This window comes from Nelumbo nucifera, chromosome 1 (assembly GCF_055504915.1).
Source record: "Nelumbo nucifera cultivar China Antique chromosome 1, China Antique-T2T, whole genome shotgun sequence".
Lineage (NCBI taxonomy): Eukaryota > Viridiplantae > Streptophyta > Magnoliopsida > Proteales > Nelumbonaceae > Nelumbo > Nelumbo nucifera.
In genome coordinates this window covers 169528467-169668520 of record NC_142649.1, presented here as the reverse complement: position 1 = coordinate 169668520, position 140054 = coordinate 169528467, and the positions used below count along the sequence as shown (strand labels likewise).

The 140054-nt window shown below is 36.4% G+C and overlaps 5 protein-coding genes, 1 non-coding gene and 2 pseudogenes across 35 annotated transcripts; 5 read left to right on the top strand and 3 right to left on the bottom strand.

Moving 5' to 3' along the window:
- Window positions 1–10389: 10389 nt before the first annotated feature.
- On the top strand, window positions 10390–21009 carry LOC104596535 (FRIGIDA-like protein 4a). The gene is made up of 3 exons (XM_010257737.3): window positions 10390–11367; window positions 17394–17569; window positions 20187–21009. The coding sequence occupies exons 1-3, from the start codon at window positions 10485–10487 to the stop codon at window positions 20694–20696; spliced, it is 1569 nt and encodes a 522-aa protein (XP_010256039.1). The 5' UTR covers window positions 10390–10484; the 3' UTR covers window positions 20697–21009.
- A 7986-nt stretch (window positions 21010–28995) lies between these two features.
- Window positions 28996–29115, top strand: LOC148804145 (U5 spliceosomal RNA). The gene has a single exon (XR_016081491.1). It is a non-coding gene; the product is annotated as a U5 spliceosomal RNA (small nuclear RNA).
- A 1426-nt stretch (window positions 29116–30541) lies between these two features.
- On the top strand, window positions 30542–30654 carry LOC148804144 (U5 spliceosomal RNA; annotated as a pseudogene).
- A 9626-nt stretch (window positions 30655–40280) lies between these two features.
- LOC104596537 (uncharacterized) lies at window positions 40281–42002 on the bottom strand. The gene is made up of 5 exons (XM_010257738.3): window positions 41773–42002; window positions 41637–41686; window positions 41384–41507; window positions 41166–41273; window positions 40281–41088 (listed from the first exon to the last, which is right to left on the bottom strand). The coding sequence occupies exons 1-5, from the start codon at window positions 41945–41947 to the stop codon at window positions 40469–40471; spliced, it is 1077 nt and encodes a 358-aa protein (XP_010256040.1). The 5' UTR covers window positions 41948–42002; the 3' UTR covers window positions 40281–40468.
- Window positions 42003–78638: 36636 nt separating this feature from the next.
- LOC104596666 (uncharacterized) lies at window positions 78639–79238 on the bottom strand. The gene has a single exon (XM_010257921.1). The coding sequence runs from the start codon at window positions 79236–79238 to the stop codon at window positions 78639–78641; it is 600 nt and encodes a 199-aa protein (XP_010256223.1).
- A 2647-nt stretch (window positions 79239–81885) lies between these two features.
- LOC104596538 (cysteine synthase) lies at window positions 81886–87990 on the top strand. Of its 3 annotated transcripts, none has more exons than XM_010257740.3 (12): window positions 82066–82130; window positions 82255–82325; window positions 83028–83081; window positions 83203–83312; window positions 83504–83561; window positions 84724–84987; window positions 85073–85210; window positions 85357–85408; window positions 85709–85788; window positions 86555–86614; window positions 86771–86851; window positions 87656–87990. In XM_010257740.3, the coding sequence occupies exons 3-12, from the start codon at window positions 83040–83042 to the stop codon at window positions 87746–87748; spliced, it is 978 nt and encodes a 325-aa protein (XP_010256042.1). In that variant the 5' UTR covers window positions 82066–82130; window positions 82255–82325; window positions 83028–83039; the 3' UTR covers window positions 87749–87990. The 3 variants fall into 3 exon arrangements, with proteins under 3 accessions (XP_010256041.1, XP_010256042.1, XP_088751320.1); XM_088895194.1 differs by having other exon boundaries at window positions 82255–82579; XM_010257739.3 differs by lacking the exon at window positions 82255–82325 and having other exon boundaries at window positions 81886–82130.
- A 15261-nt stretch (window positions 87991–103251) lies between these two features.
- On the top strand, window positions 103252–109998 carry LOC148804143 (uncharacterized). 28 transcript variants are annotated; one of them, XR_016080601.1, is made up of 6 exons: window positions 103257–103675; window positions 103768–103803; window positions 103926–104010; window positions 104303–104440; window positions 108629–108680; window positions 109645–109998. XR_016080601.1 is itself a non-coding variant. In XM_088895184.1 (6 exons), exons 1-6 carry the CDS (start codon window positions 103654–103656, stop codon window positions 109708–109710), a joined length of 342 nt encoding a protein of 113 aa, XP_088751310.1. In that variant the 5' UTR covers window positions 103257–103653; the 3' UTR covers window positions 109711–109998. The 28 variants fall into 28 exon arrangements, 8 of the variants coding, with proteins under 8 accessions (XP_088751310.1, XP_088751311.1, XP_088751316.1 ...); XR_016080600.1 differs by having other exon boundaries at window positions 108629–108691; XM_088895184.1 differs by having other exon boundaries at window positions 104303–104383.
- Window positions 109999–115508: 5510 nt separating this feature from the next.
- LOC104596540 (transcription repressor OFP11-like) lies at window positions 115509–116652 on the bottom strand (annotated as a pseudogene).
- Between the last annotated feature and the right edge of the window lie 23402 nt (window positions 116653–140054).

The window sequence follows — 140054 nt, the reverse complement described above, 5'->3', positions numbered from 1 at the left end:
TAAACCCAAGTTCTGTTTGAGCCATTAAGGAGTTCACAACTTCATTTACCTTTTCCACTAAAAAATAATGTCACTTAAGATGTGTCGCCAATAAAAATATTAGGCAATTATTTTCATTTTATAATTTCAACCAGTAATAGTGTAGCTGAATACGTGATTGGTCACCCATAAAAAATATAAAATAGATGATTGGTCTGGAGGCTCAATTGAGCCACCCTTCAGTTGGCCAAATTTAAATTTGACTTGAATATTTGAATATTGAATTTGATTCAAATTCGATCAATTAATTTAAATACCAGAAACCAAATCAGATCGAATTGGTTTATTACCATTTATAAGATAGAAAAATAACCCATAATAATTTAACTTTATTAGAGAGAAATCAAAGGTATTTTCGGTCATATCATATGTGTATATTAAAGCTTCAATTGGTTCGGATATTAATTATATCTAATCTTATCTTATCGGTCTTTATTTGAATTTAATTCAATAAACTAAACAGTATGGAATTCTTATCTGAATTTGATCAATTACCACGTTATCCAAACTCAATTCGATTATTGATGAATAAAAAAAAAATACTAATTTGGAGATACTGTGTAAGGCCCTGTATGTTAAATCTTGAAACATTCAAGCTGGGTTTTCTTATTTAATTTAGAATATTAAATTAGGTTTTAATTTCAATTAATTTACCCTGTCTAGAAGAATGAACCCATGTGCATTGAGATGTTTTGATTTATTATTGATGGATATTCTAGTGTTTTTTCATGAAACAATATAATTTCAAAGTTAGAGTGTACTAACTTAGTACATACGTTTTTTAGAAATTTTTTTTCCTGACTAGGGGCCTAACCATGTGCCATGTGTTTGAAGAAGCCCTCCTCTTTGCTGTAATATACGTATTAACAGGAGAATCCATCCATTGGAACAGGTAACGCACAAGCATGAGTAATAAAATAATAAAAATGATATCTCTGGTATAAGATTGTATGTTTGGGGGTGGGAGAGAAAAAAAGTAGGAATAGAGAATTTTTTGAAAGGCAAACTGGCAAAATGCTAATGCTATTGAAGTGGAAGATGGAAACTAAGGATCTGCTTGGTTTGAGGGTATTGGGGTCTGGAATGGAATAGGCATGGCCCATTTTGATTCCAACCATATGGTTGGGTGGAATTGGAATCCCATTCTTATTTCTGGTGGAACACTGGAATGGCATTCCCCCATTTGAGGGAATGGCCATTCTCTCCCCCTGGACCCCGTCCTTTGGGAGTGAGATTCCATTTCAACTGTTTTCAAATTTTGATTCTAAATCTAATTTAAACCAAACAGATTATGGGAATAGACCATTCCAATTTTGATTCTAACTGTGACTCAAATGGACCTTAAAAATCTAGTGGGATCTAGACCCATAGTGTGGCACTGTGGCCCTTACAATTGAGAGTTTTATATATAAGAGCAGACATTTTTTTGGGGGGGTTGGAGGGGGGGTAGTGTATAAAGCTCTGGCAAGGCTTTTGGACTTGCCTTTTATGCAAACATCTCTCAAACCTAATATAACGAGGGGTTTTATCTCTTTTTTTGCTGCGCTGGCATGAAGAGTTCCTTGAATTCCTACAGAGCTACAGCACGTGGTCTAAATAAAATAATAGACTGAAGTTGAGGCAGAAATAACCTCTTCCAGAACACTCCACCCACATTAATTCCAATTTATTATTATTCAATTTGCATACTGAATTACTAAGGTTATGTTTGGTTGGAAGGAAAATGTACGAAAAGGAAAAGAAAGGTAGGAAAACCTTTATAAACCTTGTATTGATTTTCTTTCTTTTTTTTACCTTTTCCTTCTAACCAAACATAGCCTAAGGGTCCATCTTATGGGACAGGATCAGCTGCCCACGGAGTGCCCATCCCATCCATGCATTGGGAATATCTCTCTATAACAAGCATGGGAGATGTTCCGAGGGGATGGACTGCGGGGCACGCTCTGTGGGCAGCCAATCCGATCACCCATCTTATTTGATAATTGTTGGAGTTAAACTCACGGACTCGAAACCTCCCGGTTGGGATTTTGTACTTCTGGTAGTTGGATGAGAGGACTGAGGACATTGCCTTTTGGAACAATGTCTTTTTTTGAGTTTCTTTTCTTTACCAAACAAGCCATTTGATAAAAAGCAACTCTTTTCTTTACACAATTCACAGTCGCAACACATGGTACCTACTAGTAAGTACTAACAAAGGAGAGAGAGAGGGGGGGGGGGGGGGGGGGGGGGGGGGGGGGGGGGGAATTTGGAGCATTGTAAGGAAGGATGAAAGGTATAAACATGGATACATGGATTCCCGTTAGGGCAAGCCCGTGCCCATACCGTTTCAACTGTCTTTTGCAATCTTATATTGGAAATATCCCCATGAAATAAAGTATATAAGTAAGAGATTTTCTCAATACAAGGTTATAAAGGCTGCCAGAACAGGTTTTGCCCTGACGAAAGCCGAACTCATAAACCTGTTGCATGTAGTTTCATTGTTTGAATGAGATGTTTAAAAAATTCAGAAGGAATCCTTCTGTCATTATATGGGGATGTCGTGACATGGATTTTCTGCACATGAAATACTGATTCCATTTGATGAATGAATAGTGTCTACCTGTGTGCAAACAAAATAAAATAAAGTTTAGTGGAACCCCATCACATGAAAATAGAGTAATTTAGAGGAATGCATGTTGTTTTATTCCCACTTCAACTGTTGTCTTAAATTAATGTGCAATAGACATTATTTCATTTTTTAAATTGTAATGATATATAGATGATAAAATGAGAGAAAGTAGAATTAGATGAATTGTTCATGTATAAAAAATCATCTACAACATTTCTTAGAAAAAGTGATCACAACTTGAAAGGGTTGGAAGAGTTAGGGTTACACCATGGATGAAAGTAATAAGAAATAAGGCCCCATTTGGTTTGTGGGAATAGGGGTCTAGAATCGCACATTCCAATTCCAACTGTTTAGTTGGGTGGAATCGAAATTTTATTTATTCCCATTCCTGTTGGAATGGTCATTCCCTACCCCTCCCTTGGGAATGAAATCCCATTCCTGTTGATTTTAATTCACATCCCCATTCCTGTTTGAACCAAAAAAACTATGGGAATGGATCATCATTTCAATTCCAGAGGATTTCAATTCCAATTCTGATTATGAAGCAAATGGACCCTAATAACTGATTTAGGGAAAATTATTTCAGCAAAATAATTACACATAATTTAATAATGAAATAGGATTAATGTAACCAACCCATATAATTGGGACAAAGCTTAGATGATGATGATAATGATGAATTATTTAAATTTGATACTTTAATATGATGTAAGCACTTTGATGATTACCAAATATTGCTAGAAAATAATAAAGAGTGAAAGCCTAAGTTTTGTTTGGATTCCCCACCAAAAAAAATTGTTTGGGACTTTGGGTTGGCGGGAGTTACATGATGCAAATCATTCTATATATTGTATGGGTAGGGGTAGTAATAGCCTCATATAGACTTTCCATCAAAATAAGCCGTAGGCCGGTGGTTGGTAGGAAACGAAGGTTGGAGTAATGATTTTGCCGCAGCGTCAAGCTCACTAAACCGTAAGAGTCGTGTTCCGTCCGTCACTCATTAACGAATTCATCTATTTTCTAGTCTCTCTCTCATTGACTGTTCTATTATTTGTATCGCATGTAAATGGAAAAGTAAAAAATTATATCAATATTTTGTTATATGAGTTTTTGACCAAGTAGGTTATTCGATGAGTAATGGCTGTACATTCGGTCAGGGTAAACATCCTTTACAGCCATAACGTTGCGAATATTTCTCTATTTATGTGATTTATTTCAGTGGAGATATTATCAATGCAAGGTTGCAAGGGACTGTTAGAATGGTGTGAATACCCATTTGTCTTAACATAAATTGAAATGACATTATAGTTGTACATTGGGAATATCTTCTGATAAGGGGGTGTTCTTTTTTTGGATTTTGAGAGGGGGGAAAGTTGGTCAACGGAATTTTGGTTCCCATTGACCAAAAATCCCATATTCATTTTTTAGATTTATGTGGAGACCAAAGAAAGTATATTTACCTGAGTACATCTCTTAGGTGGGTAAATAACTTTTCCACCTAAGGGGAAAGTTGCTAACACTTGAATGGAACAAAAATGCCCTTTAATAATGAATTTTTATGGCTAAAATGGTCATTACCTTATTTACCTAAGAAATAAAATAACATGGATAAATACACTTACACGGGTAAGTGTTTCCCAGGAGAAACTTATGCAAGTAATTGCATTTACTTGGATAAATAACTTACCGAAAAATGAATAGGGCCCAAATGATAATATATAAAGATGGAAGATGTTCCCAATATACCACTGTAGTGTCTTGTGAGTATAGGAATGGATAGAACGGGTAGGAGATCCAAGCTCCCCATATCCCCTCTTCCAACTCTAGTGGTAATGGGATTTCAATCCATGTCTCCTTTACTACTTAGCCAAATAACTTGTCAACTAAGCTATTATTAATTGGCGATTGTGATAGAATTTGGTCTGACCATTGGGCCCACCATTAAGGTTGAGTGGCAGGCATTTAGAATGTGTAACAGTGTAAGGGGGGGGGAGAGAGAGGATGTAGCAAAACGAGGTAAATAAATGAAAAAGTTTTGGGGACAATGGTGAGGTTGGGCAAGTACTGACATTATATAATACAAATGTATATTCATAACAACTAAGTTGTGACCGATTCAAAACTTGGTGGGTCAGGGTGATTTCCTTGAGGGGACTTGAAAGCAGCTTGATCCCAAGAAGCTCTTATAATTTGAAGGCTTGAATTAGGTTGTAGCAGAGAATTCTGCCTTCATGGGGCTATAGGGCATGGTTTTCAACACTGACCAGAAAAAATTAGAACTAGTCAGGTAATAGGTTCTGTTTCACTTTAATACTACTTTTTGGTCAAAGACTATTGATTTAGTTAATAATTCATTGATTTGGGAGGTTGAACCGTTGATCTAAACAATAACTTTTGGCTATTATTTATTTATTATTTTTTAAGTTAAAGTGACTTGTTTATTCAAACTAAACAGTTGGACCATTTGACGTCCCCATAATGGTTCCCCGTCCCGTCAGATTTTAAAAACCTTGGTATAGGGGGTTTAGACTTTAGACTCTAAACCCTACGTTGTGTGGTCCAATTGCCTAACAAAAAATAAAAAATAAAAGTGGAGGATTAGAAGTTGTAGGAATTTTCTTCTTGGATGATAGCCTATACATGAGATGGAAGAAGCAAAGGAGAGGACAAAAAAAGTCCACAAAGCTTCTGATGTCAATTACGTAAAATCCCCTTTTCTATTTCAAATTTTATTATTTTTTTAGGGGTTGAGAACTATTTGACAGTTCTGTCACTAGTAATTGCGTAATCAACCCTTACAATTTTGGCAGATTTGGTCGGGTTGATGCCAACACGCAACTTGTTGAAATTAAACCTGTTCATGGGCTGGGCCGGGCCGGGCTTTTACTCTTCATTAATGGAAATATGTTAGGCCCGAGCCCGAGCCCGGCCCGACCAACGGGCCTACAACTTGGGCCCGAGCTCGGCCTTCATAAAAAGCCCGAAGCCCGACCTAATAAAAAAAAATAGAATTTTTCCCTATTCAATAATCAATGTAAATTAAAATTTATTTACATTAAAAAAAGAATATAAATTCAAATTTTATTTACATTAAAAAAAGAATATAAAAAAGGGAAAAAGGATGTGAAGAAGAAGGGTTCGACTGGAAAAATAAGGGAAAGAGGTGAAAAAGAGGGGTATTCGACTAGGGTTGTTAGGTTTAATTATAGGTTAGGTCGGGCCGGGCTCAGGACGGGCTATTTTGGCAAATCCCAAGCCCGGCTCGAATTTATTGCGAGACAAGCCCATGGGCCCATATACCTGTTCAAGCCCATCCTTGAGGCCGGGCCGGCCCGTCGGGCCACCCGGCCCATAAACAGGTCTAGTTGAAACCCCACTTCCCCACTCCATCCCCTCAAAACTCCAAATCCAAACCCAAATTCTCCTATTGGGTTGAGATCATATTGGGTTTATATTGGCCCGGTTTTTTCACTTCATTCTATTAAAATGTTCTTATTTCTTAGTTTTAATATTGTCATATAAGATTATTTACTAAGTGAGTGGTGGAGAATATGGTTGGTTTTATTTTTGAAAACAACAGGAAAAACCACAAAAATTTGTTGATATAGCGGTAAAACAAAAAAAAAAAAAATCATGTTATCGAATGCTCCCTATCATTATCATTTATATGTATGGTTGTTCACGGGTCAGGTTGGGTCGGTTTACTGAGGTTTTTCCAACCGACCCGACCTGGTCAGGTTACCTTAACTTAAAACCGAAATCGACCCAGTGTTAAGCAAAACCAACCTGGTCGGTTTGAGTCGGGTTGGGTCGGGTTGGGTCGGTTTCGGCTCTAAGTTCAACCATGCCCCCCATGTGCCTGTGTGGTGCAAGTTTGGGTTGTCAGTTTGAGAATGTATTCTCGCTAGAAGTGAAAACGGCAAAAAGAAGATAAATTGGTAAGCATCTGATATTAGAGATTAATTTCACCACGAAAACTGAAAATCATGAATTTCAAACATTATATCAACTTGTATGCACTGCACAAAGGATTATGAACAACTAAACAAAGTATACAATAACATGCTTCTTTAGCTAAATCGGTTTGGTTCGAGTCGGTTTCAGTTTTTACACAAGAAAACTAAAACCGACCCGAACCATCGATTTATGATGTTTTACAACCCAAACCCGACCGGTGTTGAAGATAACCCGACCGACTTGGGTTGGGTCGGTCCAGATTGATCGGTTTGGTCGGGTTGGGCCTTCTTATGAACAGCCCTATTTATATGTATAATGACACTATTATGATGCTTTGAAGGGTACTAAACATAAATCTTTTTTCCTTTTAAACTTAAAATTTTGTTTTCATAGATGCATAGTTGCATCTTGCATCATGTTTATATAATTTATACATAGAAATGTGAAGACATGTCAACAAAAATGGGATTGGATCATGTTTATATAATTACAAAAGACATGATCATGATCCAAATCCAATCCTATTTTTGTTGGAGTCGGATCATCTCCCTATTTGATTCGACAAGATCCATTACTATCCAATTTATATATGTATATATTTATAAATATATTTATTTATAAAAAGACATGTATATATTTTTATATTTTTTTATAAACTTGTTTATATTGCATATTTTGTAATTATTTTTATAAAAAGACATGTATATATTAATATATATGATGAAAATAGTTGAAAAAATATTTTAGTTTTTTTTGTTTTTCTTTATATAAACTTTTATGTTTCTTCTTTTAATAATTTATTAATTTTTTCATAATTTAAATCGGAACAAATTTAGATATCCAACATCCTTAATGGACTTGGATTCGAATCACCATTTGTTAGATCCAATTGGATCGGATCTTAGATATAATATTAGGTTGGATGAGGATATACCATGATTTGAATCCGATCTGATCCGTTTTGCATCCCTAATTGCTAAGGCCTCGACCATAACCCAACCCAATAATTACTTAGGTTCATGTTTTTTCAGTCCTAATCCTAACCTGAAATTCAACCCATCCCAGTCCAAACCCAAATTTTCAGGTTGGGGTAGTAATCTGGTCCAAGTTGCACCCCTAATCTCAAAGTGCTCATGCATCAACTCTTTGCACAAAAGGGTATTTCGAAATTTGATTTTTTTTTTGGAGGGGGGTAAAATTTGGAAGTTTGAAGTTAGGTATTTCTAAGTTCTAATAAATCTCTTTTATAATCTTTAGATAAGAGTTTTTTGTCAGAATCGATCTAATTAAAATATCACGTTGAAATTGTTAATCAAAGTTGCTATTATAATTTATTTATTTTATTTAAAATGTTTGCAAGGTCATTAGAGTTTTCATTATGACTATGAAAGTAAAATGTAAAAAGAATGAATAGATGAAGGGCTACCAAGTACAAGCGCAAATTTTCATATATAGATGAGCCTTTCAGATATCACTTAAAAGAATTGAAAAAGAAAAAAAAAGGATAAATGATGTGATTGGTTTAGGCCATGTTTGGGAGTGCTTAAGTTAAAATAAGAGTTTATTGGAGTAATTATTTATTTGCATTTGGTACCCAACTTTTTAAAGTGCTTATTTTTTAAAATAAGCACTTATTTTATATTGGGCATTTGATAGTCCTTTTTTCTAATAAGCACTTAAATAAGCATTTGTGATCATTTTGTCCTTTATTTTCTTTCAAATTTTCAAAATATATCATTTGAAAACACTTTTAATAAATTATTTTGTAAAACACTTTTATGAAAGTACTTTTATAAAAACATTGTTATGAAAGCACTTTTACGAAAGTATTTTTATAAAAATACTTTTATGAAAGCATTTTTACATAAACACTTTTATAAAAGTATAAAAGTGCTTTTATAAAAGTATTTTCATAAAAGTACTTTTATAAATGCGTTTTTGTAAAAAAGCTTTCACAAAAGTACTTTTATAAAATTTAACTAGGAATAATTTTATAAGTGTTATTTTAAAATTCAATTAGGAATAATTTTAGAAGAAAAAATTGAATAAATGCTTATTGTATAAGCATTTAAAAAAACTGAAAATTTGGGCTTAAAAATAAATCCTTATTTTTAAAATAAGCACTTATTTTAGGCTTATTTCCCAAATACCAATAAGTACTTAATGATCCAAATAAGCACTCTCAAACATGGCCATAGAATGTCATCACCGATGAATATTCAAACGATGCTCGAAGTTGTTAATCGTAATAAAAAAAAATTGTGACGTGTTCTTTTATTAGTGGTTCGCATTTGTCTCAAAGTGGATTTAATGCACAGTAGATTTTGCCATAATTTAATCACTAAATGATAAAAAAACATTAATACCTTTTTTTCTTATTATTACTTATAATGCATAATAAATACACGACCAAACCAAATACTTCTTTGACTTTGCCCTCATACTAAAATAGGAATCGATGAATTAATAAATAGGATATTTTAGTAAAAAAACAGTTGAATTGAAAGGCATATTCAAACCTTTTTAAAATTAATATAACAAAAATGTATGAATTACACCATGAAGGTAAATTAGTGATAAAATTAGGCTGTATTTGGTTTGAAAAAAAATGTAGGGAGAGGTAGGAAAGTCTATATAGGTTTGTTAAGGTTTTCTTGCCTTTCCGTTCCTTTCCCTACTTTTTATTTTAAGCCAAACACAACCTTAATGTCACAACTGACGACTTTAGTATTGTTAAAGTCTAGGAAAACACACTTTGTGAAACATGAACAAATGAAAACAAATAGAATATATGACATTTTTAATGTGATTGATTGAAATATTGATTTAATTTCATAAATGCATAATACCTAAACTTTTGAATTATCCCCATTTGAGAGCCTAAGCTAGTTGTATGATGGGGGTTAAATCTTAACTGGCTTATGTTTCATTGAAGAAAATTGTCATGTATATTATATATATTTTATATTCTTTATACATTATAAATTAATAAATGTACATTATATATAAATATATATATATATATTTATACTATATACTATATTATTTATTATTTAAAATATAATATTTTATATATATTTCCAGTGTTTTATTATATATGTATATATTTTTTATAATATATATTATAAATAATAAAAAACCGATAAACAGAACCGATGATTAACCAAATTGGTCAACAGATTAACCAATCGACTTTGATTCAATTTCGGTTAAAAAACCAATAACTTCAGTTTAGTTTAAAAAATAAGCCCACGCTTTAATTAACCAAACCGTGAACACCTCACCCTGCCTAAGCAATATCCCTACCCTACCTACCCGAAAAATAAAAAAGTATTAATAGACTGAAAAAACAATATAAAAAAAATCCTTATAAAAATAATATAAAAAAAAAACGGAGGGGGCTGCAATTCAGATTTCGAGGGGGATTATAGCCTAAAAACCCATATAAAAAACGGAGAAATACGAACACACCCAATCACAGCAAAAAATTACCGGTTACGGCACCTTTGTGAGTTGACACTGTAACAACACGATACCGACAAAAAGAGTTGGATTTCTTTCGTTGAAAGGAGAACTGGAGAAGAATGACGACGAGTGTAAGACCAAAGCCAAATGTATATCGTATCTCCAAACGCCACTTAAGTCCAAAACCGGCTCCTACATTACTTGTTGGCATCAAATATTTGAAGACATTATCCACGTGTCATTTTTAGAATCTCCCGTGTCAGCAAACTCGTACCATTTTCCCTCCATCTTGCTTTATTATCACCCATCACCAGCACACCTCCTTTTTCTGGCCTTCTTTGTCAGAATCTCCCACTTCTTCCATTTTCTAGGGTTTCTCTCTCTCCCTTCTTGCAGAGCTGCAAGGGAAAACAAAATGGGGTCTGCCGCCTTACCGGGCGAGATGCTACAGACCAGCTTCGAAGATTTTCAACAGCAGACATCGTTGATGACAAGTTGTACTCTGTTATGGAAGGAGCTCTCTGATCACTTCTCCTCGTTAGAGCAAGATCTCCTGAAGAAATCTGAAGCTTTGAAGGAGAAGATTAAGAACCTAGATAACAAGACTAAGGAAACCCTTGACGTTCTTGAGAAGCGTGAGGTTTCCATCGATGGAACCGTTGAACAGGCGCTTGCCAAAGTTGAGGAACGCAAGGAGGCGGCTTTGATTGCGATGCAGAAAGGCGGGAAGGAGGAGTTTGGTGATGGTGAAGATGGTGTTCTATTGAAGTTGAGATCCTTTTGTACGAAGATGGATTCTGCGGGTTTTTGGAAGTTTGTGACTGTCAGGAAGAAAGAAATAGACGCGCTTCGAGTTAAGATCCCATTAGCGTTGTCTGATTGCATTGATCCTCCGAAGTTTGTTATTGAGGCGATTTCGGAGGTTTTCCCTGTTGACAAGAGGGCTGAGAAGACTGAGCGGACGAACGATCTGGGTTGGGCTTGTGTGTTGATTCTGGAGTCGCTCATTCCTGTTGTGGCGGATCCTGTTCTTGGGAATTCACGCCCCGTAGTGACGCCGAAGGTGAAGGAAACGGCAAAGGAGATTGCTGCTACTTGGAAGGAGAGTTTGGAGCAGCGTGGAGGGATCGAAAATGTCAAAACGCCGGATGTTCACACGTTTATACAGCACTTGGTGACCTTCGGGATTGTCTCCAAGGAGGACGCCGATTTGTATCGGAAGATCGTGGTTGCTAATGCTTGGCGGAAGCAGATGCCCAAACTTGCGGTTTCACTTGGACTAGGAGATAAAATGGCTGGTACGTTATTGGCAAACATGTTTTTATCTTGTTTCTGGAGAGGAATAGGACTGCTAGATCTGTTTGGATTTTCCTTGTCTCATGTCCTCTATTCTCTGATTGTGATTAACTGATTATAAACCAGAAGTGGCTTTCTTCTCTCTTCAAATTTGTCTTTTGGATTTCTGTGGACGTGTTAATTTAATTTGGCTCATTGATACTCTATTTGAGTACGGAGTAGAGTTTCCAAGAGGAGTAGAGGTCCAATACATTGAACATATCCAAATCACTGCTTGGTCTGTATGTAGCATAAAAAGTTAAACGAAGCAGATCGAACCGAGAAACAGGGGTTGGGTTAAGGCTGATAAAAAACAGGGTTAGTTTTTTTCGTTTGTTGGAATCTAAACAAGAAATCTTATCAACAGTTGCTTTCTTCTTCTCCCTTTGATACCTAAGGTTATTGACTTTCATCTATATCATAGTAGAAATTCAGGAGAGCAACTGCTTGAAAACTATAATCAATTAGATACTACAAGTTCTTTTTTTTTGGAAGAAATTAGATACTACAAGTTATGCCACACCTGCAAGGCTGCAGATTAGTATATATTTTATGGAAAACTCTATGATCTGGAAAGACATGATACTGGAAAAGCATTGACCAATCAACCCCCAACCTCCCGTGAATTTTGATGAAAACCCACCTGTTGGGTACCATTGTTATTATGCCGGTTGGTTGGTTATAAGTTTTTCCGGTATCATGTTTTTCTGGCATCATAGTCGAACCATATTTTATATATTTCTCTAATGTAATGTGTATTGCAAAGTTTGGATATCTTATCATCCATTGACTTGCTACAATATACAGGGGTCAAGGGTCAATGTTCAAGAACCTGGAGTGTATGTCACCACGAAAACTGAGTAGCTTGATCGAACCTTCTTTGGCTGAGGTTTAACCTACTTTTCTGAAAGTGAAGAAGTTATTGTTTATTAGGATTTTTTTGGCATTTAATTTACCATACTGCCTTATTTGTTAACTGGTTGGTTTCCACTTCATGCCAGTTGGTAATGCATACCTGTATCAGTTTTTAGACTGAGACACTTAGCCCAATTCCTCGGCAATCCATGACTTGGCCAACTGGTTAGTATTTATAAAAAAAGATCTAGCCAACTGGTTCATTTTCCAGATGGTGATGGATCTGGAGATTGTTAAGGATTACTATGTCAGTGTCTTATGATTTTGTAAAGCCTCTCGTGTATAAGATGATTCCTTGATGTTTGAGAGGCATTAGGGCTCAGAAGCCTTGAAGCATATTCATCTCTTTTAGGTACTTTTTTCTACATTTCTAAACATATCTTATTTTCATATACATGCTGCTTGGAAGGGGAAATCAGTGTTGTTGGGTCACTTATCAATGCAGTGAGGTGATGACTAGTTGATAAAAGGATATGCTCTAAATTTAAGCTGTTGATACAATCTCCAAGTAAGTTAATATAGACTATAATTGTGTAAGAAAAGAATGACATTGAACATTTAGTTTATAGTCTTTGTTTTGCAAACAAAGAAAAAGTTAGGTTGGATAATATTGGATGGAGAACCATAGCCTTTGTTTTCCAAAGAAAGAATGCGACCTGGACTATTTGATGTGCCCTTTGTATGCGACATGGCAACTCCATAGCAATGAACCATTGATTCGAAGAAAAGTTAAAAGAACTCCTCCACTGCCATCTCTTACTTTATGCCTTCTTCTATTTTTAGCTATCACCATCCAATCATGTTCAATCACAAATATTTTGAAGCATATCTTGAATATAACAAAATGCAAATAAATTTTATACTAATGATTAAAGATACAAACAAACAAATAAAGCTTTACAATGACTTTGTCGTTGACTAGTTTTTTTTTTTAATGAATAGTGATAGTTTTATTACTTCAAAAGATATTGGATATAACAGATTACAAAGAATCTTAAAAGGAAAAGACAAGCATTACAGCTGAGCCCCAAACAAGAGTTCCCTAGTTGCCCCTTGCTTGGCTAAACCATCAGCCAAAGCATTAGCTGATCTCCCCACCCAATATGTACCAGCAGACATATTCCTTGTTAGCCACTTAAATTCTTTGACTTCATTTCTGTAGCACCATGTAGTTTCTTCAGGGTTCTGCAACCACCCCACCACCACCTTGGAGTCCCCTTCTATAACAAGCTGTCTGACACGCAATTGATTTGTAAGTTTCACTCCTTGTAAGGCTGCTAATGGTTCTTCTCTGATTGAATTCCCAAATCCCAAAGGACCTGAATAGAGAAGTACAATATCTCCAGCCTCATTTGTCAATACCCCCACCTCTCATTCCAAAGTGCCTTGGGTTACCCTGACTACTCCCATCAAAATTCAGTTTCATTGAACTTTCAGGCGGTGGAATCCATTTTGTAGTTGCCTTAGTCTTCCTAGAAGAGCACCTTTCTACTGCTAGCCAATTTTTCCATAAGTCTGAAAAGGAAAAGTGATGGAAAAGTTCTAGAGTCTTTAGCTAGTGGATTGCCCTATTCAACACACAATCCTTAGATCTTGGCTGCTCCTCTCCTTTTCTTGGAATATTTTGGCATTCCTTTCTTCCCAAATTGTCCATAGCAAGGCTGATCTAACACATCTCCACATGATTCTCCCTCTTTTTTGGGGCCATATGAAGAACTAGGTTGACTAGTTGACCTAGTTGAAGTTAGTCTGGCCCTTAACTGGCTAGTTGGTTGACTAGTTGGCATTTTGGTAACAGTGGGGGTTTAGTACATTGAATGTTGCAAGCAGAAGTAGGCATTATCAATAACATTTAACCAGCCATAAAGGTTGGTTATTTTCAAAAGAAGCCCGGTTGGAAAGGATGCTTCTGAGTGATCTAAACATATATTCAACAAGGTATATAAAATGTGTATGCAATAGCTATGGCATCCTAGTTGAGTCTTTGTTAGTGGTTATGCTAATTGACCAACTCTTTTTCCCCTTGAATTTCTTTGAGAATTTTATTTTGTTTTAACATGTTTAAAATATGTGTTCCCATCTCCTATGTGATAATTCAATTATTTTCTTTGCCTCCTTGGAGAACATGATTCTGCTTAAACTTTCTGTTGGACAACATAGTGTTATGCAATGTTTTAAAAACCAACTCTGAGGTGGAACTGTTTTGCCTTCAAGTCGTGGGTCCCCGGTTTGACCGTCTAGGTCGAATGGGTGAGACCACGTCACTAATTCGTTGGGTGCTTCATTTTTTTAGTTTTTTTTTCAAATTTGTTAGGGGGGGTCTGTTTAAGGCTCGTGTACCCCTTGAAACAGGTCAACTGCTGAAACCTATCCAAAAGTAATGCATCGATGGGTCATCAATATGATATGTATTGGTTGATCTGTTGTGAAATTTCAATCCTTGATCTACATACATATGTGTGTGTAGGTATGTCTATAAACATGTATTTTATCAGTCAAAATGTATAATTATTTTTTAGATGTAATATATGTATATATAAATATTATTTTATATTTAATTTATATTTATATTTTTATTTGTAAAAAAAGATAAAAATCATAATTTAAGTCCAAAAAGGTCTTTTTTTGGGTGAAAATAGCAGGGCAAGGTGCCTATGATCCCTTGGGATGCATAGATCTCGAAAAGTTATCCAAAATAAAAAAACCACCCCAATCAGACATGAAATAATAAAATGGGATCTTTCTAAGATTGTTCACATGAAATAATAAATGGTTATGGACTAATAAATCCTTTTGAACATTTATCAAAAATGACAAATAGACCCTTTGCAAAACGCCTTGATGATAATAAGCTGAAAGGACCCATGCATTGACTGGAGACGTAACCTAAATATCGTCTTGGCTTCCAAAAAAATTGGACAAAATTATGAACTAGAAGTCTCTGGATCCTCTCGGTGAAAGAGCCAATGAGACTAGGAGAAAAGAGTATGCAGAATGGGAGTAGAACTCTTCTTATCGTTGTTACATATTGGTGTCCCTAAACAACTCTATCCTGAAACAATTTGATGAGCTTACATCTTGCAAAGGGATTCTATATAGTCTAAAGTCTATGTACAAGGAGAAAAACTGTTCTGCTTGTCAAAAGGTCCTCAAATCACCGATGATCACTAGAATGGCCGAGAATCAACTAGTTTATGACCGTGTCATTGAAGATGATAGGGTTTATTAATGAACCAGAGGCTCTTGGTAGTAAGTTGAACTCCGATATCAATGTAGATGCTATACTCAATTCCATACCTCCATTCTTCAATTGGTTCGTTATGTACTACAACATGAACAAGTTGAAGGTCACCTTGCAAGAGCCCAACAATATGTTGTAGAGAGCCAAGGAACTAATTAAGAAGGACCGGTTGGTAGCCATGATTGTTGAAGGTAGCAACAAGTCCAGTAATGAAAAGAGGAAAAGGAAAAAGAAGTAACAAAAGAAGGGAGGCAAATCCAAGAAGCAGAAGAAAGACAAATCATCTAATGAGTGTCACTTATGTAAGCAAACAAGAAATTGAAAGAGGAATTGTCCTCAATATCTGGGCTTGTTTTTTTGGGAATATCTGGACTTGTTGAAGAAGAAGAAAGAAGATATGTCTGAATCTCTGGTTATAGAAACTAATATGTTGGTTACTTCTGCCATCCTAGTGTATTGACTCTAGGGCTTTAACTCATGCTTGTAATAGCACTAAAATGACATGGGCTTATGCTTGTGTCATCGACCTGAAGTTGTTGATACTTTGTCAGCGGGAAAAAAACCTCATGTAAGATGGTGATCACAAAAGGGGGCTTCATTTCATAAAGAGCTCATTTTTGGAGCTGTTTTGAATTGGAATATAGTATGCCATGTGTTTGTTTTATGTTAATATTCTTTAGTTGGTTAAAAGTTGAAACTAGTTGAATTGTCATTTGATGTGTATATCCTCTAGTGGATACTCACTGAAAATATGAACTACAAAAGCCAAAATTTCAGTTCACTTGGCTTAGAGAGTTGCCTTCTACTTTGGCAAACTGCTGGTTCATACTAGGTTGATTGTGTTTTTTCCTATTAAGATGATTGAGTTTGACAGCCAGGTTACCTAAGCATTGGGTGAGAAAGATTGGGCCAGGGCATTACTGATCGTCCTACTTCAACCTCTGAGGTTTGCCTTCTATATAATCTCCAAATCATTGTGCTGGGAACCTGACAAATCTGGTCAAACAAGAGAAGATATTAAAATTGTCCCCTCTCACCCTTTACCATATCAATACCCCTCTATTTGTCAAGTGTGGAACATGTTTGGTTTTAAATCACCATATTGGCATGTTACAGTACAAGATTGTTCATCTCTAGACAAGCTAGGACTTGCAGGCTTTCCTAGTGCAACTATGGCTGCTTTATTGGAAACAAAGCCTCCCTTGGGAGGTTTTGTGACATTTAGGAGTCCTGTTTTCAAGTATAATGAAAGAGCAATTGACTGTAAGGTATCAGATATAGTTGTAGGAGCAAGTGACTAGACCTTGGAAATGCCAACAAATATATCTAACTTGCTATCTAAAGGCAGTCAAACTCATTGATTTATCCACGAATGTTATATGCAAACATATGTTATGTCTTTCTAGTTTCTATGCCAACAAATGTTTCTAACTTGCTATCTAAAGGCTTTAAGCTGTTGTATTGGATTTTAATCTTTCCTGAATTTAAGGATTTTTCCAAAGAAACATTTGGTGGGCTTTGGTCTTCTAACTGGATAATGTTGAGGCTGGCCTTCTAGCTGGATTCTAAAGAATCATTTGTGTTTTCCTTTGGGTGATTTCTCATCACCGTGGTTGATTGTAATCTTTGTTTTTACGCAAGCATAAATCCTAAAATTTGCCTTGTGTTATTGATGTTTTGTTTCCCATCAGGGAGATATATCATCATATAAGCTGCTTTTTAATGTGGTTTCATTTGGATTCAGTTACTAGATGTAATTTTTCCATAAGACCATTAATGGGAAGAGCTAGGGTTGTTGACAGGTAAATACTCTGTTCTCTTTTTTACTTGCAGACATGATTGAAGAATTAATTAGTAGAGGGCAGCAGGTTGATGCAGTGCATTTTACCTATGAGGTCGGTCTTGTAGACAAGTTTCCACCTATTCCACTACTAAAGGCTTACTTGAAGGATTCAAAGAAGGTTGCAAATTCTATTTTGGAGGATCGTAACAACCCTGGAAAAGCAGCGGTATGTCTGACCCATTCAAGCTGAATGCTGTGCCTATAACTTTTAATTTAAGTGGTTCTGCTTTTGATTTCACTGTTTTTTTTTTTTGAATTTTACTTTTCTTAGGGTGAACAAAACCAAATTTAGATACTTCAGAGTTCAGACTATTGTTCTAAAAGCTCTAGGTGCAAAAAAAAAAAAAAAAGCACAAAGGCTTTTTTTTGTGTCCAAGCAAGGCACAGGGCGCAAAATTTTTAAAATATCAAAAAATGCAAAAAGTTCAAAATAAATAAAAAAATATTAATTAAAAATGCAAGCATTAATTTTAAACTAAATTCTTTAAAAAGCCTGTTAACTCTAATTAAATATATAAACATAACATAATACTAAATTCTTTTTATTTCTTTTCCAATCACATTATTTCAAATAGCTAATGTGCTGTGAAACATTTTGCATTCCCAATTCTACAAGCCGCCTTTGTACCAAGCCCCTTGAGGCAAGCCCGGACAAATCCATGCTAGCGTCTTCAACAAGTGAAAATTAATTGAGGTGCACACCTAGCTGAGGCACAAGGTGCAGGCTTTGAAATGTGCATTGCCTGTGTGCCTTTTAAATCACTTCTTCAGACTGAAATAAATATAATAATCCTGGACTTCAAAACTTGCTGAAAGTTAAGTGTATTTTGGTTGAAAATGTAGGGCAAAGTTATAGATTGTAAATGAAAGGACTTATACAGACACATAGGAAGGTTTAGGAGACGGAATTGAACCTTTGAACATGTTGCATGGACTCTCCTAATTGGATTTAGTTAGTATCCATGTCATATTTGCATTGCATTCTGGAACTCCATAGATTCTCAAGTCCCTTTTTGTTTGCTATGCAAATCTGAACCAGATACAAATTTTGCACCCGGTTCAGTTTTGCATCCGTTTGTTTGTAATCATGATTTGCATTCATATCTAATGCAAAATTTCTTCTTTTTATCTAATTTGCACTCATTGGAAGTGCAAATTTTGCATTTCAACAACTGATGCAAAAGTTGTACCACCTTCTACATACCATAATTCTCTCTCATTTAAAGTGGGGGCTACTAGCTTCCTACCTCACTCCTAGACAAATTACCCAACCTCCATTCTCTTGCATGTAATGTGGGGACAACATCTTCCTACAAGACGGTCAAATATGAAGTAAACCGGAATTTACACAGCCTATTTGCACTCCCATGCATTTAGCTAATACAAATGAAATTGGGACTGCAGCCAAACTGCTCCTAAGGGACACTCCTATCATCATCATATGTACCACTTTTTTTTGTCTTAGCTTATTTGAGTTTGACATGAACAGCTAAAGACGGCCAACTTTTTTTATGGGTATATAATGTTAGAATTAAACAAAATGATATTGTATAGTTTTATGTAGATGCGTCTGTGAGTCCATATTCTCTCATCTTGCTAAGGCAGACTCTTGAAAACACGTTACTCCAACTCCTATGTCCATGTCCATGCAACTCTATGTATGATAATTAAATTAATGACCTGTAATATTGTTGAAATATCTGATTTTTTTCTAGAACATGTTTAGTCTACCACTAATATAGTGATGTAGTCTTACCAAAAAAAAGTATAGTGATGTAACACAACTGAAAATTCCAGCTGTGGTGCTTGTTTCTTGACCCTGCCACCAGAAGGGAAGGGGGAAGTGTAGTATTGGTTGGATATAGAATTGCTACTTCTAAGGCACATGCTTATCAGAGATACATGGTGAATGATGGCTGAGAAAAGGGGTGGATTTGGGTCCGGGTCCATCTGATTTCTCCATCTTTGTGACTATGCCCATATTGATAATTTCTGATTTGGTTCCCATTGCCTGCAACTGGGGAATGCTTGTGTGATATGTAAAATGATCAATGTATTTACACTTGACTATGGCAGTGCTTTTATGATGTTGGTTGGTTTTAGTTGAATTTGGGGCAAAACTTTGGGTATTGGTGAACTTGCTTGTATCATCATAATAAGATTAGTATTTTTATTTTAGTAAAATTTAGAATTTGTTTCCTTCATAGGGAATGAAAGCTTTGTTGTCTAAAGACCTTCATGAACATTATTATAGAGAATAGTGGCATTTCAAGTGTTTTTTTTTTCCTTTCCCATCAATAAACAATCAGAATTACTTTTGTTAATGATATAGGGAGAGAAACCCCTGTCAAAAAAACTCCTGGAAGCATGGAAACATAACCTAATATATGTAAAGCAGTTTAAAAGCTGAGCAAAACAGTTGGGGGGTGGGGACCGATGATTACACTGAAGCTCCCAAACAATGTCTGACCTCCCTACTCCTAGCCAAAGAGAAGTATTTGAAGTCAAGCCTTTTTCAGCTAGGATCTCTGTTTTTGGTGTTCGCGTTGATTTGAGAGAAGGGGGGGGGGTTAAGTTTGCAACGCTTGTCTTCATTTTTCCTGTGATGGGCAAATAAAATCGGGTTAAGAACATTATGTTTGTCTGAAACAATCAAGGTAGGCAAGAAATATTCATATTTGATTTGTTTTGCACCGAGGCAGGAAATTAACATTTTCTTGATCGGTAAGGCAGCAAATTAACATATTAGCATACGTAAGATTTCACATTGATTTCCATTGCAGCATCTAGCTGGACGTAAGGAGCAGTCGGCACTTCGGGCTGTCATCAAGTGCATTGAAGAGTACAAACTTGAATCTGATTTTCCACCAGAAACACTCCGGAAGCGCCTTGAACAACTAGAAAAGGCCAAGACTGAAAAGAAAAAGCCAGCTGCAGTTCCTGCCAACAAGAGAACACGAGCCAGTAATGGAGGCCCCATGCCTCCGGCCAAGGCTGGCCGCCTGGCAAATGCATATGTATCCTCTTTCCCAGCAGCCCCTACATTTGTGCGGTCTCCTTCCCATGGGCAATACCCTACTGGAGTCCCTCCTTACGCTTACGAGAGATCAGCAGCACCGACCATGTATGGCAGCAGGAGTCCTCCAGCTGTTAGGGACCATTATGGTTACCCTCCAGAAGAAGCAGCTCCTCCTCTTGCTGGGTCTTATCCAGGAGCTCCCATAAATTATTCAGCGTATAGTGGCTATGGCAATGGTTTGGTACCGGGGTATCAACAGGCATACTACCGATAGGACATAAGGTCCGGATCATGCGAGAGATCAAAAAGATGGTAACACTGATGATGACCTCAACCTCTTTTGCTTCCAATGGTTTGTAGTCACTAACCATGTATGTATCTAAGTTTGTGTGTTGTGATTAATGGGTCTATGTCTTGTTCAAAATGAAGTTGTATTTCTAGTCTTTGATCAAAACTTGTAGTATTAGGTGGTTGTGAAAAGTACTTAAAAAAAGGCAGTTTAACTCAGACGACTCGGGGAACACCATTTGATGTAATTGCTATGTCAATGGGAAAGATCCAAGCAAGTCTTTGCTTTGTTTGAATAAGTGAAACAGATACTTCTAAGTTGAAGAGATCTCAGAGGGTGCCGTCCCTCTAGTTAAATCTCAGAGAGGTCGCTTCTTTCGAAGTCTCAAGTGTTGATAAAAGCAACCATTACTTAATATTATGTGAAAAGGCCGGCAGAATACAAAGGAAACAACTGATAGATGTTGGACTTGGCCATAGCCAATCCAACGGCCTACAGCTGCACTGACCACACGTTGCCCGAGACTGACGTGATTGGCACACGTCTTTCTGAAACTGACAGTGATGGCGCGTATCTTTTCGAAACTGATGGAACGTCAATGCATGTCTCAGAAAAAACGGCAGCGACGTTTTTTTCAAATTTGAAAAAACGCTCGCTTTCGCGCCCTTAAGTGGCATGCCTTTTTTTGAAATTTCGAAACAATGCGTGTGCACCGCCACATCTATCAGCACTTAAACAGGCCATATTTGCTGACCGGATAATGAGTTTTGACCTTGCAAAACTTGAAATATTTGAATCTTCTACCTTCACAACAGTGCGACTACTTGTGTTTTATGAGGTTGCTACTTGCTACCATATCAGAGCTGGAACATATCGAATGTACTTGGATACAAATTCGATCTGTTAATATTCATATTGGATTCTGATGTTTGATACCATTTCCGAACTGAACTAATAATGATAAAAATATTACGTAGTTATTGATAAAATGAATTTAATGACTTTTCTATTGATGATGTACTGTAATCGCCAGTAGGCAAAAAAAGAGAGAGCTTATTTTGTCTATATACGCAGCATTAACACAATACGTAGAATTTTATGCTGGGGATGCTAGAAGAAATTATATTTTGGTGTTACGAGTCTTCTCAGGAGAAGGTGGGTAGCAGCTAGTAATAGGGTTGTAAAGTGGGTTGGGTTGCTCGTGGGCCGGCATGGCCCTGCATGACTATAGCAAGCGCGGGATATGGTGCTAGGTTTCTTCCAAACCTCCAAGCTGTGCTGAACTTGGGTTTTGAGGCTGGCGGCCAAATCTTCTCGTGATCTATGCATCTTGGCCCACTAATTTTGCCAACTGAAATCTCAATTTTTAGTTTTTTCTAATTTATAAAAAATAAAATAAAATTTAAAATTATGCAAACTATAATCATATATTTTGATATGTAGAATTTAATTACATCATGGATTGACATTCAATCTGGCCAATTGAACTCCTGACTTTGCTACCCAGAGGGAAAAAGTGGGTAGGCACATCGGTTTTTAAAACAGTATCACAAACTGATATTTGATTGATATAAGCCCATGCTTGATTGGGATAACTTTGGCTGTTGAGGCCAACACAACAGCATAGACTATTGAGACTTTGAGAGCATTTTTTGGTCTGGGCACGTTCACCTATTTACGTTCGTGTCTTTTCTTTTCATGCAAGGCAGACCACTTCCAATGATGGGGATGAGAAAAAAGGAATATTCTAAAAATATTCATTTTTCTCTTATTTGTTTTGAGAGAAATAGAGGGATGGGATGAGAAAAAGGTGGGATGTGAGATCCCAAAAACGTGGAATCGGAGTCGCATCAAAACAGTGCGACCCCGGTGGAAAAACTCGAGAAACCACTGTTCATTGCCTTCCAACGACGAACAGCAACAAAGATGAATGACGACGAACAGTGTGACCTGATCTATTCTCCATTGTTTTCTTCACTAGATACTGAAAAGGAACCATTGTTCATTGCCTTCCCCGTTCGAACGGAGGAGGTGGCGGTGGCAAGAGAACCAGGCAGCGACGATTTGCTACCCTGCTACCATCGATTTGCTACCTTCCCTGTTCTTTGTCTCTCCCTCCATCTTCCTCTTCTCTCTTCTCCCTCACCTTCTTTTTCTTCCTATTCTTCCTGTCTTCCTCCCTCACCTTCTTCTTCTTCTTCTTCCAGCGAAGAACCAGGTCGTGACGTGTTTTTCCTATTATTTTCCCATATATAAAACCAAACACTGAAAAGTCCAATTTTTACACTTTTCCATCCCATCCCATCTTTTCCCATCCCACCCAAATTTTCCCACAAACCAAACGGAGCCTTAACGTTCGGATTCATTTTCAAATTTTCCTGATGTCTGATGCTTCCTCTCCTTAAGTCAATATTATCGCATTTTTCTGGTTTGATCACTCTTATCATTATCACTAGTATATTTCTCTCAATTTTCCATTTTTATATCCTTTCTTCTTGCCCATGATCCCCTCTAATTCGCTCAGGGGCCCAACAACTCCCCATGGTGTTTCAAGTTTTTAAAATCAACACTCATCGTTGGCCTACAGTTGGGTAAAGAAAGCATAATACGTTTTTCACATCAACCTTGCATGGTTACTATCAGTTAACACTTCATTATTCTCTATCGTCTTGGTGTTGGACTAATTCTAAATTTTTGCAGCATCTAGCTTTCAATTTTTTTTGATACCTTTGATGCTCATAGCTTATCATGAGTATTATAAAAAAAGCTATTGTCTATTGATTTGAAAAATAGGATGAAGAAAGAATACGCTTTTTTCCTTTCAGAATCCCAAATTTTCTTATAAAAAAGTGCTTCTGGTTCCCTAAAGCAAAAGGGGCATCATTGGGTTTAGGAAAATATTTAGCCATGTGAGGTTACAAACAATCGGATCTTAATGGATTACTGGGATAGGGAAATATTTGTCTAATAAGGCCATACTAGTGGAGGGGGCCCTACGTTGCAGGGGTTCACTCATAAACTATCAGGCTCGAGTTTGATTCGAATTAGAGACTTGAGCTCAAGTTCAAGCTCGACTTGAGTCAAAAATTCAGAAATTTGAGCTTGGCTACCTTCGATTGTAGGTCTCTCAAGCAACCGAGGTCTCCCTCAATTGTCGATGTGCCAAATCGAGGTCTCCCTCAGCTATTGAAGTGTCGAGTTGAGGTTTCCCTAGCAGGTGAGGTGTCGACCTAAGGTCTCCCTTAGTTGACAAGGTGCCAAGTTGAGGTCTCCCTTAGTGGTCGAGGTGTCGTCTAGCTCAAGCTCGATTCGAATTAAAGACTTGAGCTTGAGCTCAGAAGTTCGAGCTCGGCTCAACTCGAACTCGACTACCTTTGGTTGTAGGTTCCCTTGTAGCCGAGATGCTGAGCTGAGGTCTCCCTTAGTTGGAGAGAGAGTGGCATTCTTGTAATTTATAAGGAGAGAGAGATGACATTCTTGTAATTTGTAAGAAAGAGAGAGAGAGAGAGAGAGGGAGAGTTGGTAGGAGAGAGAGAGTGGCATTCTTGTAGTTTGAAAGAAAAAAAGCAAAAGAGAGAGAGAGTTGGTAGGAGAGAGTGACATTCTTGTAATTTGAAAGGAAAAAAAGCAAAAGAGAGAGAAAGAGTTGGTAAATAGTGGCATTCTTGTAATTTTTATGAAAAAAGGCAAAAAATACTATTAGATTCCATTTCCCTCATCCTCAGGCATTCTTATGTACACATTATAACTTAATATATTTATATAGATATAGATAACAGGAGAGCTATTAGTCCATTTTAAAACACAAGGGAGGTCTTAGCATTTAGTATAAATATGAGGGGAAGTTTAAATCTTTTACCCTAAAAATTATCATGTTGATGGCCCGATAGCTGAGATTATCACTTGGCATCTTTTTGGGTATGGCGGTATAGGATTGATTGAACCTGCGTACCTACAAGTGCTTCATTGTAGGATCTGTGGACCTCAGGTGCACCCTACATTGTCTCCACCTCTCAATCCCCTTGGATATTAAAAAAAGGGAAAATTTTCAATAAGTACCCTGTATAGTCCTAGTATCAATCTAGTACCTGAACCAAGGTTCAAAATATCGTTACCTATCGGCCCATATTGGCCAATACATATCGTATCGTGGCCTTCTCGATACGCCTCTACAGGGGTTGTTTTGGGTTAGACCATGGTTCAGAGGGTAGTCGGGCCTTAAATTGACCCCTGTAAACCAGATTTGAAAAAAATAAAAAAAAACACAAAAAAAAGCACCGATACAGGCTGATATTGATACTTTGAAACTTGACCTGAACTTTAAAATGCGACAATCTAGTCCTCAAACTTTCAATTTGCGACAATTCAGTACCTGGCGTTAACTCACCTTCAGTTAGAATGCAAAAAGACATAATTACCCACCTATGTTTTTTACCAATGTATGGATTATTTTTTGAAATGACAAAATTGACCTCAACTATAACATCCGTTCTCTGCAAGTGGGATCCACTGTTCACCCACTCGGTGCCCTGGAAAAGTTTAAATCAATGAGTCACACACCAAATATTGTTGTACGAAGATCTTCCCCATGTATTTTGGAAGAAATCGTAGGAATAAATCGCATTTGCTGTTGGTACCCCTTGTTTTTAACTCAATCGTTGCTAGAGAAGACGACCTCTTGTTGTCGGTGTCGGAGGAGACAACCGGAGAAGTTTATCTTTTGAAGAAGGTAGATGTGAGGTGTACAAAAAGCAAATTTCAGTAAAGGTGACAAAGAGTTACATCATAAAAAAAAAATAAGGCCGAGCTCGGAGGCTCGACATATTACATATATACAAGGGGGGTCCAAGAAAAGAGGCAAGATACTCCGAACATCATGGGGCTACTCGACCCCACAACTAACCATCTCGATGGTATCAACATTGGCCCTAACAGCTTGCTCATCGGCTACAGCTCCCTCATCAACCTCATCCTCAGAGTTAGGTTCTAGATCGACCCGATTTGTCATCTCGTTCATGCAAGCCGAGGACTTTATCTTGGAAAGGTTGACCTTGGGGTACACCGACCCCGCCAGCATTCGGCACAGCTTGAAACCGTGGTGGAAAGTGCCGGTGCCAAAGTTCTCCCTTTCCTTCAAGAAGTCCGATGAAGTCTTGAACTCCTTAATAGCTCGGACCCTAGAAGCCTGGATCTCATTGAGGAGTTGTGCCTCACGCTCGGCAAAGAGAGCTTCCTTCTCATGTAGCTCCTGGTTGAGCTTCTCGACATGAAGTTCCAGCTTCTCTATCCGATTCCGTTTTGCAACTAGCTTGTTATTTAGGTTGCCGATGAATGAAATGACCCGTTCAACATGAGATTGGTACTCCCTCGCCGCTACCTCAGCAGATTTGGTCATCGTCAGATGCCTTTTGGATTGCCCATTCAGGGAGTGAGTCAAGGTGTTCGCCTACAAAAGAGACCAAAAACTAAGTATAGAACATAGATAAGGAATAGCACGACAAGGAGATTGGGAACTTACCATCATGAGATAGTGCATGATTTTGCCACCGAGCTCGCCAGGGCACGCTTTACAAAGTTCAGGGACCTCCTCGTGGAAGACGGCCTCCTTGCTCTTAATCATGACGGTATGAAAATCCATGATGGTATGCCTCCCCTCGGGAATGTCCTCTGCGTCCAAACTATCGGTCATCGTGGCCCCATGTGGTAGATGGCATGCCTCGGATGTTTGGGCTACCTTGGTCTCTAGTAAGGTCATCTCCGGTTGATCTTCTCCGACCAGGTCAACCATTCGGACCGCCTCGGCAACACTCGACGTTGTAGGTTCGGGAGCTGATACCCAATGTGCTTCCTCGTCGGCTACCTTTCTCTTCTTCTTCCTCATGTTTTGAAGCAGTTCGACAGTTGGTATGCTTGACATGTCTCCTATACGAGAAGCCTAAGAGTTAGTCGAACTAAAATAAAGTGAAGAAAGGGAATGCCCAATCCTGAGACGACGACCTACTTGGAGGACTCAACCTGGCTTGGATCGGCTTCTCCATGGCCAAGAACTCACTCAACATCAATTGCCATTCCACAAGGTTCCACACTCTGGCCTGCAATTGCTTGCTCAAGGTCTCATCCCTGGAGTCTCTCACCTGTCTCTCTAGGATGTCGAGAATGGCCATCTACTAAGCAGCTTAAGGAAGAAATACTTCATCTTCCAGGCCGACACTTTGGAAGGGAAGTCATGTAAAAGCTTGTACCCGGGTTGGTAAGACAAGTAGTAACTATCCCTACCCGAGGTGCTGGTAGGGTTGTGTTTTATTTGGCAGAGTTCGATAAAGGTCCTAACATCTAGGGGAAGGTTGATATGATGATAAAGGGAAATTGTACTGATTAGAGTGCGGATTGAGTTTGGGTGTAGCTAATAGAGGCTAATATTGTATAGTTTAGGACTTTAGGGACAAACAAATGGAGAGGAAACCGGAGACCTGGCTTCAGAGCCTCCTCGAAGATGACAACTTCGTTCTCCTCATGCTCCCAGGGGAGTGACCCAAGAGGAAGGGAGTAGCAAAACTGGTCGGGGATCCTGTACCGAGCCACAAGTCCGTAAATCTCATCGGCAGAAAGTTTAGTGGGATCGAAGTGGTTCGACACCTTGGCCGTAGATGGCTGATGGGAAAACGAAGCCCCTTTATGGGAACCTCATCAGTCCTGGATTGAGGACCCCTCCTCGGCCCAATCGGGCTGCCCCCTCTCCTCTCCAGACTCACCACTAGACATAATGGAAAAAGCAAGGGAAGACGACTCACTTAAGGAACGAAGTGACCGACCTCACTGACCTGATCGAAAACTCCAACAACACCGAGCTCCGTGACCTCAATATGCACCAGAACTCAGTTAGGATGAAAGAAATGGGTCCCTAAGGGTCCTATTTATAACCGTTTAAGCCGAGCAACAAACGGTCTAGATCGAACAGATCCAACGGTTTCTAGGGGTGCGATTGTTCGTATTTCCAGGCAAAAATAGTTGAGCACATTTTTTACGTCCATAGAGCTTAATGCTCGCGTGATGTCTGCACGTACCCGAGACGTGACCTCACCCCCAAGGTCGAACTAGTTGAGTCAACTAGACTTGAGCCACTGGTTAAGCCATGACTGAACTGAAGTCCGGACCAAATCTCCTTGGTTCGATGATATTCTTGCCCTGAGTTGACCATGTCGGGCTCAGGAGTGGGGGACAATTGATGTGGGATGATTTGGCCTGTCAAATGATGTGACGACACGTGGAGTGATAGAACAATGAGGTGACACCTCAGCGACCTCGGTGACCTCAGCAATCCCAGCTACCTCGCACACCTCGGGTCACCTAGCTAGACCGAGGCTCAAATAGCTCAACTATATGCACCAATTTGCCAAGATGCCACACAACCTCTATCCATAAGCAAGCCAATTGTCTCTGATCTCCTCGGGATCACGACACCACGTCAACGGAGTCCATCTTCTCCCTACCCGATTTGGACAAACCTAGATAAGCCTTATTAGATTATGCGGAGCTCATCTTCGGGTGTGAAACCAACTCTGGACTAGACGAGCTCGCCTATATAAAGGCCTCACCTGCAGCTTCACAAGGTACGCGTGATTCAACTTTCTCTATACTCTAGCAATATTGCTTTCAGATCTCTCAAAAACCTCTAGTTCACTAACTTAAGCATTGGGGTGCCCACACCGGGTAAAACACCCCAGGCACTCTAATCTCCTTTTCTTGCAGCTCGACCAGGCGACCTCGCTAGCCCGATGTCCGAGCTGTCCTCCAGTAGGGAGCATGAGATCATGCATCATCAATTGTCTTAGGACTTGAACGGTATGTGAAATTTCATCTATGCCTAAGATATAAAAGCATAGTCAAACATCACTATCGGTATCAAATAGCCCGTGCATTGCAAGGGACATTCCACTAGTTCCCTTAAAAAAATGTATTGTTGTCATGTATTTTTGTGAAAGACTAATTATCTGATATGTGGTGAACGGCTAGTGGATCCGTTTTGGTATTGATTCCCGCTATTTCACTTGGGAATCAGGAGAGGAAGCCAAAGTTTACGGAGTGATGGATTTTTCTCAGGTCTCCATCGAGGGTTTGGACTTTGGAGTTGCAATACGAACTTGGAAGTGAAACTTGTTAATATGGATTTGCTATTCATTATTGTGTATTGAGCTATTGGATAGAGTTCCACATTGGAAGAGTAGCAAACTTTCCAATAAAAAAGCAACTATAAAATTCCAATCAAAGTTGTATCAAGGCATGCAGCCGCACGGTGAGTACAGAGCGAACTATTCTTTCGCCTTTTACTAAAGAATACTGTGTTCTCGCCGCTGACAGTGGCATACGCCTATTTTTAGAGGGTTTTTTCCACCCAACCAAATCTAAGTTAAGAAATTTATCTTCACTGTTTAGTTTCTCTCAGGCTTTTCTACAAACATCTTGGATATATACTGAAAGTTGGGGTGTTTTCTTCAGAAGTTCTGGAAGAAAATCTCGACTACCATATATTAGTCAATGGTAGTAATGTTCTTTTGAGGAGAGGAAATTTTACATTGCTGGTGAACTGTCGTGGCTTTCGACGGTGTGTGCGTTGTGCTCGTAGGTGTCACATGGCTCTTGATAAATAAAGATAAGAAATCATGGTATTAATGGATCTACTGTTTCTTAACTTTCTTCTTCAAACCATTTGATAATTGATCGCCTAAGGTTCATCTCTTTCATTGCTTTCCCCTGGTAGAGTTCATCTAAGAAGCAAACTTGTAGATCAAGTTAGCATGTTTTGTGTGAATGCATGGAGAGGAACAGATGAAACATTAATGGAAGTACGAACGATAGGGGTGTCAACGATATTCAAAGATCCAATTTCGAATTCGATATAATCAAATCGAATTCAGATAATTCGAATATCTAATCGGTCAAATTTGGATATTCTATTCATATTGAATAGTTAATCAGATTCGAATTCAGATATGACCTAATTCAATTCGATAAATATCGAAATTTGACCTATTATTTAATTCTTATATATAATATATAAAATATTTTATATAATTTATATATATATATAATTAAGTTTTATATTTATATACTTTATATCAATAAAATATTTATTTTATATATTTATTAATTATCTAAAATAATTAATTAATTAAATCGAATATTCAAATATTTAATTGAATTTATTTAATTCTTCTATATAATATATAAAATATTTTATATAATTTATATATATATATAATTAAGTTTTATATTTATATACTTTATATCAATAAAATATTTATTTTATATATTTATTAATTATCTAAAATAATTAATTAATTAAATCGAATATTCAAATATTTAATTGAATTCAAATTTGGATATTAATTTTCAATATCCATTAGATATCGAATTGAATTTGGATATCAGATTCAAATTCAGATATTGCCTGAACTGATTTGAATTCGGTAGTTTTTGAGGATTAAGCTAATAGCGAATAGACACCTTTGATGCCCAAAACCCTCAAAGTTCATAAAGCCTTGGATGGTTTTATACTCTCCACTTTGGTTAATTTCTCAAGCGTAGGCCATGATATGAATTCTGAATATGATGGATTCTTTGGAATCCACTTGAGGGTCCGAAGTGTGTTCTCATTTCAATTTAACAGTAGTAGGAAGCGAATTTTGTTGATACGAACTCTTTAGTCTTCTTATTCATCAATGATATGATTATCATCTGAAGTTGTCTGGAGTCCCACATCGGACAGTAGCAAACTTTCCAATAAAGAATGCGTCTATAAAATTTCTTTCAAAATGGCTTCCAAGGCACGCAGCCGCGCGGTGAGTGCATAGCGAACTATTCTTTCGCCTTTTACTAAAGAATACCGTGTGCTCGCCGTTTAAAACGGCATACGCCTATTTTTTGAGGGTTTTCTCCATTTTCTGGAGTGACCCAACAATTCTCCGTTCAAAGGTTTTCGAGGGTTTTTTGAATTATCTGTCGGGGCTTACAGTTTTGTCTCTCCCAAAATTTATAGTCAGATTTCATATCGTCCAAATATCTATCTTCCGTTGTTGTTCAGAACGAGTCTGGTCGATGATTCGATCCTAGGGTTCAAATTCTTCGATCTGGTGCTTCTTTGGTTCTTTATGGCCTATGTCAGTTTTTTGGTGCATGTGTGTGGATGGATGGTGGTGCCTTTATCAGATTTTTGTAAGCTGAATTCTCATTGACAGTCAAGTTGTGGAGAAGTTTTACATCGTTGGTGAATTCTCATGGCCTCTTTTTCAAGGTGTGTATGTTGTGCTCGTAGGCGTCACACGACTCTGATTTAATCCGAGCTGACTCAGATCGGATTCTGATTTAATCCAATTCCACTTTATCTTTTAAAATAGAAAGAGAATAAAAAGTTAATTACTTTTCAACTTTTATATGTAATAAATTAATATAAATATAACATACTAAATTTATTACATATAATTTAATATATGAAATATATATATTTTTTATAATTTTAAATATAATTATATAAATTTTATATATTAAAATAAATAGATATTATAATATAATCAGATTTGGATGGAGTCATGATCCACTACCTCGGATTTTTGGGTATCACTGACAGGTCCACCCTCAATGAACAATACACGAGCTTTAGTGTCGGATCAGGCTAGATGAGCTTGTACATGGCTCCCTAGTCGTTGAGGATGAAATTGATTTTGATGAGATAGAGGACAAACAATTCGGGGTAACATTTTCTCTAAATTGGATAGAGATTCTCGTGTTTGTTGAAGAATAAAATTTCAACTAGAGGAGGAAAAAAAAGCTCCAATCTTAGTCTTCTATTATAAATAAGAAAAGGGAAACTAAGCAATATATTTTTCCACTGGAAAATCCGTTGAAGGGCCAATTCCAACATTTTTCCAGCCAAGGCAAACCAGAGATAAGGGTTGGCTTGAAATAACCAGTAACCACTAATTCCAACTCATTGAGTAGTCACTGGGTAAAGAAATAACCATTAATACCAAAAGACATGATACTAGATTAACACACTACGCCACATTGGACCAGTAGAACATTCTCTCTTCACTAGTAGAGGATTCAGAGCCTCCGATAACTTAGAACACACCATATATTTTTTGACGACTGTACAAAATACACCCTTTAGTTTTTGCCTTTTTGGAAGGATATTTGAATAGTAGAGATGGATAATACAGACATAGACACAAGCAAAATGCATTTATTAATAGGAAATACAGGATATTTGGATGCCATGTCCATAGGCATTTGACCCCCTAAAAACGGAACCACTTCTGGGTTGTTCGTAGAAAAGTGGAAATAAGTTCAATTTCTTGTACTTCTTGATTGAAATGCCTAGCTTTCCCCAAAATCCAATTAAAAAAAAAAGAGAAAGGAAAATGTTAAAAGAAAACATGGAATCATTTCATTGCTGGTAGCCTATTAGTGAACAAAAAAGGGCAGCCAAGTGCACGGGTCAGAGATGTAAGCAGCCTTACAGACCTGTAGACTGCTTCCAAGCAATGATGAAATAAGAGCAGCAGGAAAAATGGTTTACTTTTCCCTGGAAATGCTAATCCAATGAAGTAATAGTGAAGACTCGGGTCACATGGTTTACTTCCAAGGACAAAGTTGTCTGCCTCGCATTGATTTAGCAGTCTGTACTACATATGGTTCTCAGGATTCAGGTCTCACACCCTGAACTTTTCGGTGTTACCCCTCATTGGATATGAAGCCCTTGATCAAAACCATGAATGGAGGAAGAAGAGAAGGTAATACTGATTCATTAGACTGATGTGCTTCATGCCACTACAGAATTCACAAACTGAACATAAAAAGATATAACAGTAAAACCACAATGCAATGATGAACATATATAGAAAAAAAAGAGTGGACGGGTGTGAACAAGGATACTCTTTTTGTGAGCCGAGTGTAGACGAATCCATAGCTTCTTCAACGGGGAGATGAAGGATTGCAGCCACCACATATGGAGAAGTGGGCGCCGATACATAGATGGAGCTAAGGAAGGAAATAGAGAGAATTCAAGATAGTACTGTTGGTTTGCTTGGACAGGGGTGAAGTCTACATCATTGCTTTCATTACTTTGCAGAATAATCATGCATAAAACATTTTTTTTCCTTTGGTGCTCGATCTTTGTCACACCTTTTTCTCTTTTAGAAGTGGCTAATCCTACCTGAATCACTTTGACATTTCTCAACTCTAGTGTTCTTCACAAACATTCCTGTATGTCTCAAGGCAATGTAGCTTCTTTAGCATTCTATCATTTGAAACCCACCCACTCCTAAGTTCTTTCTTTACCGTTTTGGTCCCCTCCTGTTTGTCAAGTAAACAAGCCAGAAAAGTTCCTGGAAAGACTTTGATCTCATTCAGATGGGGTTTGATGACTCTCAAATCTGTATAAGTGTATGTGCCGTGCTAATGCTGCTTCCATGTGTGAAGGCTGTTGCAGCTTGGGTTCCATATAACGAGATGTGTTTCTTACCAAGCCATCAGTGCAAGGGGACTGAAATATAGTCTCATAAGCATATTCCAGTCTAACTTCTTTGATGATTATAGCCTTATAAATGGAAAATAGCTTCTTGCTTTAGATTTAATTGTAGTGACTGGTTGGATATTTCTTTTCAGAACCTCAAAAGATAGCAGATTCAATTTGCAGTTTCCCCTATGAATGAAGAATATCATTATCATGTGATTTATATTGCTATTAGTGGTTTGTTAAAGTGAAACTTGGCAAGAGACAATTATTAACTGTAATACACTCATCCAGTTCTCAAGCTTAAGATGCAAGAAACTGGTTCTGTATCGCATAGAAAATTGGATTTTTCATTGTATTTGGTTCCTCCAAACCGTCCACTTTATATTTACTCCTTATCTGGACTTGCAATCCAAAAATACAAATTAACCAGATAAAAGTCGATTCCTCTTATATGGTCAATAAATAGGTCTAACCACCAATATGATTTTATAATGAATCTTAACTTGGACAGTTAATCCAAACAAAATAGCCTTTCAAACTAATAGGCATTAGTCATTTATAGAATACAATTTATGGAAGCTCCAAGGCAAATATTTCAACAGTCAATGGTATACCATAAGTGTACCTAGTGCACTGAAATGGTTTCAAGATAATTGACCATTTCCAGAAAAATACTTTCACAATATGTAGTTTCCATTGAGAATGATAAAGGATAGTACCCAGTTCCTCACAGTAAGGTTTCATGTATCCAGAATTGCAAAGAATAGGAAATGACTAAATTTGACAGTTTCCTCTTTTCATTTATATTTTGTTCCCTACCAGAATAATGCAAATCCTACTCAAATGTATAAAGATCCACAAAATAATAAATAAATATAATAGTAACATTAATGTTTGATCTATAACAGGTTAAATAACTGAACAGACAATAACCAGGATGAGAAGAATGGTAGCAGCTGTGAAGATCATAAATAATTGTCCAGCATGCATCCCAAATCCATCTTTTCCAGGCATGCGAACTGATTCTCTGCTCACAAGTAATTATATATTAACAAATAAACCCCTTGGACAAAGAAAGAAAAAGCAAATTTGAATTTAACCTACTTATCTGCAATTGACTTCTTGCTTGTTCATCCATCTCCTATTAAGTGAAAAATGAGCATATGGAATTCGTGGAAACAGTTAGAAGCCATTAAAATAAACTTGAAAAAGAATATTTACTATGTTTGAGATTAACTTGCAACAATAGGAGCCAGCTGATCATGGTCTTGTTTATAGAATGTGACCTTTGTATCACCTGCACCAAAATTAGATATTTCCACATGGGGAAATCACTGAAAAGATGCCTTTTCCCTCAGAAAATGACTAAATTGAGTTACTTCCAACATGTTAGCCACGGAGCAGAACATAATAACAAAAGAAACACCAGAACCATCACTACCTAATTGCAAATTTTCTTTTCTTGTTTCTTTCTTCCCCTTCATCTCCTTTTATTACTTTTCTATGCGCAAATAATACCTACTTTGTTGTACATTTTAAACTTAAGTCAGGCTAAAGTTCTAAGTTGTATAAAGGGGTGCTGGGCACATTTCTAAATTGTACATCATTCTTTCTCCACAATCAAAAAACCTAATGTGTTATTTATAAGGAAAAAAAAAACTCAAGTGAGGCTAAAGTTTTTATATGGAACAACAAAGATTGATCCAAAATCATCATTCTTGAACACAAAGTAGCAAAAATTAAACCTATCATACGTGGTGTTTCTTGAACTCTCCTAAGTGGATGAAGTGTCTATATTATACAAGCGTCAGATTCTGACATGATGAATTCTTGATGGATACTTCAAATAATGTTTTCTCTTATTTACTTGGTTCTTTGACATAAATGAATAGCTAATATATACAATGAATGCCTTGTTTTCTAAAAACTATTATTAAGGCCCCGTTCACTTTTCGGTAAGTTACTTACCTGGGTAAATGCAGTTACCTGGGTAAGTTTTTCCTGGGAAACACTTACCCGGGTAAGTTTTTCCTGGGAAACACTTACCCGGGTAAGTGCATTTACCCATGTTCTTTTATTTCTCATGTAAATAAGGCAATGGCCATTTTAGCCATAAAAATCCATTATTAAAAAGGTCATTTTTGTCCCGTTCAAGTGTAGGCAACTTTCCCCCTAGGTGGGAAAGTTATTTACCCACCTAGGAGATGGGTATCACTTACCAAGTAAGTGATATCCAGGAAAATAAACTTTCCCTGGTCCCCACATAAATCTGAAAAAAGAACATGGGATTCTTGGTCAATGGGAACCAAAATCCCATTGACCAACTTTCCCCCCTCTCAAAATCCGAAAAAAGAATGCCCCCTAAGTAACAAAATAAAGTTCTACATCTTTTTCTTGTGGCTATACAATAGAATAATTCATAAAATAAGGACTACTTTTTATTAACTTTAATTCTTAATTAATAACTTGGTGAGAAGTTACTTTCGTTTGAAGTTTTGAGTGTTCACAAATTTGAGAAGACAGCTACATCCTAGCAGTTCCTAGGAAAACTAGCAGCATTTTGTAGTTTTTTTTTTTGATGAATACATTTTGTAGTTTTGCCTTACATATATGTAAAATCATCATCAACTAACAAAGAAAATTGCCATTTCCCAAATGTATTTTAGAACTGTGGATGTCAGAGTCCTACCTTGGTCATAACAGCTAATAGTTTTGGTGTTTTCTTTAGTATTGGTAGCAGACAAGCTTCCAGAACTGCATACAAAGTAGTGATGCATGTACTGAAATCGATCAATTAATTAATAGAAAGACAATCCTCTCAACAAAAATAATGATAATCAGATAATGTTTTTTTTTTTTGAGAGTATAAGGTAAAGTTACAGAATAGAAATAAAATGAATTTCATATAATATAAATATTTATCCATTCACATACAGGAGAGTTATCAGCAGGACAGGTACCAAATGTCATCTCTTTTTTCTTTTCTTTTTTTTTATTTCTTAGGCTGCATTTGGCATTCCTTACAATAAGGACTTATCTCCGTTTTACAATTAAAATGCCCCTACGAACATTGAGTTTTTAATAGAAAATGCAGCCTTAATTGTCATATTAGATAAACAATAGTTTTCTATTCACTCTAGTCATCTTTGGATTTTTCTATTCACTAATAAGAGATCTATTTTTTATTGATATGAGAGAACTAATGTGAAAGAGACTCACACAGAAAGAGATAGGACTTGGAGAGAATTGTAGAGTTTATCCTTTTCTGAGATCTTTCCATATTAATAATTTTGCGAACTCATCATAATGAATCTCCAAGTAATGACTCTAAACCTCCTCTCTGTTCCTAGGATATAATAGACCAAGACTTATCTTGAAATAAGCATGCCTAGTTTGCATCCTATGTCAAAATTTGAATGGACTCCATGATTAGAATTGATGTTGTCTTGGTTAAATGCTCAAAACCATGGAGTCCATTATCAGGAATCACCATTTACATGGAAAGATTTTATACTAAAGAATGATTTAGGTGGTTTTGTTGGGAACCTTGAATTTAACTAAATTGACAAAAACCTTCGTGCAATTCTCCCCTGCTTTATAATGCTTTCAGAATTATATTTGCTCTAAAAGGTTTTCTTATCCAAGTCCTACTATAATTAAATTCCAGTTATTCCTACTAGTACTGAACAGCAGAGCCATCACAGGTATTTCAGAGACATGGTATTTTGGCAATAGTCCACAAATTGTTGATACTAACCATGTGATTTAGTTTTGATGCAGCAGTAGAATTTAAAAGAATTAATTTAGATGTGAATAATTGTTGCATATTGCTTATGATATATACAAGAAAGTGTATCTTGTCAACCTAAATGAGTTATTACTTTGTTACTTGAGGTTTACATGAAGCATTATTTAAACTCAGTTCATGCATTTATTTGAGTTGAATTTGGGGTTAAGGATAGTGGAGTTTTAACAATAGTAGGAATAGGATATTATCATGTATATTTGGTTGAGTTGGATGCCTTGCCAATTTACTGTTATATAGAAATTTTTGAGGTGATGTGGAGTTAATTACTTACCCTTTTATTGTTCACTCTATTACCTGGACACAACAAGAATATGGCTGGACAAAGATCTCAGATACAAAAATACAAACTTAAAAAATTTAAGTATTCAACCAATAATAATATTAATTCACTAAAATGATTAAAATGGATGTTCACTAAAATTTGAAGGATATGTCAGTTCACTAAAACTTGAAGTTTGTTATCAGCTAGTGAACAATCCAATTAAGTATATAATGCCAAATAATAAACCATGTACAAGAAACTTAACCATAAAATATTTTAACACCTCATAATCTGCATATATGATTTTTGCTAATTCATAGTTATGACCTTGTTGGTTATGGTTCATCAATGAAGGCAGTAGCACAAGAATGATCCTTACAAGTAATACTGGTTCGTGAATTGCAATGTGTAGAGACTAAAAGCAATTGCTCTTGTGTGTAGTTGAATTTCTGATGACATGTTCCAACAAAGATCCAAATCCTGATCACTCCTGTTGGTTGCCACAAGACCAAAACGAGAATCAGTGTAAAACTAATATGCACCTAGCTTATTTTTCATTTTGTCAAGTTACACAAGCATAGAACTTATTGGTGCAGATGAACTTCAAATTAGCATGTACAATATCATTTTCTATCAAATTGGGGTGTAAAAAAATGCTGTCTGGTCTGTAACCTGTATATGCGTTTATGAAAGCATTTCAAGCTACTCTTTCTAATTTATCCATTTCTTCTATCCCATTCACCTGTTGACTTGAGCTCAACATTTTTGTAAATATTTTATTCTAGCATTTCATGAATTGTTCAATAAAGCCAGTTTGGGTTTGTAACAAAGATCAAGAACGAACTAGAAAGGAAACCAAACATTTAAAGGATGGAGTCAGATGACCAGGAAACTCCAAGCTCAATCTAATGGGACATTGGAAGTCCTGATCAACTAACACAAGACTAGAACAAGGCAAGGAAAAGAAAAAAAAAATCGAGAGAATTAACTTTCTTACAGAACAACAATGACAAGAAAACAATCATATGCTTGAGATCACCATTTCAGCAACCATGAGAAGAAATAAATCGAGATCACCATTTCAGAAACCATGAGAGGAAATAAATTGAGGTCGCCATTTCAGCAACCATGAGAGGAAATAAATTGAGATCACTACTTCAGCTCATTTGAAGTTAATTCAAGCAATAGAAGGCATCTAAAAGTCCAATCAGTGGAGAGCCTTACTACACTCTGATTGCCAACATGGTAAGAACCAAACTAATTTAGCAAGCAAACCGTAAAACAGAAATTGTTTACATTATATATTATAGAAACCATCTATTCAATCAAACTCAAAAACACAGATCAGATGGCATTATAAAAGCCATCCTTTTATAGCAAACCTAGCTGAGAAGTAAACCACACAGAGTAGAAAAACAAGAGGAGAAAAGGAAAAACAACATAATACAGAATGGTTTTTGCAGGTGGGTTGTGAAGGAGGGATGCCAAACAGTCAAGCTTGGGGCCCAGCTCTAAAAGCTTCCTTTGAGCACTGTCTCTGAGCCTCTGTCCGCAGCTGTTGTCCTTGACTCTGGTCTCTATATTTTCTATCAACCTGGAAGCCTCTTGGGCTTCTCGAATCCAGGTGTCCCCAAGAAGAGCATGTTCAGACATGTCTTTCAGTAGTTAAAGAGCTTATGAGTTTGCAGGAGAAAAATGAGATTAGACTGAGCTGGTTCTTGTTAGATGAAGATCCATTGATAATGTGAATGATTAAACGATTGACAACTAAAAGTAAGAGCAGAGAACGTTGTTTTCGTTTCTGTAGGTGTGGGGGACCATGACTGCACCCGGGGGGAGGGGGGCAGGCATCTTGTTTCGCTTGGTTTGTTTTAGAGCAATTCTAAGCATCGTGGGCATGGACCATTCCTGAGATTTCATAATGCATGAAGTGTGGAATCAACAACTGTGATCCATGTTTGCCATGTAATTGGTAGCCATGCCACAATTAGTCTGATCTAAATCAGTAGTTGTGGTGTAATTGGTAGACAGTGTGGCCTGAATACCAAAGGCAAATTGCTTGGTGGGCTGTTGATATTTGAGTTTGAAGGATAGGGAAGTAGAGAGGATTGCCTTGTTTTGTAAGGAGTGATGTGAATTCAGTGGAGTGAATCAATTACTTTACCTTTTCTCTCAAAAAAAAAAAAGTGAATTCAGTGGAGATTGTTTCTTCTTTGGAGATTAGACTAGTTGATGTGAGAACAAGGTTTTTCTAAGGGAACCTCCCTATTAGCATATAGAGAAGCTAATAGTGTTAGCTCACATACTAGCATATAGAGCCTCTAAGTATGATAAGGAGATATATCATGAATGCTTGACTAATGAAAAAAGAAAAGATTGTTCAGGGAAAAATGATAATTGCTTTATCTTTCCGTCTACTATCAACAAAATGGTAATGATGCGGATATCCTAATGTGCTATCTCGCCCACTGATATAATAGCTCCCAATTGCAAACCCTGTCTGTATTAGGGTTCATATCTTTTCTACTGAATGGATCAAATCTCTACATTAAGTTAACTAAAAATTTTCAACCCAACCTCTTCTTTCTTTTCTTTTCGTTTCTTTTCTTTTTTATTTTTTTAGTTCTGGCGATTAAATTCAGTTCAGTGGCTTTTTGGTTGAACGGAAGCATGCTCTGTTTTGAGCAAAATTACTGAGGAAAACGGTTTTAAGATTTGAAGATTGATAGCAGTATGATGACACTGTCATGGATAATCACCAAGCTTTACCCGTAGCATTTGCTGCTCTTTTCTGTCATGTAAGTTTGGGTTGTTCTGCTTGCTGAGAACTTGTTGCTACTTTTTCAGCCTTGTGATGTTTCTTTCTATGCTAGAGATAATGAAGCATGGATAAATAGAAGTGAACGATCTGTAGAAATCTATTGAGAGTCCTTCTCCTTTAAATCCTTCTTCGGAAAGTGGTTTGTTTGTGTCAAAATCCAGACATAACTGAAGAAAAGTTGAACTTTCAAAAAAAAAATCACTACAAAAAGATGTCTAAAATATGTTCTAATGATAACTAAGAGCCCCTGAACCTTCCTAGATCTAAATATTCGATGAGATTACAGAAGAAAAAAGAACTAAACCGCTCCTCAAAAGTATCAAAAACTAATCCTCATAACTAAATTACCCTTCTACATAGTTGTAAACTTGAACAGCATGTAATGCTTGTAGAGTTTCCCTGGAGTGACAATCTGTGAAGGAAAGTTTGGATGATTCACAGAATCAGGGAAGCCCTGTGTCTCCAAACAGATGCCAGAATGAACCTTGTAGATGGCTCCATCTTTGCCCTTCACGTCCTTTAACATGTTACCCGTGTAGAACTGCAAACCGGGTGCATTAGTCCACAGCTCCAGCATTCGGCCAGATTTGGGGTCGTGGACCATCGCTGCCTTCTTCAAAAAGTGGTGTGGCTTCCCGTCGAGCACGTAGTTAATGTCATATCCATTGGGTAGCTGGTCGATCCTGCACCCGACCGTATGTTTTTCTCTGAAATCATAAGGTGTGCCCTTCACCGGAGCAATTTTTCCGGTCGGAATGAGCTCTTTGTCAACCGGGGTGATGTGGGATCCAAAGATTTGGACGTGCTGCCCTAGGACATCGCCGCTGTTGTGGCCGGCAAGGTTCCAGTAGGTGTGCTGGGCGAGGTTCACCGGTGTGGCCTTGTTTAAGGCCCTGGCTTTCATGAACACGGCCAACTTGTTCCATCCGACGATTTTATAGGTGACGGAAACATCCAGATCACCTGGAAATCCTGTTTGATACCCAAGAAAAAACGTGAGGCGGCATCGCCATTGCAACTTAAAACCAGTAAACAAGTAGTAAACTAACCTTGTTCGCCATCAAAGCTGCGATATGACAGTGTGATGTAAGGAGACGAACCGTGTGGCTTATACTTCCTCACTGTCCAAAATACGTCACTGAATCCTCTGTGTCCACCTAATATTCACACAAGAAAATCGATTCGACCAAACAAAGTTGAAAGTTAGACCCTTCTTTTCTACAAATACTAAAAGAATGAAGCAGAATATAAGGATTAAATGAAATACCATGAAGCGTGTTATTTCCTTCATTAGCAACCACTTTGTATTTGTGGCCATTAAGAGTAAATTGAGCACCTGCAATCCTGTTAGCTACTCTCCCAACCAGGCCACCAAAATAAATTGTATCATTCTGGAGCAAATTAATGGGAATCATGATCAGAAGTTTTGGTGGTCAATAACGTGTAGGCCTAATGAAGGAAGTACAGGTTCCATAAATTGCGAGAGGTTAAGAAGGAAGGATTCAAGTCTCAAGTCTCACCGTGTAGTCCCCAATTTTTTGAAAACCAAGAGCAACATCGGCCATTTCCCCTGCAAAAGAATTTAATCCAACAAAGTGATTTAGATTTTAGAGGACAGAAGACAATGAAGCAAGAGAGACAGAGAGAGGAACAAACCATATTTGTCAGGGAAAATAACAGAGAGAATAGTTGCACCATAATTTGTGACCTTGAGAGAAATTTCTCCATCTTTAAGATCATAAAACCCAACCTCGGGCTTCTCTGCGGAAGAAAGACTGAGTAAAGCCAATGCTGCAACAATGACAAAACACAGAGAGACCCTAGCCATCATGTGAATAGAGATTATTCAACAACGTTCGACAATGAGAACCGAACGCACGGGGCAAGTATATATAGAAAGGCAGAAATAGGTTTGATTTGAGTTGAATTTTAGTAAAACAAGGAAGTATATCTTATCCTTTTCACAAAATGTATCTTAAAAAACCACATCCATTATCTTCTCCTAAATTATCTCTAATTTTTATTTATCCTCTCCCTTAATTTCTCAATTTATATCTATACAATTAAGATTTATCCTCTCCCATAATTTTTCATTTATATCTATCTAATTAAGATTTGAATTAAAGTATTTAATAATTAGTTTAATAAGGAAAATTCCCGATCAGTATCCTGTACTTTGGCTTGAGTGATAATTCGGTCCCCGAACTTTAAAATGCAACAATCTAGTACCCAAATTTTCAAAATGTGACAATCCAATACCCAAACTTTCAAAATGTGACAATCCAGTGTCTTCCGTTAAATCAATCATTAAGTGACATTTGAAAAGTCAAAAATGCCCTTCGAATGCCATCTAATTCTCTTTATTAACCATCCAAACTTTGACAAAAAACTGAACAGTCTCAAATCCTAGCCTCTTTTATTCAAAAAAGTTGATGACTGTTTAGAAGAATCTAGAATTTGGGACTATTCATTTTATTGTCAATGTTTGGATGGTTGATAAAGAGAATTAGATGGCATTCTTAGGGTATTGTTGACTTTTCAAATGTTGCTTAACGGCTGATTAATGGACTAGTTAACGGCAAGTACTGGATTGTCACATTTTGAAAGTTTGGGTACTAAATTGTCGCATTTTAAAGTTTAGGACTAAATTGTCACTTGAGCCAAAGTACAAGGTACTGATCAGGAATTTTCCTTAAATATTATAACAAAATTATATAAACTGATGAGAGGTGATTTGGCCCTTTGCTGACTTAGCGACACATATCATCTGTCTTCGTCACTTGACAACTCAGCACCACACGGATAGTTGTGTATCTCGCCAAGTCAAGGAGATGCACCCGGAATCAGTCCAGGGCACCTCATACACAGCTCGGGCACCTCAACAAGGCAGCTAGCAGCACCTCGTCCAGGGCCAACCTATGGTACCTATGGTACTCATTGTTACCGATCCAAGGGACCTCGGCATGAAGAGTAACCTCCTTCGAGGACTTGTTAGCCTATGGTACCTTGTCAATATTGGTCCAAGGGACCTCAACATGAGGAGCAGCCTCCTTCGAGGACTTTCTAACTTGACTAATGTCTAGGTGGTGACTTGCGAGATGTGCTCGCCAACCTCCTTCACGGGTGTCCCATCATTCCTAGGTCCTTTGGAAGGAAATTCCCATATCAAATGTTCCGAAGGAAGGCACAAAAGCCTAGTTTGCATGTGAAACTATCTTCGAGGACTTTGGACCAGTCAACCACATCATCTAGGAGATCTCAGACATGGTGCATGAAGCCCACACCAAACAATGCCTATGGAAATGTCTCACTTTCAACCTTAGAAGGTATACGCGATTTAGCTCTCATAGTGCTCTAGCTCTCTCTTTCTAGCTCTCAATACACTTGTCGCTAACTTAAGCATCGGATTGCCCACACTAGGAAAGCATCCCAGACACTCTGATCTCTCTCTTCTTGCAATTCGACTAGGCAACCTACTCAGTCCGGCATCCAAGCTATCTAATAGCAGAGAACGTCAGATCGCACACCATCAATTGGCATCGTTTGTGGGAACACTACACAAAACCAAGTTCTCACCTTTCTCTAATCCTATTTTTGGTGGCATCCCCAAGCAACAACACCTTCAACAACACTAATAGCAACACATGTATTGATGATGTTATCACAAGGGGGGCATAATCTAAACAACCAACCCAGACAAGCTTTAGAGATCTAGCCCAGATAGTCTCCCAGCTCTAACTGCAAGGCTGCACTACAAATCGAGTCCTCCATGGCTCCCATGAGAGTTGGTAGCCAATTGATTATGGAGCCGGCCTCGCAGGTCGAACCTCTCATGGTTCCCGTTAGAGTTGGTGACTCGCAGACAGCAGAGCCGCCCCCTCAGGTTGAGCCCCCATGGCTCTCATAGGAATGGATGACCAGTAGTTCCAAGAGTAGGTGCAGCACATGTGCGGCACTGACCTATGATTGCAGACCTGGGAGGGTCCCCTCGCGATGGCAAAGATGCAACCGTAGTTCATGCCCGGCTCCTAGATGCTTCAGATGCACCCACAATCTCAAAATGACTTATCAGCTCGCGAGGTGAGCGTAGTTCCAACCTGGTCAAGCCGAACTTCGCTTCTAGCACTAGCTAAGGCAAACTCAATCTGATCTCAAAGGATGTCGGCATTTCATAGCCGACTTGATAAATAAAAAATGGGGAAAAGGCAAGGAAAGGAAGATTTCAGAAGTTCCATTTATGGGAGAATTCTCTACAACTAGCAAAAATAGAAGATACGCCACAACAAATTCAAATTCTATCGAGCTTGTAGGCCCAACATATAGCGGTCTTGAAAATGTTTATTGGTCAGTTGTTTTTCGAATATCATATCTTCTCCATATCATAGTTGAACCCTATATGGAAAGACAGATCCTCCGCTAATTGTCATTCTTGTCACCACCCTTACCATCGTACTCATCACCATTGTCCTCCTACGGAGTAATTGCCTCTTGCTCGACCTCTTGGGTTAGATCGCCCAAAACTGACCTAAGCAAGATAGAGCCCAAGTCAAGGTCCAAGTACAGGTGTCGTAGAAACTGGTGGCATAGCTTGAAGCCCCTTTTTAGAGAGGGTATTGCTGCTTCAATTCTCTCTTGTTCAAACTCCAAATATCGGCGAAAGCGCTCAACAACAACTTCGGCATGGTGAATATCGTCAAATTGCCTGGCCCGCAATTCTTGGAGCTCATCGTTCAGATTGGCAATCGTCCCCCTAGCTTCTTCTAGCTCGCGGTTCATACTCACATTAAGGGAACAGAACTGGTGCAGGTCCTCCTCGACATTGAGATGGGCTGCTTCTAGCTAAGATTGGAGGGTCTCTATGTTGGCCCTCATCTTGTGGAACTCGCGCCTCGAGGCAATGACCTAATCCAGCATGACTACCCCCTCGGTCGAGCATCTGGGTAGCACTCCCTCTCCGCCCCACTAGACATGACTAAGGGGAAATAGAGACTTACTGACGAGAAGAGGAAAAAGATAGGTTGTCAAAAACTACCACCACCGAGCCGGAGATCGTCAAAGCTCCACCAATCTTCGCCCTAGCTTACATCCAAAATTGGATAGTGAAATGGGGCCCTTGAGGGTCCTCCCAATTTATAGATAGAAGTGTGGACCACTGATGAGCTAGATTTGCCCAATCCAATGGTCTAGGAAGAAGCCCACATTCGAAATTTTGAAGGGCCCACCCTATTTCAAATTCTGAAAAGCCATGTGCGCCATAATTCAAATTTTGAAAGCGCACCTGTTTCAAATTTTGAAAAGCCGCACCCAATTTCAAGTGTATGCCTATTTCTAGGCTGGAAATGTTGTCTTCATGCCAATAATAGCCCAACAGGTTGGTCGTTGGCCAACCCAAGCGAACTGACTCAACCGACATCTAGAGAAGGTCACCCAAGTGGGCTGACTCGACTGACGTTTAGAGTGTGGGAACAACTAATGAGGGGTGATTTGGCCCTCCGTTAACCTAGTGACATGTGGCATCCGTCTGCGCCGCTTGACACCTTAGCGCCACAAGATAGTCGCGTATCTTGCCAAGTCAAGGAGACACACCCCGGAATCAGTCCAGGGCACCTCATATACAACTCAGGCACCTTGGCAGGGCAACTAGCAACACCTCGTCCAAGGCCGACCTGCGGTACCTCGTTGTTATTGGTCCAATGAACCTCAACGTGAGGAGTGACCTCCCTCGAGGACTTGCCGACCTGACTGATGTCCAGTTGACAACCTGTGAGACGTGCTCATCGACCTCCTCCGCGGGCGTCCCATCATTCCTGGGTCATTCGAAAGTCAACTTCCATACCGAATGTTCCGAAGAAAGGCACAAAAGCCTAATCTGCATGTGAAGCTACCTCCGAGGACTTCGGACCGATCAACCACATCTTCCCGGAGATCTCAGACGCGATGTGTGAAGCTCATGCCAAACAATGCCTATATAAAGGTCTCACTTCCAACCTCATAAGGTATGCACGACTTAGCTCTTGTAGTGCTTTAGTTCTCAATACACTCATCGCTGACTTAAGCATCGGAGTGCCCGCACTGAGAAAGCATCTCGGACACTCTGATCTCTCTCTTCCTGTAGCTTGACCAGGCTACTTACTTAGTCCAGCGTCCAAACTGTCCAACAGCAAGGAGTGTCGGATTGCACACCATCATATATCTATCCGAATAAGATTTAGATTAAAACATCTAATAATTAGTTAAATATTATAACAAAATTATAGATTTATGGATTATTCAATTTAATAAATAAATAGTATTTTAACAATTTAATTGACAAAACCATTTAAATTTTATTTAAATAATTAAAATTTATAAGCATTAAAATATTATTTAAATATTTCAATAACTAAGTATTTTAAATAACAAAATACTAAAAGTAGATAAATAACTATATAACAAAATATTTAATATTATGTAATAGCTTTAAAATAAATAAAACTCAAATGATGAAACAAATTAAAAAATTTAATTGTTTTAAATATTCTTAATTATTTAAAAAAGTAAATACTTTAAATAACAAAATGTTTAACAACTAAATTTTAAATATTTAAAATAACAAAATTATTTAATAAATTAACAAACTTTATTAAAAATAGAAAAATAATTATAATAGGTTTCATAATGTTCAAATTAATGATAATTTTATATTTTACAGAATTAATAACAAAATTTTAAAATTTTCAATAATGGAATTTTTTAAATAACTAAATAATATTTTAAACAACTAAATTTTAAAAATAAAAGCTTAATATTTAGATCATATTTTAAATACTATTTAAATAACAAAAAATAGATTAAAAATGAAATTATTTAATAAATTTAAAAAATTCATTAAAACACAAAAATAATTATAATAGATTTAAAAATATTTGATAATAAGAATATAAAGTATAAGTAATTTAAAAAATTTTAAACATTATTGAAATAATGAAGAATAGATGTAATAACTTAGAGGTATTGAAGCTTCCAAATAACAAAAATATGTAATAACTTTCAAAAAAAATATGTTTAATAGATATTAAAAATTATTATTGTACTAATATTTATTGTATTTTGTGGTAAATACGTTATTAATAATTATGTATAAATCTATTTTGTTTGTTATTTAATAGTAAATTTTCAATAATTATTGGATATTAAACTAGTTTTATATAACTTTTTGAAATTTAATTTATTATACTTATTAGTTTTATTATATTTTTGTTATAAATTTATTTTCAGTAATTATATATTTTCGTTGTATTTTTTATTAATATATATTAGAGATTAAAATATTATTGGGGATTTAATATATTGTCAGTATTTATCATATTTTCATAATTATTGTATTCATTGTATTCTTATTAGTTATTTATTTTCAATAATTATTGGAGATTAAACTATTGTGATTTATTAGAGATTTGACTATTAATTTAGCTGAAACTATTATTATTATTATTATTATAAAATAATTTATTAAAAATAGTATATAAAACATAAACAATTATTAATTATTTAAAAATTTAAAATATAAAAAAATTATATACTCTTTTATGTTTCTACTGTTTAACTTTCACTTAACAAAACCCATGCATTGTACAAATCCCCACTAGTAAATAATAGATAAACCTACACTTTGAGATTAAGAACTTAATTGGCAAGGAAATGAGTGATAATTAATACTCTGGTTGAGGCAATTAGGAGGTTGAAATCACTATTCTTTATTCTGTCAAATGCATACTTAGAAAATTTAATAAAGAACAATTAAAAGGTGTTTTAACATGGCATATTTGATATTTCCATCAATACAAATAATAATAACATTCATGGTAGCGATGATATAGGTCTATTAATAGGTCTGATTTGAGTCGGGATAGTGCATTTCAGTCCCAAAACCAATATAAATGAAAAATTATATTAATTTTCAAAACCAATATAAATAAAAATTATTGAAAATTATAAATAACAACATGATTGGATCATGTTCCGATCTGATCTGAAGTCTGATCCTATTTTGTCGATTTTGGATATCCCCTATTTTGGATTTTCGAATTGGTTGGATAATCGAATCAAATTTGGATTTGGATCACTTCTATCCGATTCGATTTATATATTATTTATTTATTTCTATAATATATATGTTATTTATTTATAAATATATTATATATATTGCATTTTTATAAAAAATTTATATTAATTATTTTTTATATAAAACATGTATATATAGGATGAAAATAGTTGAAAAATATTTGTATTTTTTGTTTTTCTTTATTTAAATTATTATATTTTCTTTTCCTTTTAATAATTTACTAAATTTAAAAAAAATTAAATCAGATCGAATCAGATTTGAATGCACTAGTGACGCCCCAAAATTTACGGCCCATCTAGGCTCTAAAAGATTACCTCTATACATTTTGTAGCTAGAACAAACCTTGGGTTTATTTTTTCCTTTTTATTTTTTTTTTTGGTTTTTAACCTTGGGTTATTAGAAATGTTAGGCTCCCCGATTCATTTATGCTAATAAAAGTGCACATGGTAGGTAGGTCAATGATCTAACATTCTGGGTCAAATGGGTCAATCTATGATGTCATAACTAAGTAATCAATATTAAATACATACATACATACATACATACATACATACATACATACATACATACATACATACATACATACATACATACATACATACATACATACATACATACATACATACATACATACATACATACATACATACATACATACATACATACATACACACACACACACACATACATACATACATACATACATACATACATACATACATATATACATACATACATACATACATACATACATACATACATACATACATACATACATACATACATACATACATACACACACACACACATACACACACACACACACACATACACACACACATACATACATACATACATACATACATACATACATACATACATACATACATACATGTAAACTCAAAGAAAAATATAAGCTTTATATAAAGCATTTTGATATAATTCTATTGTTATATATTCACCATATTAAACAAAAATAAATGTAAAAATAAGAACTACTTTTATCCATGATGAAAATGTAATACATGATTTAAAATTAACCGAAAAGTAAAATGGTTTTTCCATCCAAGTGGTGGTTAAACTATTCGTGTCAAGTGGATGTTATTATTAAATAATAAAATTCTAGAAAATATAGAAATTTGTCAATAATTTTGGGTACATTCTATAATATTATATATTCGTCATATAAAAAAGTGTGATTAATGAGAATTATTTTAATTAATGATAGAAATGAGATAAAAATTAGGATAAAAAATACGAAGAAGTACGAGCAGGCCCAATGCATATTTTTGATTTCCACCATAGAGCTATAAACATTCAAAATGTCAACAACCCACACTCTATGCACCCACGCCCGCCCATGAATTGGCATAAATTTCAAGCTGGCACCTACCCCAATAGTATTTTGTGCCTATAAATTATGACCTTGGGCTGAACCCTTTCTCCCTAAAAAATAAAGAGCATTAATGTCTAACACATGACCCGACTAACCATGTCAAATGGTTCAATAATTTAATTAGCTAGGTCATCGTAGGCAAGTGGTTTGGTAGGGATGCAAACATATCAGATCATATTTGAATTAGGGTATATTCAAATCTGATATGATCCAATGATTCGACCAGATCTCAAAAATATTGAATTGAATCCGAATCTAATCAAGATGTCAAAATCTTATACGATTCTATTTAATTTTTTAAAAAAGTAATAAATTATTAAAAGAAAAAGAAAAATATAATATTTGAAGTAAAAAACAAAAAATATAAGTATTTTTTCAACTATTTCCATCATATAAAAAGTTTACAAAAATGCAATATAAATAACATATTTATAAATAAATAATAGATAACATATATTATATATAAATAATATATATACTATAAGATAAATAATTGATTTGACCATAATATTAAAAACCAATATTCAAACAATATATTGGAATTGCATTTCCTCTTGGTAAATAAGTAATTTTTATTATCTAGTAAATTAAATAATAAAAAATAAAAGTATAGAATTTTTTTATAAATTTTATAAAAAAATTGAACATACATTAATATTATATATTCTTCATATTAAACAAAAATATATTTAAAAAAATGAGAATTATTGTTAGTAAAGATACAAATGGCTAAAATACAAAGAAAAAAATGAATTTATGTTAGTCCTTTTTCCTGGTTAAATAGGTTAATGGTTCAGCTAGTGATGCCCTTTGGTTATTGATCATCATCATCATCATCATTCGGTACTACCACGCACAAAAATAAATGTGAAAATAAGAATTACTTTTATTGATGATGAAAATCTTAAACATGATTTAAAAGCAACTTAAAAAAATGGTTTTTTCATCCAAATGGTAGGTTAGTGGTTCAACTATATATGCCAAATGAATAAACACATGATGTTATTATTAAATAATAAAATACACACACATACATACATACATACATACATACATACATACATACATACATACATACATACATACATACATGTAAACTCAAAGAAAAATATAAGCTTTGTATAAAGCATTTTGATATAATTCTATTGTTATATATTCACCATATTAAACAAAAATAAATGTGAAAATAAGAATTACTTTTATCCATGATGAAAATAGAATACATGATTTAAAATTAACCAAAAAGTAAAATGGTTTTTCCATCCAAGTGGTGGTTAAACTATTCATGTCAAATGGATGTTATTATTAAATAATAAAATACATAAAATTCTAGAAAATATAGAAATTTGTCAATAATTTTGGGTACATTCTATAATATTATATATTCATCATATAAAAAAGTGTGATTAATGAGAATTATTTTAATTAATGATAGAAATGAGATAAAAATTAGGATAAAAAATACGAAGAAGTACGAACAGGTCCAATGCATATTTTTGATTTCCACCATAGAGCTATAAACATTCAAAATGTCAACAACCCACACTCTATGCACCCACGCCCGCCCATGAATTGGCATAAATTCCGAGCTGGCACCTACCCCAATAGTATTTTGTGCCTATAAATTTTGACCTTGGGCTGAACCCTTTCTCCCTAAAAAATAAAGAGCATTAATGTCTAACACATGACCCGACTAACCATGTCAAATGGTTCAATAATTTAATTAGCTAGGTCATCGTAGGCAAGTGGTTTGGTAGGGATGCAAACATATCAGATCATATTTGAATTAGGGTATATTCAAATATGATATGATCCAATGATTCGACCAGATCTCAAAAATATTGAATCGAATCCGAATTCGATCAAGATGTCAAAATCTTATACGATTCTATTTAATTTTTTAAAAAAGTAATAAATTATTAAAAGAAAAAGAAAAATATAATATTTGAAGTAAAAAACAAAAAATATAAGTATTTTTTCAACTATTTCCATCATATAAAAAGTTACAAAAATGCAATATAAATAACATATTTATAAATAAATAATAAATAACATATATTATATATAAATAATATATATACTATAATATAAATAATTGATTTGACCATAATATTAAAAACCAATATTCAAACAATATATTGGAATTGCATTTCCTCTTGGTAAATAAGTAATTTTTATTATCTAGTAAATTAAATAATAAAAAATAAAAATATAGAATTTTTTTATAAATTTTATAAAAAAATTGAACATACATTAATATTATATATTCTTCATATTAAACAAAAATATATTTAAAAAAATGAGAATTATTGTTAGTAAAGATACAAATGGCTAAAATACAAAGAAAAAAATGAATTTATGTTAGTCCATTTTCCTGGTTAAATAGGTTAATAGTTCAGCTAGTGATGCCCTTTGGTTATTGATCATCATCATCATCATCATTTGGTACTACCACGCACAAAAATAAATGTGAAAATAAGAATTACTTTTATTGATGATGAAAATGTCAAACATGATTTAAAAGCAACTTAAAAAAATGGTTTTTTCATCCAAATGGTGGGTTAGTGGTTCAACTATCTATGCCAAATGAATAAACACATGATGTTATTATTAAATAATAAAATACACACACACATACATACATACATACATACATACATACATACATACATACATACATACATACATACATACATACATACATACATACATACATACATACATACATACATACATACATACATACATGTAAACTCAAAGAAAAATATAAGCTTTGTATAAAGCATTTTGATATAATTCTATTGTTATATAATCACCATATTAAACAAAAATTAATGTGAAAATAAGAATTACTTTTTTCCATGATGAAAATAGAATACATGATTTAAAATTAACCGAAAAGTAAAATGGTTTTTCCATCCAAGTGATGGATTAGTGGTTAAACTATTCATGTCAAATGGATGTTATTATTAAATAATAAAATACATAAAATTCTAGAAGATATAGAAATTTGTCAATAATTTTGGGTACATTCTATAATATTATATATTCATCATATAAAAAAGTGTGATTAATGAGAATTATTTTAATTAATGATAGAAATGAGATAAAAATTAGGATAAAAAATACGAAGAAGTACGAACAGGTCCATTGCATATTTTTGATTTCCACCATAGAGCTATAAACATTCAAAATGTCAACAACCCACACTCTATGCACCCACGCCCGCCCATGAATTGGCATAAATTCCGAGCTGGCACCTACCCCAATAGTATTTTGTGCCTATAAATTCTGACCTTGGGCTGAACCCTTTCTCCCTAAAAAATAAAGAACATTAATGTCTAACACATGACCCGACTAACCATGTCAAATGGTTCAATAATTTAATTAGTTAGGTCATCGTAGGCAAGTGGTTTGGTAGGGATGCAAACATATCAGATCATATTTGAATTAGGGTATATTCAAATATGATATGATCCAATGATTCGACCAGATCTCAAAAATATTGAATCGAATCCGAATTCGTTCAAGATGTCAAAATCTTATACGATTCTATTTAATTTTTTAAAAAAGTAATAAATTATTAAAAGAAAAAGAAAAATATAATATTTGAAGTAAAAAACAAAAAATATAAGTATTTTTTCAACTATTTCCATCATATAAAAAGTTACAAAAATGCAATATAAATAACATATTTATAAATAAATAATAAATAACATATATTATATATAAATAATATATATACTATAATATAAATAATTGATTTGACCATAATATTAAAAACCAATATTCAAACAATATATTGGAATTGCATTTCCTCTTGGTAAATAAGTAATTTTTATTATCTAGTAAATTAAATAATAAAAAATAAAAGTATAGAATTTTTTTTATAAATTTTATAAAAAAATTGAACATACATTAATATTATATATTCTTCATATTAAACAAAAATATATTTAAAAAAATGAGAATTATTGTTAGTAAAGATACAAATGGCTAAAATACAAAGAAAAAAATGAATTTATGTTAGTCCATTTTTCTGGTTAAATAGGTTAATGGTTCAGTTAGTAATGCCCTTTGGTTATTGATCATCATCATCATCATCATTTGGTACTACCATGCACAAAAATAAATGTGAAAATAAGAATTACTTTTATTGATGATGAAAATGTAAAACATGATTTAAAAGCAACTTAAAAAAATGGTTTTTTCATCCAAATGGTGGGTTAGTGGTTCAACTATCTATGCCAAATGAATAAACACATGATGTTATTATTAAATAATAAAATACATAAAATTCTAGAAAATATAGATAATTTTGGGCACATTCTATAATATTATATATTCATCATATAAAAAAAGTGTAATTAATGAGAATTAATTTCATTAATGATAGAAATTGGTTAAAAATTAGGATAAAAAATAAAGAGCATTAATGTCTAACACCTGACCCGACTAACCGTGTTAAATGGTTCAATAATTTAATTAGCTAGGTCGTTGTAGGTAAGTAGTTTGGTAGGGATGCAAATAGATAAGATTGAATTTGAATTAGGGTATATTTGAATTCGATTAAATCCGAAGATCTGATCGGATCTCATAAATATTGATTCAAATTTGAATCCGGTTAATATGTTGGATATCCGAATATGATATGACCCGATTTAATTAAAAATAAATAAATTATTAAAAGGAAAAGAAAATATAATAGTTGAAATAAAGAAACAAAAAATATAAGTATTTTTTCAACTATTTTCCTCATATAAGAAGTTTAAAAAAATGCAATAAAAATAACATATTTATAAATAAATAATAAATAACATATATATATATATATATAACTAATTTGACCACAATATTAAAAATCAATATTCAAACAATATATTGGAATTGCATTTCCTCTTGGTAAATAAGTAATTTTTATTATCTCATAAATTAAATAATAAAAAATAAAAATATAGATTTTTTTATAAATTTTATAGAAAAATTGTACATGCTTAATATTATATATTCTTCATATTAAACAAAAATATGTTTGAAAAATAAGAATTATAGTTGGTAAAGATAGAAATGACTAAAATACAAAGAAAAAATGAATTAATATCTTAATCATAGTCCATTTTTCTGGTTAAATAGGTTAATGGTTCAACCAATAAGATCATTTGATTGCTAAATATTATCATCATCATCATTTGATATTGCCATATGCAATGCACATATACTTTTACTAGTTCTTAAAAATCGTAATGAGTGATGAACCCTATTTTGTTATTTTGTTGGGTTCAATGTCATTATCATATTAATAAAAAGTTAAAGTATCGGTATATGTGATATATAATAATTGTGTATTGTGCATCCCAAAGGGATAGTATACCTTTGATTTAATTTTTTTTTATTTAGACAGGATATATCTAGGATGGGTATCAACCTTCATAAGTGGAAACACCACGTTTTAACTCCTCATATTAGTGCCTGTTTGGGAAGGCTTTGAGAAAGGTGCTTATTGTTTTGAGCCGGACTCTATATGGAAATGCTAAAAGTTATATTTGGTGAAAATCTGAAAAGCATGTCATTATAATCGGGATATAAGAATACGACTGTAATACAAAGTTATACACTCTAGGTAGCTTCTCCAAAATACAGTTGTTCAACCACCTTCAAGGTTAATAGTATTGATATACTCTCTGTATCAGCAGAGATATATGGGTACTTTAAACCAACGTTTTCAAAACTGAATTGGATTAGACTGTTGGACCAAAAAATTGAGAATTGTTGACCTAGGCGGTTAAACTATCGAACCGTCGATCTTGATAATGGTTTTTAACCATTTCTTTGTTTTTTTTATCTTTTTGTCAGAGTGAGATGTCCGTTTGACCCAAAAACTGAACCCTAGAGTGGTTTCTTTTTTAATTTTTTAATTTTAAAATTGAACCCTAGAACTGAACCCTAGGTGTTTTTGTATGATAATTTGAACCGTGACCACCACCACAGCTCTTTCATCACACCTCACCTCTGACAAGAAATTGTACCAAATGGGCTCGTAACACATTGGTGGGTTAAAAAAATTAATATGTATCGTAATATTAATACTTTTTTTTATCTCTTCCGTATGCCATCAAAATATCACATCAAAAAAAAAAAAATAGTATCGTATCACTATTTTAAAACTATGTAATATTTTATTAAACAATTGAATGAGATGTCCTCTATCTGAAGTTCTGACTGGACGATATCTATAGATACATGAACAAGAATTTCAAACTGAGTTTGATTTCTTATACACCTTAATTTCTCTTTAGGTTTGGATGGATAATCTTAATTAGTTTCCTTTTTTTTTTGAATTTGCTTGTTTTATTGCCACTAAATTCTCTTCCACTTACCATTGCACAACTTTATCCATCTATTTAGGTCTCATTATAACCATAAATTTAGAATTGCATATATAAATTTCCAACTCAATCAGATCAAAACTTCATTCTTTTTCATCATCACATTTCAAATTAATTAATTTGTTTAGCAAGAAAATGATATAGATACTATTGCGTCACAAGATCTACACTATGGGTGCCGAACCGTGAGCCTTTTTTGTAATCGAACCAGTATTACCAGTTTTTGGAAAACTGGTAACTGAAATTGAACCAAAATCAATCGATTAATCACCAGTTTGATTCATCAGTTTTTTGGTTTTTTATTTTTACAATATATATTATAAAATATATAATAAAAAATTATAAATATATATATAATATTATATTTTAAATAATAAATAATATATTATATAATGCATATTTATTAATTTATAATATATAAAAATATTAAATATATATACATATAATATAGAAATATATGTATACCGGTCGGTTCGGTTAACCGCCGGTTTTCTATATTGGTTGACCAAAACCGAACCGGTACCTTGGTTTTTTTAAAACACCAAACCAAAACCGAGCCGACTGATTCGATTAACTGATTTTTCAGTTTGGTTTCAGTTGGTTTGGTTTTTCAGTTTTTTTTGGCTCACCCCTAATCTACACTTGAAATTAGGTATTTATAATTTTCGTAAATTGTGAATTAAAAATTTTAAATATTGTTCTCTTAATATTCTTTCATCTTAATAACACCTATACAAATTCAATAACAAAGTATTAATTTTAATTAGACATACAACTTTGTCATAATATTTCATCATTTGCAATAGGAATTATTAAAACTCAATAGAAACGAAAAAATAACTTAGATAAGTCACTTTAATACTTCTTTTGTTTCGTCCTTTTATTTTTTATTTTTTCCATTTTGCTTGTCCATATGGTAGATGGCATGTATGTGCACTGGAGACATGGTACTTCTAATCACGGGTCTTACTCTTAGGCCCCATTCGCTTTTCGGTTAGTTACTTACCCAAGTAAATGCAATTACCTAGGTAAGTTTTTCTTGGAAAACACTTACCCAGGTAAGTGCATTTACCCATGTTCTTTTATTTCTCATGTAAATAAGACAATGACCATTTCAGCCATTAAAATCTCTTATTAAAAGAGGTATTTTTGTCCCATTCAAGTATTGGTAACTTTCCCCTAGGTGGGAAAATTATTTACCCACCTAAGAGATGGGTATCACTTACCCGGGTAAGTGGTACCCAAGAAATTAAACTTTTCCTGGTCCCCACATAAATCTTAAAAAAAGAACATGGGATTCTTGGTCAATGGGAACCAAAATCCCATTGACCAACTTTCACCCCTCTCAAAATCCAAAAAAAGAATGCCCCCTTAGGCTCATATAGTTTGCTATGTTTCCCATCTTTTAGATATCTAAACAGAATATAGTTTGTTATGTTTCCCATATAACCACCAAGGTGGTGTTTGATATCATCGTCGTCTCATCGTGAAATGTTAGGGGTTGTTTGATATCATCGTCGTCTCATCGTGAAATGTTAGGGGTTGTTTGATATCACCAGTGTCTTCGTGAAATGTTAGGGGTTGATCAATAGAAATGGGTGTGATGTGTGAGTTGTCCTTTCACATAATCAGAAATGTTTTGATTTGATCAATATAAACTAATACAAACTGTTGTTTGTTGTCTGAAATGGGTGTTCTTTTTTTGGATTTTGAGAGGGGGAAAGTTGGTCAATGGGATTTTGGTTTTCATTGGCCAAGAATCCCATGTTCTTTTTTCAGATTTATGTGGGGACCAAGTAAAGTTTATTTTCCTATGTATCGCTTACTTGGGTAAGTGATACCCATCTCTTACGTAGGGGGAAAGTTATTTATGCGGGTAAATAACTTTCCTACCTAAGGGGAAAGTTGCCAATACTTGACCGGGACAAAAATACCCCTTTTAATAATGGATTTTTATAGCTAAAATGATCATTTACCTTATTTTTACTTAGAAATAAAAGAATATGGGTAAATGCACTTACCCGAATAAGCGTTTTCCAGGAAAAAAAAAAAACTTATCCTGATAATTGCATTTACCCGGACAAGCATTTTTCAGAAAAAAAAAAAAAACTTACCCAGATAATTACATTTATCCGAATAAGTAACTTACCAAAAAGTGAACGGGACCTTAATATCAGCTTTATAAGGGCAATGGTTTGTCTGCAATATGCTTTTTTTAGTTGAAATAACTCCCTGTTTTGTTATGCGACAATTTATGTTTCTCAACAATTTTTATTGATCAACGCAAGAGAGGGCAGTGGTATCAAACATAACTCAATTGATTATAGAAGTTAGAAAAGTTTCATAGAAGATAAATTTTACACAAAAGAATGCAAAATCAGATGACTTCAAATTATCCAAGTTTATTCACATTTCATAGGACAAATGTTTTATTTGGGACCATCCAATGGTGGTCTCCATTGGTTGAACCATGAAATATGATATTTTTTTCAAAAATGTGTCAGGGGTTGGTTTTAAGCTTTACCTGCCCCCTAAAGGTGCCAAAAATTCTATAACCCCAAATAACGATACGATAACGATACACATGAAATTACATGTCAATTATGGATCCATATTCCTATCTGCGAGCTTTGAAACCACTCCTACAGGAATATATTTTATTTTAGCTTTAGGGGCCACAGGCCCAATTGATTGGCCTTCTCTGGGTCCAGCTATATGTTCCTTGTATACTCTGTGTTTTGCCCTTCCAATACTTGGCCCAAACCAAGTATCATGTATGAAGTACCAAGATTTTCAATTGCAGAAATTTCATGAATTTACACTATTTTGTTTTTTGTTTTAAGCGGACAAAAATTGAAATCACTATAAATCAAAAGATTTCTGTATGGAACTTCGAAAATTTACCAATTTTATATGTATTTTGAGCAAGGTTTTTAAAACTGACCCAGACAACAAATCGGTCAGGGGTCTGATTCCCGGGTCTAACGATTTAAACGGTTCAATTGACCGGGTCAAAATCAATATTTTTTTGGCAAAAATTCGGTTTTAGGAAAAAACGGAATTGATCACCTGACCAGTTCCTGGTTTTTCTAGTCCGATTGTCTGATCCGATCCGATTTTGAAAATCATGATTGAGTAAAAAATTTAAAAATATAAATAATAATATATATCTTTTCAACCATTCATTAGATCAGAAATTCTGAAGCTGATGTTGGGTTGATTTTAAATATTTTATACAAAGCAATAAGTTATTCGGCTCAGTAACTTCAGCCATAATGCTGAAAAATATTTCAAAACTAAAATGTGGCATTTAGCATTTTTTTTTAATTTAAAAATATGTCATTTGACAATTTTGAAACCCAATACATAAATGCTGAAGCATAGACATTTGAATAATTATTTTACACCTAAAGATTTCATTAAATGCCAATAGTATCCTGAATTTAAGCCGTTTTCAAGCCATCTTTTTCAGCATTCAGCTTTCAGCACCAGTTTCAACTGTTACCTACCAAAAAAAAGTGTGAATTAGAGGCTAGAACAGCTGTTCCTGCTGTTTCTTATTGTCAAATGAGGTTCAGATTTAAGAATCTGAAATTGGTTGGATCCTATAATCTATATGGACAAATTTCATCAATTTGAAGTTTACAAGGCTCCCTTTTGGAAGGGTGCAAATATAAATGCTATTTTCATGAACAACGGTGAACGGTCCATACTTGTATTTGCCCTCTCCTTAAATTTCCTATTCACTTTCTCGACCCATGCCCTATCCACGGTACAATGCAGCTGCACATCTCACAATACAACATTGTAATGTGAGCCCAATTTATGCCTAATCCTAATAATTGGGGATTGGGCCCTCGTCCAATTTGACTTTGAAGTTAAACCCAAACTATCCAATCTAAGCCTAACTTGCACTAAAATTTGATGCAATTGGATTGGATTCGGGGTTGAGATGGGTTTAGATTCATTAATCAATTCACATTAAAAATTGATATACATATATGTATGCATATCTACATATATGTATAATTTATTAAAATGTTATAGCATATAAATATGTATTAATCAAACCAGGCTCAAATTGGAATAATGTTGGGCCAGCTTTGAGATACCTAAGGACTAGGCCCGCGCAAAGTTCAAACTTTTAAGCCTAGCCCAACCCAAGGACCAATAACCCAAATCCAGTATGTGTAAAATTGCGGGCTGTGTCAGTCCAAACTGAGTTGGACCTGCCCAAACTGCACCCTAGTAGCAATGCTCTTTTCTACAAGCCTACAAGTGCAGTCATTGTGAATCAAAAGAGAGTATGAATGAACGCAAATGTGAAAATTTGACTAAATGACCAATCACGAATAAAAGACGCCAGTTTTCTGTATATGTGAGATCGACAGGATTGTATTCTTGTATTCACCTTTTTTTTTTCTTTACTTTTTTAGGTTGGTTTTCAGTTGAACCACATGTACATGAACATGAGAGAGTATGAGACTACTGGTCTAGTCAGCAGCAAGCAACACCTAGACTTTGGTAAGCCCATTGTATCGTGCATCTCAGCGACGAAAAGGAAAATGAAAAATAGATAAACGATGGAACAGCCACGCACGCACTTACCTCGTTAAAATAGATCCCATGTGCTACTGTATTTCCACGTGCTTTGTGTGGTGAGGAATGAAAAACAGACAGATTCGTTTATGAAATCGAGGAATTAAAAAATAGGATGAAATACAAAAATCTTCCCTATAATTATAAAAGGGAAAATATATGATATAGAAAAAGCATCTTTTCCGTATTATATGGGATGAGATGGATTAATCAACATTGACTTGTATGTTTCCGTTAATACGGGTTATCCCAGCCCAGGTAGCCGGTTTTAAAAATAAGAATTTAAGTCACATTTCAACATTTCAAGATAAGAAAGACGTTAACATCTTCACCGTTAAACGTTACCCTCCCCCTTTTCTCTTTCTCTCCAAATTCCAATCCCCATGTCCTGTATGCCTGCATCATTCTCCCATTTCAAAAGCAACTGCATGTCTCAATCGTTCACTTTTACGGAGATTGTTCCTATTTCGATTCCATATTTCAAGCAAATTCAGAACAGTTACTTGAAGACTTTGAGAGTTAATTAGGTGAGTTCTTTATCAAAAATGATACTCCCATTGTATTACTTGGTTTTAACTTTTCAGTTTGGTATTGACTTTATCTCTTGGTTTGGTTGGTGGTCATGCAGGCCTATGCTGAACTTCTCAAGGGAGATGACATAAAGATTCCATCGTGGTTTTCATTCAACCCTAAGGATGGTATCAATGTAATTAGTGGAGATTCTTTTCTTGAATGTGCATCTATTGCTAATTCATGTAAGAAGGTTGTGGCTGTTGGAATTAACTGCACTCCTCCAAGGATTATTCATGATCTTGTTTTATACTTTTATTAGTTCATAAGGTATAATCCTCTTCTTCTATGTTGATATTTAATCAGGATTAAATATGAAAGAGCTTTTTATTTATTTTAGATGACTTTGCAATCAATGTGTGTAGGGGGGAGTCAGGGCCCTCCCTATGGTCCAGAATTCTTCACTTGGAAATAGAGTCTTTCCATGTAAATTTCCCTCTTCTCAAATTCTCCACCTCAATGGTTGCCCCCCCTGTGGGCCCATCCATACTTATTCCCCCTCCCCCATTTCACTTCAGGTTTTAGTCCCCCTCACAAAAAATTTCCGACTCCGCCCCCGAATGTGTGAATCCATTGAACAATGCATATATTTTTCGCAAAAAAGACCAGAGCTCTGTTATTGATCACCAGATAGCACTATGTTGAATACTTGTTTGTTTCATTCTGTGTGTTGTGTTGGGGGTGACACCTTATCACCTCTTCTTTGTATTACCTTTTTTTTTCTCTTTTAATAAAATATTTTCCTTTAAAAGAAAGAATAAACTCTCATTGTTTGACCGGCTAACCCCACAGGTGACATCTAAACAGATACCTATTTATCCAAACAGTGGTGAGACTTATGACCCTGGTCGCAAGGAGTGGGTAGTAAATTCCCTCTTAACCTTTTCTATTAAATTCTTACAAGTTACAATATTTTTGATTTGCAACAATCAGGATATATTGGCTTGGGGGGACCATTGATGTTCTTTGAAAAGGATATGAATTGTGCTCCCCATTCCCCAAGTTCACAGTTTGTTTTTTCTTATTACGTAAAATTGCCATATAATTGGACAATTAAGTTGCAGCCTTTGTATCTTTTAATGTATTTTGTCCATTTGATGGATAGTACTAATCATCTACTTCTTTTTGCAGTTTTACACATGGGCCACCTAGGTTTTGACCTGTAAATTTCACTCACTAAAAAAGAAAAACCATTTCTCTTTGTGTAGGCAAGAAATTGAACATTCTTGCCAAGTCAACCTGGGTACCTACCCTCCTATTGGTGTGAGGTTGAGCTCGAAATCCAGACAATCTGGTCTACAATCACTATCAGCAGTTTTGGGCAATAAGCTTTTCAAGTTGGGGTCCTGCTACGCATACTTGGCCATATCCTTTGTGTATTATGAAAGAGAGGAAATTTTGGTGCTTCATTCATTCATTAAGTGCTTTGACAAAAATCTCTCTTTTAATGCTATATAATCCCTTCCACCCTATGCTGCTTTCATTTATCAGCCGTGCATTATTATCATTTGGTTCTGAAAATGTGAAACGAAATAAAGACGTTATTAATTACTAGTCCTGATCATATTGTGACAAACTGGTTTAGATGTTGGTTAATTGATCTAATTAATCACATCTTATTTGCCTTGCCGTTGCTATTTTTTCATGTAGGAATCTATTGGAGTGTCAGATGAAGATTTTATTTCATATGTAAAGTAAATGGCGTGAGGCCGGGGCTTCCCTCAAACGAGGCTGCTGCAGGACAACACCAAATACCATTAGAGCCTTATCTAGAGCACTATTCAAGTAGTCTTATGTCTTAACATTGCTATAGTAGTAACAATTCACTGGCTTAGAGTCCTATTTTGAGAGAGAGAGATATGTAAATATACATCAAGGCATAAGTAGAAAAGGGCTGGAATTTGAAGTTTTCCTAGTCGCTTTTTTTTTTGGTTGCTTGTAACAAGTTATTAGACTCTTGATTAACTGTGAGGTTGGAGTTTTGCAAAAAAAATTCCTAGTCTCTGCTTTTTCCTATGCTAGACTATATATATATATATATATACTTTATTTTGTGGTTAGGACTCAGGAAATAACTTATTCAATACATTTATTTTGTAGTGTGGGAAACCATTTTCTTTCCCCCTTCTTACGTTGGGGATGATGGGGTGATTGGGTTGTCTATTTCTAACATGACAAGAGAAGGTAGTTATATCATTTAACATCTATGTCAGCTTTGAAGTTATCCATGTGGTAAACTAATTTCTTCCGGTCTCGGATTATGAATAGGGGCTAGATGATTCATGACTTATTGACTTACCTTCGGTGTCCGATGATGGAATGATGGACCGCACCCCCCTAAATGACTCGTATAAACAAGTTCTCTACATCAGACATGCACATGCTGCAACGTGTAGGCTCAATGATGAAGACCATGTGCCCGATGGTCTATCTAATGCTTTGCTCAATGTTGATGAGTAAGGTCTAGAAACCCAAGCTAGCACATTATTCCATTGACCGAATTAGTATTTGAGGAACCTATGAGGCTAACAACTATCTAGGCCATCTTCTTGGTCAAAATGAAACCATCCATTTAGTACATTTCTATGGAACAAATGAAAATGTAATGTAGGTCAACAATGTGCATTGATCACACGAATAGTTGCACTTACTAGCAGAGTGCACTCCGAGATCCTTGTTTTTGCTTACTACTACTCAGAAAAATTTATTCAAACACCCTTTCGTTTCTAATTTATCAAAAAAAAGGACCCTTTCCTTTCTACTTCCTTGCTTAGGAGATGAACTTATCTCTTCCACATAATAATCCGCATCATATGAACAATAAAAATGAGAAAAAAATAGCATTTCTTCTTCTTTTTTCTTTTGTTTTGGACGAAATTTTTTCCTACTTTTGATAGATAACATCCAAACATTTTTAACAAAAAAAAAAATAATAATAATAGCAAAAGAGTTGATGTTCAAAAAAAGTATTGTAACAACCTGAAAAACAGAACTATGAAAAAGCAACAATAGAAAACATCATTTCTTCTTGAATTCACATTATATTAGATCTACAGCAATGTCTAGAATGATACTGAATGCCCAAGTGGACTAAGCTCGGGTTCAGAAACAATGGGCGATGTTCATCTTCAGCACCAATCCTTGATTGATCTCACTGTTTTAGGAGAATATTGGTCAGATAATGTAGAGGCTGCCCATATAACTGTTTGATGGATTTGCCCAGGCCCTGCCATGAGGTGCTCTGTAATTTGCTTATCTTGCTTGCTCTGTAAATAAAGGCATTTGTTCACTCTCCTTTTTTGGGTTAAAGCAAGACCCGCCGAATTTCAAAAATCAACCCAGCAACTTCTAGAGTTTTCTGAGAAAATAGAAATGTTGATTACTTGATTTAGCGAGTAGGAGGAGGAGAAGGCTTCCCCATTGAAGAAGAGTTGTCTGGCGGTGAGTTGGTATTGTTTCCTCCTCGATTTTTCAGTCCACTCGTAACAGGAATCGTTTATCTACAGCTTCATGGCTCGAGGGACGATGATCTTGTCTGAGTACACTGAGTTCACTAGCAACTTCCCTGCCATCGCGTCCCAGTGCTTTCAGAAGCTCCCCTCCTCCCACAGCAAGTTTACCTACAACTGTGATCACAAGTTCACCACACCTTCAACTTCTTCGTCGAAGACGACTACGATATTCACCACACCTTCAACTCTCTCTCTCTCTCTCAACCGGCAGCAGTGATTGAATTCGATCTCCAACTCCGGCATCCTTTCTACTCTCTTTCTCATTCTCTCTCTCTTCCTTTTCTCCTCATCTCCCATTGTTTGACTTTCTTCTCTCACTGCCAACACACACCCCTTACCGATTTCATCTCTTTCTCGATCTGTACTCTCTCTCCCCCATTTCCTTCTTTCATTTTAAAATTTTGAAGAAAAATAATGGGTAAAATATTTTTTTTTTCATTTTCGCATGCAAGAGGTTTTAGACAAATGTGAGAAAATTTAGGGATACTCTTAGACAATATGTAAATATTAGGGATAGAATTAATCAATTAACTAAACCATAAAGGTAGTTTAAGAAAAATTTCCTCTAAATTAACATGAATTTAAACAGATTGGACGGTCCAGACACTGAACTGAACTGGTCCAAAATATTCATTGGACTGTATTGGACTAGGTCCATTTGTAATGGATTCATATTGAACTGGATCAGATTGGACCAAATCAAATCCAATTGACACCCCTACTGAGGAGATGTTTATCACTTAATAAAATTTCTATGAACTCTACATAAATCTGAAAAAAAAAAAGAAGAAAAACATGGATTTCTTGATCAATGAGAATTAAAATCTCATTAACTAACTTCTCTTTCTCAAAATCTAAAAAACTAATGAACCCCAAAAGGTATGTCGTAGACCCATTAATGGGGATAAATTTGGCTGTTTGAAAGAAAAAACGCCAGCCAAGCTTTTCCCCGCCCCTAGGTTGGCATCACAACTCAGAATCATAAAAACAAGATATTCTTGTATGGGTCATTGTTTCAAAATGTGAAGTAATTGATGGATGGATAGGTTGGTTGCTCGTTTTTTCTTCACATCACATCGTCTAAGCTTATTAGAAGGGTCCATGACAAGAAGACAAGAAGCAAAGCATTTATGCTTTCGTTATGGCCCAGTTCCAATGCTCCACTAAAGACCACAACTCTAAAAATCTCAAGTAGTAGTTTACGTTTACCAGCAGTGCCAATTGGTTTCAAAGTGCCCATGTGCTTCGGTCCCTCCGTGTGTGACGCGGCTAAATTACTTGAACATACATTTCCATTTAAAACAATAATCAGTATAGAGAGGACCAAAGCCTCGGTCAAGTCAACTGCTATATATAATCTCATGTCGTTTCGTTCCCATTAGGGAACGAGGGGAGCCATGATCTCTCATATGGTTCAGAAAATTTTCATTGAAATACAGCTTTTTATGTAAATTTTTTCTTTCTCCATTTTTATCTTAATGGTTGGCTCTCATATAGGGGTGCTCATGGTTTGATTAATCGAATTGTAGGTTTATTTTTAAAATCGAATTAGGATTATCAGTTTTTGGAAAACCGGTAATTGAAACCGAATCAAAGCTGATCAGTTAACTGGTTGATCGGTTCGGTTTATTGGTTTTTTATTATTTATATATATAATAAAACACTAGAAATATATAAAATATTATATTTTAAATAATATATTATATATTATAAATATATATTTATATATAATGCATATTTATTAATTTATAATGTATAAAAAATATATAATATACATAATAATATATATACCGGTTGGTTCAATTAACTACCAGTTTTCTATTTTGATTAACCAAAACCGAACCAGTAACTTCGGTTTTTTTAAATATCAAACTGACTGTTTCAGTTAATCAAATTTTTGGTTCGATTTTAATTGATTTTTTTCATTTTTCTTGTTCACACCTACCCATCCATATTTATCCCCCCTCCAATTCATTTAGGTTTTGGCCCCATATAAAAATTTCTTGACTCGGCCCCTGGTTCCCATTCCTTTTCGGTCCCAGCACCCTTGTCCTCTCAGCCCATTTGCATCTGCGAGAATATAGAAATCAAAGCTTCAGTTTGTGAAACTTTAAAACCTACCTCCACTTTCCACCCATACTGACTCCCTGTCGGAGGGCTTTACCAATTAGCATTCACTTTTCTGCGTTGACTGAATTGGAGAAATTATCAAAAATTGTTTGACGGGAGAATCCATTTCTCACCTCATAGAAGTTTATATATATGGCCTTCCGGCTTTTTTTGACCAAACATGAGACTTCACAGCTTTTCATGTGGGTCCCTCCTTCCAATGCGTTGCGTGAAAGATCTCCCAAACAGGCACCCAGATAAGTTTACATTCGAGAAGTGGCTTGTTGGTATGTTAATTGATTGGCTGTAGCATTCGCAACCGTCAATTTAGAAAAGGAGAAATTATTAATGGTGAATGACACGAAATACCAAAAAAATGAAAAAAAAAAGATAATTTAAACATTCGCTCTTGCCCTTGGATTCATTCTTTAATTTTCAAGGTTCGGATCCGTTACCTACACCTTATCTACAAGACAATACAACTGCATATCGAGACAGAACCCTAACTCATTAAGACCACCTCATCCAATATAACTATAAAAGATTAAAAGTTTTCAAAAACAGGTAGCCATGACCTCACTATGAAAAACAATTTCTTTCTTTTTAAAAGGATTTTTTTTTTCATCTAAAGTTAATTTATCCATCTAGATAGGAAATGGGTTTCACTGGTTTCCACATAAATATGAAAAATAAATTTTCACTGGTTCCCACATAAATATGAAAAATGAATATGGGTTTCTTGATCAATGGGAATCAAAATCTCATTGACCAACTTTCCCCCTCTCAAAATCCAAAAAAAGAATACCCCCTTATAATTGGTTTTTATTTCTCTACATCTAGATGCCCTACACTGTTGATGTGAATGGAAGTTCAATTCAGACAGTGGCTATAATGGTTTCTCCCTCCATAATGTTTTATATTTTTAAAATAAACATAGAAATGAAATCATATTTTTCATCTAGGTGGTGGGTAAGTAGTTCAAACATTTGGGTCAAATGGATAATTTCATGATACCATAAATAAATAATACAAATTTAGAAATATAAAAATACTTTTGTTTATCATCATTAAATTCCACTAATAAATCCATACATAATAATTATTAATAGAATGAAATTATATATTTTTGAAATAAACCTAGAAATGAAATCATATTTTTCATCTAGGTCATGGGTAAGCATTTCAATCATTTGGGTCAAATAGATAATTTCATGATGTCATAAATTAATAATATAAATTTAAAAATATAAAAAATACAAAAAATATAGAAAAAAATTGAAAAAAATGGACATGTTTCTATTATTATATATTTGTCATATTAAACAATAACTATTGTAAAATATACATAATTTTATTAATGGTGGACATCAAATATAAAACTTAAAACCGATTTGAAATTAAACCATCTTCCTATCTAGGGGGTGGGTTAGTGGTTCAACCTTTTAGGTCAAATAGGTTAACCTATGATGTATAATTAAAAATATTTTTTTAAAATAGAATAGCACAAAAAATATGAAACAATTTTGGACACATCTATAATATTATATACTAATAATATAAACAAAAATAAGTATGATAAATAATAATTATTTTATCAATGATATAAATGAAATGCAAAATTTAAAACCAGTTTGAAAATGAAATCATTTCCATATCTAGATGGTAGGTAAGTTAATGATCTAACATTTTGGGTCAAATTGGTCAATCTATGATATCATAACAAATTAGTGAATATTAAATAGATACATACATACATACATACATACTATTATCATCATCATCATTTGATATTTTCGCGTGCAAAAATAAATGTGAAAATAAGAATTACTTTTATTAATGATGAAAATGTAATACACGATTCAAAATCAACCGAAAAAAGAAAAAAATGGTTTTTCCATCCAAGTGGTGGGTTAGTGGTTCAACTATCCATGTGTAGGTATGTGGCGCTCACTCAGACCCTTAAAGAACACCAAACATCAAGATTAACACCATAAAAGAACATGCGAAAAGCTCATAACTAACCCCTACGTTGTGATGAACCTACATCACACCAACATCCTTGCGATGAATTCACAGTACGTATCACAATAATCGTGATAAACCCGCGGTTCATCGAGGCAAGTTAGCGTCAGAACCCAAAGAGACCACAGTTGAACCCTTCTGAGAGCCACCAAGCCCACTTGAACATGCGACGAAGCTACACCCGCTAAGGCATGCGATGAACTCACAACCCGTGAACTCGCCTGTGACCTGGGTTAGGACGAACCCAAGCCGAGCCCATGGCGATGCCCGTGTATGCCCGAGACATGTGGAACCAACAACAACTAAGGATGTAGCGAACCACCACGTGGAGCCAGCTAAGCACTGCCCGTCAAATGGTGACGTCATCGATGCCATACGAGATTAGTTGGAATGCGTAAAAAAGAGAGTTGCACACGTGAGTAATGAGGGATCTTGAGGATAAGGAAAGCCAATCCTCGAGAATATCCTCATGAGACACATGGTGAAACCCCAGTAGCGCACCCAATAATTGATAGTGAATCAAATATTCTCTTTCCCAATACGTCACAAATGCCTTTATCTCCTACCTTTTAGGATCTCGAGATCTCCTCCATAAATAGAGATCCTCCTTGTATTGGAATTCATCATATCCTTGGTATTTAGCACCCATCACTCTTGAGTACCCTCTCTAATTCCTCACCCTCACATCCTCAATCCCCAACAAGCTCGTTCTCTCGAGCCACATGCCTCTCTCTGTCTTTCAAAGAGACCGTTCCCCACACAAGCCTTACCTTAGTTACACCACGTCAAATGGATCAACACATGATGCTATTATTAAATAATAAAATACATAAAATTATAGAAAATGTGGAAATTTGTATATAATTTTGGGTACATTCTATAATATTATATATGCATCATATAAAAAAAGAGTGACTAATGAATTATTTTCAATAATGATAAAAATGTGATAAAAAATAAAGAGCATTGATGTCTAACACATGACCACACTAACCATGTCAAATGGTTCAATGATTTAATTAGCTAGGTCATTGTACACAAGTGGTTTGGTGGGGATGCAAACAGATCGGATCATATTTGAATCAGGGTATATTCGAATTTGATATCTTATCCAATCTCATAAATATTTATTCGAATCTAAATCCGATCGAGGTGTTGGATATCCAAATCTGAGACAATCCAATTTAATTTAAAAAATAATAAATTATTAAAAGGAAATGAAAATATAATAGTTGAAATAAAGAAAAACAAAAATACAAGTATTTTTCAACAATTTTCATCATATACAAAGTTTACAAAAATGCAATATAAATAACATATTTATAAATAAATGATAAATAACATATATATTATATATAAATGATATACATACATATATATATATAATTGATTTGACCACAATATTAAAAACCAATATTCAAACAATGTATTAGAATTGCATTTCCTCTTGGTAAATAAGTAAATTTTATTATCTCATAAATTAAATAATAAAAAAATAAAAAAAAATATATTTTTTATAAATTTAATTTTTTTTTTTAAAATTTGAACATAAAATATGTTTGAAAAATAATGATTATTATTAGTAAAAATAAAAATGGATAAAATACAAAGAAAAAAATGAATTAATGTCTTAATCATAGTCCATTTTCCTGGTTAAATAGATTAATGGTTCAACCAGTAAAGTCATTTGATTGCTAAGTATTATCATCACCATCATTTGATATTGCCACGTGCAACACACATACACTTTTACTAGTTACTATATAAATAATAATATTTAAGCTGAATACTTTAACAGTTCAAAGGGTTGTGGAATCAATAAACTTCTACACTGGTATTTAAATACATGGGACTGGGGCTATTATGTTCTAAAGTGGATCCATGAATTTATTATTGACTTAGAACCTTATCATTGGTTCTACAGCTCTGTTAATCCAAATTCACATCTAAAACGCGGGAATAGTATAAGAGGAAGAGGAGGTCTAATTTAGAACTGTCAATGGGTCGGGTTTATTCAATAAAACCGAACCATTCAACCCCATGTCGAGTGGGTTTTAAAATCATATGGTGTTTCTTCCAACAAAAAGTCATTCCAACACGCTTTAGAGACATTTTTATCTACACATCTGTATCCAACGAGTTCAAATTTAATCTCAATATAGTTCCCAACAACCCATGCAGCATGTATAGCTGCGATCACGGTTGAAATCCTGTATTGGATCGGATTTGGGTTCATGTCCAACATGTTTCAACATGATTTGTGTCCAAACCATTCAACCCAACTCAGACCGGGATCATGTTGGAATGGTTATTTTCGGGACGAGATCCGGACCCGATCTTCCACTCTTTAAGGTTGGCATTAGGTCGGGTCTAACCCAGGATTTGAATTGATTGATCCGATTTTGGTTTCAAGATTTATGCCGATGGATTGATTCCAGTTCTTATGTTTTCTTAAACCCTACCTAAGGGATAAGGTAGAATCGATCCTGATGCTACGCGATCTAGTTGCTCCTTGTTGGAGGTGATCTGGCTTCTAGGCGGATGGCGGACAAAGTTGGATCTGCAAGAGTAGGATCAGAGAACCCGGGGTTGCTAGCCCGGCGAGGTCGCTCCGATGCTTAAGTTAGTATACTTGTTGTGAGCTGAAATAGCTTAAGAATGCAGAGAGCTAGTGAGCATAGAAATCACGCGTACCTTGAACCTCTGGGGGTGGAGCCATTGTATAGTCGAGTCCTCGCGGGTTTCGCGGATCAATTCCGGGATCTTCATCACGATAAGACCCGTTTCCACGTTAGTTGGAAGATAACGCAGCCAACCGATGGAGGGGTTTTCGGGGAGATAATGCTAACTGTTACGTGGAGTGATCCCGTGAGGCCCAGGATCCGTTGGAGGGGTTTTCGGGACCACCACGTAGTGGCATGTCGGTATCCCCGAGCTGATGTCTTTAAGTCCCGAACTGGGTTGAGTGCCAAAGTGCCTTGGCATCGAGGTGTTCTCACTGTGATCAGGTACCGAGGCGATCTCGTCTCGAGGTGGCCTTGTCCCGAGGTCACTTTAGCTCAAGGTCCGGGCGGCTTGTCGGACGAATCGCTGATCGGACCTGTTTGGCTATCCGACTCAACCAGGAATAACCCAGGTCGCGTCTAGTTTACGCGCGGACGTCACGCAATCTATAAACTCCGCGGACGTCAAAAAACGCACTAAACCAATTTCAACCTTGGGGGTCGCACAACCGGTTTTCTTAGGAGCCGTTGGATTGCTTCAATCTCGATCGTTGATTTTTGGACATACCGGCTATAAATAGGGGGCCTGAGACTCATTTGCTTCACCACAAATTCACAAATCTTCATTCTGGGGTCGCGTTCAAGCTTCTTAGCTCAGTTTCTCTAGTTCGTTGTCTTCTTTCAGTTTGGTCTTTCTTTGGTGAGTCTTCCCTAGCTCTCCCTTTCTAATTTGTCTTTTCTTTGCAATGTCTAGTTTTAGTTTCGATAATCTCTTAGATGAGCGCGATGATTCCACAGGGGCCGAGGTGGGTACCTCGGCTCAGGTCGTAGATCGCCCCACCGAAGAAGTTACTTCGAGTCAAGGAGAGGTCCGCGGTCCTCCCGAGGTGGAATCACCCCGGGAGGCGCAAGAGGCCTCTGGTGGTTAAGCGTCCACCTCGCATCGAGGTCGGCAGCCAGACAACTTTGGTCCGTGGACGATGACAACGGACAAGCTCCAGACCTTAGTAGCTCGGTATAGGCTTTCGAGTGACCTTGTATATAGCCTTCCCTTAGGTAATTTTTCCTAGAAGCACGGTTACGACAAGATCGTGATCTTCGAGGAATAGATTGCAGCTGGCCTTCGTCTCCCACTTCACCCCTTGATCGTAGAGGTCATAAAACTCTTCAATATCACCATAGATCAGTTACATCCAAACTCCATTCCTAACGTAGTAGGAACCATCTCGCTCTTCCATGACTATAACCTTCCCCTTGACCTCGACATCTTCTCTTCCATCCTTTCCATAAAAAAGAATTCCTCCTGTGTTCTACCCGAGCACAGGCGGACTTACTACTTATCCCCATGTCTGGGCTACAAGCTTTTACACGAACTCCCAAATAGGGTCCCGGCCTGGAAAATGGGCTACTTTTTAGTCCGTAACACTGAGGGGTGGCCTTTCCCGATCCATTGTAGGGCGGCCATCCAGAATCCCAGTGTTAGGCTGGACTTGAAGACAAGGGAAGCGCTCCAGTCTTGGGTGGAGCTCGGTCTCAAGTTCGCGGACTATGTGACCGAGGAAAAGCTCGTGCAGGCCGGTCTGAGTCCTGGTAGGTCGTTACTTGTGTTGCCTTTGTTTCATTTTGATATTGTTTCTGACGCTTTGCTCTTGTTACAGCAACTATGAAAATTCCTGTGAACGAGCTCCTTGGAAGGATGAAGGGGAAGAAGAAGCGAGCTGTCAAAAGACCTCGCGTTGAGTCTCCGTAGGCTACCATCCCTGAGCCCGAGTAGCCCTTTACTGCGCAACCTCCAGTGATCGATCTGATTGAGGAGGAACCAGGAAGGGTCTCCTTGCCCCGTGCGCCTGAGGAGGCAACATCTTCGGAGCCCGCCCCTGCTGTTGTCACTTATTCGGGCAACAAGGGGGCAGTTCGAAGCATCCTAACTCCGAAGTACAACCTCCTCAAGAGCAAGAGTGTGGTATACGCCGAGCAGGTCGCCAACTAGGCCGAGCTGTCGGTCATTATGCTCGGAACTCGAGCGGCTACTCACTGTATGGTGGTAAGTTGTCTTTACTTCTTCAATTCTGTACTTTGAGAACTTTTCTTGTACTAACTGTTATTCTTCTCTTGGCAGGTGAACTCCGCTATGCACGCTCTGACATACCAGTCTGAACTGCACCTGAAGCGAGCTATTGTAGCTGAGTTCTCATCTCGTGAAGCTCACGCCGAGTTGAATCTGGCCCATAATGAAATTTGCCAGTTGAAGAACGATGCACGGGCTCAGAAGGAGCTGATATTATTGCTGATGTCCGAGAAGGAGGAGCTCATGAGGGAGAAAGCGACGCTGAAGCAGGAGGTGGAGAACATCGAGGCCCATGTCAAGGAGCGAACCAAGATACTCCTCCAAGCAGTGGAGGAGGCCAAGGCCAAAGCCGTCGAGGAATACAAGACCTCAGAGGAGTTCCATGGAGAGTTGATCGAGGCGGGGACGGAAGGCTACCGCAAGGACTTTAAGCTTAGTAGGTGGCTGACCTTCGCAGCTCGATTTAAGCGCCATCACCACCTCAAGGGTCACAGATGAGATGGTTGTCGAAGCTGCCAAAGATCTGGACTCCGAGGCGGAAAGTGACAGCGACCTTCTCATCGACATCGAAGAGACCGGTACTGACGAGAGGGTGAACTTTCCTGCTGAAGCCTCGGGCAAGAGCGATGAGCGCCCAGACGAATAGACCTTCATATTGTATACCCCGGGCTTGTGAGCTCGGTCAATAGTAGAAATCTCTTTTTTTTGTTTTTTGTAACGAACTCCTCATATTAATGAAATGCACTTCTTTTTTTCAAATGTTCTAAGTGCGAATAACTCCCTAACTGGCGAACTAACCAAATAGGTATAGGTTACCCCGAACCGTCGAGCTACCGAGCTGGACTACCAATAGGGGTAACTTCGCATGATGTACGCCGAGGTGTGTGGACATAGTAGGGCATATACCCGACCTGTCTGCGCGCGGGCTACTTGGTAATGTTAGTTGTCGCTTTGCTGGGGTTCAACTTTTTCATTATATGCCGAAGTAGGCTAGACATCGTAGGGTTTATACCCGAGCTGTCTATACCTTAGGCATGAAGAGGAGTTTCCTATGCCGAAGAGGCGATTAGGTCTTGTCTGCTCATGTCGAGGAGGCGACTGGGACTTGTATGCCCATGCCGAGGAGGCGACTGGGACTTATGTGGTGCCGAGGTCTTTTGTCAGCTCGGTACCTTAGCCCTTAGGCTCTAGGAGCAACTCGCAGTCCACTCTCCTTACCCTTGGTTTTGCCCATGCCAAAGAGGCGACTGGGTCTTATGTGCCCATGTTGAGGAGGCGAGTGGGGCTTATCGTAGTGCCGATGTCTTTTATCAGCTCAACACTTTAGTCCTTCGACTTCTGGGAGTGACTCGCAGTCCTCTCTCCAGTTCAGTGATCACAGGTAGTATCGTCTCAGGTTGCCTATATTCCATGCTCGAGGTACTTGTTAACCTTCCAAGGTCTCGAGCTCGTATGTACCTTCCCCGAGTACCCGTCTTACTCGGTACGGACCTTCCCAGTTCGGTCCGAGCTTATCGACACCGGACTCAGGTACCATAACTTTCCTAAGAACTAGGTCGCCGACACGGTAGTGTCGTTTCTTGACCCGGGCGTTATAGTACCGTGCCACCCTTTGCTGGTAGGCTGCAGTCCGAATGTACGTCAGGTCCCGTACTTCTTCCACCAGGTCGAGGTTGGTACGGAGCTCGTCGTCGTTTGTTTCCTCATTGTAGGCTTCCAAGCATAGCATAGACACCTTGATCTCTGTTGGGATCACCGCTTCCGTGCCGTAGGTGAGGTTGAAGGGGGTCTCACTTGTGGCGGTCTTAACGGTAGTTCGGTAGGCCAATAACACACTGTGCAGCTCGTCTACCCACAGTCCTTTAGCTCGGGTTAAGCGAGCCTTCAGTCCATAGAGTATGGTTTTGTTCATGACCTCTGCTTGCCCATTTGCCTGAGGGTGTGCCACCGAGGTGAAGTTCTGTTGTATCCCCATCTCGGCACACCAATTCTAGAACTTGATGTCCTCAAACCACTTTCCGTTGTCAAAGATAAGTACTCGAGGTAGCCCAAAGCGACATACTATATTCCTCCAAAAGAAATTGTGTATGTTACAGGCCGTGATTGTTGTTAGGGGTTCCACATCCACCCACTTCGTGAAGTAATCCACTGCTACCACCTGGAATCTCCTCTGTCCTGTCGCTGGCGGGAAAGGGCCAAGAATGTCGATTCCCCACTGTGCAAAGGGCCACAGGCTGGTGAGATATTTGAGGTCGGTAGCAGGTCAGTGGTGGATGTTGGCTTGCCTTTGACACTTATCACACTTCTTGACAAGCTCGAGTGCGTCTGCCTTCATTGTGGGCCAATAGTATCGTTGTCGCAGCGCTTTTTGGGCAAGAGCCCTGCCCCCCAAGTGTTCGCCACACAAGCCTTCATGAGTGTCACGGAGAACGTGCTCGGCCTCTAAGGGTCGCAAGAAGCGCAAGTAGGGGAGCATGAAAGACCTCCAGTACAACTGTCCATCTATAATGGCGTACTTCGCTGACTGGCGCTCTACCTTTCAGGCCGCATTGCGATCTGCAGGGAGGGTCCCGTGAAGCAGGTAGCTCGCAAGTGGGTCAATCCAGCTCGGCTCTACTTGTACTACAGGAGCAACCTCTCCTGCCCCCCCCCCGATAATGCTAGGCTGAGGCAGGTCCTCTATGTACACCGGTCCTCATTGTATTACTTGTGTTGGCTAACCAGGACAAGGCGTCGGCCTCAGCATTCTCGAACCTCGGAATCTGTCTGATGAAATAAGAGTGGAAGTTGTCCAGGACCTCCTTGACATTGACTAAATAAGCAGCCATGGTGGGGTTGCGTGCTTCATACTCGCTGTTGAACTGGTTAACCACGAGCTGGGAATCACTATAGATGATGAGGTGTTTAACTTTCACTTCCTTCGCTAAGGTAAGCCCGGCTATAAATGCTTTGTATTCTGCTTCGTTGTTAGACACTGTGAACCCGAACCGAAGTGCGTACTCCAGTTTCACCCCGCTTGGATCATACAGAATAATGTCTGCCCTACTTCCTTGCTGGTTGGATGAGCCGTCAACATGGAGGATCTAGGGCTCCTCGTCCCAGGTCGAACTTGCTCGGACCAGGATTGGGGCCATGCTGATTGAAGCTTCCTCTGCGTGCTCGAGCTCAGTCAGTTTAGGGACTGCGGTGGCGAAGGTACATTATGCAATGAAGTTGGCTAAGGCTTGGGCCTTAATCGCCATCTGAGGTTCGTACCGAATGTTGTACTCGCTGAGTTCAATGGCCCATTTCGTCAGTCTACCAGATACCTCGGGCTTGAGTAGGATTTGCCTCAGAGGTTTGTTGGTGAGGATGATGACAGTGTGGGCTTGGAAGTAAGGACAAAGCTTCCGAGCTACTATGACCAGTGCGTATGCCAGCTTCTCGATCTCTGGGTACCTTGTTTTGGCATCTTGCAAAACCTTGCTGACATAGTAGATAGGTCGTTGGACCCGATCTATGTCCTTTATCAATACCGAGCTAACTACCTCATCACTCGTGGAGAGGTACAACTTTAAAATATCTCCCTCCTCGGGTCGGGTCAAAACCGGGATGCTAACTAAGTATTTTTTCAGCTCGTCAAAGGCGATCTGACATTCTATGGTCCACTCGAAGTCTTTACTTTTCTTAATGGCCTTAAAGAAAGGCAGGCAACGATCCGCTGATTTAGACATGAAGCGGCTCAGAGCGGCTATACGACTGTTCAGCCTCTGAACCTCCTTCAATTTGCGAGGTGGCCTCATATCTAGGATGGCCTTTATTTTCTTGGGGTTAGATTCGATGCCACGTTGGTTGACTATGCAGCCCAGGAATTTACCCGAGGTGACACTGAAGATGCACTTGTTAGGATTTAGTTTCATGTTATACTTACGCAAATTTTCAAAGACACTTTGCAAATCATTCAATAAAAATTTTGAAAAATTGGGTCTTTATGACCATATCATCTACATAACATTCAACCTTGTTGCTGATCAACGGCTCAAACATTCTATTTACAAGTCTTTGGAAGGTTGCCCCGGCATTTTTTAGTCCGAAGGGCATAACCTTGTAACAGTACAGTCTAAGCTCGGTTATGAAGGCTGTTTTTTCCTCGTCGGCAGGGTCCATCTTGATTTGGTTGTATCCCGAGTATGCATCCAGAAAGCTTAGCAGCTCGTGCCTGAGGTCGCGTCCACTAGACGGTCGATCTTAGGGAGTGGGAAATAATCCTTTGGGCAAGCTCAATTCAGGTCGGTATAATCGGCGCACATGCGCCATTTACCTTTGGCCTTTTTTACCAGAACCGGGTTAACTACCCAACTCAGGCAATGGACCTCCCTGATGAAATCGGCTGCTAAGAGTTTCCTAACCTCCTCGTCGACTATCCTCCAGCACTCCGGGGAGAGGTTGCATTTTTTCTATCTAATGAGCCTGACTAAAGGATCAATATTTAACTTATGAGTTAGGATTTTGGAATTTATGCCGGGCATTTCTGCCACGGACCAGGCAAATATATCTAAATTTTTAATTAAAAAACTTACCAGCTGAGAACGGAATGGTTCCTCGATCGAAGCGCCGATCTGGAGAGTTCTAGTTGGATCTTCTGTTTAGACCAGGATGTGGACCGTCTCTTCCGTTGGCGTAGCTCGCTCTTCGGGGTACTCCATAGGTCGCTCAAGCTCGATATCAGCCGCTAGCATGGCTTTCCCCTTGAGAGCGGCAACGTAGCATTTGCGAGACTCAAGCTGGTCGCCTCGCACAACCCCTACTCCATAGTTTGTCGGGAACTTCATGGCCAAGTAGTAGGTGGACACTACTACGCGTAATGCGTGAGTAATAGGCCGACCTACAATGGTGTTGTATGGGGAGGGAGTCGCGACCACTAGGAATGTGTGCTCGAATCTTGCAATGTTGGGCCACGTGCTGACCTCTACCGGTATTGAGACTCATCCTAGAGGCCTGGCCTCTTCGCCGCTGAAACCTACCAGGGGAGTATTTGTTGGCTTCAAATCACTTTATTGGAGCTGGAGCTTGTCGAAGGCATCCTTGAACAGAATGTCGGCCGAACTGCCCAAATCCACTAGGACGTGCTTCACTTCAAAGTCATTTAGTCTCATCTTTATCACCAGGGCATTGTCATGAGGGTACTTGATTCCACGTGCATCATCTTCTGTGAAGTAAATGGGATCTTCGAGCCTGGGTCGCTCCGGTGGATTCTGCTCTTCATGCTCTAGTTCACGAACTAAAGTTTTACTCGCCGCTGAGGTGCAGCCCGCGATGATGGATCCACCAGTAATCATGTTGATTACTTCGCGGATCGGCCTTTCTTCTAGTAACTGCCTCTGCGGCTGCTCATTCTGCCTGCTACTGGACTCAGGAGCATTTCTTCTTTGCTCCTCCTGCCGATCTGCTTGGTTTTTATTCTCTTTTTGTATGATATTTTTTAGACATCCACGACAGAAGAGTTCTTCGATCTCATTGCGGAGGTTTCTACAATTCTTGGTACTATGACCGTGATCTTTGTGAAAGTAACAATACACGTTCCTGTTTCTGGTGGCGGGGTCTCCCCTCAACCGAGGTGGCCACTTGACATAGGAGGAGTCCTTTATTGCCATAAGGATTTCTCCTCGCTTCCCGTTGAGAGGCGTGTAGCTTGTCCGTTCAACTGGTGGAGTTCGAGAACGCCGACCCGACCTGTGAGATTGTGAAGGAGATCGGCTCCCAGACTTGTTTCCTCCTCTAGTTGGGGACTTGTTCTTTCTTCGCTTGCTGCCACCGTTACCTGTGCCGTTACCTTCTCTTTTCCTTTTTTATGCTGGATACTCTGTCTTTTGGTTCATCTCTTCCTCGGTCCCGATTAACTGATCGGCGAGTTTGAGGAATTCCGTGATATCCTTCGGCTTATTGGCCACCACATGCCACTTAAATTCTTTGTGTGTTATACCTTTCTTCGCCACTGTGAGCCTCACTACTGGATCTAGATCGGGGATATGCAAGCAGGTGTCGTTGAAGCATTTGATATAGCTTCTAATCGACTCCCCTTTTCTCTGAACTATATTTAGGAGGCTTTCTTGGGAGCTCGAACACTTCTTGCTGGTGATGAAGTGCAAGGTGAACAAATCTACGAACTACGCCCAACTTCTGATCGTCCCTGGCACGAGGTTCCTGTACCACATGCGAGCTACTCCTTTAAATGTTGTGGAGAAGGCTATGCACATGCATGACTCGTCAGCCCCAGCTAGGTGCATCTGGGACTGGAAGGAGTCTACATGATCATTTGGATCGAAGAATCCGTCATAGTTGTCTAGAGGTGGAATTTTAAAATCTTTTGGCATTGAGACCGCTAGGAGCTCGGAGGATAGAGGAGATGACTTGGATAGGAGAGGAGCAGTCTTAGTGGCCACTGAGCTCGCCTCCTCTTTACCTTTCACTGGCTCTGGTTGGTTGGGAATGGCGAGCTGGCTACGAGCTGTAGTTCGTCGTGCCTTGCGATGCTTTTGTTGCTGCTTCTTGACTTGCTCTGCATTAGTGTTGCTGACTTCCGTATGATCTGGTACCGTTCTGGCGCGGAGTGGCTCTAGGTGCTGAGCCTGGCTACCATGAATAGAAGGCCGAGGTAACGTGGCCCTGGCGGGCTGAGTGTCTCTCGATCTGTTCAAGTTGCCCTGAGAAGCGGGCGGGGTAACTTGTCTGCCCCTCCTGCTGCGGGAAGAGGCCTGACTCCCAAGAGGAAGTGGGACTTGAGAGGTCTCGCCTCGGCGGGGAGAGCAATTCTGCTGACGACGACGGGATTGATTCTACTGCGCCACCGGGTGCTGAGGTGGAACCGACTGCGGATTCTGTTGTAGCGGCGGGAACTGCTACTGGTACTATTGCTAGTAAAAATGATGGAGGACTTGTTGCTGATAGTGATGAAACTGTTGGACCTATTGCACTTGGACCTGAATGGCCTGAACGTAGTGTACCAGGTCGTCAAGTTGGGATTGCCCAACTCTAGGGGGAACCACAGATGGTTCAGCGAATGTCGCGCCGACTATAGGAGGGAGTGGCGCTTTCACTTGTGAAATCGCTTGGGGCACGGTCAGCGTTGGGACCCCAGCCACAATAAGCGGTATTGTAAACTGACCTATGCAAACAGACGGGATCTGAGGTTGCCCCCCGGAGACGTTCACTTCGTTGCTTTGTCTGGCGTTGCTAGAGGAAGCCATAGATTTGATTCTGTTATTGATGGTGGAGAAAGGTTTTTTGTAGCGTTCCCACAGACAATGCCAAATGATGTTGTGCAATCTAGCTGCTCTCTGCTAGAGGTGATCTGGGTTCCAGGCGGACAGCGGACAAAATTGGATATGCAAGAGTAGGATTAGAGAACCTGGGGTTGCTAGCTTGGCGAGGTCGCTCCGATGCTTAAGTTAGTATACTTGTTGCGAGCTGAAATAGCTTAAGAATGCAGAGAGCTAGTGAGCATAGAAATCATGCGTACCTTGAACCTCCGGGGGTGGAGCCTTTATATAGTCGAGTCCTCGTGGGTTTCACGGATCAGTTCCGGGATCTTCGTCACGATAAGACCCATTTCCGCGTTAGTTGGAAGATAACGTTGCCAACCGATAAGGTTCATCACTTTCGCCCGAATCGGTCAGGGAGATAATGCTAGCTGTTACACGGAGTGATCCCGTGAGGCCCAGGATCCATTGGAGGGGTTTTCGGGACCACCACGTAGTGGCATGTCGGTATCCCCGAGCTGATGTCTTTAAGTCCCGAACTGGGTTGAGTGCCAAAGTGCCTTGGCATCAAGGTGTTCTCATTGCGATCAGGTACCGAGGCGATCTCGTCTCGAGGTGGCCTTGTCCCGAGGTCACTTTAGCTCGAGGTGGTTGGGTACCCGACCTCGATCTGCTGTGAACTGATTACGTTAAGCTGAGTTGTCATCTCTTAGTCAGATCGTGTCCACGTGTCCCCTCTTAGGTCGGGCCAAATCACGCTTCATAAGATCCCAAACCAATAATAATCAAAATATAATATTTCCGGCAGATTTATTATAACCAGATATATAATGTTCTCAACAGATAAGTGATCAATTCCGTTCTGAATCTAAAATTACAGACCGAGTGTAGGGTCCGGTCGTTTTGGAACCTTGATATTTCTTTGTCGGGTCAGTTTCGATTTTACCCTGTCCCGACCCAGACCCGACACCCCTATGTATCCACTCTCGTCTCTGGGTATCATTCAACTTGTATTCTCACTATGCGATTGATTAATCAGTAATCACATACGTGAACGATGATTAAGTACTGGTGCCCATAAACTAATGGACGTGGTGATGTATGGGAGGACATCATCCAGTAGCAGCTAACATGCGCCGGATTGTCATGTGGTTGACTTCATCTTCTTGGGCAGCACCATCCCACTCCTATTTAAGCCGCCAAGCTCCATTCCATCTGCGTCATCGGTTCTATTCGGTTGCTGAAGATTGAAGAAAAGCCTTGCCAGCAGTCATCGAGCTGAAGGAGGTATACATTAGCGTTTCTCCTTCTTTCCTCTCTTCTGCTTGATTTTTGAATTTCGTTGATCAAAGCACTTGAATTCCAGTCTTTATACAAAACTTGCGATAAAATAAGGATCAATCATTTTCAGGAAGAAGAGAGAGAGAGAGAGAGACCGCATGGAAAATCTTCATCGGATTCATATATTTTCGTCTTTTTGCGGTTAAAATTCTAATTTGAGTTCTTTTTAGTTGCCTCCGTCAATGTTTCTTTTTACTGTAACTTCTATAGCTCCACTTGGAAAATCGGCCGAAAGAAAACGACTCTGGCATCTAGAAGATATTCTTTCGATTTCAAAAGACTCTTATGTCATTCCAAAGGCCGTCATTTGCAGACTGATAAAACTTCGGGTGTTGAGAGCTGAAGCTCCAACTCTACTCTAATTTTCGTGTCTCTTCGATCTGATATTTGATCTCGTAAGCATAGCTTTATTTTCCCTCGAAGAATCTGCGTTTTTTAGTGAGAGTGGACGGTTCGATGTTTTGATTCTACTGGCAATCATTTTGATATTAATTATTTTTCTCCAGTTTAGTGGATGAGTTATATTTCTGGAAAAAAATAAAAATAAAAAGGGATAACGTCTGAGTAAAATTTTGTGTTTTCAATTTCAGGTCTTTACTTTTTTAACTTTCTGTTTTCAATCTGTTAACAAAAGCACTTAGAATTCCAGTTGATAAATATGGATTAGTAACAAGTTTTTGATGAGTTCTTTTTTTACTGCTCTTGAATTTCTTCCTGTTTCCCTATTCGATTCAATGAGGATTCTGTTTTTGCCTTTTTCTGTTTTTCAGTTCCACTTTTATATGCCTTTGTTCTTTTTTCGGTGCTTTTATCTGATTCCTTCTGTACATTATACGCTTGCAGTAATCTGAAAAGATGGCGGAGGAAACGTGTAAAATCGCAAAAGACATTACTGAAGTAAGTTGCCTACGTCTCTGTCTCTTCCTTTCGTCCCATCTCCTTTTGTTTATCTTGTTGCCTCAGTTTTAACGTCGTGCTCACAGTTCATCTGCTCTCCCTTCGTGGTTCATTTGTTCAGTTAATAGGTAAAACCCCGTTGGTATATCTCAACAACATTGTGCATGGCTGTGTGGCCCGTGTTGCTGCCAAGCTAGAGATGATGGAGCCATGCTCTAGTGTTAAAGACAGGTACTAATGAGGTTTCTACCGAAGGCCTTATCGTTAGATTCGATATTTTGACTTGTAGTTACTTATTGTCATCATTTCCATTTTTGTTGGTGTTGCCATACTACTTATTGTTGGCTTAATCCAATACAAAATATTTATCTGCAATTATTTTTCATTTCCTACTCTTGATCTCACCATGTTCCAACTTGCAGGATTGGGTATAGTATGATTGCAGATGCAGAGGAGAAAGGCCTCATTACACCAGGGAAAGTGAGTTGATTCCATGTTAGGTAGATGTGTTTAGAAGAGAAGTGCTTCCATCAATATTTGACATTGCCAATAATGTTTCACAACCACCCTACAATACTATTCAATATTTTTATCTTTACATCTATGAAATTGTCTGTTATCACTTCGTGTCATTAGCCAGGGTATTTCCCCTGATGATCCCTATCATTTTATCTGGTGCAACCTCTCATGTCAGACTAACCTGATCACATTTCATGGCAATGATTCTCTACCTTCATTCAAGTGAGACTATATTAGATAGCTAAGGGATAACCACAGTCCAATCATGATATTATGGTAGTTTTTTTTCCTTTTTTTTTGTGTGTGTGGGGGTAATATTCTTGTTTAGCATTATCATTTTCAAATATTCATTGTAATTACAAAGTATAAAAAGAGAAAACGAACAGGAACTTGGGTTCAGATAGTAATGGCAGATCTGTTAGTTCATTCTTTGACTTAGGATATGGTCTCAGATAGACAAGTGTATAGACATGATTTATGTTTTTTACCACACTTTAAGTCAAGTGAGGCAAATGATGATGGTTACTATAACTGCACAGTTAACTGATGCTCCTTTCCTCCATAACAGAATTTGGCAATCAATCATTACCGTTTCTCCAATAGATATACAATAACCATGTATGAAAGTAGGTTGCACTTCTTAATTCCATAACAGTTGGAGCAAGTTATGAACCACATAAGTTGTATCAAAAGTTAATAGCTTCTATAAGTTTTAGCTAATGCTAAGCATGATGTGCAGTGTCCAGTCTCCCCGGGTCTGTCTTAGATTTAATGTGTTTTCTATGATATTCAACTTTCTACTAAGTTGTTATTGTTGTTTTGTTGTTAATGCTTCAAATGAACTGAGTTAAAAAGAAACTAGCTTCATCACTTGTTAGTGCTAAGAGTCTGGTTAACCAACTGATGGTGGCTCAATTGATAGGATCTCTGACTTGTTGTAGCAGAGACCTGGGATCAAATCCCACTGCCAACAGGGGGGGGGGGGGGGGATAGGCTACCCCTTCATGTGTAGGCCCATGAAACGAACTTGTGGTTTAAGTGTCTTGATGCCACAGCAAATATTTTTGCTTTTTTTTTGTTTTTGTTTTTTAATATTGTAACTCACAAATTTTCTTTTCTGTAGAGTGTGCTTATTGAACCTACCAGTGGTAACACGGGCATTGGTTTGGCCTTCATGGCGGCAGCTAAGGGTTACAGGCTTATCATAACAATGCCAGCTTCAATGAGTCTTGAAAGAAGGATCATTCTCCGAGCTTTTGGAGCTGAGTTGGTCCTTACAGATCCAGCCAGGGGCATGAAAGGAGCTGTTCAGAAGGCTGAGGAGATATTAGCAAAGACACCCAATGCTTATATCCTTCAACAGTTTGAAAACCCTGCCAACCCAAGGGTATTAATGGAGTTTTATCATGTATGAATGTATTGTCTGGTTTCAACTTTGAAGTATTTAATTTCCATTTTGTTCTTTTGTCTAGATCCATTATGAGACCACTGGACCTGAGATCTGGAAGGGCACAGCTGGGAAGGTTGATGCCTTTGTTTCTGGAATAGGGACTGGGGGTACAATAACAGGGACAGCGAAATTTCTCAAAGAGCAAAACCCTGAGATTAAGGTTAGCATTTCAGTTAATTTTGAATGAATTTTCTGAAAAAAAAGGATATGACAGATCATATCTAATGAATTTGTTTACTTGTTTATTTTTCTTTGAGCAAACATGTTTACTTCCATTTTGTGGCATGTATTTCCTTTCCTTCTTAGATTTATGGTATAGAACCAGCTGAAAGTGCAATTCTTTCTGGAGGAAAGCCTGGTAAGTTATCAATTTATTCTTTTTGTCTTGTGAGAATATTGCTTCTTCAGGTTTGGAGATTATATGATGTGCTAAATTAGTAGTTTGTTCTTGGAGCTCACAACTTTCTTCATAGCTTTCTATCTTAACAAGTCTGCTCTGTATATTTTGGAACCTGTAACTGGATTATTCTTGCAGTTACTATTTTCTTCATTAAAAATTAAAAATCATGATTATGTTTTTTCTCTTTCATGTCTGTCCCTCTAAAGAATATTTTAAAGTATTGGCGGTTTCCATTATTGATACTTTTCTATGTCTTAGGTCCACACAAGATACAAGGAATTGGTGCTGGTTTTATTCCTGGTGTTTTGGAGGTTGATCTCATTGATGAAGTTCTTCAAGTAAGCCTTAAAAACCTTTGATTAGGTGATTTTTTCAGTGAACACGTGAATTTATCTTTATATTAGGCATTTTCTGAAGCATCATTGATTAAGCAAAAGATATTCATGAAAGTTGATTGATTGCTAAATAAGCCCCATGAGATATTGATCCTTTGTTAAGGAATTGGTGAGGTTATAAGGTTCTCATGAGCTTGCAATCAGTAGATTGTAAGTTTCAGGTTGGATAGGATTAAAGAACTAGTAAGAATCTTGTACTGTCTTAGAATCCATGGTCAGAGTAACTTGGTCATGGTCCTTTGGCTGTCATGAAGGCCCTTGAACTGCAGTTTATTGGGTCCACCAATTTGTTTGTTGAAGTTTGGTTCATTTCTGCTTGAAATGTTAAAGTTGAACTGCAAAGTTATTTTCTTGGTATATATTGACAAGATGCCAACTTGTTTGTGATAATGCATATAGGGACCTTGGTTTATCATTAGGAATTTTGGGTCTTTATCTAATAACTAGTCTTGAATTTTAAGGACTTAGTAGTCAATAACTTGATACTAATGGAGTCAATTCTTTATTTTTTTTATTTTGTTTGCTTTTCCTATTATTCATCAATGCAGTTTCTACTATTGCATAATTTCCCCTTCATAAAATTTGTTTCAGGATTATCATGAATTTTATTACCATTCCAGTAGATCTCTAAGTGGGTCTTTCATCAGATGTACATGCAGTAATATTTGATTTCCTATTGATTAAATTATGATATTTGTGTTACTTTTAGGTATCAAGTGATGAAGCTATTGAGACTGCAAAGCTTCTTGCGCTGAAGGAAGGATTGCTGGTATATTCTTAATCCTCTATAACAGACTTATTTATGTTGCTGTCTGTTTGTTCTGTGCTGACACAGAGAATTTCCAATTTCATATTTGTACTTAGATGTCTATGGTTGCATGGCTTTCTTCTTTTCAGTTTTGATGATAGGGGACATTGATTGCAGGTTGGGATATCATCTGGTGCTGCAACTGCTGCTGCACTTAGGATTGCAAAGAGGCCAGAAAATGCTGGAAAGCTCATTGTGGTAGGTTTCTCCATCATTCTAGTGGAATGGACATACCATTCTACATCTCTAAATTTTTTCTTGCATGGCTGTTATGTAGGTTCAAAGCATAAGTATTTAGCTTTGCAAATCAATAGGAAGTACATGGTTGCAGACAATTGTGTAATTTGTGGACTTCTCTCAAGTGGCATGTCAGGAGTCCAAAGAACTTCATATCTCATATCATCATGATTGTCAAATCATGTGAACTTTTGGACTATGTGATCCACCAAGCAGGACCATTGTTGGGTCTTGAGACACTACTGCTCGGAAGATATCTTAGGCTGAAACTTTACATGATTTTGGCCTTGTGATGTATGTAGTCTTTTGAACTGACACACACACAGATAAAATTTGAGAAGAAAAAAAAAAGAAAAACCCAATTTGCTCATTTGTGCATGACAGTGCCAGCAGCTTACTCTAGGATGAAGAGGTGAATTCATGTTAACATCTTGTTTTTTATGGTTAAACCATTAGTCATGAATTTATTAATATTTTTGAAAAGCCTTCCAGATGAATTATAAACCTGAAAACTGCTCCTGTTGTTAAGAATACAAGAATAAAAATTAGAAAATAATTGAGAACAAACAAGTGAAGAATACACACGAGAAACAGCTGTATTTTAAATGGCCCATAAACACAAGATTGTTATCCCCAAAACTTTTATTAGGTATAAAATTAATTCAATGGCATTTGAAATTTAGACCATTTAGCTATTCCTTTTTATGCTCTTATTTCTGCCAGCCTGTGCTGTTACAAATCACTCCATCAATTTCTGTAATGCAGGTGATTTTCCCCAGCTTTGGTGAGCGTTACCTGTCATCTGTGTTGTTTGAGTCTGTGAGGAGGGAAGCAGAAAACATGATTTTTGAGCCATAAGATGTCTTAAAACTTGGGGAATATTAAATTTTCTTGATGGAATGAAAAGAAAAGCACAGATGCGGTTTCTTTATTGTTCTTTGTAGATGTTGTACCACACTACCACTCTGTCCAAGTAGTTTGGAAAGCCTTTTCTTTTCTTTTCTTCTTTTTTTTTTTATTTGAATCTATAATGGACCGGGAATTGGAAGTATGAGTGATGTTGATACTCTAAAGAAAGCTTAGAATATAATGTTTATGAAGTTGCTTGCCTGCTGTTTGCTAATATAATTGATAATTGATTGAGACATTGTCATTGGAAGTTAGGGACACGGCCAGATGTTGAACATGGGATATATTCTAATTATTCAAATAATGTTCTATGGTAAACATGGTGACATGGGTAACAAAAATGTGTATACTGAATACACCCCTCCCCCAGGGACTGCTTTGGTAGTTTTATCAAGGAACGGGTTCTCAGAAAGACTAGGCTCAGTTTGGGAAGAGTACAAATACAAATATGTATATTTGTACTCTTCCCAAACTAAGGCTCAAGAACTTTTACCAAGTAATCAATAGAAAAAGGAAAACAAAAGATTCAAGAGAATAAAAATTGCAGAAACTTGACATGTAGAAACTAAATCAATGACTAATACATTTGGATAAGCACAAAAGCTCTTATCATGGAAAGAGACCTCCAAATCCACAGTAGGATCTGACCAGGCGAGGGGAGGATTTGCTTGTTTACATGTCCAATTTATAGCATTGGAACTTAAGTCACAAAGTAAGAGTGAGCCACCCTGTAAAGGTTCTTATACAGAAAAATTTCACGAGTAAGATGTGAATTATCAGCATCATTATTCATGGGTTCCAGTGATTACACAGGATGCGTCTTCTACTTCATATTTTTATTTAGCGAGGACTCTCTCCTAGATACAATTGGGGAAGAAGAGCTCAGACCTGTATCTAAATTTTGTATCTTACCAAAGGAAAATTTTACTCCAATTGTCCAACATCCCTCTGTTTTGTCACTCCAAACTTTTCATTTGGACAGCCTTCCACAGGAAAAGTTGAAACATTTGTCCAATTTTTATACACTCCAAAATTTTGCTACAACTGATTGTTAGGGAAGACAATACTGTCTAGGAGAGAATCCCTTCAGAATAGTTTGCTACTCTGCAACTTAGTTGAGGTCAGGTAACAGGTTCCATAAATTAGAATAGCTTAACCATACCAAGCTCGTTTCTCGTTTGACCTCCGACTCCATGATAGCTACAGAGTTTGCATTATTCCTTTTAGGAGGGTTTCACTTTCACCATTTGACCCCCAGCCTAGGCTTTTTTGTTAAGAGATTTCATAGTCAGAGACGAGCTCAAAGATCTTCCTATCTCTATTTTCTGGTAATGGCCTTGTTGCGTGCATTAGTTATTGTCAAATCCATGCACTGACTGTGATTCATGACAAGGAACTAGAGAAGATCAGAACGCGCTTCTTATTTGTAGACAATGAAGGAGCAAGAGCAACCATATCCAGGTTGAGGTTGTGAAAATCAATTGTGCTTTTCAAATACTTATTTTGTTTTTGTTTTCTCAGGAAAATGGTTTTATCTATTTCCTTGTAGGTGGGCTTTCCAACAGACCTTAGCCAAAACGTTTGGTGTCTAACAAGTAAACCAAACTCAACCTCAATGAACTGATGAACTCTTCCATCAGTCCTCCAGCATCGTCGATTAAACTGACTTTAATTGAATTGGAGAACCTGAAAAGATGAGCAAGCCAATGACACCTTTATCTGCTGAACTGAACGGCCTAAGGCTGAAACAGAAGCATCAACTAGAAAAACAAACCTAGGTCCAGGAACATATCTTCTTTTACTAACAAATAGGGCTGAACCACTGACAGTGAACAACGGGCCTCTGGCCTTTGCAGACCTGGGCAAGCCCAAGCCAGGAAAACTTTAGGCTGGACCGGGCTGAGGCCCAAATCAAGAAGTTGGCTTAATGTGGTGAGCTTGAAGCCTTGAACCCAGTCCGGCATTGTATATTGGGCCTTGGCTGGGCCTGAACAAGTCCAAGAACATATCAAGTACAGACTGAATGCAAAGTGTTCTCCGGCTCTATTTTTGATGAAAATCAGAGAAGTTTACCAACTAAGCCATGACACTTGGACAGGGGATACATGCATGGACCCTCTTCAACATTGTCTATTTCGTGATGGCAAAGGTTCTTCACTCGGCTTCTTCATCTGAGCCGCCACTGTGACTTGTGAGGTTCATACAAAGATTTAAAGCCTTTGAAGCTGGGGACAGCAGGGTATACATGAGGTCTATTGACCTTATCATGGATCGGAGAGCCTTTTGTCTTTGGAGACATATTCAATTCCATGGTTTTGAAAACTAGACTGGTTGGCCTGGAACCATCCAGGCAACTGGTTTCATTTCACCTTTAATACAGTATTTAGCCAAAAATCCTTGATTTGGTCAGTAACTCATTAATCTAGGCGGTCAAACTATCCACTCATTCAACAGTTTTGACTATTTTTTTAATTTTTTAATTTTTTTTATTTTTAAGTTGCTCGAATCAGGTGGTCGATCTGCTGACCCAGAAACTGATGGCCACAATGGTTTTAATTTCGGATCGATTTTTAAAACCTGATTGAATTTTGGGTGGTGTGATATGCAAGTGAATTTTTTCCACCCAGAAACTGATGGCCACAATGGTTTCAATTTCGGATCAATTTTTAAAACCTGGTTGAATTTTGGGTGGTGTGATATGCAAGTGAATTTTTTCCACGTGCTCAGGGAAGGCAATAAGGGCCCTGATTACTTAGAAAACTGTGGTATTGATGAAGGCCATTTTCTGGTTATTGAAGAGGGATCTCATCTTCTCGAAAATCTCTCAGACCTATTAAGACAAGAGTACATGATCATTCATTCCTTACGTTTTGATTGAGAGTCATTATAAATTCTGTATGAGCTGGCCTGGGGTTCAGGTTTCTGCAATGGGGCTGTCCGTACTTTTCCCAAATTTTTAAGGGCGGGCCTTGGGCTCTTTATTACTGGTAGGTTCAAAGTCTCATTTTGCAGTGCTGGTTGAAGGAGGTTGAAAACTATACACGTGGAGCGGAGAACGGTAACATGTTAGTGTCAAATTTCCACTTGATTACATTAAGGTATCATTCATTTTCCGGAAAACTATTTATCTAGATAAGTATATTTTATTCATGTTCTTTTTTTTAGGTAAATATGACGATGATTTCTTTAGCCATAAAAAGTCATTATTAAGTAATTTTGTCTCATTTAAGTGTTGATAATTTTTTCTATTCACCTTAGATGAGTATCACTTATTCGGGTAAATAATACTCAAAGAAAATGAATTTTCTGTGAAAAACAAAGAAAGATATTTAAAATTTGGGTACACCTACGACTTTTTGAGGAAAAGACATATTTTTTTATTTTTTTCTGGCCAGTGATAATCAGGGTTTCCACTCAAATTATCACTCTGGACATTCAACACAGAATTGTTTCTTTAAAATAATGAGTTAAATCAGTGTTTTCAAACCAATGTGGACCCGAATGGTCGGACGATTTGGCTCGGGAACCGTTCAGGCAACCCATTTCGTTTCACCCTTAGCCCATTCCTTAGCCAAAAAACCGTTGACTTGATCAGCGACCCGCTAACCCGGGTGATTGAATTGTTGACCCCAAACAAAGTTTTTGGCCATTTTTTATTTTAATTTTTTAAATTGGAAAGATCCATCCATTCAAACTGGATGGTCAAACCGCTAACCTGAATACGGATGGCCAAAGCAATTCTAGTTACGGATTAGTTTTTAAAACATTGAGTTAAACTATTTAACATCAGCAGAGAAATACATGAGCGACGCATGTAGGCTACAGCTACTATAGTGGCGCTTGTCTCAGAAAAATAAATTTAGGGTCCATCTGGTTCATACTTAGAATTTAGGAATCAGAATTGAAATGATCTATTCTCATAGTTTATATTTAGTATAAACACAAATGAAAATAAAAATTAGAATCAGCTAGAAATGTAATTTCTCATTCCCAAAAAAGGGGAGGGAATGGTCATTTTCTCAAATATCATTCCACCACGAATGAAAATGGGATTCTGCCCAATAAAATCCGCCAACATAAACAACTTACAATCCCCAAATTTTCCTTGTGTATTTATACGAATCGTTTTTCCTTCCTCTTCTTCTGATCGATGTGGGACTGCAGCTTGTATGTGACTCTTATAAATGATTGATCCAATTTTTATAAGGCCAAATTTGATTTAAATCACCTATGAGCTATGGATAATGCAAACTCTTAAAATATAAATGAAATAAAAAGAAGAAATACGAACTAATTAATATCCTTTCAATTATAACCCATGTACCGAATGTTATTTGCTTTACAATAATACTAATTATATATTACACGTTTAACCAATATGCCCAAAAACCCTTGGACTGTTGGAGTCATGGTTTTTAAAATCGAACTGGTTAGGGGTCTGATTATCGGGTCGAACAGTTTGACCGTTCGAACTGAATGATCTGCCCGTTCTGATAAAAAATAAAAAAAATTAAAAAAATAAAACCGGTCAAAACCATTCAAATGGTTAACCGCTCGGGTCAGTGGTTTGTTAACCAAAATCAACAATTTTTATGGAAAATCCGGTTTTGGGGAAAACTGGAACCGATCACCTGACTGGTTCCCGATTTTTCAGGTCTGGTCCGGTTTTGAAAACCATGGTTGGAGTGCATCAACCTAAACCATTTAGATTTTAAGACTGACATAAGCCCAGATCTCATGCAAGCAAAAACTCTGTACGCATAACATTCAGTCCTATTGGAGAAATCTCACATACACGTTAATTCCTGAGGAGATGTGCGGCAAGATTCTCATACATCCAGAGAATATGTAAAGTTTTTGCTTGCGGGGAATCGTATAATTTCATTTTTTATACAAGTTCTAATTTCATTTTTTTTGAAACAATCCTTAGGCTAAATTCATTGCACCAAATCTTCTTCCATGTACAGGAATAAGAAAGTTAGGAGGTAAGGACAAAGTAGTGATCCTACACGCATGACAAGCAAATTTTGCAATTACATGGGCAGCCCTATTACCTGTATGAGGGATAAAGGAGATTAAAACATAATGAAATTCTTGCAAAAAATTCCTACAATCACCAATAATTGTGTGAAGTCGCCAAGGGACATCTCGAGAGACGTCCAACAGGATATCTGTTATCTTTTGAGCATCTCCTTCAATGTGAATATGAGAGAGGTAAAGTTCCTTTGCCATTTGGAATCCAGCTCTGAAAGCTCGCACCTCAGTAATGGCAGGATCCATCATTTCCATACAAATAGCACCACTAAATACAAATCTTCCAGTGTGATCTCTTAAGATAATGCCAAGCCCAGAAAAAAAAATCTATATTTGCACCATCGGCATTAATCTTTAAGAATGGGTGAGAGGGAGGAAACCATCTACAATGGTTGTTGATCATTTGGTTGTTTTGAGAGGCAAGAATGCTCCCCCACCTTTTTAGTGAAGCCAACTCCTCAATATGTGCATGGGCCGATGAAATAGCTTCAACTAGGTTGGAATCTTTATTCTCTATTGCCTTTTTGCATCTACTTTTCCAACAGTGCTAGAGGATTATAGCAAATTTACTGAAAATACCAATGCATCATGATGAGGGGTAATTTGGCCCGACCTATCAACACCAGGACACATGGAAGCGATCTGCTGACTGGATGACAACTCAGTGCTCCCTACCACTTCAACAGGCCAGGTCTATTCGGGTACCTTGGGCACCTCGGCCAAGACTGAGGTCCGAGAAGCTTGTAGTGGCCCGACTTGCCAAGGTGACACGTAGTCAATTTTTAGAAGCTAGCCAATTGTCTCGAAACTATCTGGGATCACACTGCATGTCTACAAGCCTTATCCTTATCCCGTCCGAATCAAACGGACACGATAAGCCTTATCGGCTCACATGAAGTCCGTCTCTGAGTACGAAACGGATTCCTAGTAGCACGGGCCAGGGATCTCTGAGGTGATTCGTAAGACCTACAACAGTTCACCTATATAAGGGCACCAACCCCAACATCACAAGGTATGCACGATTATTTACTCACTAGCCTAATAATATACAAACTTTCAACTCACATATCAAAATACTAATTTAAGTATCGAAGTACCCACACCAGATAAATCACGCCGAATCCTCTAAGCGTTTTTTTACAATTCGACTGGCCAATAAAATTGACTGACATCGATCCAATTAAGAGCATTTAGATTGCACACAATCACATCACATCCCAAACCAATTCATACAATGAATTGGCAACAGTATAATTAATGAGCCAAAATTAACAACCCATGCAACTGCCCTATAATTATATATAGGGAAGGAAGTTATAGGTATGGGATATGAAAATGAAATGTGACATGTGATAGAAAACGAACCCAACATGCCGCCTGGCCTGAACATAAATCAAAGCAAAAAAAAAGAAAAACAATTAATGCCCCACTCCAAGTCAACTCCATTTTTGTTATGCCCATATCACACGTCGTTAACTCAGCTTTCATTTGTTTACAATTAAAAGCACTCGCTAGGTGGGTATTTCATTTGGTTGGGCCCCTCATATGTGCTTGATTATATGACGCCACCGCCCTGTATTAACATGGCTAAATTTGAGAAAAGTACAAATATATATAATACGTATATATATACATTAAAATAAAGTGATTAAGAATTTTCTTTTTAATTTTTTGTTTTTTTTTTTTATTTCATGTCATTTTTGAAACAACCAAAGAGATGTATTTTCCTAATAACCTAAATGATTTTTTCTCCTAAAATTTATGCTAAACTACCTCCTAAATTATCCCCTAAACTACCTCATAACTTTATCCTAAACAATCAATAAGAGTTTCTCTCCTAAATTATCTCTAATTCTTATTTATCTTCTCCTCTACTTTTTACTTATATCTATCTAAAGAAAGTTTGGATTAAAAAATTTAAGAATTGTTTAAATATTCTAACAAAATTATATAATAACTTTAAAATATTTATTAAAAACACAAAAAATAATTTTATATTTTTACAAAATATATCAAGAAATTATGTACTAACAATTTAAATTATGTTTTTTCGGATTATCAATTTAAATGCTTTTTAAACATTTAATAATATTTAATAGCTTTAAATAAATAAAATTCAAATAACAAAAAGTTTTAAATATTTTATAGATTATTTAAATATTTAAATAACTAAATATTTATCATAACTATATTTTAAATAGTTAAAACAACAAAATTATCTAATAAATAATTTTATATTTTTAAAAAATATATCACAAAATTATGTACGAACAATTTAAATTATGTTTTTCCAGATCATCAATGTAAATGTTTTTCAAATATTTAATAATATGTAATAGCTTTCAATAAATAAATATCAAATACCAAAAAATTTTAAATATTTTATAGAAGATTTAAATATTTAAATAACTAGATTTTAAATAGTTAAAATAACGAAATTATGTAATAAATTTAAAAATTTTTTCTTTAAAGCAGAAAAATAATTATAACATAATATTGAAATTAATAATAATTTAATATATTACAAAATTAATAATGAAATTATGTAATAACAGTATGAATTATGATTTTATGGATAATTAAATTCCATAAATAACTAATATTTTAAAATTTAAATATTTTACATGTTAATTAAGTATTTAAATAACTAGGTATTTTAAATAACAAAATATTTAACATAACTATATTTTAAATAGTTAAAATAAAGAAATTATGTAAAAAATTTAAAAAAATATCTGAAAAGTAGAAAAATAATTATAACATAATATTGAAATTAATAATAATTTAATATTTTTACATAATATTGTAAATAACTAATTCCACATATATCAAGTAATAATTCGAGAAAATAACTTTCAAAAAAATTAATATCTATTAATAATAATTTTAAACTCTTAATCTATATTTATTATATAATTATATATACTAAAACTTATATTTATTGTATTTCATTAATTATTTATTGCTTTTGTGATAAATGTATGTTCAATGATTATGTATAACTTTATTTTGTTTTGTTATTTAATAGAAAACTTTCAATAATTATTGGAGATTAAACTACTATTAATAAAAATTTTAAATTTAATTTATTGTACTTAGTGTATTTATTGTATTTTTGTTTATCTTATTGATTAATATTTATTAGAGATTAAACTATTATTTGAGATTACACTATTTATTGACTAAGTTAATATATTTTTAGTACTTATTGTATTTTTGTAATTATTGTATTTTTTTCATTATCAATATATTTTCAATAATTGTTTATTTTTGCTATAAATTTTCAATAAATATTGGAGATTAAACTATTTTTATTTATAAGAGATGAGACTATTAATTTAGCTAAAATTATGGGTGTTCATGAGTTGGTTCGGTTCAGCCGTAAGCTATTTGGCCAACCAAATTGATCTAGTTAAGTTGGGGAGTTGGTCAACTGAAACTGACTAACCTTTTGTGAAAACCAACCCACTCAAGTTGTATCGGTTTGGGTCGATTTTTTGGTTTGGTTAGTCAGTTCAAAAGATTTAAACTTAAAAATTAAATTTAATTTTAAAAATTATAGTGCAATTATTAAAAATAAATTTAAAAATTATATTTATGATATAAAACATTTTAGACTAAGAAATATGTGAGATTTTCCACTTTTCCATATTAAAAATTATATTTAAAATATAAAATATTAATATATATCTATAGTTAGGTCATTCGATTTTGGTTGATTTACAAATGGCCAAAATGAAATTAATCCAACTTGGTCGAATTGGGAAATTTTTGAACCTATGCTGACCTAAAATACTAGAAAACCGACAAACTCGGGTCGAGTTGATTGGGTTGGTCGGTTTCACCAGTTTGATGAATAAACCTAATTGAAATTAATTATTGTTATTTTTGTATTATAAAAAATTTATTAAAAGTAGTATATAAAATATGAATAATTATTAACTAATTAAAAAGTTCAAATATAAAACAATTGTATACACTTATGTGATTCTATTAGGGTCATTTAATAGAACACATCTTATAGTTTTACATATTTACTTAAACCTACCTTATGGTTTTCATTTTATTAAAACATCCCATATATTTTACAACTTATTTACTTAATCAACCTTTCATTAAAGAGTGTTTGTTTTGCCATTAGGCTCATGATTTTTTATTCCAAAAATACCCTTAATACTTTTTTTTGTATAGAAAATAAAATTAACCAAATATAGCCAATAAAGTGGTTGCCTGTGTCTTATAAAGGGCAAAAATGGTATTTTTATTTTTATTTTCTTTTGATTAAATTTATTTAAATGAACATTAGGGTCAACATTGTCATTTTCCACTATCATCTAATGGAAGATTAAATCCATTGCAAATTATAAGTGGTGTTTTAATAAAATTTTAACTATAGGGTAGATTTTAATAAATCCATAAAACTATATGGGGTATTTTAGTAAATGACCATTTCTATTATTTAGCTTTCGCTTAATAAATTTTGTGCATCACATGGGGTCCCGCGAGTAATTATTACAATGTACTTACGGACATAGAAAATCATAGATGCATAGATTATTGCCAAGGATATGAAATGTTTGTGGCTAAAACTTGACCTTCAGCTACAGCTGCCATTTGATAATTAACCATCGATAACCACTGAAAAGGCTGAATTGAATGATTTACTGCTATTGTCGTTTTATTAATAAATTTTGATCAAGGTTGTGAGTTATTTAAGGAATGAAATAGTTGAAATTGAATTAATTAGATACCATTTTCAATTTTATTTAATTTGTTGCATTAATTACTTTTATCCATTAAAAGACAAATCAATCACTCATCATTCCATTTAGTCACTTCAACCATTATCAAACGGGCCATAAATGATGGATCGTATTGTCAAAAGATGTTAAATCTACATCATTGAGAGATCTATTTCTTAGGATTAATTATCCAATGGGCTTGGTACCTTATAACCATTAAGGATTTCTGTGTTGGTTTTTTGTTTTTTTAACAAAAAAAAGCAAAAATAAAACAATTTTCTCAACATTGAATGCTTGAATGACCTCACGCCACACGAGTCGGAACGGGATCTACTCCTCACACATGGGCACCTTATAGACACATCCACCATGTATTGGGAACATCTCCTGTGAATAATAACTTATAAGTACGGGAGATATTTCCAATGCATGGTTGGATGTGCATGTGAGGTCGGTGTGAGGCACCCTCTGTGAGGAGCAGATCCGGTCTCACATGAGTCACATTGGAGCCCGGATCACCTTCTAACAAAATACTTTCTAACACCCTACTAACATGATATGACATCAAATATCTCATAAATACTGGGTTTGATTATGATATAAAAAAGAAATAATATCCAAAAAACAACTTATCAATAAACCAAAATCGTAAACGTAATAAATTATCAAAATTTATTAATGAATTTTGATTGATCAAAACTCTTTCCACATTATATCTTCTCTACATCATAGATTTTCCATAAATCTTATTGGTAGGATGTTGAAACTTTCTTTTTTTTTTTTGACAGGAGATCCCAACTCTCGAGACAATTAAAGGGGGATCGTGGTCCCCAGTCCCCATAGAGGTATATGAAAATACTACCACATGGGTGATGGGTAGGGGTGCTCACGGTTTGGTTCCCGAACCATGGGCCTTTTTTGTGAACCGAACCAGTAGTACCGGTTTTTGGAAAACCAGTAACCGGAACCAAACCAAAACCAGTCGGTTAACCAGTTGACCAGTTCGATTAATCGACGGTTCTATTCGTCGGTTTTTTGGTTTTTTGACTTTATAATATTTATTATAAAAATACATCAATATATAAAAAATATTATATTTTTGAATAATAAATAATATATAATATATTATAAATATATATTTATATATATAATGCGCATTTATTAATTTATAATATATAGAAAAAATGTATACCGGTCGGTTCAATTAACCTCCGATTTTTTAAATTGGTTATCCGAAACCGAAGTGGTACCTTCGCTTTTTTTAAAAACACTGAACCGAAACCGAACCGACCGATTTGATTAACCAATTTTTCGGTTCGGTTTTTTGGTTTTTTTTGCTCACCCCTAGTGATGGGAGATAGGCTCATTCTTATAGACTCTTTACAATATGATGTGCATGCCGACTGCTCTATACAATCCAACAATCGTACACATGCACGTGAATCATTGAATATGCTATAGCTACGACAAGCGAACACCCTGCAACCCCCACCAGTGCTTTTAAAACCGGACGGTTGGACCTGAAAACCATACCCAAAATCACTTTTTAGCAAAAATAATCATTAATTTGGTCAATGAATCATTGATCCAGACAATTGAACCATTAAATCGTTGATCTAGACAATGGTTTTTGGCTATTTTTTTATTTTTTATTTTTTTGTCAGAACGACCATCCATTTGGATTGGACGGTCGGATTATTCGACCTAGGAACTGGACCCTAGAACGGTTCTTTGTCCGGTTCGGTTTTAAAAACCTTGTCCCCTACATCCAGAGATGACATTTAGGCTATTTGATAGAAAATAAGGGAAAATTTGATAGTTGAGAAAAAGTTCTTGGAGATTTATATGATCTATCTTCATCTTATAATCGGATGTTCAAAGAATTCACATCTGTGCTCCACAAATGCCTTACAGTACATCTCAACCGTGTATTGGAAACATCTCCCAATGGTAAATACTGAAGATGTTCCTAATACACGCTGATATGTGCATATCGAGCATTTGTTGGGCACTCTCTGTGGGGGCACAAATGTAAACTTGTGTAGTCGTGTTTAAGAAGCACTTTTAAATGGTTTCCACAATCCCACTTAATAAATGGTTTTATATATACTGGGTATAGATAAAATCCAGATTAACTACTGCACTTGTTGGCTCTGTTAGGAGCTGCCTAACCAATAATCAAAGTACCAAATATAGCAATATATCGGTGTGTATAAATGTTGTGAGTAGGATGGTTAGGCTACGTACTGGGGTCTCTTTGAAAGACAAAGGAAGACCGAGTGCAGGAGGGAGGCTAAAGGCTTAAGGCAAATGGGATGATAGAATGATGACTTCATTATAAGATGGACCCCTATTTATAGGGTGAGATCCTGAGGTCCCGAAAGGAAGGAGCCAAAAGCGTTTGATTCCCATTAGGAAAAGGAATCTCGGACTCGCTGTCAGTTGTTAGGGGGCACTACTAAGGTTTCGCCACATGTCTTATGAGATATCTCAAGTATGAACCTTCCTTTCATCTGAGGATTCTCATAATACACGTGTGCTACTTCCTTTCGTAACCCTTTTAAATCGACATGGCATCAGTGACGTCACTATTTAGCTTATGCATCATTGTTAGAACCACAGGGCATCCCATCACGCGCGTAATTTAACGACACACATGTGTCTATTATTTGTCCCTGGCCTACGATGATTTCGCGCTTGTCGCGGTTCTAAGATGGCTTTAAACTCATCGCAAATCCGCGCGTGTCCAAAACTCATCGCAAGCACATGCATGTCCAAAGCTCATCGCAAGCCCACGCGGGTCTAAAGCTCATCGCAAGTCCACGCATGTCCAAAGCTAATCGTAGGTCCGCGTGTGTCTAAAATTCATTGCAACCTGTTTCGGGTATTAGTTCGTCGCAGATGTGCAAAGAGTTATAAACTCATCATAGACATGCGATGGTTTATGGACTCATTGCAGACATTCGTGTAGTATTAGTTTGACACACTCTGTACTCTGATGGCATGAGTGACCACTATGTACCTACAAGTGTCATACAAATGGTTTTTCAAAGTCAGCAATATGTACTTTGTTAGCTTACACTTTTAAAATTTTAATCATTATTACCCGGCACACAATACCCAATGTCAATTTGTCAAAACAATTTAAAAAATTAAATTAAATAGTTCAAAGCTCTTGATATTTAAAAATCGCATAATAAAAAATATGTAATTTGCACCGAGTCTACATTTCCTACCACAATAGCTCTACCCACACCTATTTACATAATATCTAGGGCCGTCAATGGGTCGGGTTTGGCTTGATGGAGCCGAATCAATTGAACCGGTTCAGGATCTTGATATAGGGTCCTGATTATTATCGATTTGGAAGCGGTTCTATCCAGGGGCGGAGCTAGGAAATTGTTATAAGAGGGGCCAAAACATAAATGAAGTATGGATGGGCCCATAGGGGGGCCAACCATTGAGATGGAGAGTAGGGTGAGGGGAAAATTTACATGGAAAGCTATATTAAAGTGGGGATTTTCTGAACCATAGGGGGGGCCATGGCTCCCATGGGTCCCCCCTTGGCTCCGCCCCTGGTTCTATCTAATCCTGAATTGATTCAGACTTAACCCAATATATATAGAATATTTAATATATATTAAACATAAATATTTATTTATTATTTATTATAATCGAGTATGTTGGATTAGACCCGATTGTTTTGAGAACCGACTGATTCAGTTCTGAGTCCAAAAATTATAGACCCTATTGGGTTTGGGTCCAAGTCCTCAACATTTCATGTTGGATCAGTTCCAACCCAGACCCAACCTATTGACATCCCTAATAACATCATAACTATACATGAGAAACATCTCGTTCTCTTACATGTTATTATTGACGAAGATAGTATTTTGTAGGTAGGCTGGACCGTTGGATAAAGTTCTTATGGGCAGATATCCGGAGTCATTTGAACCTTGCTAATAATAAGGCATAAATGATGATAATGATGATGAAGGTTGTGGGCCATATATAATTCATGCAGGGCAATTGTTATTGGTTGAACAACCTCTAACAAAACCATCAAGCCAGCTTGATTTAACAAACATTTTTTGGACATGTGGTTATGTTGATTTTTGACATAATTTACTTTCTTGCATGGATTTAAAGAGTTCGACTTCTGTTAGCGCAAGTTGGTGTTGGCACCATTGGAACAACCCCTTTCAACCTTGCATTGGGAATATTTCTCATGAAATAAATCATATATACAGAAATATTCGCGTAAAGCTATAAAGGCTGTTGGAACGGGTTTTGCCCTGATCAAAGCAGGGGCTTGGATATGGAGCTGCAAAGTTAAGGATACAATTCATCTGGCTCCCAAAAATATATTTCATATGTAATCAAGTAAGGGTCCCTTTGGTTTGTAGTTGGAATTAGAATCGAAATAGTCTATTCCCATAGTCTATTTGGCTCAGACAAGAATGAGAATGAAAATAAGAGTCAATAGGAATTGGTCTTCATTCCCATGGGAGGGGCAGGTAATGCCATTCCAGCACAAATAAGAATGTAATTTTGATTCCGCTCAACCAATCAGATGGAATTGAAATAGCCCATTCTAATTCCGATTCCAGACCCCTATTCTCACAAACCAGATAGGCCCTAAATCACTACAACAAAAAAGAAATTGTACACTTAGGGTCCATTTGGTTTGCAGTCAGAATCAGAATCGGAATTGGATTCCTTTGAAATCAAAATCAGAATGATCTATTCCCATAGTATGTTTGGTTTAGACATGAATGGGAATGGAAATTAAAATCAGCATGAATATGATTTCATTCCCAAGAAAGGGGCAGGGAATGGCCATTCCCAAGGTTTAAAGTATCAATACGTATTGGTCGATATGTATCGTGCCAATGGCTTCTCGATACGCCCCTATAGGGGGTGTATTAGGGTTATGGCTGGTTCAGGGGGTGGAGGAGCCCTAAACCGCCCCCCCTAAACCAATTTTGAAATAAAATAAAAAAAAGCATAAAACATACAATCGATATCGCCCGATACACCCCTATCAGCATATCGGGCATATCGATATTTTGAACCTTGGCCATTTCCTCAAATGGGAGAACGTCATTCTAATAGAAATGGGAATAGAATTCTGATTCCACCCAACCAAACAATTGGAATCGGAATAGCCCATTCCGATTCCAATTCCAGACCCCTATTCCCACAAACCAAACGTAGCCTTAATAGTCAAGCCCTTTTCTTTGGCATGGCATGCTGAACAACTTGAAATTGTAAGGTAAAACGATGCATGTCGGTCCGAAAAACATAACGTGGGTTTGGTTGGTGTCACCATGAAAGTCTCCATCAATTGAATGAACATAACGTGGGTTTGACAAACCCTACCCATGATTTGCTCAATGGAGGAAATAAAAGAAAATGAAGATAAAATATGAGATCATGCTCTAGATGAATTATGTTTCACGAGATGCGGGTTGACGAGAGAGAGGTCAATTGAAATATTTCTTTTGGCATAAAATAATAATCTATATATATACTTATTATGATTGGGATGTTCTCTCCGTACAGCAAATGGAATCTACTCGTGAGAGTAGATTACCACGTGAGAGCACCCTTATCTAGATCAATGATCGCACGAGAGAAAAAATAAAGCGTGTGTCTCACTACTTTCATCGCATGAGTGGCACACGTCTCACTATTCCTCTCTCTCTTGCTTCGACATACTTCTTCTTTCTCTCCCAACCTCTTGTCTGCCTCTCTTCCTGCTTTCTCGCTTCCCTCACTCTCCTCCCTCTCCTTGCTGCCTCTCTATCGTCCTCCGCTCACTTATTCTAAAAACTCCCTTCTATCTCCCTATCTCATTCATCCTCTCTCTATCTCGTGTAACAGGAATGACTTGCTCCTTTTCTTGATGCGACAACCCAATGCCAACACTTTCCCCTTTTCTTGATCTGCAACTTCTCCTTAGGGTTTTCTTGTTTTTACATTGTTCGCAGGAGGTCGAGGCGCGGCGAATCACCACATCATGAGGGGTTGTTGAGAGGAAAGGGTTTGTTAACTTCTCTGCATCATCCGTTTTTAATGCCACCGAAGCTTGCCAACGGTACAAAACTAAAAATGCAGGTAACATCTCCCTCCGTCCCTCTTTCTCTCTATCCCTAATGGGTTGGTTTCTATTTGTCTGTGTTTTTGTAGGTATCGATTTCTATTCCTCGTTTAAGGGTGGCTTTTGTAAGTTGAAGCTATTTATTTTCTCCCAGTTTTGGGTTTACAATTTGTGTTTGTCGGTTTTGGTGACCAGCCAAGTCTCAGTTTGCTGGATTTGATGGTTCGTGTTTGCTGACTTTGGTTAGGTGAATCTCATTGGTATAATGGTATTCCAAGTTTCTTGTCAGGGTTTGCATTTGATGGGAACCATTGCAAAATCTGGAACTTCAAGTAACTTCATTTTTATTTGGTCTAGACAAGAAAACATTGTGATGTTTATTGTTTAGTTTTGGATTGTACCAAGTCATGTTTTTCTTTCTTATGCAACTTTTGTGGAGAAAATGGGCAGTTTTGGAGTTGGGTTTTACTATGTGCATCTTGTTGTTGACTATGTTGAGTCGTCTGTACAAATAGTAACATTTTGACGTTTTAACTAATTAATTTGGAAAGTCTTTTTCTCGTCTCTCACTTGAATCCTTTGCAGACATGGAAAACCCATATAAATTTTCTTTGTTGTTTTCAGGTGTATATGGAGTTCACAGCTAATGAGTCATTTGCAATTTCTGAAGATGTATGGAATAAACCACTTGGACGTGGAAATGAGGTCAGATTGCTTCTTAGAGAGTAAGCTAGGAAGTATTTGGAGGAATATAAATTAAAAGTGGGTATATTGATTCCTAGATGGATAGTCATCTTCTCTTATTATAGTCTACACTTTCTTCCTCAAATGTTGCCAATTACAGTTCCAATATTTTGTTGCACTTTAAGTTCTTTAATATATAGTCAATCTTCCGAGTGGAATAAGTAAGATTTGGTTTTACAAACATCTGGTTTTTGTTGGTTCACCGTTTTTTGATGGCTCCATGTGACAATAATTCGAACATGTGAAATTCATTAAAAAAAAAACAATTTGAACATGTGAATTCGTTGGTTCACTGTTCTATTGTAGCATGCAATCAGTAGATGCTATGGAATCCTTTGGGTAGAAGATGCTATGGAATCGATCGTTTCATGATCTAAGTATTTGATTTGCCTTCTTACTTCCGTAAGAAGACAACTAACAAGTGTTGTTTTAGAGCCCAGAAAACAACAAATAAGTGTTGTTTTTCCCAAATTAGACATAGACCATATTTGAATGTATGAAAATATTCAATTTGTCAATGTCATTTCTGTCAACAATAAAAGAAAAAGCACTCATTAATTATGTGGGGAATGATAATATTAAAACGTTAGTGAACAATTAAAATTTAATCCATGAACCTTATGCTTAGCTTCTTTTGTTATTTTGTTTTCTTCACTTTTCAATCATTAGTTGTGAATTTTTAATCCATGTGAATTCTGATGTAACAACAATTTCTCATTTATTATTGTTTGTAAATCCATCATCACTTGTGAATATATTTGTATTTATTTGGATATTAGAGTTTTTATTTGGTTTGATATTTTGGTTAATAAGATGAAGTTCAAAAGTTGATGCTTCCAAATCTAAATTTTGAAGCACCTTCTCTTAGATGGCTCATTCAATTCTCCTTTCCAAGACCCTGGCTTGCCAAGACCATCATTGGGCAATGGCCCTATCCTGTATCATGCATGTGTACTTTATGTATGTGACCTTGTATATTAGATGGTTATGTTATCCATTAGTTTATTCTTGGTATCCAAGCATTTTAGACAATGACAATTTAAAACTGCATCCTTCATGTGTCTCATGCATTTGGGTTGTTGGTAGTCTGTTCTCACAATTTAATGAGGGTTGCCTTAGAAGTCCAATTCAGTGCTATTTGCAAGTTTTTTCTACTGAAACAACACTGCAATTGAATACTTATTCTATGTTCTTTCCCCTTCTCCATTTATTTTTGTTCTCCATTATTTATAGTCTTCTATGCCTTCTTCTTACACAAATATTTGTTTGATTTTGATGGAGGGTAGCAAAGATTGGGCTCTATCCACTAGATAAGATGTTTGCAGTTTTCAAAAAGCTGAAATCTCTATCAATAAATTGCATGTGATTGATGGTGAAAATCATCCTTCAAGATTGAATAAAAGCACCTATAATCAAATGGATCAACCAAAGATGAAGCTGAGGATAAGGCAGTCAAGGCAATTGCAGAATTTGTTGGTGAAACTTTGAAAAGTGGTGTGTGATGTCCTATAACTCTTGTCCTTGTGAGACAAGCACCCATTCTATATCAGTTAGACATTTTGATATTTTTATATCACTTTGGTAGTCTATGTAAATATTTCCTTATATTTGTAAATCCCATAGTTGACAAGGTGTTTAGGTGACTCTTGGTCATATAACAAAAAAAGAAAGATGATTATGAATAGAATCTTGCCAAATTAATTGTATCATAAATAATGAATGTAGTTTCCATGGGATCATGTCGGGAGAGTTGTGATGAACATGATGCTTGTAATAGAAGAAATTCATTTAGTTTTTAATCACTTCTATTCTTTTTTATCATTTTTTTACTCTCAATTATTCTCTATGGTGACACATAGAGAGGGAACCACGACATAGAGAGAGAGGCCTTCAAAGGTTCCTATCTGAGTTATATTCCTAGTTACACCTCCAATGCATTGAAGTCTATGTGAACCACGACTCTGGTGTTTCTATTGCTACTCGATACCTTCTGTTGTTTGTGTCTAGGGATTCCATTTTCCTGGGATATCATATTTCATAACAGATTTGGATCTAAAGGTTTGGTAATTGGGTCTTAGATGGGGATGTAGTTGGATCAAATCTGTTTACATCCTTCCGTCGGAGCACTTTCTTCCTGCTGCTTCTTTCTTCTCGCTTTCAAGGACCCAATAACGTGATAGGTTCGGCTCCAATTTTGAGTGTTTAGTCTGTTTTGCATCATACATCATATGGGTTGGTAGCAGTTTGGGTGTAGGTTTGTGGTCTACTTGAAGCCTAATGGGCCCTTTCTACCTCAGCAACAGGTATTACATATTAATTTAAGGGGGATTAAGGGTAACTGAGGTTTCATGAAAGTAAAAACTCTACATGCACTGTTAAAAGCATATGCATCCAATTGCACATTGGGAACATCTCTTTGTGAATTTTATATACTTGCAAATTTGGTTTACCATTTTTAGAAGCATGTTGATACAAATGCTGATAGTACCAATGGATGATAGGTATATTAAGTGAACTTTTTCTATCCTTATTATAGGTGCTTTGAGGCATTTCTCTCTTGTAGTCCATGTACACCAAGGATCTTTAAAATGGAAATGAACAAAAAGTGTTTGGTTTGTAATTTGTATACAATATACTACTAGCATTTTGAGTATCACCTCATGGTATTATGTTTATTTCTTTCATTTGAATGCATATGTATTTATAAGGGTGTGTTTACATGTAGATGCATGATAAACTGAGCAAGTCCAGCAGGTTATGATTTATTTTTATTTTCTTTTTTCATGTCAACATGTGCAGAAACATTTGTATGGAGATTGGATGGATCAATCCGGTCTAAAATATTTATTAGATTGGATTAGACCTGGTCCATTTGTAACAAATTTATATTGGATTTGGTTGGATTAAGCCAATATTTGGTCCATTGATATAAGATAAGAATGTGTCAATGGATCGGGTTTGGGTTGAAACCAATATAAATCAAAATCTATTTGAACAGATTGGGCGGTCCAAACATTGAATTGAACTGGTCCAAATTGGTGCAAAACATTCATTAGATTGGATTGGACCCGGTCCATTTATAATGGACTCACATTAGACTGGATCAGATTGGACCAAATCTAGTCCAATTGACACCCCTGCCTGTATGGCTGTACGTAAATCTTGTCCTTGTGAGAAATGTATCCATTCTATATCACTTAGACTTTTTGATATTTTTATATCACTTTGGTATTTTTTATGTTGGAATAATGTTCGATATTCATGGTTAGTTTATTAAAGATTGTATCCATGTATTCCCATTGTGGTGTTGTTGAAGAAATTGGACACGGCCTGAACTTAATAGCCATATGGGAATCAAAGAACTGTTGTCCAATCCAATTTAGTAAATCAAATACCTCCTTGTAATGGATAATAAATTTCTCTCATGAGGGTAATTTTGTAAAATTTGATCAAGGTGAGTACTTTATTATAAGCCAAAGCTATGTACAAGTTGATTGTAGAACCATTAGGTCTCTCATGCATGAAGAATTGTGCATGAACATGATGTTTGTAATAGAAAAAATTCATTAGTTTTTTAATCACTTCTATCTGAAAGGGGTCTGTTTTGGTTTATGGTGCTATATTCAGTAAGAGAATTTGTTTGTTTTCTCATACAACATTTCTTGCAGAAATCTGAAGAGTTTGGACTTGCTCGGAATTGTGACGTAAATAATTAGCTTACATGATCCCTTGCTATTTCAATTTGAAATCCATTTAAAGTGGTTGGCCTCCTATATATGCAATTCATAAATTAAATGATGGGAAGAATATTTCTATGGTTTTTCAGCATGGTATAGAAATTTGAGATTATAAAATATGGATTTAGTAAACGATGCACACTTGTGTGCTATAGCTAAAGCATTACTTGGGTAGTTGGGTAGATGTTATCAGAAATGGCCATGGGGTTCCAAATATGCCAAACCTTCTGCTAATTAAGGATATTATTTTATTTTATTTTTTTGATAGTTGGTTTATTGTTGTAGTTGCCAAGGATATTATTTTATTCTTTTGATCATTTCTATTGTTTATTATCATTAGCAAAAATTGGTTGATAGTTCTTATTATTGATACTATTTTCCAGTTTATTTGTTTATTCATTTTCTACTTAAACCTCCATTGGTTTATTTGAGAATCACTTAGGCACACATTGTCTTTTGTCCCTTGTAGAGAGCTCCATTTAGTTGGTCATCAATGGGCGTGGAGCTTGGGTATCTTAACGGTGTGAGCATGGTATTTTATGTTCTTGGTTGGATTGCTAGTGGATTATATTACATTCAATTTTTTGTTTCTCCTCATGCTCATACTTGTTTATTGGAAATGGGCTCAAGGACAAAGTGCCTAAAGAGAATAGTGGATTTGGCTACTACAGGTTTAAGACATATGATTAAGTACCTATTTAATATATTTGACTACATGCTCATCTTTATTTGCAAATTTTGAATATTATATTCTTAGGTGAATATCATGGTTTTAAGTACAAGTGCCAACATTGAATGGGGAGAGAGATTGGAGTAAAGAGAGGGAGCAAGAGAAAGAGGGGGAGGGAGGAAGATAGGGTCATAGGAAATGATATTTTGCTTTGCTCTTTCTCCCTTTTATATTTTTGGTTGGATATGGGTAATGAGGTCTTATAGAACCCATAATTTTTTAGAGATCTCACTATGGATTATTGAGATGTTTTCCATCAGTGAAGTTTGAAAGGCTGATATGCCTTGTTTCATAAAAATGATGCATGCGATTAATCATGATCATCTATTTATCAAGCAAGGGACATTTTCTAGATAGTGATAATTAAACTCACCTTAAATGTAATCTCCATAATCCAAGTGTTGGGACTAACATTTTGACAACATGGTATGATAGTGCTCCAAAAGTTCCCGAGTGAGAAGAACCATCAAATGGACACCTAAAGACCTTTTGACTCCTCTTCCTCCCAAATGAAACAAATTTACCTATAGATTTTTCAAATAAATTGGAATTGGGAAAGTTGGTTCTTAACTGTAAGAATCTATAGGTTCTTTCTTGATCAAATCTCATTTCTTCCTTTTTCTCTTTCTATTTATTTGTTTGATTATCTATTTCCTTTATCAAAAGCAAGAACTACACTAATTTCCTTTGTTTTTCCTTTTCTGTTTCTATTTATTGGATCTTTTAATAATTTATTTTCCTTTTTGATTGAGCAGGATTTTACCAAAGATGAAAAATCAGTTGAGACAATCACAAGTGTGATTCTATGTCATGGGCTTTAATCACAGATCATTAGTCATGGCGTTGAGAGACAATGAAGTCCATTGAAGAGAAACTTCTGCTATACAACGCAATTCGAATAACTCACCTCAAGGGGAAGGCATTAACATGTTTATGTAAAGAATAAGATTATTTTTTTGTAAGAAGCATATTAACTTTTCTTTAAATTCATATGGGCAGTGCTTATTACACCATTTCCAAATATATAATTAATTTCTTTCAAAACATATTACTGTGATCGGCAATTGATTTCTCACTATTTCTGTGACAAATATTCTTGTATCAAAACACCTTTTGTGTTGTTTATAAGTTGTCAGGACACCCCTTACCATTGTTAGAGTTAACTACTACGAGGAGTATTTATCACGGTAAATTTCTGGGGGTATAAAAATCTTATACACTTTAAGAACTTTTTTCTTACACTCATTAGCCCCTGCAATGTAGGGGCCACCCTGCTAGTTAATATATTATAAACAGTAATTTTGTGAAAGTCCATATAAACATGGTGGGACTCATGAAAATGCACACAAGATAAAATTGGATATGGATTTTCCAGGGTCTGGTCTGACTCAATATCACATGATATATACAAGCATGATCGTACGGAATTTACTAAGAAAAGTAAAATAATTAAAATTTATAACTAAGAAAAGAATGCAATATTATTTAAAATAATTAAATTTTTATTTCAATAATTTGTTACAGAAGTGTTTTACTAATTTAGTAATTTGGATTAATTATATTAATAATTTTAATAAAAATAATAATTTATTGCTATACTTAATAAAATAATTATTTTTCTATATTTTTTGTTAGTGTTCTATTTTTTTATTTTACTTTATTAATGATTAAATGTTTTATTTTTTTGTAAATATCACTTAAATATTTAAAATACTTAAAGATCAATAAAAATATAAAATTAGACTATAGTTATAATTAAATTAATCTGTAGTTAACTTTTTTAGTCATAATTAAATTAATCTAAGCCTAAACTTAAGGTCTAAGACTCTGGATTAGATTTGGGTTGATTTTAATCTTGACCCAACCTACTCAAGTTGCATGCATTATAACATTCGTAATTGGGCTGAGTCAAACCAAGTGCAATCCATGCATGCATTATTTTTGAGGTTTTTTAACCATATTAGATTAAATCCAAAGGAGCTATTATCCGATCCGATTCAAATTCGATCCGTTTTCTGATCGGGTCCTATTATCCGACCCGATCCAATTCAAAGATCCGGACTGGGGATATCTTATTTCAACAAAAAAAAGGATCAAAACGGATAATGATTTGATGCATTTGCACCCTTACTACTTAGCTAGATCCTTCATTTTGTAATGTTTTTTTATGTATCTTTTTTTTGTTCATTTATAAAAAAAAAATGTAAGATTTAAGTAGAGTGAATTGAATGTGGTGAAAAGTAGTAGTTCAATTTATAATTTAAACCTCACAATTAAATAGGGATTAAATTCAAAAATGAGTATTTTAGTCAAAAGAAAATTCCACAATCTTATTCATATTTTTAATAGTAGTGTAAATATAGAATTATATATGTGTTCAATTTTTACTATAGTTTTTTGTATTTTTGTGTGTGAAACTAATTCTAATATTTTACGCTTACTATTTGTTTAATATGATAAATATATGATAATATACATGTCTGAATGCTTTCTTTGCAAAATGTATGTTTTTATTTTTGTATCTTTATATTTTATTAATTTTTATTATTTATTTATGCATTAAAGTTTAATACATTTAACCCAAAAGTTGAACTATTTATTATTAGTTTTGATATTTTATTTTTAGTCAATTCTAAATTATGTATTTCATTTTCATTATCAAAAAAAAAATAATTATTGTTTATTACACTTATTTTTTTAATTTGATTACATAAATGTGTCTAATTTTTCTAAATTTTTTGTAATTTTCTATATTTATTTCTATTTTAAAAATTTTATTACCTAGACTTCGTAGATTGATCAATTTGATTCGGATGGTTGAATTGCTTAACCACCACTTTGATAAATAGTGGTTTTTTTTAGTCATTTTTAAAATATATGAATTTATACTATTAAAAATATTGACATAGATCTAATTAGTAGCATTTATTAGTGAAAAATAACTTAAAAATATGGGATTTAATAAGAGAAATGTGATTTAATACTTTAGTATAAGACTTAGTTAGAGGAGATTAAATAAGTTAGAAAGTAATAATTGAAGCTACATTTTGAATCCATTTAAGATAGATTAAACACACAACTATGGGTATTATATTAGCTATTAAAGCTGACATTAAAGCTATAATAAAATAATTGTTATACCCTTTTCTCAAACAAAAAAAATAATAAAGAGTAATTTTATTCCAAAAAACTTCTACACCACATTCACACTTGTATATATAGTATAGGTATATATATATATTTATTACGTTTTCTAATAGTGGTGGCAACTCGGCTATCCTTAACCAAATCAGATACTCAACCCAATTTATTAACCTACATTTGTCTCACCAACCCACCATTTTATCAGTCAGATTTGCAAATGAATAGGATATAGCCCAATAATTTTAAATTGTATTATTCATATGTCCGTTTAACCATAATCAGAATGGATCGGATTTGAAAATGTGATGCATTGCTCAATTAGATTGAATTTAGATTTTTTTTTTATCTAATCGACTAGGATTTGATTTTATCATTATAACTAAGTGAAAATTTGATTTAAATTCCTACAGGACTAAACTAGGTGGGATTTTGAATTTAGATAAACCTGTTTTGTGTATATATATATATAGTTGCTTATTTTATATTTAATTTTGTACACAGATAGCAATTTTATGCAGCCTTATTGAGTTGAATACAACCGAATATACCTGAATATATGAATGTATCAAATTTAAGTATAAGTTTCACAAACCTATTGGATAATGGATATTAATTGAAAATACATTTGGCTATTACCCAAATCTATTTTGTAGAACCTTTTCCAACCGATCCATTTGCAACCCTACTTTTGTAGACCTTTGATCAGCGTACTCTATTTCTTTTTTATTATTGGGCATTGTTTTTGTATGGATCATAGTTACCTAATCTTATGATTCACTCTGTTTGGATTGTTGATCATGCATGGTTGCCAATAAATGACTCTTGGCAAGAGTGTATAGTTGGTTAGGACTATGCTTCTGTTAACCCATATATGTGGTTAGTTTGCATGCTTTTTGATTGCATATTGATTAATTAAAACTCTAAGGTAATACCTATTTTGAATCAAAACTTAACTGCCCTAAGTCAGTAGTTTTCTTCTAAAATTTATATTATGTTCATAGACACTAATTATATATGTAGTAAAAAAATTTGCATTAACAAAATCAAACCCAACCTGATTTTAGATGTCTAAATTTTCCAAACGACCCCCAAACACACCCCAACAGAAACTAGTTTAGTCTCATCAGGAATTTATTATTTGTATGGCTGAAAGCAACCTATGCTTGACCCCTTCAAATGTTTTGCTTTTGCATGGTCTGAATTCATAGAGCATTTAAAATTCGATATACCCATCTCACTTACTATTCACAATCTGCACATTGTCTATGTAAAACTACGTCATGATCTGCTGATTAGCTATTTGCAGGATCCGTTGCTGGTCCCCAGTGGAAATGCATGTTGGAGCCTGTAAATGCAGAGTACGTACTGGGGATCCAGCAATGGATCCCACCAATATTAGTGGTAATTATCAGCAGACCTGGAGTTTGTAAAACTGGTCTCGCCAGGCCTACAGTCCATAGACACTCACACTCATTTCACGATCCTCGTTTTTACTCCCCAACTCAAACTCCGGCCAAAAGACAGAGAATGGGAAAAGAGAGAAGATTTAACCCAATGGTTTATGACTAGCCATTTCCACACTTATCATCACAACAACGAGCTTCTTTTTATTTTTTGTTTTCTTATTTCTGTTGAAACTTATCACAAAGCAAAGGGCACTATTATTAGCTACTAATAACAGGGGAGTGCTTTGTCTTATCGTGTAGGACAGATGAGATATTGCAATTAAGAAGAGTTGTAAGGTTCTGGTGCATTCACTGTTGTACATGACACACATAATGCAAGTAGGTGCTGGATCAACTAATCCATGGGCCCAAACCCACCTTTTTAGTTGGACGAACTACTTATAAACTTCTTTAAATGCGCTCTCTCTCTCTCTCTCTCTCTTTCTTTCTCTCTCTCTCATCTTTTGCTTATAGAGACTAGGTGAGTGGCATGGATGTCGTTTTTTTGAGAAAACGGTGCCACATCAGCGGTGCTCTAAATAATGTCCTTTGTTTGGTATCGTTTTGTTAGAAAAAAAATGTTACTCTAAACGTCTTAAAAATCAGGGAAGTGTGGTATGGAGCAACACCAAATTAAATATTTTCTAAGAAAATGTATGGCGTAGTGCTGCCAGCAATGTAATGATGTGGCATCAATGTTGCATCATCTTGGGTATTGGATAATATAAATTAATGTTGAAAACTTTGCTGAAGCACTTGTACATATCAAACAAAATCAGTGCTGTTTTCTCAGAAAACGCATATATGGCAGCACAGGTTTCAAACAAAAACTATTTACAAACCTACATGCCCAGCACCGATGCCAAACACCTATTATACCTTTCGTAGAGTGGTCCGAAGGACTCAGGATCTCCTACCCACAGTAATTCTGCCCACGTCCATCCACAATACACTACCCCTGTGCATTGAAATTAAATATTTCCCCGTATACATGTGTGAAGAGAATAAGAGGTTTTCTGGGTGTGGTTCATGAGAAGTAGAGATTGGGGAGGTTGAAGTAGTAACTGTTCACCAATTTCAACCGCCCACACCAATCACCAGTTCACCACTACCACCAATATTTAGTAATTGCTCCGTGAAGCGGGCCAGTCTTGTCCGGTTCGGCTGGACCACATGATGCCGACTCTGTACTCTGTAGAAGTGTTGCATCGTCGTACCCACAGAAAAACTGAACCCTAAACCCTAAAAGCATGGAAGTTATTAACCCGACCAGCCCATTTGCCCAACCCCAATCTGTTCTTCAGGTTTTGGACACAAATGTTCATAATTAGATGGTCTATCCTCTACGGGACCATTGTTCGAATTTGAAATTAGCTACCTTTGTATTTTGGAGGGTATCCAATTCATCACTGCCTCATCATCAATTAATGTGTTGCCATTATAGACCCAACACTAGTTCTGCACTTTCCCTCTTCATGTCTACACCTAAAGGCTTACAGCCCATCCTTGGATACGGGCGAGCTGGTTCTGTTGCTCTCAACCTTGTCTAAAACCAGGTCCAAAATCCAATCCAGCCCTATTCTGATTCATTGTGAGCACTAAGCTCTGGCCATTAAGAATCTTCTGATGCTAAAGGTGAAGCATGGACAAGATTTAGATTTTCTCTTTGGCATTACTCGTTGTTTCCAAAGCCTAATTATAACGAACCCCATCAAAATGCAGGAAAAAAAAGATTGGGATGTCTAACCTTCAACGTGCACACAGAGACACCACCTATTTTAATAATAGTTTGATCACAACCCACCAAATTGTTACATCGATTTCCTTGTACAGGTCATATTTATCTCATCAAATTATTCCTAAATGTTATTTGATCTAGGCCCTACACATCACACTAAATGACATGATTTAATTAATCAACTTTGTTTTAAATCCAAATGCTTAATTTCTCAGTATTTCATGGTGGTAGTTGATAATTATCTCTCTAGACTCTCGATTCCGGATTCCCTCTTGGGATCTCGTACAGGAGATTAAAAAGATAAAAGTGAAGGCAATACATGAACACTTGAACAGTGAACAGTTGAGTTAATGCAGGAATATAAAACTAGAATATATGTACACATAAAAAAAAAGGAAGGGTACATTACACCAACCGCCGTGAAACAGTACACCGGCCGGAGACGTGATTACTGGCGACCACCGACCTCCATCTCGATCATGAGACTGACGAGGAGATCAGCGAAAGCGCCAATGATGAATTTGTGGGTGTGCTTGGGGTTAAGCGTAAGATAGCAAAGAAGCAGCTCGTGCAAGTAATCCCAGTTGGCCTTGACGTCCAAGAGCTCTCGTGCCTCGACCATCTCCTGCATTGATCTTCTGAAATCCCTGAATGGGTCAGGGGAGTACGTAGGGATCGGGATGCCTCCACCGACGAGTGTGTCCGATTCCGGCGGGCACTCCGGCGACTCAAAGATGGAGTTTGAACGGCCCGGGGAGGAGAAGAAGAAGCGCTGTGAAGCAAAGATGGTGGCAAAGTCAGGGGTGGTGTCGAGGTCGGAATCCGACGAAGAGAAGTCATCGTCGCTGGAGCGGCTGCGTGATTTGGAGGTGGAGTCCGAGGTGAGATCGTAGAAGGAGTTGAAGTTGTTCACGAGGATCGGCGGAGAGGTTATGGATGGTGGGCGTTTATGATCTTTGGAGGCGTGTGGGATCGAAGGGAATCGACTCATGGGTGGGCGTTTTCGCTTTGAGAAGCAGAGATTGAGGTTTCTGCGAAGCCCATTTGACATTTTTCTTTAATCTTTCGTGCAAACTTCAGGCGAGGAGAGCCGGCCTGAGGGCGGAGAAAGGGTAAGCTTTAGAGTGTATGAGTGAAAGGCTCAACACTCGGTTCAACCCATTCAGGGAGGTGTTTGTAGGATGTATGTTTTTATAGAGGATTGTACAGTTGGGTAGCGATGGATTTACAGTTGTGCAGAGAGGAGTTTGAAATTTAAATTTACAATAGATTGTAACATAGGTTTGATATCCACGTGAATTTGAGGCGAGTTGTGGATCTCATGCGTGTTGACTCGGTCATATATCCTTAACACCCTTAATGTGAGACGTTGAGATGGCAACTAGTAAACCGTAGGGCTTGTCCAGAGGAATATTTAAGCCAGGTGCAGAGAGACCAGAGCCAGACTCTTTGTCACCATGTTGGCTATTTGTTCTTGCGTTCAAATGAAGCGAACTCTTAGAGTAAATGTAAATCCAATTTTATATATGCATGGTACGGCGTGAAAAGAGAAAACTGAATTTGTTCTGACTTGTGAGGAAGTAGAGTGTTGGAGTGGATATATTTACATACAATAAGTTTCGTTCAGAAGCGCATTTATTTGAATCCATGGGATTCTCCACGGTAACTATGGCAAGACTTTCAGTATATATTCGAATTCCATGGTCTGAGCTTGAAGTAACAGAATAGAATGCTTTAATTTCTGAGAACCATGAAACAAGACCGAATATTATTAACACCTGGTTCGCTGCAGACTAATGTTCCAAAGAGTAAATCTTGAATATACTTCTACTGTGAAAGCTGAATACTACTAGTCAGGTTTGGTGAGTGAAGAGAGGAGCCAGCTCTGGATCATCATCTGAGGTTGTTTCAAATGTAGAATTAAAAGCACAAATTGCTGACTGAGGTGTGGTTAAGCCGGAAAAAGATAAGATTTGAGAAGCTGGCGCAGTTGATAGTACTCGAGGTGGAACGGAACGGGGATCGGGGGATGGAGACATTTGGGGTGGATTCGAAGTGGTGAGGGGAGAGGTAGCAGGGTTGGAAGAGTTGTTACTGTCGTTGGTGATATGGCTAGTGGACCATAGAAAGAGAGAGAGACTTGACGAAATTTCGATACCATGAAAGTGCGGAGAAAAGCTTTAGAGAGTTCTCTTGCGAGTGAAAGGCTCAACTCATCCAGGTAGCTTCTATTCTGTGTTTATAGATAGTTGTGCAACGGATAGTTATTTATAATTGTAACGAATTTGAAATTTAAATTTATAGCAGATTGATTGTAATAGATGTTTGTTATTATAGAGAGAAGAGAAAAAGAAGGAAGGAGATGTATTATGTGTTTTTTTTTTTTTTTTGTTCATTCGAAAGGGAAAGAAACGAGTGATGATGAGGTGGAGAGTTATTAATTTTGGCTTGTTTCAAGGAGACAGAGAGAGAGAGAGAGGACCATTTTTTTAAATGGTGACTGAATAATAACCGTAAATTAAAGGACAATGGAGATCGTTGGGAGTGGACCATTTTTTAAATTATAGATTTTCCCTCTCTAATATTTCTTACTCCAGTCATCATATCTGATACATTACATTCACATATTTACGATCCATTTGTTCTTCTATTTGTTTTCTTTCTTTCTTTCTTGTTTTCATGTTCGAGTAAATCATTGTTTTTTTCTTCAGGGCGTAACAAAAGAATAAAATATACAATATTACCGAACACCACATTAATGTCCTAAATCACCATTGTTGTTTCTGCCTCATGCATTTTGTGGTGATTAATACAAATTAGCATAATTTACCAAAAAAATACAAATTAATATATAACTTTTATTTGAGATTTTTTCTGATACAATATTTGAGGCTATTTATAATTAAAAGTTGAAACGGTTATATTTTTTAAAAAATAAGTTTGGTTTCAGTCAATGCAAGTCCATATTCACACAGCCTTTTATAACCTTGCATTAGGAATATTTATCCATAAAATAAAGCACATGAATATGATACAAGGCTGTTCGCACGGGCTGGCACTGTCCAAAGCTGAACTCTTACAAAATTGCATGTGTGGGGTTCAATATTTGCTCGAGGGGCGGGTGAAATAATCATTCTAGAAAAAAGGACTTTCATATGTGAAAGATGTGACAATACATCTCTCATCAAGTTTTAGGTAAAAGCAAAAAGCTTTCTAACCAATAAGGGCAACTTTGTATCCTTAATATTAAAAAAATAATATATTTTATATAATAATCGAAATGAGGTATCTTTTTCTAAAATTTATCAAATAAGGGCATTCTTCTTCCTCCTTTGTATTTGGCCAACGAATGCCCTCCGGTTAAGCCTAATCATCTTAACTGCATTATTTTTGAGAAGTGAGCAAGTGAATTCTGTTCCTAAGGATTTGAGGTCGAGGAGGCAGAGCTGGTTGAGGTGAGCAAGTGAATCCTGATGTCAATGCAAGGACGCCGGGCCATGAGGCGGAGCAGGCGTCGCCAGAGGAGGATTTGTCGGTCTAGGAGCGGAACTCTCAGGTAAATCGATGCATTGTTTCTCTTCGCTCAAGTCTCCAAAAGGTAGATGTCGCACCGAAAGCTCTACCTCGTGGTCGAGCTGTACGCGAAGCAACGGATCAAGTCCTGACTGTCGCGGCCAAAGGGCGAACTCAATGGAGCAAGGCCATTATCACCGGCTGATTAAATTTAAAATTCAAGAAGAAACCAGGGTGACAGTCACAGAAACTGTTGGTTGAAGAAGCTGGAGCAAGCATTCTCCGCTTGAAAGAGAAGTTGTTATCGACGTTAAGATATCTCATTTCGCCAGCAAGATGAGAATGCCCTTATTTGACCGTGTTCGTCTTAAATTTTCCGTTAAACCCTTAATTGCTACCGAAGAATGCCATTAAGATGATTGGGCTTAAGCGGGTATCTCATTTCTGTTAAAAATAAGGGCATTCGCCGGCCAAATACAGAGGAGGAAGATAATGCCCTTATTTGATATTTTTCAAAAAAAGATACATCATTTCTGTTATTATATAAAATATATTATTTTTATTGATATTAAGGGCAAAAAATTGCCCTTAACGGTTAGAAACCCAAAACAAAATAAAACCTAAAGCTGTCTTAATGCTATAAGAGGTTTACAAATTTGAACCACGATTTATAAACAAGCAAAATCCAATGTAGCTATGGTAAAAAAAGAGCCGTCATTTTGTGTGATGGGGCCAGAAAGACAATCTGGAGAGCCCTAAAAAAAGTGCAAACAGACGGGTGTTTGCAATAAATTCAAGAAATCACATCAACTGATTTTATATTTCAATCACTGGTGTCTTCATTTCGGGTCACATGTAACATGATCATAAAAAATATTTTCTAAGGAGTTCACATATGCGCCCCACAATGTCCCACAGCGCATCCTGCCGTGTACTGGAAACATCTCCCGATGATAATATCAGATGGGGATGCGCTGTGGGACATTGTGGGGCGCAAATCTGAACTCTAAATAAAAATGCATCACCACAAGGGATTGATCTCTTATACGTAAGACATGGTTATTGTTCTTTATCATTATCGTCGTTATCATCATCACTATTATTATCGTCATATCATTTTATGCAGTCAAACTCAAGGACCAAGGTTTTAAAAACCGGACTAGACATGAAATTGATTTAGTTATCGGTTTTGGGTTAAATATATAATATGATCATCCGATTAGAATGAATTACCCTTTCTGATTTAGAAAATAAAAAAAGAAGGTCAAAAAACGTTATTCAGTCAATAAGTCAATGGTTCAACCACCTGAGTTAGTAGGTCGCTGATCAAGCCAACAGTTTTTGGCCCAAGAATAATTTTAGGGTGAAATAGAACCAATTGCCTGACTGGTTCATGTGTCCTCTGTTAACCGGTATGACCATCCAGTTTGGTCCGAGTTTCAAAACCATGCCAAGGATTACAGCCAGGGCAAAGACCCAATAAATCTAGAACAGTCGAATTTGTTGTTTCAAAAGCCAGGGTCCAGTGTTGTTAGATCTGGGCCGGACTCCTGGACATAAATCCAGTAAGCTCAAAGTATCATGGTTTTATTGGTTTAACTAGATGTTCAGCCCCTAAGAACTAAAAGAGTCGGGTGTTGGATAGTTTTTGTATGCCCTTAGCTTCAATCAGTTTTGATGTACTTTTGATATTTAATGTAAATAAATGAAGTACATGTTTGATTCATGTTGTGTGGTATACTTCTGTGTGTAAGACCCTAAAATTGGACACTTAATGAGACTTGTGTTGGTTTTAAATGTTTACAGCTGTTGGATAAGTCTGGGGAGATTTATCCTGCCAAGGCTAACACTAGTTTGCTGCCAACTGTTGGGGTGGCTTGTCTCAGCCACCAGGGTGAGACCCAAGGCACATGTAGTGTAGGATTACTTGAACCCTTGAACCGGACCAGATTTCCAGTATGGCCCTGGCCCTTGGAGATTGATGGGCAAAACTAGAAAGTTACACCTGACCCCTAGACCTGATTATGGTACTGCGCTCGGTGTCGGATTGGGCTATCTTTGATATGCCAATCAGTGAGATCCTTAGCAGGGGTCAAAACCTGGGTATGTTGGGACAGTCTGAGAATTCATCTGAGTGGGTGATCATAGTGACAGGATCAGCCCCTTTGTCGGACAAAGGTAATGATCGGGGATGCACTCTCTTTGATGGAAACCAAACTGTCGGCAGTTGATTTCAATCGTTGGAATTTTGTTTTGCAAAATTTATATATATGATATATATTTAAGTATGGTGTCAAAATGTTTGCAAATGGTTTTAATTCCCGGGATCCATGTGAGTAGAGAGTGCAGCACTGTTCCTTGCAGCCGATGGAGAGGTCCTCTCTTGTCGGGCAGTGCTTGATCATTACGGGCTGAGAGGTTAAGTGTAAGGTCGTTTGGGGTAACACCTGATGGGCTAATCTTGCACCTGCCCACAATCCTTGGGTTTTTTATAAGATGGCTTGGCCCACGGACTACTTAATGTAAGTGTTGGGCCCATAGGGTCCATGTGATGGGCTCAAGGGGTTCACTGGGCTCTCTAGTGAATTCGGCCAAGCCTTGTAACAGAGGTTGGGCCAAACCCATGTGGTTGGTGTGTAGATCAATGCTTGGGTCCCATGCCATACAAAGAAGTCCAACTGGGCAACAGTTTGGAAGACATTTGAGCACATAACCTTATTGGGCCTAAAGCCCATTTCGAACTGGGCTGATTTGATCAGTCAATTTTAGGGGGCGGATCTGAGATTAGGATGCTCCCAAAAGCTTATCAAATCTGCAGATAGGATTAAGAAGAGTCCTAATCCAAATACAAATTTGGATAAGGGCAACTCCTGATATGATCAAGAAATCTTTTCTTAATCATTAAGCAACTAGAGGAAACCCTATTCGAATAACAAGGAATTCGAACTCTAGGGACACAGAACACAATCTGCAGTTTTGTGAGATAGGATCTCAGAAACCCTAGAGAAAAGAAAAGCAGTTCGCCATCTTTTTCTCTAGCTCCCTCCTGTTGGAGCCGCCACCATCTATCACAGTTCGTTTTCTCTGTCAGAGAAAGATCAAGAAAAGTTATTGATATCAGTCTTTGTTGAAACGCTGATTCAGTTTGGTGCTCATTGTCATCCAAAGGATTCTTGTGAAGGATTTAGTGTGTAGGACGCACCCTGCTAGTTCTGTTCCACAGTTGCTATGTCATCTTCAGCAAGAGAAGATCTTGGTGCCTTTCATGGGCGTGAACACCAACTTTGGGAGAAATTATTTCTCTGGATCAGGTATAATTACTCACTTTGCTTTTGGTTCAGATCTGGTTCGGTTCTGGTTCAAGTAGGATCCTTGAATCTTGATTCTAAAATTAGGGAATGTGATTCCTAGTTGAAAGGTAGGTAGAAAATTTTTGAAATTCGCCCACCCATTCCGCAACTGTTTTGGTGTCCATACGATGGATTCTACCATCCCTTTCACCAGGACCCTGAACGTAACACTGGATTGGCGTAGCGATTCAACCATGAACCATCCCATGTGCCAGGGCCCACAGAAAACATTTTATTAACTCCAATAAGTCCCAACAAAAGCTACTGATTTGAAGATCCTCTGACTGGGCTTTTCCGGAGAGACGCCTAGATGATTGTAGGATGATCAAATATGGCTCTTCGAATTTCTTACCAAAATATCACTTGAGGGTTGATGGCTTCCTGGGTGAGCTTCACCTCCCAAAGCTAAAATCCACAGGAATGGCTACTGCATTTCAGTTTGATGCCCATTCTCATTTATTATTGAATTTGGAATCAATAAATAAAGTGGTTTTTTTTAAGTGGCTTAATTGAAAAGCTTATTGATGGAGTGCAATCTGGATACCCTTAGCTGAAAGATGATCTAAACACCAGTTGCGTGGCGAGCTGAACCAAGTTGCAAGATAATAGATCAGAGAAACCGGGGTGGCTAATCCGGCGAGGTCACTCTAATGCTTAAGTCAATACTATATTATGGATGCGAGCTGAATATTTGAATGCTAGAGTGCTAGTGAACAAATAATTGTGCGTACCTTTGCCTTGGGGTTCGATGTCCTTATATAGTGGAGTAGTCGTGGATCTTACGAAAAAGTTCCGGGATCTCCAGGCTGCATAGATAAGATTTGTTCCATTTTTTAAGGAGAGCAATGTGTCAGTTAATAAGGCTTATCGCTTTCCGCCGATTCAGGTGGAGTGAGAATGAGTCCTGTCATGATTCCAAAAAATTCAGGGTCCGTTGGAGAGGCTTTTGGAGTCGATTATGTGGTGCTTCGGTCCTTTAGCCCCAAACTGATACTTCGGTTCTTTAGTCCTGATCTGGATTGGGTGTCGAGATGCCTTTATACCCTGAGCTCTAATTGTTACGAACTGGATTCCTTTGGCTGAATTGTAACCCCTCGAACAGATTACGTCCATATGACCTCTTCTTACTAGGTCGTGCAAAATCACCCTTCATCACTTCTCATTTCATCTTTTAAAATTAATAACCTTTTAAGGAGGTTGTGGGCTCTTTAATCGTTAAAAGCTGAAATTGAATATAGCTTTATACCCTGAAATAGTTTATTATTTAATTGTATCTATTAAAAGACAAAGCAATAAGTTGTTCAGTTAGTTCAGAACTTCAACAATTATCAAAATGACTCCTTAATTAATTAACTAAGAAGATACTTGCCCAAAGTTGAATTAAAGAGTGATCAGAATGCATTTCGGATCATGTGTATACGATAGGCCAATCTTAAGGTTTTTCTATCTTTTTATAATCTTGTTTCATCAATCAAAATTCATTGATAAAGATAATTACGACAAATTAAGCATAATGACAATAAAGCCATAAAAAGGGTAATGTTGGATGGAGTGTTTATCAGATTTGGAGCAGAGATGGGTCCAGAACCAATCTGATTTTAATTTAGAACTTGGCAGCTCTGCATATACAAATCCAAATTGACCCTGTCGCATGTCGCATTTCAAATTATAGAAAGACAAGGCCTGGTAGAATGAATGGAATCAGTTCGAGGACTTGAACTGGTTCGAGTTCAATGTCCATTTACACGTATCCTAGTCAGATCTACTGCAATGGCGTAGTGATGCTAATGGATGAGCGTCAAATTGCCTGTGGGGCTTGCAATCTGTGGACCTCTGCACACTCCAGTGGCTACTGGTCAAGGCTGTATTATTTGAGAGGGTATCACTTACCAACAAAACACATTCCAAACACCTTTCCAACGTATGATCTTACACCTCATATCTTATCATGAGACCATCATCGGTCCTAAAAGTGGGACCTACCATATATAAAATATGCAATAGGGGATAGGACGATTCAATCAGCCCGGATCTCCTGTCCACGAGAATTTTGTTCACGTTTACCCACAACACACTACCCCCTATGAATTAGGAACATCTCTCCCTGCATAACATTATACAAAGGATGAGATGTTTTTCATATGTGACTGCAATAAACGTAAGCAGGGTTTTTATGGGCAAAAGATCCAAATTCAGATTCAATTCCCAAATCTCCGCTACAGCCAGCAGGTGAGACCTTACCAACCAACCGGTTGGTGCCTTGCAGGTTTTGCATAGATTGTTTACAACTTATAATGGCTGTATATTTTCTTGAAAGCTTGTGATAATTTGGTCATTATATTTTTTTTTAAGGTTATGATTGGTACTATATATATATATATATATTGCTGTTTTTACCTAAAACGTTTTGGCTTAAAACAAATTGGTGAGAGATATAACGATTCAAAGTATCGATCCCAACATGATTGTCGTTGAGTCCTCAAACTCAAAGTCTAGAGCAGACAGGTAGAAAGCGTAGCCCACTAAATGACTCATCCAGTTTGTTAATCGAAGATTCCACCAGAAAATAAAAAACTAAAGAAACCCAAGATGCTAGCCCATTAAAGAAATAAAAAAAAAAAACAAAAACCTTGAAAGTTGAGATTTGAGATATTGGCGTTGGAAAGTGAATATGATGTAGGCTATACACTTGGAATTTGGAAAGAACTTTAGAGGAAGACCTTCTGCTTTTGAGTTGTGCACCCACTGGGTACAGCAAAGGTCGAGGAGATTGAACCAGTTTGTTGTCTGGAAATAAGGAAGAGCGGTGATAGATTGATAGGTTGGATTGTAGCGTAGAAATCAGACCTGTGACCCAGAAATTTGGTAAACACTACTTTTCCCGCCCACAGTTACAGCTCTTTTCTTTTCAGCCAGAAGTAGCCCAGCGTTAGTTTACATTTTTTCTCTTTTGCTCTAAAAGAGATCTATAACAAAGCATAAGGCTACGTTTGGTTTACTTCTCTAGGTCTCATTCTTTTAATTCTTCCTTATTTTAGGCATGCATGGGCAAGAATGAATAATATTAGAATGTTTGGTTACAAAATTTTTGCCATGGGCCACATTCTTTTTAGAATGAAAAATCAGTCCCATAGCACAAAAAATCGAATAACCTACAACATGAAAAATAATCATACCCCATCTTGTTCATTTTCATTCTTTGAGAAAATTGCCTATAAAACTATTGTCATAGATGTTTACTTTTGCGAAAACACTTTTACAAAAGCACTTTTATAAAAGTACTTTTACATGAAAGCACTTTTATAAAAGTAAATTTATGAAAAGTACTTTATCAAAGTAAAGCACTTTTACAAAAGTAGTTTTACAAAAGCATTTTTACATTAAAGAACTTTTACGAAAGCACTTTTACATTAAAGCACATTTATGAAAGCACTTCAATAAAAACACTTTTATAAAAATATGTTTACTAAAGCACTTTTATGAAAGCACATTTACAAAACATCTATGCCAATAATTTTGGAGACCTAGGCTGGCGGTTTACGAGTACCGGCAAAATTTGTTTGTTTTTTTTTTTTTTAAGAATGAAAATGAGCAACATAGGACACTTGTCAGACTGAAGAGAATTCATTCTTACGAAAAACAAGTGTTTGGTTTATAGCAATATTTTCTCATTATGTCTATTATTACTCATTCTTGTCCATTTTAGAATTTCATCTTGGGTAAAAATGAAAAAGAATGAGAATTGAACCAAACATGGCCTAAAAGTATTGTTACTCGAGTGAGGGCAATTCCAGTATATTAAGATATTTTTAATGATGCAGTTAGGGGTAATTTCATAACTTTATAGTTTTTTTGTATGTGTTAATAACGAAAGAGAGGATTTTGTCGAATTCTTTAAAAGCTTAAGGGAGGTTTTTGTTAAAATAAAACTACAGGTGAGATTTTTATGATTGTCAAAAACTTCAGGGGAAATTTTTGTATTTTACCCTAAAAAAACGAGTTTGAAGTTTCAACTGAATAAACATCACATATGAATCACTCTGTGCAGAATGATTAAACTTTACACCGCCCCCTTGGAGTAAGGAACATCACCTTGACATTTCAACTATAATCGTCACTGATCAATTCCATACATGCATTTTTTAAGGAATGTTTGTTTTAGTTATACCTAAAACTCCATTTGGAAAGAGTACTGATGCATCCATTTTTATTGATGGATCGATTTTTTGGTTAAGTATCAGTTTTTTGGCTAAGTACCTCGTCATTTGGTCTGCTTTCAAATGGTTGATGACTCAGAGGCCGAAGTGGAGCTACCTAGGTGCCGAGATGCCTGTGAGGTGCCAAGCTGACCAAGTGGCAAGCTGCCTGTGAGGCACCGGGCTGACCAGGTGTCAAGCTAGATTGATGAGCTTCGTTGCTCTTTAGAGACCTACAAGGAACCAAATGTCAGAGGACCCGGGGTGGCTAACCCGGCGAGGTCGCTCCGATGCTTAAGTCGACACTCTCATAGTAGACTGCGAGCTAAAAATCACACAGTATGAAAGCTAGAACTTGCTTACTTTCTTACTTGCTTACATTTTTACTTGCCTCCTTGCCATTGGGGTTGGTGCCTTTATATAGGCATTGTTTGCGTACCGCCCCTGAGATCTCCGGGAGGTCGTGTCTAACTGGTCCAAGATTCTCGGAGGTAACCGCCATGCACGTTGACCATCTTCTAGAACGAGGGCCAACCTCCAAGGATCGCGGGGTATGCATGCCGAATTTGTCGATGAGCACATCTCACAGGTTGCGAGGTCGGCGCATGTGCCAGGTCGGCGCCTGGGCCAGGCCGCCAGGTTGGACACCACCAACTTGGCAAGTTGTTGCCTGAGTGGTTCCGGGTGTCACCTAATTGTTTTGAGGTGCCATGTGTCACAATGTCATTGGAGGGCCAAATCCACCCTCATCAAGTACAAATAAAAATATGCAGAATGCAAAATTTTGTATTTTGTATTATTTTATGTGTATTTATACTGTATATATTTGCATTTATACTCCTTTCAAACTGAGCCTTTTATTTGTACTTTTTCCAAACTGATCCTAAGTAATTTTCCAATAACAATAAAAAATCTTCTTAAGAGTTGATGCAGGTTACCTTTTTAACTTTTTTAGAGAGGAAAAAGGTAAGCCCTCATAAAATTGCTACGACTCTCATTAGCCTCCATTGGACTCGAATTGAAACATATTCATCAGATCAAATCAGGCTCAAATCAGATCTGGATGTTATATATTATTGATATTTATTAATATAATGAAGCAGAATTTACTTTGGACTAAAATTGCTTACAAATTAAATTCTCGTAGACTTAGAGAGCAGATTTAGGTGATGTTTGGCATCGATAATGATTTTTCCTGGCCAATTATCAAAAAATCAGTGATTTTTAGAATCAGTAATTTTTTATAAATCATCAAAAATTGTTGTTTAGTATCATTTATACCATGTAAGCTGACTTTTGAGAAATCAGCTTTGAGTTTGTTTGGCACTAAATTTCAAATGCCAATTATTTTTGTATTAGAATTATTATTCAATGCCATGTTGGATGTCATGTCATCCTCAAAAGAATTGGAATCATTTAAAAATCAGGAAATCACTAGAAAAGGTGATTCCTAAAAAGGGTTGATTTCAATAATCGATTTTTGGATGATTTTCCAGAAATTGACATAATCGGCCAATCAAATAAGAAAAAAAACCATTGATTCTTCAAATTCTGATGTAGATCCTATATAGCGCTGATTTCTAAAAATTCATCATTAATGCCAAACATGACCTTAGAGTATATGGCTCTAAACAAGTTAACATGTAACATTTATATACCAACTTTACAGATAGATATAAATAATTATCAAAAGAAAAAAAACTTTTAATGAAACATATTAAAACAAACATTACCAACTATACAAACATTAGCTTGTGGCCCTTGTCCCAATTCCCAAGTCCCAACTATATGTGGTTGGCTATAAGAAAAACCGTTTCATTTAGTGTGATCCATTGTTAAAATTATGGATTCTTAAAAAAGAAAAAAATATTCTTACTTCCATCTCATATTCTATATTATCTGCTTCTAGCTCTTTTTTAACCTGTTTTGAGTGATACGTCCAAATTCCCATACAAACCGTTTGAAATTTGAATAGCACAGAACCACACCAATAGCCAAGGTTTTTAAAACCAACTCAGAGAATGAACCAGTCAGGGGTTCGGTTTCTGGGTCGAACGGTCTGACCGTTCAAATTGAATGATCAGCCCGTTCTAACAGAAAATACAAAAATTAAAAAAAATAATAAAAAATGGTCAAAACCGTTTGAACAGTTTGAACGATTAATCGCCCAAGTCAATGATTTACGGACTAAAATCAAAGGTTTTTGAAGAAAATCTGGTTTTGGAGAAAACTGAAACCGATCACCTGACTGGTTCCCCTCACAAAAGTTGGTGATTGTAGGAATCGGTTCCACGTCTGTACAAGAACAAATCAACCGACGTACCAACTAAGCAATCCCTGACTTGGCTTGCCCCTATCAACCCTTGAACTTATAACATTGATATAAAGATGCATATAATAAAAGACTATAATATTGTGCTAGATTAGATTGGTTTCAAATTTAAATTTGGGTAAATGGATTGATAAATTGTACATCATTTGGTCTCTAGAATTTGACAACCTTACATTTGGCAGCCTAATTAACTAGGTGTTTAACTTAAGGCTGTGTTTGGTTTAAAGGAAAGAGTAGAAAAAGAAAGGAAAAGGTAAGAAAACCTTAACGACCCTTGTATAAACTTTTCCTTTTCTTTCCTTTCCCTACCTTTTCCTTCAAACCAAACATAGCCTAAGAGTACACCCATGTATTTATTTCACAATCTTTTATGGACAAGCTTTTAGTCACACAAAGCCATAAATAGTTAGAACTTGTGATAAAACAATTCATCCATCAAATTGAAATCAGGTCAACTCAGGGGAAAAAAAAAGAAATAAACGTAAGGAAAGTTGTTATATTACCTCACTAATTCTAAATAAAATGCCACTGAAATCAAGTGGCCATTAAGGAAATAATTTAATATCCATGGGGGCATTGTTCTGGCTCAAGAACAAGCTTTCACAAGAGTACATGGTCTCTCTCAACACCGTTCCACTATGCCAGTACCATAGAGCACATGGGGGAGGAACTGTGAATGTATGGATGAATGAATCCCACCCACCACCCCACACCTGTTTCAGTGGACTAGCCATAAAAATTTTGGTAAATTCAAACAATCGATGTCAAGAACATTTTGTACACGCCCCTCCGTAACGGTCAAAATAAAATAAATTAAAGAAAGACCCAGATTATAAAAATAATAAATTAAAGGAAGCAAACCAACAAGAACATTAATATATAAGAAAGCTAAATATCATCCTCTGCACTGTACGTGAGAGGTATCGCACGTGTAAACAACTTATTATTGTATTAGGGTCCGTTTGATTATAGATGAAGATGTTGAATTGAAAAGCTTCTTACTTTGCCTTTTATGAATCAGTTTTTAAGGAGGTTATGGGATCCCTAATATAAGAAAGCAAAATATCATCCTCTGTACATGAGAGGTATCGCACGTGTAAATAACTTATTATTGTATTAGGGTCCATTTGATTATAGCTGAAGATTATATATATATATATATATGTGTGTGTGTATGCGTATGTGTTCATTTTTTATTATAGTAGTGTAAATATAGAATTATAAATATGTCTAATTTTTAGTATAGTTTTTGTATTTTTGTGTGTAAAACTAATTTTGATATTTTATACTTATTTTTTTATTTAAAAGATAAAGCAATAAGTCTTTCAGTTCAACAAATTCAGTTATTATCAAATGTCCCCTTAAAACATTTGCAAATATTCATGCATCCAGCACAACCCATGGAAATTGTATAATTGTGCAATCACTTAAAACCAATGTTTTCAACCAAATGAGGGGTACCCCAGTTAGTGCGCTAGATGAATTGTCCTAGTGGTAGTGGGTTTCGAATTCCACTATTATCAAATTTTGATTTGACTACTGCCGAGGTATAGTTTTGTTTTATTGTAGGGGCACGCCCAATGAAAAGGGGGGGATGAGTCATTAAATGGGGCAAGGCCGGGCGTGATATAATATAAACGAAATTTAATAAAAAGGAAAAAAAAAATAATAATAATGATAGGGAGAAAAGGCAAGTGTACGATGAAAACTATATGAAGGCTGCATTTGGTATCATAATTGTTGTTTTAATTATCTCAAACGCTTTTTGAGTTTATTAATACAAATTGGTGAAAATTTTGTATTGTCACATCACATATTAAAGTCACTTCAACTAGAAAAATGCACTTTGAGAATTATCATTGTCATTTATAAATGAAATGACAAATTGTTATTTCAATTTAATGTAGAAAGAAACAATTTGTATTGATCAATCCAAAAGGTTTATGGTAGAAAAAATGTATCTTTCACCAATTTGTATTGATGAATCCAAAACATTTCAAGTAGAAAAAATAATGATGCCAAACACAATGAAAGTCACTTAAAATCTTCATATATAGAATGACTATAGAAGCTTTTGTGCACATCACAACTCCACTTCTTGCAATGAAATTTCATTTGTATTGATACAAATTTATGCGAGTGCAAATCAAAACACTTTTACTTTGGGTTTTAATTTGTTTTAGGTTTTATTTTACTCTGTTTACAATAAAGGCAAACAAAATAATTAAAGTTTAAAAGCAAATCAATCATAATTTGCATTCAATTCATTTGACCCGTACTTGTGTTGCCCAAAAAAACTAAGCGATAAGGATAGTATAGTGTGGAATCGATGTTAATCCACCCGACCCATTGATATCCCTAAATTTGGTTTCTGGTCTATCAAACTAGGTTGATCAATGCAAATTTCAACCATAATCTTCAATGATTTCTTCTAAAAAAAAAGAAAAAAGAAAAAAGAAAACCATAAGCTTCAATGATCAGTCGCCCCGGACAACAGCAATGGTACCAAATGCAACTTAAAAGCTGCATAATTTGGACTGCATTTTGTAAAATAGTACAAAATGTGAACCCACTGATGTGGATACAAATTTATTTAAAAATAAAAGGATGCAAGCCTGGTTTGGTTTTTACACTATCTTGTTTGATTAATGTGATGGGCGTTGAAAAGCAAATTTACTTCAACTTTAGTACAAAAAATGTATTCTTACCAAATAATTAATGTTAAAACTGAACAAGAGTGCAAATTAATTATTTTCGATTCGGCACTTACACTCTTGACAAACACTGCCTTGCCTTGGAAACACAATAATTCACAGAACTAATTCCTTTTTTCATGTGATATGGTCCATGAGGTACAATTTCTTTTCTGGTATAGCACAATCATGCACTAGTTGAGTTAATTTCATGGCGTACTAGCTAGTACTATCACGTCTATCATTTTGTTCAAAATATTAGAGCATCTGAGGGACTGTATTAAGAACAAAACTGATGACTTCGTAAGTTCAACATTGTCTGACGTGGTGATATTTTTCATGATTGTCCTTCAATTGAAGGAGCTCAAGATAGGTTCCAGGAAGAAATTTACTTGATTCCTTTTTGACACATAATTCATTAGTTAATTATACAAGTGCATAAATAAGTAGATAGTCACTTGGCTTCCCTCCCGCTGAATATGTACATGCTTTTTGTGGTAATAATTAGGTGAGTGGATCTCACATGTACCATGCTCTATTCCCCCATTCATTCAACAAGATCAACTATTACAAGTCGTGGTCCTTTCAAACAATTGGGATTATTAGAGTGCTCATGATTAGGTTAACGGAACCGTGGGCTAATTTTTGATATTAAATCGGAGTTATCAGATTTTAGAAAATTGGTAATCGAAACTAAATTGATGTCGATTGGCTAACTGGTTGACCGGTTCGGATAATCGTTAATTTTTTGGTTTTTTATTATTTAAAATATTTATTATAGAAAGATATATATAATAAAATATTATAAATATATAATATTATATTTTAAATAATAAATAATATATTATATATTATATTATATATATATATATATATATTTATACATAATGCATATTTATTAGGAGTGCCTATGAAGGGATGAGATATCCATCTATGGACGCCCGAATCTTGCGGAATAGAGTGGACGAATTTCAAAAATTTATCTCCATCCTATTGGGAATCATATTCCCTATTTTAGAAAAATCATATTTTTCAAAGATCAATCTTGAACCAAGAACCGAACCAGATCTGAACAAAAACAGTAGGAGAGGGATATACCTGATACAGAGAAATAGTATCTTCCAATAGAGGTATTCACGCCCAAGAAAGGAACCAAAAACTGCTCCCACTGAAGATGGCGCAGTGTAGGATGGAGCAGAATCAACAGCGTTCTTCACAAGAACCGGATCCTTTGCAAGAATCAGCTGGATGGCACGTGAGCACTACTTCCAATCAGCCCTTTCACAAAGAACTGATATCAAGATCTGATCTTGATCGCTCCCACTGAGAATAGGAGATCGAACTGGTAGATATGGCGGCAGCAGGAAGGAGGCGGCAAGAGAGATTTAGCGCCGTAATGCTGAATTCTCTCTTCTGTGATTTCAGCTCTGAAGACAAGATGTGAAGTGTGTCAAAAGGTTGTCGCCTCCTCCTTTTATAACTTTAAAAGGATCAGCTCCTAATCCCATTAGGAGTTGTTGATCCAAATCATATCTGGATCAGAATTCCCTTTAAGTGATAAGGGTAAACCCTTATCTTATCTGTAGATTAGATCATCATTCTCCTAATCTCATTAGGAGGTTTCCAGATCTGAATCACATTTAGATATGGACTCTCTGAGTGGATAGGGTTAAGACCCAATCCTATCTGCTAATCCAATCTCAGAATTCGCCCCTTATTTAACTGATCAAATCAACCCAGATCGAAATGGGCTTTAAGCCCAATAAGGTTATGTGCTCACTTAGCCTTCCAAACTGCTGCCCAATTGGGCTTCCTTGTATGGCGTGGGACCCAAACATTGATCTACACATCAGCCACATGGGTTCAGCCCAGCCTTTGTTACAAAGCCTGGCCGAATACACTGTTATGGACAGTGCACCCCCTGAAACCCATCACTTGGGCTTGTACGGGCCCAACACTTACCCTAAGTGGTCCCTGGGCCAAGCCACCTTGTAACACCCAGGGATTGTGGGCAGATGCAAGATCAACCCGTCAGGTATTACCCTCAATGGTCTTACACTTAACCTCTCAGCCCATAATGATCAAACACTGCCAGACAAAAGAGGACCTCTCCCTTAGCTGCAAGGAACAGTGTTGCACTCTCTACTCACATGGATCCCGGGAATTAAAACCTTTTGCAAACAATTAGAAACCGTAATATATATACTTTTATATCTCTTATAAAATATATTTTGCAAAACAAATCTCAACGATTGAAATCGGCTGCCGGTAGTCTTGGTTTCCATCAGAGAGAGTGCATCCCTGATCATTACCTTTGTTTGACAAAGGGGCTGATCCTGTCACTATGATCACCCACTCAGATGAATTCTCAGATTGTCCCAACATACCCAGGTTTTGACCCCCGCTAAGGATCTCACTAATTGGCATATCAAAGATAGCCCAATCCGACATCTAGTGCAGTATCATAATTGAGTCTAGGGGTCGGGTGTAACTTTCCAGTTTTGCCCATCAATCTCCAAGATCCAAGGCAATACTGGAAATCTGGTCCGGTTCAAAGATTCGATTAATCCTACACTGCATGTGCCTTGGGTCTCACCTTGGCAGCTGAGACAGGCCACCCCAACATTTGGCAGTACACCAGTGTCAGCCTTGGCAGGATAAATCTCCCCAGATCTATCCAATGGCTGTAAAGATTTTAAACTAACACGAGTCTCATATGTGTCCAGTTTTAAGGGTATTACACAGAAACACACCATAATAAAATGAATCAAATATGTACTTTATTCATTTACAATAAATGTCATAATGTACATCATTCTGATTGGAGCTAAGGGCATACAATTGTCTAACAGCCTATGGTTCGATTAACCAAACCATGGGCTATTTTTGCAAACCAAACCGGTAGTACCGGATTTTCCATTTTTCCAAACGGAAACAGAACCGATACCATCGTTAACTGATTCGCCAGTTTAGTTCTTTGGTTTTTATATTTATAATATATATTATATAAATATATGTATAATATTATATTATAAATAATAAATGATAGATAATATATTATTAATATTTTTAAAATATATAATATATAATATATTTATAAATAGGTTATTATAAATATAATATACATATATATTTATATATAATGAATATTTATTTATATATAATATATAGAAAATATGTGACATATATTAAAGATATATATAATATATACATATAAATATATATACCGGTTGGTTTGGTTAACTACCGGTTTTTTGTAGGTTAACCGAAAATCGAACCAATCCTTCAAATTTTCAAAAATTCCAAACCGACTAGTTCCGTTAACCGCATTTTACGGTTCAGTTTTCTTGGTTCAGTTCGGTTTTTCAGTTTTTCATGGACACCCCTAATATTTATTAATTTATAATGTATAGAAAATATATATAAGTATACATAATATATATATAAATATATGTATACCGGTCGGTTCGGTTAATTGCCAGTTTTCTATTTTGGTTAACCGAAACCGAACCAATACCTTCAATTTTTTTAAAATATTGAACCGAAACTGAACAGACCGGTTTGGTTAACCAAATTTTTTGTTCGATTTTTCGTTTTTTTTTTTTTGGCTCACCCCTAGGGGTTAAGAAGTCCAGACGCTAGACCAAGTGAAACACTTTGCAATAGAACAACCATATTGGGCTAACTCATGGGTTGCTTGGTTTGAAGCCCAGAGAGTGAGTGACTTGCACATGGGTGAATTTGTTTAAAAGAGTCATGCAGTCTACGATGATGGTGTGGATTCGCCAAGGCGGCTCATGAGAACCGTCCAACAGAAGTTGTACAATGGAGAGTGCATCATCCTCAAGTTGAAGAAAGGAAATATCCCACTAGGAAGCAAAGGTAAGGCCCTGTCTAAATGCATTAGCTTCCACTTCAACAACATTTTTAAGGGGATATTTCAGGGGCATTCTTTTTCTGGATTTTGAGAGGGGGAGAATTGGTCAGTGGGATTTCAATTCCCATTGACAAAGAATCTCATGTTCTTTTTTCAGATTTATGGGGGGATCAGGGAAAGTCTATTTTCCTCGGAATCACTTGGGTAAGTGATTCCCATCTCCTAGATGGGTAAATAACTTTCCCACCTAGGAGAAGTTGCTCACACTTGAATGGGACAAAAATGCCCCTTTTAATAATAGATTTTTATGGCTAAAATGGTCATTGCCTTATTTACATGAGAAATAAAAGAACATGGGTAAATGCATGCACTTACCTGGGTAAGTAACTTACCAAAAAGCGAACGGAGCCTTCAGGACCCGCTATGAATTCACCAAAGGTATTTCGAACCATGATACCAATGCCACTAACCGAGTTATGAGTAGCCCCATCCACATTAACTTTTAGCATACCAGTTGGGGGCTTTTATCCACCTAACCTCACTGTCCACAACATTTGGCAATGGGGTAGAAATGGTAGCACTTGATGAGAAGTTGAACAGGGCTTGAGATAACTTCCCATGTCCAAAAGAGAAGCACGAAAGTAGATCCTCTGCTTATCCAAACTCATCCACCTATTTAGCCAATCACAAAAAGAATATTTGGATATTCCATCGTTCTTAGGGAGAGATTATTTCTAAACCAAACTGCTTGAACAGGTGTATACAAGAACAAGATGTATTCCATTGTTTTAGTCTTCTCATTACAAATGGCACAAAATGGATTCACCTTACTTGAACGATGTGCCAACTCTATGTTGATAGGTAAGACACCCTTCAAACAGCGCCAACTCCATGAGGGTGTCCATCTCGATCAATTGTTGGGAAATGGGGTCATTGAGACTTGGAAGAGAAGCTCTGAGGCGCGTATAAAGACATTGTCTTTAGAACGTAATTTGCCCCCACTCATTTCCATTGATTTTGTTGTTGGGTTACAAGCAAATCCGTTCCCAGGATACAACAGAGACTTGGGTGAGAATTTGCAACCAGCAAAGTTGAAGAGTCTTCGAAGAAACCTTTTATGAGACTATAGCAGACCGGACTGAGAGAGTGACAAAGTGATTTTCGAAAATTGTATGTGCAAATGCTTGATTCACACTCAAATAAATTCTGAAGAGTCGTGGAGTAGAGGAAGGTGCTGGTTCAGAAAAAGGCTCATTGAACAGTCACAATTTCAAAAATTGTGACTATTAAAAGGTAGTTAATAATTAATGACTGTCAACTTTGAATGATGCTTCTTGATCACACATAATCGAATCGTGGCCATTGATCACATAAATTGTCAATCTCGCACCAAAAGCCAAAGCCGAACACGCGTGCGCACGCGTTGCATGGTAGCAAGCCTCCATACTCTCCTCTTTTATATCTAATGAGTGTAAATCAACTCCGATTAAAAAATCCAAAACAATTCTTGTAATTTTCCAATGTGGGACAAGTTAAAAACTAGTTTTAGTAAGAAAAAAACTATTTTTCAAAATATATGTACAGGTGTATTTTTTCATGTAATTGACCAATTAAACCCCATTGGATTTAATATCTAATGAGATTAAAATCCAACATCAATTGGCTCAGGATGGATAAGGAGGTATTTAAAATGGAATGAGAAGTATCTGCACCAGGTCCACATTCCAAGAAGATGATTATCCATTCATTAAATTTGCCACCTTGCTATATATATATATATGTTAATAGTGGGTTGGGTTAGATGGTAATTAAAAGCATGTGAGGGTCTGTTTAACTTGGGCTAGCTAGCAACAAGGTTCAAAGTATTGATAAGTATCAGTTTTTTAACTCGCTAATATGATAAGTTAGGACATTTGACCACTTCTGAATTTTTTATTTTTATAGCCCCAAAATTTACTTCAGGTGGAGGGGCAACCACCTTAAAAAGATTAATTGGAGGATGTAGTCCACCCTGCCCCAAATACAAGGTACAAATGGCCACTTCTAAAGGTCAATATCGTTCTTACAGAGATGTCCTGGCTCAATTCTTGAAACTTAAAAAAGAAAAAGAATCTTAGGGTCCATTTGGTTCACTGTTAGAATCAGAATCAAAATTCCTTTGAATCTGAACTGGAACGATCTATTCACCTCAAATATTTGGTTTAAACTGGAATTGAAATCGGAATCAGAATTGGTTGTAATATATTCACATTTACAGGGAGGGGGAGAGAATGCCATTCCACCAGGAATGGGAATGGGATTTTAATTCCACCCAACCAAACAGTTGGAATCATAATGGACCATTCCAATTCCAATTTTGGACTCCTACTTTCACAAACCAAACAAACCTTAGAGTAATACCCCTTTGAAAATTGCGATCCACAAATATTACATATCACGATTTTCACTACTTTGAACCTTAACCTTTAAATTTATATATATGTCCTACAATAACTCCATCATGAGATTGGATTGGATCGGTTCAAGGCTGATTCAAGCCCAGTTCCATTCAATTCGAAGTAGAGCCCATCCATTTGCTCACCAATACTTGAAAATGAATCAATAAAATTTCCTTTGTACCGGCTGTTTGGCACATGGTCAATCCTTCAATACACGCCATTCTATGTGTCACTTGGAATAGTGTTTTTGCCAAAAATAAATGTCATAATTTTAATATTTTCATAATATACATAAAGGTTTCTCTAAAAGAACGATATATTCAAACTAGGGGTGCAATTTGGGCTGCCTCCTCGGGCTGGGATCGGGTTTAAGAAGTTGGGATTTTTTATTTTTCGGGCCTAGTTCTTAGATAGCCCGAACCCGATTTGAGCCCGACCCAACTATATACATTTATACATACATATTTGTATATATATATTTTGCATGCATATTTACATAAATACATTTATATATGTATAATTTTAGAGTGGGTTCATTGACCAACCCAAGCCCGGCCCGGGCCTAAGCCCAATCTGAGTACATCAAATTACAGTGCGGGTTGGGCTAGGGTTAGAAAAATCAGGCTTAACATCGGACTCAGACCTAAAACCTAAGTTTTAGAGCCGGGCCTGGATTGACCATAAACCCAGTCCAACCCACCCGACTTGCACCCCTAATTCAAACATGACAAAGGCTTTGAGCTCAAAACTTTCCCCCATCACTACACATCATTTTGTGTGCCACCTTGGTCATTCATCAATCTTTGTTAAACGATCAATTTGAAAGTTTAATTGAATTTTGTTTATCTTCAAGTCTCGTTATTTTCATACAAGCAAAGTTTATCAGCATTATACATGTATACACAACATGCATACACATGACCACATATGAGAATGAGTGAGATCCATTCATCAATGATCAATTTAATTAGATGATCACAATTTAATTATGACTCTATATTTACTTATAGCAATTTTCTATGAATAATAATAATAATATCCTTTCCAACAATAAAAGATTGAAGAGCACGTGTGATGTAAGAATTGTTTATAATCTTTGCTTAACTACTCATGTGGATTGTTGGTTCATTATTTTGCTTTTGATTTTTCAATTGTCTTTGGTTAAGACATGAAATTTTCCGTACTGTTCTGTGACTCCAAATGAATAATATTTAGCAGTGTCATTTTGATCCCTAAACTTTAAACATGATAATTCAATATCTAAATATTCAAAACGTGCCAATCTATTATTTGTCATTAATCAGTCTTTAACCAGCCATTAAGTGGCATTTGAAAAGATACAAATGTCCTTTGGATGTTATCTAATTTTCTTTGTTAACTATTCAAATGTTGACAACAAAATATTGACCTGGGTGGTTGAACCATTGACCCGTTCAATGGTTTTTGACCATTTTTTATTTTTTTATTTTCAAAATTTTCCTGTCAGAACGAACCATCCATTTGAACCAGATGGTCGGACCGTTGACCCAGAAACTAGTGACTAAAACGGTTCTGTTTCCGGGTCGTTTTTTAAAACATTGGTTTTTTACTCTAAAGCCATCAAGCTTCAAACTTTCAACGATTATTATAGAAATTCAATGTAGCCAACACATTATCATTATTAAACATCCAAATCACAATTAGAAATTAAATACCTACGTGGAAGTTGTTTGCTATTTTAGCCCCCCCCCCAAAGTTAATTGTTTTAACTTGCCAGTAAGTCATTTTTATTTTTTTCTATTCCTGTAAAGGTATCAATGGACCCGTTTTGGATTGGACCTTGTCCAATTTAAAATAAATTTGGACGGATTGGACGGACCAATAAGATATATTGGATTGGACCAATCTGGTCCAAAATATTTCTTAAATTGGATTGGACCTGGTCCATCCGTAACAAATTTATATTAGATTGGGTTGGATTAAGCCAATATATGGTCCATTGATATAAGATAAGAATATATGTGTCAATGGACCGGATTTGGATTGAAATCAATCTAAATTAAAATGAATTTGAATAGATTGAATGATATAAACATTGAATTAAACCGGTCCAAATTGATTCAAAACATTCATTGGATTGGATTGGACCTAGTCCATTCATAATGGACTCACATTGGACTTGATCAAATTAGACCAAATCCTGTCCAATTGACACCCCTACCTGTGAGTCTCCTCATCCCTTGTCATGGTCTTCTGACTCTTCCTAAATATAATTGGGGCTTCCCCTTAACTTTACTAGTATACTGATGATTAAAATTTTCGCATTTAAAAAAAAGGTTCATGGATAAATTGGAGAGCTAGAACTTAGGGGACTCAACCTAACTTCGGCCTGAATGGATTGTATTTGAGATTCAGGTTTCAAGTTGGGCTTGGACCAGAAAATTAAGCTTGCATTAAAAT

Bases quoted from the DNA above. Each gene is read 5' to 3' on its own strand.
- LOC104596535 (XM_010257737.3), top strand. From the start codon at position 10,485: ATGGGGTCTGCCGCCTTACCGGGCGAGATGCTACAGACCAGCTTCGAA. The intron at 11,368-17,393 runs GTACGTTATTGG...TTTTACTTGCAG, and splicing joins ACTAGGAGATAAAATGGCTG to ACATGATTGAAGAATTAATT. The intron at 17,570-20,186 runs GTATGTCTGACC...TTTCCATTGCAG, and splicing joins ACAACCCTGGAAAAGCAGCG to CATCTAGCTGGACGTAAGGA.
- LOC104596537 (XM_010257738.3), bottom strand. From the start codon at position 41,947: ATGATGGCTAGGGTCTCTCTGTGTTTTGTCATTGTTGCAGCATTGGCT. The intron at 41,508-41,636 runs GTGAGACTTGAG...AATTTGCTCCAG, and splicing joins AAAAAATTGGGGACTACACG to AATGATACAATTTATTTTGG. The intron at 41,274-41,383 runs GTATTTCATTTA...TGTGAATATTAG, and splicing joins AGGAAATAACACGCTTCATG to GTGGACACAGAGGATTCAGT.
- LOC104596666 (XM_010257921.1), bottom strand. From the start codon at position 79,238: ATGGCAATAAAGGACTCCTCCTATGTCAAGTGGCCACCTCGGTTGAGG.
- LOC104596538 (XM_010257739.3), top strand. From the start codon at position 83,040: ATGGCGGAGGAAACGTGTAAAATCGCAAAAGACATTACTGAA. The intron at 83,562-84,723 runs GTGAGTTGATTC...TCTTTTCTGTAG, and splicing joins GCCTCATTACACCAGGGAAA to AGTGTGCTTATTGAACCTAC. The intron at 86,615-86,770 runs GTATATTCTTAA...CATTGATTGCAG, and splicing joins CGCTGAAGGAAGGATTGCTG to GTTGGGATATCATCTGGTGC.
- LOC148804143 (XM_088895184.1), top strand. From the start codon at position 103,654: ATGCCACCGAAGCTTGCCAACG. The intron at 103,676-103,767 runs GTACAAAACTAA...GTGTTTTTGTAG, and splicing joins GCCACCGAAGCTTGCCAACG to GTATCGATTTCTATTCCTCG. The intron at 104,011-104,302 runs GTAACTTCATTT...TGTTGTTTTCAG, and splicing joins TGCAAAATCTGGAACTTCAA to GTGTATATGGAGTTCACAGC.